Source organism: Aquarana catesbeiana, linkage group LG02 (assembly GCF_042186555.1).
Source record: "Aquarana catesbeiana isolate 2022-GZ linkage group LG02, ASM4218655v1, whole genome shotgun sequence".
Lineage (NCBI taxonomy): Eukaryota > Metazoa > Chordata > Amphibia > Anura > Ranidae > Aquarana > Aquarana catesbeiana.
In genome coordinates this window covers 772,000,630-772,144,808 of record NC_133325.1, presented here as the reverse complement: position 1 = coordinate 772,144,808, position 144,179 = coordinate 772,000,630, and the positions used below count along the sequence as shown (strand labels likewise).

Sequence of the window (144,179 nt, the reverse complement as noted above, 5' to 3'; positions counted from 1 at the left end):
AGCCATATTCCCTCCCTGGTGTCATGTGCCTCGTTAGTTTTACAAGGTCCCAGGTGTGAATGGGGAGCAGGTGTGTTAAATTTGGTGTTATCGCTCTCACACTGGTCACTGGAAGTTCAACATGGCACCTCATGGCAAAGAACTCTCTGAGGATCTGAAAAAAGGAATTGTTGCTCTACATAAAGATGGCCTAAGCCAGTGATGACAAACCTTGGCACTCCAGATGTTTTGGAACTACATTTCCCATGATGCTCAACTACACTGCAGAGTGCATGAACATCTGGGGTGCCAAGGTTTGCCATCTGGGGTGCCAAGGTTTGCCATCACTGGCCTAGACTATAAGAAGTTTGTCAAGACCCTGAAACTGAGCTGCAGCACGGTGGCCAAGATCATACAGCGGTTTAACAGGACAGGTTCCACTCAGAACAGGCCTCGCCATGGTTGACCAGAAGAAGAAGTTGAGTGCACGTGCTCAGCGTCATATCCAGAGGTTGTCTTTGGGAAATAGACGTATGAGTGCTGCCAGCATTGCTGCAGAGGTTGAATGTGTTGGGGGTCAGCCTGTCAGTGCTCAGACCATACGCCACACACTGCATCAAATTGGTCTGCATGGCTGTCATCCAAGAAGAAAGCCTCTTCTAAAGATGATGCACAAGAAAGTCCTCAGTTTGCCGAAGGTAAGCATACTAAGGGCATGGATTAGTGGAACCATGTCCTGTGGTCTGATGAGACCAAAATAAACTTGTTTGGTTTAGATGGTGTCAAGCGTGTGTGGCGGCAACCAGGTGAGGAGTACAGAGACAAGTGTGTCTTGCCTACAGTCAAGCATGGTGGTGGGAGTGTCATGGTCTGGGGCTGCATGAGTGCTGCCGGCACTGGGGAGCTACAGTTCATTGAGGGAACCATGAATGCCAACACAAATTGTGACATACTGAAGCAGAGCATGATCCCCCTCAATTTGGAGACTGGGCTGCAGGGCAGTATTCCAACATGATAACGACCCCAAACACACCTCCAAGACGACCACTGCCTTACTAAAGAAGCTGAGGGTGAAGGTGATGGACTGGCCAAGCATGTCTCCAGACCTAAACCCTATTAGGCATCTGTGCGGCATCCTAAGGTCTCTAACATCCACCAGCTCTGTGATGTCATCAAGGAGGAGTGGAATAGCACTTCAGTGGTAACCTGTGAAGCTCTGGTGAACTCCATGCCCAAGAGGGTTAAGGCAGTGCTGGAAAATAATGGTGGCCACACAAAATATTGACACTTTGGGCCCAGTTTGGACATTTTCACTTAGGGGTGTACTCACTTTTGTTGCCAGTGGTTTAGACATTAATGGCTGTGTGTTGAGTTATTTTGAGGGGACAGCAAATTTACACTGTTATACAAGCTGTACTTTTTGGAGAGATAAACAAAAGAGACCTTGGGATTGTACGGGTGAGGGGGGGAGTAGAAGTAAATTACCTAAGAAGTAAGGAGGGAAGAGGGTTTTTTTTTTTTTTTTTAAAGGGATAATATGATTGGTAATACAGGTACCCAGGAGTAATAAAAAATATATATATACTTTATTAGGAATATACAAAAGAAATATTTAAAACAGTGAACAGTTCATACAAAATATCTAGACCATATACATGAGTGTTTTAATTAAGGAAAACATGCATATACGTGGTACTTGAGAACCCAACATGTTTCGGATAAAAAATGCAATTCCTTCTTCAGGGGTTTCCTGTAAGGATATTGTATGATCTGGGGGGTACATAGGTATAATATACCAATCATTAGTACACATATACAGTATACATATAGCTATAAATGGTAGGTCATAGGAGCTTATAAGGGCAAACAACCATGATAAGAACTTGGGAAAACAAGAAATATATGTATATTTGTATATATCATAAGGAAGAGAAAGGACTTACTCGTTCACAGAAATGTGTGCATATCCCAGGCCGGACTGTAACCTGGTAGCTTAACAGATGGTGCTCCAAATCCTAGTCACCACAGCATCAGCTACGCATTGTGTAGGATCTTAGAGCCTCCCGGATGCGTCAAACACGGGAATTCTCCAGCGTTCACAAGGAACAGCAAGGAGAAGAAGGGGGGAATGTACAGCCCTAAATATAAATATAATATGATATAAGTATCAGAAGGTAAATTGATCGACAGAGTACATCAACACATACAATAGTCAATGTGCGAATGAGTATATATGCGTCTACATGCGTCTATGAGTATATGAGCATCTACCTGGGCCCTCCTATCGTGCCAGAATTAAATCGTGGAGAAGAAATATAACCAATAAATATAAAATGGTATAGTAAGTAAGGTATGGGGAGGTAGCAATGGGTTAACCTGTATGGGGTTCGCTCTATGATATGTACAATCCATTTAAACAAGTGTGTTTGCACAGTGGATCAATGGCTTTTACCCCAGTATGTGTATATATATATATATATATATATATATATATATATATATATATATATATAACTCTCTATTCGCATGACAGATAGTAAGAATGTCAATAATATCTGAGGAAATCGCCATATTAATATGGTAAAATCTAGTACTTACTTAAAGTTGTCAGACTGTTAGAAAGGACATCAACCTCCTCCTAGATGTGCAGTCTAGATGTGCAGCTCAAAAGTCTGTCTGCAACTGGAGGTTTAAAAATAGCTGAGTAGAGAAAACCCCGCCTATACTGGGCGGGGGATGTGTACTGCTAATCTATTGTATAGTGCACTAGGGGGACGGACACAGTTCGGCATCATCAGCTACCTCAGCTGAACAGTGTCAGCGGAGGGGATGATGATGATGCAGTGGGGGGTGGACGGGATTCGGCGTCACTAACCCTCCAGCTGATCAGTGTCAGCAGAGGAGGTAATGTGCGCCGAAGGCTGTTCCCTCAGCACGGCAGCGTCCAAAGCCAACGCGTCATAGGACGCGATGACGTCAGACGTCGCGGCGCCGCCGACACGGGAAAGAGGGGCTCAGTGAAGGCAGGTCAAAAGAGCAGCCGCATCGCGCATGCGCGAGCGGCGGATCAGATGGATCGCCAAGAGCCCTATGTAAGGCCCCACTATACAGAGATGTGGGGCCTACCCGTGCCGGGGGACATATGCCAGTGAGAAAACATGAATGGACTTACCCTGGGGCAATAGATCCTGAGTGGAACGACATGTCACAGTAGAATGATTGATTATACATAAGGGCAAACTGATGCTGCGGGCTAAGAGAGGGGGGGGCAAAAAAAGGGGGGGGGGGCAACCACATGTCAAGCAAAGTCCGCCCATGGATATGCCATGCCAAAATACATAAGACATACATAATTAAAGTACATAACAATACATGCAAATAATACATATACCATACCATAATACAATGTGACATATTCATAAAGGTTGCAGTAGTAACATTAGCGCCTTTATATACAGTGTATATCACATGTGATCCTCACAATAATACTTAAGTATAGTGAAGTCAAATTGTACAATAGAGCTTTTTGAAAGAACATTAAATTATAACATCATATATTATGAGTTTCATATGGCAAAATATGTCTATAATTGTATCTATAAGGCAATTGGTTGCTATACAATGACGATGGAAACTAACTAGGTGATTATAGGTCCCTTTCGTAACCCCCTGACGTAAAGCCTTGTAGAAACGGTTTAAAGCTTAGTATTTCATTTAGGCCTGGGGGTGAGGTGGCATTCAAATTTGAAATCCACCCCTTTCTCGTTGGAGAAGTAGTTTATTTGCATCTCCACCTCTAGGAGTTTGGTGGAGGCGGTCCAATACTAGGACTGTAATCTTTGGGAAGCGTTCATTATGGACTAACGCTATGTGGCGACCCCATGGAAAATCTGGATCTTTTGTTTTCATAGCCGCTAAGTGTCGGTAAAGACGCTTACAAAGTTTCTGGATGGTTTTACCAACATAAAAACAGCCACACTCGCACTGTATTAGATACACCACGAGTGTGGTCTGACAGTTGGCGTAATGTTTTGGGGGAAAAAATCCACCCATTTGGAAGGCATGAATTTTTGTTTGTGTTAATATACTTGCAGTAGCCGCATGAGCCACAAGGAAAGGTGCCAAGGGTGTTACAGGGGTCACCATGGGTCAGTCCTTTGAATTCGCTCTTGACTAAACGATCCCCAACAGAAGTATTGCGTCTAAAGGTGACTAGGGGGTTGGGGGAAACGAAGGGGCCCACTAGTGGGTCATTGGTCAAGACATGCCAATATTTAGAAAGAATATGCCTTATCTCTGTATGTTCGTTTGAAAATGTGGTAATTATTCTGGTATAAGGGTTAGCATTGCGAGTGGGTCTATGCTGTGATTGTAGCAAATTCTGTCTGTCTCGTTTGTTAGCCTTGTTGAAGGCTTGTTTTAAGCATCTATGGCTATAGCCTCTATCTAGGAGACGATTTTTTAGGGCTTTAGCTTCTCGCAAGAAATCGTCATTATTGGAGCAGTTACGTTTTATCCTGAAGAATTGGCTGAATGGTATGGAGTTGATTAGTGGTCTCGGATGGACACTATCCGAGTGTAGGATAGTATTCCCAGAGGTGGGTTTACGGTGAAGTTTACAAGCCAAAGAATTGTCCGTATCCTTAAATATCTCAACATCTAGAAAAGTTACAGATTTGTAGTTATAAGTCATTGTGAAGTTTAGATTGAATTCATTACAATTTAGTGCAATTAAAAAGTTATGAAGTAGGTCAACAGTTCCCTCCCACAGGATGAGGATGTCATCGATGTACCTGCGCCACATAGTGATATGGCGCAGGTACATCGAGAGACCCCCATCACTGAATAGAGACCTCTCCTATTCCCCCAGGTACAGATTGGCGTAGCCAGGGGCACAACAAGTGCCCATGGCCACGCCCTGTACCTGGAGGAAGTATTGTCCATGAAAACCAAAGATATTATGTTGAAGTATATAGTCCAATGCCTGTAGTATAAATTCATTATATGGTTTTGAAGAGGGGGTAGTTTCTGATAGAATTTTTTGGATGCACGCTAGTCCCTTACTGTGCGGTATAGAACTATACAATGTTTCGACATCGATAGAGACCAGGATAGTATGGTCAGATACTCGAATTCCATTGATAATTTGAAGTAGGTGAATCGTGTCTCTTATATACGATGGTAAAGATGACACTAATGGTCTAAAGTGTTCATCTACTACTTTTGACAGGTTTTCAGTGATGGATCCGTTGCCTGACACAATGGGTCTGCCTGGGGGGGTCTTTTGAATTCTTGTGAATCTTGGGGAGGGAATAAAATGTGGGAATGACTGGGAATGTGGTGCGGATAAATTTCCACATTTGATTGGAAATTATATTGTTATTCAATGCTCGATCAACGAGAATGTAAAATTCTTCGTTGAACCGAGTGATTGTTTGAAATTCAATGGGTCTGTACCAATCTGTGTTCTTAAGTATTTTCATGCACATAGATATGTACTTCTCATTATCCATCAAAACATTGTTTCCGCCTTTTTTAAAGGCACATGTTGAGGCTTTTAGAGATATTCTTGCCAAAAAAGAAAATAAATTCTTACGTGACAAACAGGCCTTCCAAGAAGGCCGGGCCTATAAATGGCACCAACAGACCAACAACAAAAATCACCAACGTCGCCATACACAACACGGCTACCAATCTGACGCCTCTGACACCTCATCTGTAGCCTCCAGTGTATCACAATCACTCTCAAAAACAAATAGAAATACAAGGAAACAAAAAAGACAGAGAGACGGTGATAGCTCTGAGAGCAGACCCAAATGCAATCAAGGGAATCGTACACGTAAAACTCCTATTAAAACACCTACCTTTTCTGATAATACTTCCGGTCCAACTTCTGTGGGACCGAATAATAGAAATAACTTCCTCTACTACTGTTAAAATCCCGAGTCTGTTCCAGTCAAAAAACTTGAGCTGCCCCTCCATCGTTCCGACATAGAACATACTACATCTCAACCATACAATATAATTAACCTTTCATCACATCCTCTGACATTGGATGAAACCTCGGTATTATCCAAAGGACTTACATTTTGTCCCAACCGAAAAACTGACAAATTTGAAATAATAAAAGACGTACATCTGTTTACGCGCCAACTTCAGCTACAAAGCATGTTTGACAAAACTGATGCTGACTCAACTACTTTCCAAACAATCAGAGAACGTCAAGCACTAGCAGATTTAAATACACTCCTAGAAGAGAGTAATACTCGAGACCTTATCGATACCATCAATCTGGAGTTCTATCTAAATGAATCTACTAATCCTACATTAGAACAAACAGTTTCCAAGCTAAAGAAAAAATCCGACCTGCATCCCTCACCGAGTTCCAATCATGGCATAGCTACCTTCTTAAAATTAATCACCCAAGAGATTAAAAGTATAAGCACAAATTCTAAAATAGCTGACAATTTAACAATCAGTGAACAAACAGCCCTCAATGAGTTAGCTAAAAATCCAAATTTAGTTATTAAACCCTCAGATAAGGGCGGAAACATCGTTTTGATGGATAATGAGAAATACATATCTATGTGCATGAAAATACTTAAGAACACAGATTGGTACAGACCCATTGAATTTCAAACAATCACTCGGTTCAACGAAGAATTTTACATTCTCGTCGATCGAGCATTGAATAACAATATAATTTCCAATCAAAAGTGGAAATTTATCTGCACCACATTCTCAGTCATTCCCACATTTTATTCCCTCCCCAAGATTCACAAGAATTCAAAAGACCCCCCCAGGCAGACCCATTGTGTCGGGCAACGGATCCATCACTGAAAACCTGTCAAAAGTAGTAGATGAACACTTTAGACCATTAGTGTCATCTTTACCATCGTATATAAGAGACACAATTCACCTACTTCAAATTATCAATGGAATTCGAGTATCTGACCATACTATCCTGGTCTCTATCAATGTCGAAACATTGTATAGTTCTATACTGCACAGTAAGGGACTAGCGTGCATCCAAAAAATTCTATCAGAAACTACCCCCTCTTCAAAACCATATGAATTTATACTACAGGCATTGGACTATATACTTCAACATAATATCTTTGGTTTTCATGGACAATACTTCCTCCAGGTACAGGGCGTGGCCATGGGCACTTGTTGTGCCCCTGGCTACGCCAATCTGTACCTGGGGGAATAGGAGAGGTCTCTATTAAGTGATGGGGGTCTCTCGATGTACCTGCGCCATATCACTATGTGGCGTAGGTACATCGATGACATCCTCATCCTGTGGGAGGGAACTGTTGACCTACTTCATAACTTTTTAATTGCACTAAATTGTAATGAATTCAATCTAAACTTCACAATGACTTATAACTACAAATCTGTAACTTTTCTAGATGTTGAGATATTTAAGGATACGGACAATTCTTTGGCTTGTAAACTTCACCGTAAACCCACCTCTGGGAATACTATCCTACACTCGGATAGTTTCCATCCGAGACCACTAATCAACTCCATACCATTCAGCCAATTCTTCAGGATAAAACGTAACTGCTCCAATAATGACGATTTCTTGCGAGAAGCTAAAGCCCTAAAAAAATCGTCTCCTAGGTAGAGGCTTAAAACGAGCCTTCAACAAGGCTAACAAACGAGACAGACAGAATTTGCTACAATCACAGCATAGACCCACTCGCAATGCTAACCCTTATACCAGGGTATCACTTTCCTTGCAGACCCCAGCTGAATCACTGTTTGGATTAGAGTTGCCACCTCATCCCTTTAAATTTAAATTAAAGTTTGTGAGTACACGGAGGCACGGAGGAGCTGCCAGGGAGGTGGTGAGATTGAACGCTGTGCGCCGACACACCTCGGGTCCGCCGTGACCATTTGTTGCAGTTTGGTTCCACTATACACAGTTTGATGTGATCTGCACTTTAACTGTTTGGCTGGTCTTTATCGTTTTAAATGTGAGTGATATATTAGAAGATTGCAGTGATTTTAACCACTTCAGCCCCGGAAGGATTTACCCCCTTCCTGACCAGAGCACTTTTTACAATTCGGCACTGCGTCGCTTTAACTGCTAATTGCGCGGTCATGCAATGCTCTACCCAAACGAAATTTGCGTCCTTTTCTTCCCACAAATAGAGCTTTCTTTTGATGATATTTGATCACCTCTGCCGTTTTTATTTTTTGCGCTATAAACGGAAAAAGACTGAAAATTTTGAAAAAATATGATATTTTCTACTTTTTGTTATAAAAAAAATCCAATAAACTAAATTTTAGTCATACATTTAGGCCAAAATGTATTCGGCCACATGTCTTTGGTAAAAAAAATGTCAATAAGCGTATATTTATTGGTTTGCGCAAAAGTTATAGCATCTACAAACTAGGGTACATTTTCTGGAATTTACACAGCTTTTAGTTTCTGACTGCCTATGTCATTTCTTGAGGTGCTAAAATGGCAGGGCAGTACAAAACCCCCCCAAATGACCCCATTTTGGAAAGTAGACACCCCAAGGAAATTGCTGAGAGGCATGTTGAGCCCATTGAATATTTATTTTTTTTGTCCCAAGTGATTGAATAATGACAAAAAAAAGAAAAAAAAAAATTACAAAAAGTTGTCACTAAATGATATATTGCTCACACAGGCCATGGGCATATGTGGAATTGCACCCCAAAATACATTCAGCTGCTTCTCCTGAGTACGGGGATACCACATGTGTGGCACTTTTTGGGAGCCTAGCCGCGTACGGGGCCCCGAAAACCCAGCACCACCTTCAGGATTTCTAAGGGCATACATTTTTGATTTTACTCCTCACTACCTATCACAGTTTTGAAGGCCATAAAATGCCAAGATAGCACAAACCCCCCCCAAATGACCCCATTTTGGAAAGTAGACACCCCAAGCTATTTGCTGAGAGGCATGGTGAGTATTTTGCAGCTCTCATTTGTTTTTGAAAATGAAGAAAGACCAGAAAAAAAATTTTTTTTTTTCTTTTTTCAATTTTCAAAACTTTGTGACAAAAAGTGAGGTCTGCAAAATACTCACTATACCTCTCAGCAAATAGCTTTGGGTGTCTACTTTCCAAAATGGGGTCATTTGGGGGGGGGTTTGTGCCACCTGGGCATTCCATGGCCTCCGAAACTGTGATAGGTAGTGAGGAGTGAAATCAAAAATTTACGGCCTTAGAAAGCCTGAAGGCGGTGCTTGGTTTTCGGGGTCCCGTGCGCGGCTAGGCTCCCAAAAAGTCCCACACATGTGGTATCCCCGTACTCAGGAGAAGCAACAGAATTTATTTTGGGGTGTAATTTCACATATTCCCATGGCATGTTTGAGCAATATAACATTTAGTGACAACTTTGTGCAAAAAAAAAAAAAAAAAAAAATTGTCTCTTTCCCGCAACTTGTGTCACAATATAAAATATTCCATGGACTCGACATGCCTCTCAGCAAATAGCTTGGGGTGTCTACTTTCCAAAATGGGGTCATTTGGGGGGGGGTTTGAACTGTCCTGGCATTTTATGCACAACATTTAGAAGCTTATGTCACACATCACCCACTCTTCTAACCACTTGAAGACAAAGCCCTTTCTAACACTTATTGTTTACATGAAAAAGTTTTTTTTTTTGCAAGAAAATTACTTTGAACCCCCAAACATTATATATTATTTTAAAGCAATTGCCCTACAGATTAAAATGGTGGGTGTTTCATTTTTTTTTTTTCACACAGTATTTGCGCAGCGATTTTCAAACGCATTTTTTGGGGAAAAAACACACTTTTTTAAATTTTAATGCACTAAAACACACTATATTGCCCAAATGTTTGATGAAATAAAAAAGATGATCTTAGGCCGAGTACATGGATACCAAACATGACATGCTTTAAAATTGCGCACAAACGTGCAGTGGCAACAAAATTACTACATTTTTAAAAGCTTTTAAAAGCCTTTACAGGTTACCACTTTAGATTTACAGAGGAGGTCTACTGCTAAAATTACTGCCCTCGATCTGACCTTCGTGGTGATACCTCACATGCATGGTGCAATTGCTGTTTACGTTTGACGCCAGACCGCCGCTTGCGTTCGCCTTAGCGCGAGAGCAGGGGGCGACAGGGGTGCTTTTTTTTTCTTTATTTTTTTTCTTTATTTTTTTTTGCTTTTTTATCTTATTTTTAAACTGTTCCTTTCATTTTTTTTTTTTAAATCATTTTTATTGTTATCTCAGGGAATGTAAATATCCCCTATGATAGCAATAGATAGTGACAGGTACTCTTTTTTGAAAAAATTGGGGTCTATTAGACCCTAGATCTCTTCTCTGCCCTCAAAGCATCTGACCACACCAAGATCGGTGTGATAAAATGCTTCCCCAATTTCCCAATGGCGCTATTTACATCCGGCGAAATCTAAGTCATAAAATGCTCGTAGCTTCCGGTTTCTTAGGCCATAGGGATGTTTGGAGCCACTCTGGTCTCTGATCAGCTCTATGGTCAGCTGGCTGAATCACCGGCTGCATTCTCAGGTTCCCTGTTGAGACAGGAGAGCCAGAGAAAAACACGGAAGACGGTGGGGGGGGCATTCCCTCCCACTGCTTGTAAAAGCAGTCTAGAGGCTAATTAGCCGCTAGGATTGCTTTTACATGAAAGCCGACCGCTGGCTAAAAAGAATGATACCAAGATGATACCTAAACCTGCAGGCATCATTCTGGTATAACCACTCAAAGTCGTGAATGGCGTACCTGAAGACAAAAAAATGGTTAACAATAAAGCACAGTAAACGGTAAAGTATAAATAATTACATACCTGAAAAGCAAACATGATAAAACATAATAACAATAAAACATTGCAGAATAGAATATAGTAAAAAAGAGCAGAACAATAGAGAGAATAGAGAGAGAGAGAACAATAAAACGACAACTATTTTTTTTTATTTTTGTTTGTGTTTTTTTTTTTACACTTTTTTTTTGTAACTGTAACTTTTATAACTGTAACCGGTTCCAGGTTCGAGTCTCTCAAAATGCGATGGCATCTTGGGAGACCCTGTGAAAGTGTGCCTAGTCTGTGCAATGCTGTACGCTACGCTAATACTCAACTAGTGCATAGTAGCGTTCAAAACATTCACCAAGTGTTACTGCAGTGCTGGTTTGACTACGACCGGGGTGTACTACGCCGCTGGTGCTTGCCAGTTCACCAAAACGCTACAAAGAAAAGTGTCAGTGATCGATCGATACTGCACTTGGGTGGGCTGGGCTGGGCCGGGCGGCAAAACGCAGGTGCTAGCAGGTATCTGGGCTGATCCCGCTAACACTGCGTTTTTGGGAACCCTAAACTGCTGGGGACGCTAGTATAGATCTGATCGGATCAGATATTGATGCGTTCAGATACTATACCACTAAGGGAGGTGTACGGTGCGTGTACGGTGCGTGCGTGGGTGTTCGCGGTACTGGCGCTAATCTGACGCTGCCTGGGGCGACGCATATCACCGCCGGGCGATCAGGGGGCTAAACCTTTATTCGGTAATAAACGGCGGGTGCCCTGACACTATAAAAAATAAATCAGAAAAATGATCGCTTAGCGACACTGGCGACAGGGGGTGATCAAGGGGTTAAAACTTTATTAGGGGGGTAAGGGGGGTACCCTAGACGTACAGGGGGCTAAACCTTTATTCGGTAATAAACGGCGGGTGCCCTGACACTATAAAAAATAAACGAACTAACCAGCGTCACCCGTAACGGTTATACGGTGATTAGTGGTGAAAGGGTTAACTAGGGGGCAATCAAGGGGTTAAAACATTTATTAGGTAGTATATGGGGGTCCCTGTCGCTATAAAACACTGACGGCGAACCTAAATATTTACGTCCCTAACTACCATCACCAGCGACACTAATACAGCGATCAGAAAAATGATCGCTTAGCGACACTGGTGAGGGGGGTGATCAAGGGGTTAAAACTTTATTAGGGGGGGTAAGGGGGGTACCCTAGACCTACAGGGGGGTAATACTAACTGTCCCACCACTGCTAACTGTCACAAACTGACACTATGCAGTAATCAGGAAAAAAAAAAAAAAAAAAACCTGCTTGGTGTCAGTTTGTGACAGGGGGGGGGGGTGATTGGGGGGGGATCGGGGGGCGATCGGGGGGGGATCGGGGGTGTAATGTATGCCTGGCATGTTCTACTGTGTTGTGTGTGAGTGTTGGTGCACTTACATGTCATCTCTCCTCGGCGCTGGAACGGAAACTGCCAGACCGAGGAGAGATGACATCACATCCTCTGCCTCTGTGTACTATACAGGGGATGTTTCTCATTGGCTGGGAGCGATCGCGAGGGGGGGGCCACGATCGGATGGCCTCCCCCTCGTCTGTCATCGCTCCCAACCAAATGCCGACCGCAGCTGGCACCGGGGGGGGGGGTCCGATCGGACCCCCCACCCGCGGGAAGGCAATCACGTTTCAGGTACGTGATTTTGCCTGCCCGTGCCGCTCTGCTCACGTATATAGGCGTGAGGCGGTCGGCAAGTGGTTAATAAAAGTGTTTAACTGGTTCACACTATTGGAGCACTTATTATTTCTTTCATGTGGGCCTCATGTTTAAACAATCACCGTGGAAACAACGATTGATCCTATTACCCGGGGGTGGTAAATAAGCGATTTTTGCCGTGCATGAGAGTGCAGGCAAAGCTAGTCGGTGAGTGTTATTCTTGAGGGAGCGGAAGCACCGTGCACCAAGGGAGAGGTGGAAGATTTATGTTATCACCTGGTTGCATAAAGATTGATCACTTACTTAGGACACTATTCATCACGTGTGATGTCATGTCATTTTTTTTTGGACTGATTTTTTTGAAAGTGTGAATATTTTCTATATATGTAATGCATGCGTAGCATGAATATTTTGCCCTTCATCACTGGAGAGTTATTATTATCTTTGTTTAAAAGATCCACTCATTGATGGTGAGTTATTCGGAGGGAGTCACACCATCACTGTATTGCTACCATACATTGAGTACATTTAGTGTGTGGTTTTGAACACTTTTTTTCACATTTTTTTACAACTTTGTTTGTTTACTTTAATCATTTAGATACGCTGGCACCTTTAGGGGGTCACACCATCACTGGTTTGCAGCACATGTTCACTTGTATTGATCAATAGCGCCTCTCATTTTTTCTGTGTAGCGCCTGTGGGTAGTTTTAACTGCACAGGCATACTAGATTAAATACATTTTTTATATTAGATTTATTTTAAAGGGGCTGCTTCACTTTAGTAGTGGGGAGTTGATTCACCACACGTTTTGTTATCAGTGTACACAGTTATATTACACTTTTATTTTCCAGCAGGCGCGGTGGAGATATTGGTAATTGACAGGGCGATGTCTTTTTAATATCTATTTATATAATAGTTATATCATATTATATTTATATTTAGGGCTGTACATTCCCCCCTTCTTCTCCTTGCTGTTCCTTGTGGACACTGGTGAATTCCCGTGTTTGACGCATCCGGGAGGCTCTAAGATTCCTCAGTATTATCACTACCGAAATTCCATCCAACCTTTGGCCCTTGGCTTTCACTATATAAGCCTATATGTGGCTATATATATTTAAACACAATGCGTAGCTGATGCTGTGGTGACTAGGATTTGGAGCACCATCTGTTAAGCTACCAGGTTACAGTCCGGCCTGGGATATGCACACATTTCTGTGAACGAGTAAGTCCTTTCTCTTCCTTATGATATATACAAATATACATATATTTCTTGTTTTCCCAAGTTTTTATCATGATTGTTTGCCCTTATAAGCTCCTATGACCTACCATTTATAGCTATATGTATACTGTATATGTGTACTAATGATTGGTATATTATACCTATGTACCCCCCAGATCATACAATATCCTTACAGGAATCCCCTGAAGAAGGAATTGCATTTTTTATCCGAAACATGTTGGGTTCTCAAGTACCACGTATATGCATGTTTTCCTTAATTAAAACACTCATGTATATGGTCTAGATATTTTGTATGAACTGTTCACTGTTTTAAATATTTCTTTTGTATATTTCTAATAAAGTATATATATATTTTTTATTACTCCTGGGTACCTGTATTACCAATCATATTATCCCTTTAAAAAAAAAAAACCTCTTCCCTCCTTACTTCTTAGGTAATTTACTTCTACTCCCCCCCTCACCCGTACAATCCCAAGGTCTCTTTTGTTTATCTCTCCAAAAATTATTGTCGGGATGTTGTGAAGGGGGTATCCACTTACCTGTGTACCTCATGTTTGGCAGTGTATCGAATTTTTAAAAAATTAAACTATAGTTATACAAGCTGTACACTCACTACTTTACATTGTAGCAAAGTGTCATTTTTTCAGGGTTGTCACATAGAAAGATATGATAAAATATTTACAAAAATGTGAGGGGTGTACTCACTTTTGTGAGATACTGTAACTCAATTGTTTGGTAAAATATAAAAGATGGTGTTATCCCAAGTAAATAGATACCAAACATGTCACGCCTTAAAATTGAGCACACCTGTGTAATGGCGACAAACGATGTAAATTATATTTTCCATAGAAGATAGTTTAAAAGCCTTTACAACCTACTACTTTAGATTTACACAGGAGGTGCTTGAATTATTTCTCTTAATCTGATGTTCGTGGTGATATCTCACATGTGTGGTGCGATTGCTGTTTACATACTGATGTAGGACTGACGCATGTGTTTGCCTTTACATGTGAACACAGGGGCACTATAACCACCCCAGCCCCGGAAGGTTTTACCCCCTTCATGACCAGGCCATTTTTTGCGATACGGCACTGCGTTACTTTAACTGACAATTGTGTGGTCGTGCAAGGCTGTCCTTTTTTTCCCACAAATAGAGCTTTCTTTTAGTGGTATTTTATCACCTCTGCGGTTTTTATTCTTATCGCTATAAACCAAAAAAAAAACGGGAGGGGCCGTTCGGAATATCACAGGTTCTCCTACAAAAGGACAGAGGCTGCTATCCACAAGTACAGTTCCCTGAATACCGACAATACAGACTCAGTCTAGGGATGTCTTTAGAACTTATTGCTGAATAACTTGAAACAGGAGAGGGGTCCAGGAGGAGAGGGTTTCATGGGATTCAAGATACACCAAAACGAAAGTGGCAATGATTAGGAGGACAAGCTTCTTAACAGACATTCTTATAGCACCACCCTGCCGGATTCACTTGTGATTATTGCTAGCGGCTGCTATAGTAGCAATATATAGCAATAATCACTGTCTTCTCCCAGCGGGGATAGCTTTCCCGATCTCCCCCGCTCCCCACTGGGAGCAGACAATTGCTTGGCGGGAGGGTGAATTTACATAGGTTGCAGGAAATCACAGTCTGTGGCCTACCTAGAATCCCTGATGGCTAGAGACATGATTAACCCTGTTATTGCTAGCAGATTCTTGCTCACTGTATATAATTAAACCTTTCAGTGCTAGCAGATCCTTCATGGGTGGACATGATATGCTGTTAGATCGCTGATGGAAGCACATGATTAACCTTCTTGTAAAACCATGCCTATATTAAATGAATGTTCTGCCCCTAATTAAAGTACATGCTCCGTCTACAGCAGCTTTCTATACACACAGAAAAAAAATTTGTCCCTAAAAACTTTTTTGAAATGCTGGCAACTAAGCACAGGTAGATCCTTAGTGAGGGAGATGAAAGATCCTTCTCCAGACCAGGACTTCAGAGCCATGCCCTCCAGAAACAATACTTTTAACATTCCTCTCCATGCCCTCAGCCCATCTCCCGCTAAGGCCCAGACTGCAATTCTTGTCTGTTTCTAGCTGCCTCCCAGGGACAGCAGCCCAAGGAGAACTGGAACCCTCCTATTAGAGGAAGAACACTCTGGCAAGGACTCCCAAACATTTATCACATTCCCAGCCACCATCTGGACTCATTCTTCCAAGGATTGTCGGGGACATAATAAATATTCATACTAGACATTTGACTCTCTCTGCCCTATATTCCAGAAGCTTATTTCAGAAGCAGATGGCAGAAATAAAACACCCAGCTTAGGAAGCCCCATTTAGACAAAAATAATAGATAAAATAAACAATAGTGCAGCGCTTAAAGTGATATGTGCAAAAAGCAATATGAGACCTTGGATTAAAATGAATTCTCAGTAAACAATTTGTACAGTGAAATTCCTCAAGGCATACAATGTGTCCATTACATGTGATACCTACTATATATATAACCAGTCCAAAATGCAAAATATATCTAGACATACAGTATAAATCAAAACTGGAATATGGTAAAAAACCTTGACACATCCAAAATTAGCAAATAATATGATAAGATTCAGAATTCAAAACAAGGTTTATAAGTAAATTAAAAAAAATGTGTGATATTCCAAAATCCCATGAATCTGGTAAGGGTCACCCAAGAAAGGGCACAATGTTATCAGGCTTCACCATTGTTGTGTGATCCACCACCATGAAGTAAGGTCAGCACACTTACCAGAGGCATGGAGTCAACCAAGCAATTGTGGGGAAACACCCCAATCATACTCCACTCTCCCAGAGGGTTAATAGGGAACCCACCGGCCCCGAATAGGATGAAGAGATTCAACCATCAAAAGACAGGCTCCAAACTCATGGGCAACCTCAAACTGCAAGAAGTTCTCGGCTATATATGGTGGAAACCGCAAGCAACCGCACATAGTGTAACACTGTATGAAAATGTTTATTCATACAAACAGATGTGCACTTACATGTATTCACTTAAACTAGCACTATGTATACAGTCATCAAATCCATGAATATAGGGCAAGAATCGCAATTACTTCATGAACGCTAACCAACGCATTTCATCCTAATGGACATCATCTAATTGATCACTGTTCCACTGGCTACAGTTAAGCCAACAACTAAACTTAACCTGACAGCCTAGCTAAAGGAGGGTGCTACATACAGATACAGGCATTAGAGGAAACAGCAGCTACCTACACTTGGTGTACATGTGAAAAGGCCAATGCACATTAAAAAAACTGAAACAAAAAGACCAGCCAGACCAGACCAAGGCATGTAGCATTGGTGGCCAATAATAGGAGGTCAGTGAATATGCGGCCCCTTTCCCTGTACCATACCAGGTCACGTGAGGGTATTATTATTATTATACAGGAATTATATAGCACCAACAGTTTACGCAGCGCTTTACAATATAAAAATGAGACAATACAGTTATAATACAATAAAATACAAGAGGATTAAGAGGGTCCTGCTCAGAAGCGCTTACAATCTAATAGGGTGGGGCAGGTGGTACAAAAGTTTGTAACTGTGGGGAATGAGCTGATGGAAGTGGTAGAAGATTAGTTGGAGACGTGATAGGCTTTCCCGAAGAGATGAGTTTTCAGGGATCGCCTTAAGGTAGCAAGAGTAGGGCATAGCCAGACCAGTATTATATTGGGGGTACCTTGCAAGGAAGGGAGACAAAGTCTACCCCCTTGCAAGGCACCCTGTGCCAATAGTGAGAGGCAAGGGCTTCTTCCCCACATCTGGTCCCCCCAAAATTTATATGGGGGATTTGCAGGAATCTCAAAGCCCCCTTCAAAATAAAGGGGCCCCAGATATCCACCCCCTCCCAGGGGAATGCATAAAGCATTCCCAAATGAAATATGAGATAATCAGGGAGAATTACATTTTTACTCAAACACAAACAGCAACACTACTTATTACTCAATCATTTAATGTCATCTTTATCATTATTTGTGCTTTCTAAAATTATTTTTTTCCTGTAGCATGTATATGTTATTAAAATGGAATGTTTAGAATAAATACTCTAAGGTCCAGAATTTTCCAGATATACTGATAAATGCTCCTAGAAAGGAACCTGCTGATTTATAGACCTTATGGTGATACTTGTGTGTGTGTGTATATATATATATATATATACCAATATCTACAGCTCAGAATATAGTACCTGTGATAACACTTGACTGCTTAATTCAACACACAATAATTGCAATTATATAATTTTTTGGGGATTACAGATGTTACAGTTGTTGTGGGAAGAAAAGGCAATTCTACAGTTCTACAATGTGGAGGTGATCCTGGAGGAAATATAACGGGAGTTATATGGAAGATCCATCACATTAATAATTCTTCGTGTTTATCCTCATATGCTGACTTTGCCAATAGAGGACCCCAGATATACAGCAACTGCAGTACAAGAATGACATTTACCAATATAACACTGACCATCCAGAACACCCAGATATCTGATGGAGGAAATTATACCTGTGAGATGTCATCACAGATAGAAGGGACCTTCATTACTACAACTATTTTACAAGTATTAGGTATGTTGTAACCTATTCATTTTTCTTTTTTAATATAAAAAATGGTTGTTTCTTCAAATACTAAAGCAAAAATACACAATTAGAACATTTACTTCATCTTTAACAAAATGCATAAAGCAAATAAAGACAATAGGGTTGATTTACCAAAGGCAAATAAGCTGTTCATTCACAAGGGAATTTTCACTTTGCAATAGAATGTTCCCTTATTATAACGAATGAGGTGAAGCTCTGCTGACTTCCATTCAATCAGTACAAGCAAAAAAAAATCTTTATGTTCCTTGAACATGATTGGGTATTCTTTACAAAGTGAATTTTCACCACATTCACCAAGCTAAGGGAAAATCCACTTAAAAAGTGAAGAGCTTGAACAGTGAACTCTACTGTCTTCTTGTCCATGCAGGTTAATGTGACATTGTCTGTGCAAAGTGACCTCCGACTCCCTAATAATCACCTTGCCTGTGCTCCCTCGCTGCTCCTTCCTTTTCTACAGCCAGCGACAATACCCAATGCTTTTAGATATGGAGGAGATTGTAACTTCCACCCCTGAGGCACTGTTTGGAGCTAATATCACTGAATAAAGTGTAGAGCTGCAGTAAACATACTTCAATATATATAAAAAAATTAAACACAAAATTGCCCAGCATGCTGGAAAATAAGTGTAAATTGTGCTGTTACTGCATTTCAATAAAATTTTTATATATCAAACCTTTATACAAATGGACATGTGCTGTGCTCACACTTATTATTAAAATAAAAATCTATAGTTCATTTAGAGTTGTAAACTGTTATTTCCCTTTGACACAGGGTCTCTCAGGGTATTGCTAGCAATGCTGCCAGTATCTGCTCAGCAAGTTACACACAGGCTGGATGCACTTCTTAAAGCGGAGTTCCACCCTAAAGTGGAACTTCCGCTCATCGGATTCCTCCCCCCCTCCGGTGTCACAATTGGCACCTTTCAGGGGGGAGGGGGGTGCAGATACCTGTATAATACAGGTATCTGCACCCACTTCCGGGTATAGCTAGCCGCAGAGTCCCCGCCCACCCCCGTTGTGTTGTGGGAAATACACAGTTCCCACAACACAACGGGGACCAGTGAAGACGCGCAGCGCGACTCGCGCATGCGCAGTAGGGAACCGGGCAGTGAAGCAGCAACGCTTCACTTCCTGATTCCCTCAGTGTGAATGGCGGCGGCAGCACCCGAGGATCGAGGGACGGCTCGGTCTCGGGTGCCGACATCGCTGGACCCCGGGACAGGTAAGTGTCCTTATTTTAAAAGTCAGCAGCTACAGTATTTGCAGCTGCTGACATCTAATTTTTTTTTTTTTTTTGTGAAACTCCGCTTTAACCAGGGAAGGGTTTATTACTCACTCGGAAAGCAATGTACATTCTTACATGGAGGAGTCTTATACATCAGATCTCCCTCTCAGTATCATGCTGCTGCTTCCAGTCCCACACATACTGACTGACTTCCTGGTACAGCCCCTCCCCCAACATGCATCAGGAGAAAGGGGTTAAGGGTCACAGTGATTCTGAACAAACATTACATAAACCAAGTATTTCAATTATAATATTCCAGTCCATACATAAATAGATCCGTCCAACTCCAGTGGTCATAAAGAAATAGGTGCTCAGTGATATATAACAAATTTCATCCAATTGTTTCACCCCTCTGTGCTCATTATGCTCTCAGCTCTGCTGTTGATTGATAAACATGTAGAGGTCAAATATCCACTTTTCCCTTTAAGGGGTCATAGCCTCACTCTCCTCTCTACCACCTTCAGGACTTTACCTTCCACCTTCAGGACTCTACCTTCCGCCTTCAGGACTCTACCTTCCACCTTCGGGACTCTACCTTCCACCTTCAGGACTCTACCTTCCACCTTCAGGACTCTACCTTCCACCTTCGGGACTCTACCTTCCACCTTCAGGACTCTACCTTCCACCTTCAGGACTCTACCTTCCACCTTCAGGACTCAGCCTTCCACCTTCAGGACTCTACCTTATACCTTCAGGACTCTACCTTCCACCTTCAGGACTCTACCTTATACCTTCAGGACTCTACCTTCCATCTTCAGGACTCTACCTTTCACCTTCAGGACTCTACCTTAAACCTTCAGGACTCTACCTTCCATCTTCAGGACTCTACCTTCCACCTTCAGGACTCTACCTTATACCTTCAGGACTCTACCTTCCATCTTCAGGACTCTACCTTCCACCTTCAGGACTCTACCTTATACCTTCAGGACTCTACCTTCCATCTTCAGGACTCTATCTTCCATCTTCAGGACTCTACCTTCCACCTTCAGGACTCTACCTTTCATCTTCAGGACTCTACCTTATACCTTCAGGACTCTACCTTCCACCTTCAGGACTCTACCTTATACCTTCAGGACTCTACCTTCCATCTTCAGGACTCTACCTTCCACCTTCAGGACTCTACCTTATACCTTAAGGACTCTACCTTCCATCTTCAGGACTCTACCTTCCATCTTCAGGACTCTACCTTCCACCTTCAGGACTCTACCTTTCATCTTCAGGACTCTACCTTATACCTTCAGGACTCTACCTTCCACCTTCAGGACTCTACCTTATACCATCAGGACTCTACCTTCCACCTTCAGGACTCTACCTTCCACCTTCAAGACTCCTTCAGGACTTTCCACCTTGTATCACAAATTGGCAACTCTTTCCCTTTACGTGGGTAATAGCTCCAACATCCACCTAACGGAAATCCACCAGACTCTTTCCTTTATTAAAGCGGAGTTCCGCTTAAAAACAAAAAAAAAGTCAGCAGCTACAAATACTGCAGCTGCTAACTTTTAATAATCGGACACTTATCTGTCCCAGGGTCCAGCGATGCGTGGGAACGAATCCCCGCTCATCTCCCCCTCCTCTCTGCCGGCATAGTCAAAAAAGAGGGTATCCACTCCCCCCCCCCAAAAAAAATGACATGCCAAATGTGGCATGTCAGGGGGTCACCTACCCTTAAAGCGGAAGTTCCACTTTTGGGTGGAACTCCGCTTTAAGAATAGTAAAAACACACTCACATGTATTCATGCACTAATCCAGTGCACTGCGGAATTCGCATGCAAATGTTCCCTTAAGAGATGTATACTTTGTGGACAGCCCTGCTCAGCTTGGTGCCTGTCTACTTCCTATAATTGCATGATGATGTCACTGGCTCCGCCCTTACTTGTTACGTCACTAGACATGACTTCTTCAGAGGATGCTCTGAAATCTGGTGGATTGCTATAAGGTGGATTGTGGCGCTATTAATCACTTAAAAGGGAAGAATTGTCAATACCTGTATGATATTAGGTGGAAAGTGGAATTGGAGGAAAAGGAGTACTGAAGGTTGAAGGAGAGAGAGCGAGGATATAATTCCTTAAAGAGGTTAAATTTGGCCCATAAATGTTTATCAGTCAACAACAGAGGTGTGAGCATAATGAGCACTGAGGGGTTAAACCAGGGGTCTCAAACTGGCAGCCTTCCAGTTGTTGCGAAACTACAGGTCCCATCATGCCTCTGCCTGTGGGAGTCATGCTTGTAACTGTCATCCTTGCAATGCCTAATGGGACTTGTAGTTTCACAACAGCTGGAGGGCCGCCAGTTTGAGACCCCTGGGTTAAACACTTGGATGGAATGTGTTATATATCACTTCACCGAACACCTATTTATTTATGAGCACCGGAGATGGACTGATCTATTTATGTATGGGCTGGAATATTCAACACTAAATGAACTATAGTTTGTTCTGTCATTAATAAGTGGGAGCACAGCACATCTCCATTTATATAAAGGGGCGATATTCGGACATTTTCTTGAAACACAGTAATAAAACAATTTACACTTATTTTCCAGAACACTGTAATTTTTTTGTATACATATTTTTATTAATGTTAGACATTAAAATTGTTATATTGTTGTATTCTTTCTATTCTATTATTTTCTATTGTATTATATTCTTTTCTATTCTATTCAAATCCAAATTTATTCTATTTGAAATTCTAATATCAGAAGATGGTTAGATTCTTTCTATTTTATTCTATTCTATGGTTTTTTTACTACTCCTTTTCTATTCTTTTCTATTTGATGCTTTTATTTTCTATTCTATTCAAATTTATTATTTTCTATTCTATTCAAATTTGAAATGTATTTTATTCTATTCTATTTTGGGGAAATGGTTATATTGTTTCTATTCTATTATATTCTAGTGTTTTTTTAATGCTATTCTATTCTTTTATTTTCTATTCTATTCTTTTCTATTCAAATTTGAATTTATCCTATTTAAATTTCTGAAGAAGGTTATATTCTTTCTATTTTATTCTCTTGTTTTTAATGTCCTATTGTATTCTTTTGTATTTTCTGTTCTAATTCAAATGTATTATATTTGAAATTCGAATTTCTGAAGAAGGTTATATTCTTTCTATTTTATTCTCTTGTTTTTTTTCTATTCTATTGTATTCTTTTCTATTCTATTCTAATCTATTCAATTTTTTTTCTGTTCTATTCTAATTCAAATGTAATCTATTTGAAATTTGAATTTCAGAAGATGGTTATATTCTTTCAGGTTTTTTTTCTATTCTATTCTTTTTTTATTCTTTTCTATTCTGTTCTTTTATTTTCCATTCTATCCCTTATATTTTGGATATGAAAACAACTCCAATTTCTTCCAAAATTTTGTTTCTTTATTTCAGATTTGTTTAAATTCATTACTATTGTAAAAAAATTGTCAGAATTTCGATTGGGAACTTAATGAACCGCACATGTCTAATTAATGTATGATTACAGCTGCTCTGCACTTTATTCAGTGAGATTCTATCTTTGATGTGAAAACACATGTCAGTGCCAGATAGCTGATAAAAGAAATATTTGATATACACTTTATTTCAATTTAGATATTATTTTGGTTATTGTTTATCAGAAGTGTCTGTATTACGAGAGTACTTGAGTTATATAGTGCTTGGATCTAGCTGAAATCAGGCAAATGCCCCTTTATGAGCACTAGATGGAGCTGGAAATCATAAGAAATAAACATATTAGATGTAATATGGGGGTTATTCATAATGGCTGTGAATGGTAAGGACCCTTTTAAAGTGGAACTAAATCCTCCTATCCTTTACAGCCAAGGGAGCTGCTATCCTAGCCTCTGTTTGATCTGCAGTTGTGATAGTTGTCATTCTTGGCAGGTCATGTCTGTGACTGTTTTGAAAACTGTTAAATTGATGGGGTTAGTTCTGCTTTAAATTGACTGAAACACTTCTAACCTGAGGAAGGGTGGGGGGCCCAGTATGGGGAAGTTCAGCCCCTTTGGTAGCAGTAAGAGGGTCCAGTCCATTATTTGCGCCAGAACTTTTCTGTATATACGCCTCTGTTAACAGCATCAATAGTGTAATCAATAAATATTTATTCATATTTTTTTCATGTAGCTCAGCCCTCTGTGTCTCTGGATATAAACACTGATGGATCTCTGGAGTGTAGAGCAAGTGGTGGATTCCCGTCTGCAGAGATCTCCTGGATCCCACATTCAGATGATATAAACATAACCAAAATTAAAGATTTGAATGATACTTGGACAGTGATCAGTACATACAAGTCTGATGGAGACAACGTGACATGTCTTGTGTCTCATCCCACATTTGTGAATGTCTGGAACCAATCTATTGCATTATCAGGTAAAATCAGTGAGTGTATGTGAAGTATGTTAGATTCCCCTAGGCAGCCTTCTTCCTCCACATTTGAAGACCAACGTTTTAGGTGATTTGCCCTTTCCAATAAAAGGTGAAATGGGTAAGTATATGTATAAAGCAAATATTTTTCCTACAAACCCAAGCAATTAAGCTTTTCTCCTCCTTACCTGGGGAAAGTGACTAAAGTTGCCACTCACTTTACCATAAAAGCCATAACCCGATAATCTCAAAACAGCTCGATATGATATCACTATTGGAGAGCAGAGGGTCCTTGGGTACACTGCAGATGCCATACTGAAGCTGTGTATTGATACCATAGCTGGTTTATGTGATTAAGCCGTATGAGCTGTAGCAGAGAACTTAGTTAGTGTCCAGTCTGATGGTGTTGGTATTGGGTGTTGGGGTTGGGTGGTGGTATTGGTGTTGGGTGGTGGTGTTGGGTGGTGGTGTTGGTGTTGGGTGGTGGTGTTGGTGCCTGCATTGGGGGAATTATAATCAATCAACCTCTAAAAGGTGAATGGTTGTTTCTGACACTTTATTGCTGAACTTTAAACCCAAAAACTTTTTTGTATCATTTTATTTTATTTGTATATCATTTTTTATACATATTTTGTTTGAGAAATGTCTTTATGTAATTTGTATTACACAGTGGCCTAGCAAAATTTCTCATTTAACAACTTAGTAGCCACCCATAGTAGATTTACTTCGGACAGCTGGCATAGGCAGGCCAGACAATGTACCTGTTCGTTGTCACCTGTCTTCCAGGTTTGGGACACGCATGCTGTACTGTGCGGGGATTGGACACAGCACGAATTTGGCAGCAGATTTCAGCCAATGGTTTAGTCTGGAACCTACCGATTGGCTATGTCCAATCACACACAGAGTTCTGTGTGTACAAGCACACAGATCTCTGTGTACAGAGAACGGCGATCTGGCTGTTTCCTCTCTCTGAAAAGCAGGGAGAAAAGCAGCCAGATTAGTAAGTAAAAGCAGTGCAGAATACACAGATTACACTTGTTAGGCACAAAGTTAGTCCCTTGATGTTAACCCTTTCCCAGCCAGTGTCATTAGTACAGCATACAGTGTGCAGTATTATCGGTAATAACTGTATTAGTGTCACTAGAGACATCAGTGTCTGTTAGTCAGTCAGTGACCCTTCCAGACAGTGTCTGTTAGCACCAGATTTCCCGCCACACTGTCACAGTCACACTATAAGTCGCTGATCACCACCATTGCCAGTACAGCATCATAGCTGCATAAATTTCAGTATATATTCCAAAGTTTTCAGATGCTATAACTTTCACACAAACCAATTAAAATACACTATGTATTATAACAGAAATTAGAAAAAGTATTTTTTTTTTTAAATAATAAAAAAAAAGTGGTGATCAAATACCACCAGAAGAAAGCTGTATTTGTGTGAAAATAAAATGATATAAAGGTAATTTAAGTACAGTGTTGCATAACTGAGCATTGGCTAGCTAAAATAGCATAGTGCTGAAAAGAAAAACATGCCCTGGTCATGAAGGGGGTAAAACCTTCCAGAGGTCAGGTGGTTATTCCTGAGAGGAAAATACAACTAACCAATTGTTTATGTAAAGAAAATATTCCCTTCAGTACAGGTCTACTGACATCAACAGAGGAGTATGCAGGGTGAGAGGATTAAATGTTCTCCCAATCAGTGGTTGGGGTGGGGCAAGGAAGTATAGTAGGAGAAGAGATAATGGAAAGAAAAGATAGGATGGGGGGATGGATTTGTGGGAGAGCAATGGTGTAAGGTAAGTAGGGGAAAGGAGTGGGGATCGGAGAAAGAGGTACTAAGACTAAATAGGAAAAGCAAGGTGGAAGGTAGGGTTTGGGAAGCAAGGTTCCTTTGAAAGCACGGAAGTCGGATCAGACTGAAGTCAGGTCATTTTGGACATCAGAGTTTTACCTTCATCTGAAAAGTGAAATTCACTCCAGTAAGACCAGGGTTATAGCAGGTTTCATGCTTGTTTTTTTTTTTGTTTTTTTGAGAATTAGGCAAGATCCTCCATTTTTCTTATCTCTTCTACATTTAGTCTCTACATAACAATCCATGGTGAGCAAGGATCTTTCGACCGTAGTAGAATACAGACTTTTTCTGCATTAAGAGGATGCTGCTGTAGCACTTATGCCGCCTACACACGACCGGACTTTACGGCATACTTGGTCCGGCAAACTGGAGTCCGTCGGACAATTCTATGGTGTGTGGGCTCCAGCTGACTTTTTTCCCCCAAAAGTTTGACGGACCTAGAAATGAAACATGTTTCAAATCTTTCCGACAGACTCGAGTCCGGTCGAAAATTCCGCTCCTCTGTATGTTAGTCCGACGGACAAAAACCGACGCTAGGGCAGCTATTGGCTACTGGCTATGAACTTCCTTGTTTTAGTCTGGTGGTACGTCATCATGTACAAATCCTTTGGACTTTGGTTGATCATGTGTAGGCAAGTCCGTTCATTCAGAAAGTCTGTCGTAAAGTCCGTCGAAAAGTCCGCCGGACAAAGTCTGCCGTAAAGTCCGACCGTGTGTACGTGGCATAACACCCATAGGAGGTTCTTCACCAGTGGATTGCCCCACAGCCAGGCACACAATTTTAGCCATACTTTTCCTCAATAACCAGTCTAGGGGTGTTGTTTTTCTTTTTGGAGAACTTGGATAGGGTAGAGGGAATTGAGTGGGATACTCCAAAATCAGAACTAAGTACAGATTGAGGTCAGTGAACTCCTTTCTTTAAAACTGAAGCACAAGTCCTTGCATATAGCAAACTGTGGAATTGACTTTGTAGTGAAAAAGTTAAATGTAGAGCTGAAGCAGAAAGTCCTTGCTTATAGCAAACTGTGGATCTGGCTTTGTAGCAGAAGCATGTAGCCTCCCTGGTGGTTTTCCCGAGTGTGGCTCGGGGTTAAATTTCAGTACCATTAGCTGTAACCCCGAGCCACACTCGGGATTGCATTGCAGGATCCTGGTGCAGGTTACTTACCTTGTCCCCAGGATCCTGCGATGTCCCCCTGCTTTGTCCGTGGGCTCCGTCCTCTGCCCGAAGCCTCTCTGTGTCGGGCTCCGTTCCCTGCGAGCATCACAACGCACAGGGGCGGAGCCTGGCGGCAAATTCAAAAAAATTGAAAAATCATAACACATACAGTAATGTAATCTTACAGATTACATTACTGTATGAAATTATTTCACATCCCTTTTGTCCCCAGTGCTTTGTCCAATGCCCTCCATGTAGTTTTATATTATATATACTGTTTTTTCTGCCTGGAAACTGAGATTGTCCATAGCAACCAAAAAGTGTCCCTTTACCTCAAAAGTGGTTTTACAGTGGTTAGAAAACAGTGATAGTAAATTAGAACACTTGCAGAATTGAGCGATAGTGAATCGTGGGGAAAATAATTTTATTATTATTATATAATTCTTTTTTATAATTTTTTATATTTATTTATTATATTAAAATTTATGATTTCATGTTTCAAACTTTATTATAACCGGGATATCTACTAGACTCTTGTTTGGACAGATTTAAGTGTGTTATTGCTAAGAATTACAGGCCTTCAATATAAAACGCCAAATTTCTATGCAAAATAATTGTATCGCTTTCAGCACCTAAAATCCGACATAATCATACCGATAGGGAGGTTCAAAGCATGCAAGCTTAATTCTTTAGAGCACCAAGAGCAGAGTCCCTTCAGAGAGAACTAGATAGACTGGGCTTTTCAGGACACACCCCTTTAGACAAACATACAGCTGACTCTCTAGCACTAGAGGGGTGGCAGCAGCCCAAAAGTCTCTAAGATCTTTTACAGCAGTTTGTACTCACAAAATGTCCAGGGACAGTTGATTGCATTCTTCCAATTTCCAAGCAACACCTTCATACTTACCAACTGTCACAAATTTCCCGGGACATTCCCGGGATTTAGACCCTTTTCCCGGATTTAGCCATTCCCGGGAAATGTCCCGGGAAATTCTTATTTTACCGATTTTTTTTTTTCGCCGCCGCTAGAGGTCTGTGGCCGACGGAGACAATGTCTCCACCAGCCGCCATTTTCCCAAAGACCAAAGTACTGTTTAGTAATGGCCGGGTGGCTGCCAATAGAATTTGAGCTGTGGCACCGCCCACCTCCCGCCCCGCTGCCGTCTGTCTGTGACCTGATGTGGGAAGGGGCGGGGGTGGGCGGCACCGCATCTCAATTCCTATTGGCAGCCATCCGGCTATTTTGTCCCATTCTGTTTAGTAATGGCAGCGGAGAGTCTCCACTGCTGGGAATGCCTGATGTAAGGAAAGGGGGGCTCCATTGGGGGATGCCTGGTGTAAGGACAGGACTCTGCTGGCAATGTCTGATGTAAGGGAGGACTCTTCTGGCAATGTCTGATGTAAGGGAGGACTCTGCTGGCAATGCCTGATGTAAGGGGGGACTCCGCTGACAATGCCTGATGTAGGAGGGGACTCCGCTGACAATGCCTGATGTAGGAGGGGACTCCGCTGGCAATGTCTGATGTAAGGGAGGACTCTGCTGGCAATGCCTGATGTAAGGGAGGACTCCGCTGGCAATGTCTGATGTAAGGGGGGACTCCACTGGCAATGCCTGATGTAAGGGGGGAAATTCTTATTTTACCGATTTTTTTTTTTCGCCGCCGCTAGAGGTCTGTGGCCGACGGAGACAATGTCTCCACCAGCCGCCATTTTCCCAAAGACCAAAGTACTGTTTAGTAATGGCCGGGTGGCTGCCAATAGAATTTGAGCTGTGGCACCGCTAGAGTTGCCACCTCATCCCTTTAAACCCGAACACATATGAATTACACGGGTTCTGTGGCTAATTGAATGCAGGTAAGACACTAAGTGAGTTTAATTACCACCTTAATCAGCCACAGAACCTGTGTAATTAATAAGTGTTCGGGTTTAAAGGGATGAGGTGGCAACCCTAGGCGCCACAGCTCAATTGCTATTGGCAGCCACCCGGCTATTTTGTCCCATTCTGATTAGTAATGTCGGCGGAGAGAGTCTCCACTGCTGAGAATGCCTGATCTGTAAAGAAAGGGGGGGGGCTCCATTAGAGGATACCTGGTGTAAGGACAGGACTCTGCTGGCAGTGCCTGATATAAGGGGAGACTCCGCTGCAATGCCTGATGTAGGGGGGGACTCCGCTGTAATGTCTGATGTTAGGGGGGACTCCGCTGGCAATGTCTGATGTAAGGGGGGATTCCGCTGGCAATGTCTGATGTAAGGGGGGATTCCGCTGGCAATGTCTGATGTAAGGGGGACTTCGCTGGCAATATCTGATGTAAGGGGGGACTCCGCTGGCAATGTCTGATGTAAGGGGGGGACTCCGCTGGCAATGTCTGATGTAAGGGGGACTCCGCTGGCAACGTCTGATGTAAGGGGGGACTCCGCTGGCAAAGTCTGATGTAAGGGGGACTCCTCTGGCAATGTCGGATATAAGGGGGGACTCCGCTGGCAATGTCTGATGTAAGGGGGGACTCCGCTGGCAATGTCTGATGTAAGGGGGGACTCCGCTGGCAATGTCTGATGTAAGGGGGGACTCCGCTGGCAATGTCTGATGTAAGGGGGGACTCCGCTGGCAATGCCTGATGTAAGGGAGGAATCTGCTGGCAATGCCTGATGTAAGGGAGGACTCCGCTGGCAATGTCTGATGTAAGGGGGGACTCCGCTGGCAATGTCTGATGTAAGGGGGGACTCCACTGGCAATGCCTGATGTAAGGGGGGACTCCGCTGGCAATGCCTGATGTAAGGGGGGACTCCACTGGCAATGTCTGATGTAAGGGGGGAATCTGCTGGCAATGCCTGATGTAACGGAGGACTCTGCTGGCAATGCCTGATGTAAGGGGGGACTCAGCTGGCAATGCCTGATGTAAGGGAGGAGTCAGCTGGAAATGCCTGATGTAAGGGGGACTCCGCTGGGGACACCTGATGGCATCTGGTGGCAGGCGACATGGCAGGTGACACACAGGACTTCCACTGATTCTGCATTATGGTAAGTTAAATAATTTCATTCTATATTACAATGTAATAATAGAAATAATGCACTTCAATCATCCTGACACCATAACAACCTTGGTGCCGGGATGATTTAAGCGCCAACACCAGGTGTTTGGAGTATCTTTATCTGCTGATTTGTTAAACTTTCTGGAATACACATATTTCTACTGTTGTGTAGGATCTGTGCCTGCTGTCGCTCCATCCCTCTTTCTTTCTCTCTTTATTTTTCTTTCTCTCCCTCTTTCTTTCTTTCTCTCTTCCCTTCTTTCCCTCTTTCTTTCTTTCTTCCTCCATCCCTCATTCATCTCATACCACACCCCTTCCGAGCCACGCCCATTTAAGATCCACCCGCTCAAACCATGCCCATTTTTTGCCGCGGCGCGTTTTGCACGCCGCAGTTTTCTGTTACAGTATGCCCTGCCCACAAAAGAATGCCACGCCCCCTAATTATAGCATGCCACGCCCCCGAATTATAGCTCCGCCTGCATGAAAAAAAGTGTCCCGAATTTTTTTTTTTTTTCAATGCTGCAACTATGCACCTTCCTCCTGTGATACCAGGCTAGATCTTCAGCAGACAGCTCTCAGTAGCTTCAGCATCCGGGCCCTCATGTTGTCCACCTGAGACCTCACAAACAGTAAGCACATGGCAGCATTGTCCTGGAGGGCAGCAATCTCTCCAGGCCGGAATGATCCTCTGCAGGATAAGACCCAGAAGCTCAGTCTCCCAGAGAATGTATACAGACTCCCAGCTGCCTTCTGGGCCCTGCTCCCTGGGATAGGTCAGGGCTGCAAAAAAATACAAAATGCCAACTGCCATAGCTCCACATCTATATTCCAGAGAATTCTCAGTAAAGCAGTGTCAGACTCAGCAGCTGAGAACACTGAACTGACCTAATTAATCAGCTGCACTGGCTACAGTGATCACAACTAAGTTTACACAAAAACACACACAGCTCCATTCAACACAGTGAGCCAGCACTAAATCTAAATCCAAACACCTATCTAGGAGGGTGCTACACTGCAAAATGGACTTGTAGTAGTTTTTTTCCTGGATACATGAATTATGTAAGAAAAAAGGAGAGATCATCTGGGAGTTTGAAGTTGGTAACTTTCTGTGAGATCGTTCTTACTCTTTGCCAGAAGGCGATCGGTTTCAGGATCAGAACATGTGTAGGATTCTAAATAATGGTATATAAACAGCTTCTTATAGGATGATTAGAAAAATAAAGGGGTAAAACATTGTAACCCTTCCATGATACTTTCAATATAATGGTAAATATATGAACATATTCAATAATCAAAGTGAAAAGTGCTCCAAATAAAGTACATATGTGCTCCAGGGAGATAGCTGGTGCCGTGTGCCACACTCCCCACTTGTGACCCCACTCAACAGAAATCATAGACCACCGGCTTTGCAGTCTGGGGTCAAAAACGCTGTGATCAATAAGATCTGGTATATGACGAATGGATGGGTCAAGAAACCTCTTCAACAGTTGTTCTGGGACATTCAGGATACACGACCATGCTCAAAAAACGGATGAGAAAGAGAAAGGACTAATAGTGAAGTACTGTAGGTAATGTGAAGAATCACACAATCCAAGGCGCCACTTACACAATATCTGGTTTAAACAGGCATCAGTAAAAACATACAAGAACGCCGCTGATCGACGTGCGTTTCGCGGAGGGTGGAACTAGCGTCCATGGTTAGATGAAACCGGAAAAGTGCATCAACGCGTTTTCGCCCCTCTGGGGCACACTGGAGGAGGGGCGAAACGCGTTGACGCACTTCCAGCTTGCTATTGGGGGCACTAGTCAATGAAGAGGAGTCAGGAACGCCGGTTGAGACCCCAAAAAGAAGAGGATTGGGGCTGCTTTGTGCAAAACCACTGCACAGAGCAGGTAAGTATAACATTTTGTTTTGTTTTTTACAAAAAAGCCGAAGCTTTATTACAACTTTAACACCTTTTGCTTTTATTATTTCTGCATAATGCAAGGGGTGCTGGCTATTTCTTCTTTTAGCAATAAAAACCCGACAGGCTATAATCTTATACAACAAAAGTCTTTGTTGGATTTGTCCCACACTGTTCTATTATGCCTATATTTTTACTCTGGCTTTAAAATCTAAACCATGTCAAATGCAGAACGCTTTCAAGTGCTTCTCAGTTGCTTTCTCTTGATTCTGAGCTGTTTTGATTTGCTTCTGAAATGCTGGAAGTGTTGCTTCAAGCTGCTTCAGGAGGTTAAATTGCCACCTCCTGAATACCTGTGTTGTTGTTTTTTTTTAATTTCAAGGGGGTATTTTTCATTGAAATACCATGTTTGACACATGATTGTGATGTGGTCCCATTGATTTTAATATTCCTGTTTGGCAAGTGACACCACCTATCAAAAATGGCATGCTGTGTTAAATTTGCCGCACTGCAAAGTATCTGGCATTGTGAGTGAAAGTTCTTCGTTTTCAAGTAGCTGGCCGGGGGATGGTAAAAACATGAATTAACTGCCTGTTATTACTGTTTCTATGTAAACTTAGTCTAATTATGGGATAAAATAATGTTTAAATGAATGAGGTGTTAGTGTTTGATGTGTCAATACTGACAATGATATGTGCCTATCAATTTCAGGACAGTTTAGGTTTATTTTTATGTAGCACCCTGGTGTTTAGGCAGGGTTGCTAACAAACTTAGTTTGCCAGGTAGTAATTGTCCTGGCTAATTGTTAGGAGATCCACTGATTTCCCCCCAATTCTGGAATTGCTGAACTTTTCTCTTCTGTCACTAGGTGGCATTGTGGCTGGTGACATTAGCTAGACAAGAGCATAGCAAGGATAGATCATGAATGGATGGGGTGTCTCAGCCAATAGGCAAGGGTTTCTTTAGTCCCTTGGCCTGCTGGGAGAGCCTATTTATTTGGACGGAGACAGGTGATCGGGGTTCTATGCCACCTGGACAGCTGTCTAGTTGGACGTGTGTTTTGTCACCCCGAGTTGCTAGGCCAGAAGCCAGAGGCCTATGCCGGGGGCACCTGGCTGCTAGGCTGCCTGAGGCCTATCCAAGAGCAGGAGAAGCAGCGTAGGGTTGGGACTGCAGGATTGGAGTCCAACCGAGTTGTGAAGGTTCAGCTGGATCGGGACCCAATTGTGGTCCAAGGTAAAGGGGAACCAGTCACCACTAAGGGACCATCCACCATATTACCGGAGACTACAGTGAGTAAGCTTGAGCAAGTACCAGAGCAGTCTTCTCGCCAGCCAGGGATGGTGAAGAAGTGGGAAAGCTTCAACGAGTGCCAAGCCAGGGACCCAGCAGGTTAGCAGGGGTGGCGCTTGAGGAGAATACAGCGGGAAAGCTGTGGAAGAGCTCAAGAGATCCGGTGATGATTGGGATCTGGTGGTCTAGTGAGAAAAAGTGTAAAATGCAGCGCTAAGTGAGAAATGGACAAAATATCATCATGTCTACAAACCTTAAATTCAGTGGTGCATCCAATATAAGATAAATCATAAAGTCACAAGGTAAAGGTTATAAAGTGTGATGGGTCCAATGGTGTCAGAACAAGGAAGGGGTCGATCTTAGGTGGTGGGTGGCAAGCATGTGTTGATAGATGATATAAATCCGTAGAGGAAACCAACATCAGAAATATTCAACATCGGTGGATGAGAAAAGATGGGTACTCTTACCGGAGGACTCCCCTGTCAGCGACATGGAGTCAATCGAGCGGTAAGCCCAGCCAGGCAGAAGAGAGGATTTCAGAAGGGTAGGGCTGGTTGGATGGACTTCAGCCGTACTTCCAGGGGTCATCAACGGAGCCTCAAGGAATCTTCCAGATGGGTCATCTAAGTGAGGGTTCCAAACTCCAGGTTCTGGAGGCGGGATATGTCACAAGGAGCCCAAACAGGATAATCGCTCTCATCCAGGTGGTATGCAAAGAAAAATTAAAACTTCCGCATAGTGCAGGTAAAAAAGGGAGGTTTTTTATAATAAAACTCCACAACTAAAATCGTGATCACATAAAGAACAAAAGCAGCATGGAGAGGGGGCAACCGCCCGTTTTTTACCTCCACTATGCGGAAGTATTGTTAAAGGACTTTTTTTCTTTTTTTTTGTTCTTAAAGGGGCCGTTTAAAAAATTTTTTTTTTTTTTGAATTTTTTTTTTTTACTACAGGGGGGGGGGGGGGGGGGTGGCGCCCAGGCGCCCCCTATAGATGGGCCGCCACTGGTGGGAAGTAAGAAAACATCCAGTAGCAGTAGAGTGAGTGGATGATAGATACATGGTTGCACATAACAGCTGGGTCCAGTGGCACTTGAGTCTTGAGTTTCCCAACTTTGACTTTATCCATTATCATGTTTTAATCATTGTACAATTTTGTTTCTTTACAGATAAAACCAGGAATTGGATCTGGATCCTTGTAGGGTTTGCCATCCTTCTTATCACTGCCCTGTGTATTGTCTACTGGAACCAAAAGAAAATCAGGTATGTCTTAAAATACAAAATTCGTTTTGTAAGTTTTACCTGTAAACAGCACTGACTGATGCTAATCAGTTATTAAAAATAATTGTCCCGAGAATTGCTTCTAATAACTATTTTGCAATGCATGGACAGAGCTTTTTGGCTACCAAAAGAGATGAAATAATTCTTAAAGTGAGCCTTGTGTGACAAAGCAACATTTGGACTTTGAAGTTGGCCCCTGTAGTATCTAAAACTCTCCTTACACTAGTGTAGCGCTTATTCCCGAAGGAGCTGCTGATGTTTGCGTCCCCCGACTCCAGATGTGAATGACACCCCCTCTGAAACATCAAGACTGAAAGGTAAATATATATTGTAACAACAAACAATAAATCAACAGTCAAAAGATGGAAAAGCAATAATAAACACTTTACCAATGGAGACAGTTACAAAATAATGTGTGACTCAGTAAGTAACAAGTGGAGTCATCACTTTACCTCTAATCCCTATACTAAGGGGCAATGCAAAAATAGAGGTCCGATAATGTCAGGCAAACTCCCTCCCACTGCTTTATGTATCGGGGCCCAAATCCTCTGTTGGAGTTCTCAAACGTAAGTCCCTCTGAACCCGGGTATAAATGCCCAAACAGTGTCCAAGTCAAGCAATACTGTTCCTTTAAATAGGTAATAAACCACGAAAAAAAAAACAACCTGCAAGACAATAGCAGCACAAGTGCTAGTATGCCTCAAAATACTTACCTTAGAACGAAGCTACCGCAGCTCACCCATTCACTGCTGAGGGACCTGACATGTTCCCTTGGCGTTTCTTCCACGATCGCTCGCTCTGGTGCTGTGAGTGGCCAGAGCCGCGATTACATCACTCCCGCGCATGCAGCACGGACTGCCGGACCTGCAGAGCGCATGCGCCGCTGACAGAGGCTGCATGCAGGGTCAATATCTCCTAAACCGTGCAGGTTTAGGAGAGTGTGAACCCAGCCTTAAAGAGAGTGAAGAAATCCCATCAGCACATCAAGCAGTGGCGTATCATCCATGGGTGCAGAGTGGTCACTGCACATGGGCCCCCGAGGGGGGGACCCACTGTGACCCACACTGCACACATGGATGATCCCCAGGTTGGCAGTCCAGATGATCGGTGTGGCGGTGGGGAAAGTTGCACGCACCGATCTCTGTATAGCCTTTAGTGAAGCCGCTGACAGCGGCTGTCAGCTGAAAAGCCATACAGGGAGATAGGTGCGTGCAACTTTCCCCACCCCCACACCGATCATCTGGACTGTCCCCTGTGTCCTCCTCCTCCTCTGGCCGCTGTGTCCTCCTCCAGCCCCTCTCTGTGTTCTCCTCTGCCCCCCTCGTCCCTCCACAGTCGGCTTCCCTCTTCTCCTCTCTTGCCAGATGCAGGAAAAATTAAAAAAAAAATAAAAATAAATAACTAATGACAACACCCACTGCCCTATTGACACTACCCACCTCCATACACTCCACACCCCTCTCCTGCACATACTACCCTACTCCACAATCCTCACTCCCAGGGGCAGACTGACCATTCGGACACTCGGGCACTGCCCGAGGGCCCCATGCCACTAAGGGGCCCCATCAGGGTTGCCAGCCTCAATAAAACCAGGGACAGTATGTAAAAATCTGTGTTTTTTTAAAAATCCCAAGATTATAGCTGCCCCGCCTCTCCAGTACCTTTTGCAGTGTGTGTATGTGTATTCTATGTGTGTATACTGTGTGTGTATATTGTGTGTCTGTGTGTGTATACTGTATGTGTGTGTGTGTATACTGTGTGGCCCCATAATCTATTGCCTGGGGGGCCCCATAATCTCCTATTGCTCACTCCTCACCTGCACATACTGTACCACCAACCACCATACATTCCCTACTCCTCTCCTGTACATACTACCCACCTCCATACACTCCATACTCCTCTCCTGTACATACTACCCACCACCATACACTCCATACTCCTCTCCTGTACATACTACCCACCTCCATACATGCTGCACTCCTCTCCTGTACATACTACCTACCACCATCATCTCAATACTCCTCTCCTGTACATACTACCTACCACCATCCACTCAATACTCCTCTCCTGCACATACTACCCACCTCCATTCACTCCACACTCCTCTCCTGCACATACTACCCACCTCCATACACTCCGCACTCCTCTCCTGCACATACTACCCACCTCCATACACTCCATACTCGTCTCCTGCACATACTAAGCACCTCCATACACTCTACACTCCTCTCCTGTACATACTACCCACCACCATACACTCAGCACTCCTCTCCTGCACATACTACCCACCTCCATACACTCCATACTCCTCTCCTGCACATACTACCCACCTCCATACACTCTGCACTCCTCTCCTGCACATACTAAGCACCTCCATACACTCTGCACTCCTCTCCTGCACATACTACCCACCACCATACACTCAGCACTCCTCTCCTGCACATACTACCCACCACCATACACTCCGCACTCCTCTCCTGCACATACTACCCACCACCAGGCACTCCACACTGTACATTCCCTATTTAACATTACCGCACTCTGCACTGTGAGGCATCTCGGACTCTGTTAAACCACACCTCCTTTAAGCCATGCCCAGTATTTAGCACAATTTAAGCCACACCCCACATTTCACAGTGGAACACTAAATTTTGCCATTCTGAAGCTTCCCTCCAACCACTTTGCATATTATTTTATATATACTGTGATTCTGTATTGCAGAAATCTCTCTCCACTGACTCTGGCTCCATCCAATTTAACTGTGGGCAGCTGGCGCCACTGCCTTTTTACTTCCTGGATTTACAGTGATACACACCTCTAGCTCTGCAGCTCTTATGACTCATCACTTCTCTCTTCCTGGCAAACTCTCACGAGGGTAAGAGAGAGAGCTGTACATGATGTCATAAGCCTAGGCTAATGACCAGACAAGAAACAGGAAGTGGGCTGTATAAGGGATTTACTGGCAGAAAAAAAAATGTTTTACTATCCAAAGTTAAAACAACAAGGGCAGAAGATGTAATAGATGGAAAGATGAAAAAAAATCACAGAAGTTCTGCTTTAACCACTTCAATACAGGGCACTTTTATCCATGGGCGTCCGCAGGTAAGGGCAAGGGGGGTCAAGTGCCCCCCCCCCCGAAATCAGGGATCGGATTGGCACATTCAGCACAGTGGCATCGCTATGGGGGTGCGGGCAGCCAGCGGGTGACACCATCAAGGTGCTGTAAAGTCCCCCCATCAGTGTAGTCTGACTGCGGGCTCTTTTCCCTGCTCAGTCCAGCAGAGAAGTCTGCGGTGCTGTGTCAGGAGAATGGCGAGCTGTGGGCTGTCAGAGGTTGCCCCCGCTCGCCCCCCCCTCTCCTGTCAGAGAGAAGAGATGGCGGCTCTCACCAGGTTCCCCGCCCAGCTTCCTGCCCACTCCGCTCCTTCCCCATTTATCATAACTGAGGGCCAATCAAAGGAGAATAGGAGAGGAGAGCATCATGGGACATGTAGTCCCGAAGATTGGTGGCCCCATTTTCCATAGGAAGGAGGCTACAGCTCGATCAAGAGAGAGATTGAGAGACTGCAGCCTGGAAAAAAGCTGAGGGAGTGAGTGATACAGGACAAAGAAAGAGGCGTGTGCTGGGCGGAAGCCAGAGAGAGAGCCACGCTGCCCAGTGTCACCAGAGAGAGAGCCACACTACTCAGCGCCACCAGAGAGAGCCACGCTACCCAGCACCAGAGAGAGAGCCACGCTACCCAGCACCAGAGAGAGAGCCACACTGCCCAGTGCCAGAGAGAGAGAGCCAGGCTACCCAGCGCCACCAGAGAGAGCCATGCTGCCCAGTGCCACTAGAGAGAGACAGACTAAGCCTCTGCCAGGGTACAGACATGTTACACTACTGACCAGAATCACCCCCGGGGAACCCAGAGTGAGTGATTGTCCAGCTGGAGGGATCACTGCTGTAGTTTCGCTGGGTCTGGTAAGAGGGCCTGTCGGCCATTATCCATTACTTATCCTAGGAACTGTACTACGCCTGCTGTCTCTGACCATGACAATGTGATGACATTGTCGAAAAGGGGCGGCGCATGGGTGACCCTAAAATGATGCCCCCCTCTGAAAAAAGTTCTGCCGACGCCCATGCTTTTATCCCCTTCCTGCCCAGGCCAATTTTCAGCTTTCAGCGCTCTCACACTTTGAATGACAATTGCGCAGTCGTGTAACACTGTACCCATATGAAATGTTTATCATTATTTTCCCACAAATAGAGCTTTCTTTTGGTTCTGTTTAATAACTGCTGGCGTTTTTTATAATTTGCTAAATAAACGAAAAAATTGTTTTTCTTAATTTCTATTTTGCAAATAAATAATCTTTCTTCATAAATTTAGGCCAAAATTTATTCTGCTACATTTCTTTGGTGAAAATACTCCAAATTGGTGTATGTTATTTAGTCTGTAGGAAAGTTATAGAGTCCACAAACTATGATATATACAGTATCTCACAGAAGTGAGTACACCCCCTCAAATTTTTGTAAATATTTTATTATATCTTTGTTATATGTGACAACACTGAAGAAATGACAGTTTGCTACAATGTAAAGTAGTGAGTGTACAGCTTGTATAACAGTGTAAATTTGATGTCCCCTCAAAATAACTCAACACACAGCCATTAATGTCTAAACCGCTGGCAACAAAAGTGAGTACACCCCTAAGTGAAAATGTCCAAATTGGGCCCAATTAGCCATTTTCCCTCCCCTGTGTCATGTGACTCATTTGTGTTGCAAGGTCTCAGGTGTGAATGGGGAGCAGGTGTGTTAAATTTGGTGTTATCGCTCTCACTCTCTCATACTGGTCACTGGAAGTTCAACATGGCACCTCATGGCAAAGAACTCTCTGAGGATCTGAAATTTAAAAAAATGTTGTCCTACATAAAGATGGCCTAGGCTATAAGAAGATTGCCAAGACCCTAAAACTGAGCTGCAGCACGGTGGCCAAGACCATACAGCAGTTTAACAGGACAGGTTCCACTCAGAACAGGCCTCGCCATGGTCGACCAAAGAAGCTGAATGCACGTGCTCAGCATCATATCCAGAGGTTGTTTTTGGGAAATAGACGTATAAGTGCTGTCAGCATTGCTGCAAAGGTTGAAGGGGTGGGGGGTCAGCCCATCAGTGCTCAGATAATACACCACACACTGCATCAAATCTTTCCAGAAGGAAGCCTCTTCTAAAGATGATGCACAAGGAAGCAAACAGTTTGCTGAAGACAAGCAGACTATGGACATGGATTACTGGAACCATGTTCTGTGGTCTGATGAGACCAAGATAAATGTATTTGGTTCCGATGGTGTCAAGTGTGTGTGGCAGCAACCAGGTGAGGAGTACAGAGACAAGTGTGTCTTGCCTACAGTCAAGCATGATGGTGGGAGTGTCATGGTCTGGGGCTCCATGAGTGCTGCCGGCACTGGGGAGCTACAGTTCATTGAGGGAACCATGAATGCCAACATATACTGCAACATACTGAAGCAGAGCATGATCCCCTCCCTTCGGAGACTGGGCCGCAGGGCAGTATTCCAACATGATTACGACCCCAAACACGCCTCCAAGATGACCACTGCCTTGCTAAAGAAGCTGAGGGTAAAGGTGATGGACTGGCCAAGCATGTCTCCAGACCTAAACCCTATTGCGCATCTGTGGGGCATCCTCAAACGGAAGGTGGAGGAGCGCAAGGTCTCTAACATCCACCAGCTCTGTGATGTCATCATGGAGGAGTGGAAGAGGACTCCAGTGGCAACCTGTGAAGCTCTGGTGAACTCCATGTCCAAGAGGGTTAAGGCAGTGCTGGAAAATAATGGTGGCCACACAAAATATTGAAGCTTTGGGCAAAGTTTGGACATTTTCAGTTAGGGGTGTACTCACTTTTGTTGCCAGCGGTTTAGACATTAATGGCTGTGTTGAGTTATTTTGAGGGGACAGCAAATTTACACTGTTATACAAGCTGTACACTCACTATTTTACATTGTAGCAAAGTGTTATTTCTTCAGTGTTGTTATATGAAAAGATATAATAAAATATTTACAAAAATGTGAGGGGTGTACTCACTTTTGTGAGATACTGTACTGTATATCTAAAAATTGGACAATCCTGATGTACTGACACCCTATCTCATTTCTTGATACCCATCCCCTAAATAGGAAACACAGGGAAATGTCCCCAATGGGTATACAAACAACAGTATGGTTCTAAATCTTCCATACTAGAAAAAAAATGTATTTGTTACCATCTGTAATTCCATTGGGGAGATTTACTTTGCCTTTCCTATCTGTCACCCATCAAATAGAAATAGAAAACAACTCTCCCAATGGAAAACAACAGAAAGTCAACAAGGGTTCTAACCCTTCCCTATCAAAGACTTAATAAATAATCTGGCTGCATTTGGGCTGCATAAACCTAATCATGACTGGTTCTCTTGAAATTAATATTTTCATTTTCTGGCCTTTATTTGCAGAACGTGCTCCAAAAAGTCACTTAACACATCTCCCCCGCAACAAGTGGAAGGTTTTGCAGAGGTATGTGGTAAACTGCTAGTTGTGAAAGTGAAATCTCAAGCTGGTTTGCAAATAATTTCCATGTGTTACATATTTTATAAGCCTAATTAAGGTAAAAGTGATTTACCAGAAACTTTGTACCGTGCATTTAATGGGAATCTTGTAAATAAAGTCAAATTTTTGATTGGAAACTTAACTCTTGCTATGATCAGAAATTCATTATTTAGCTTATGCTACCTAAAGCCTAGGCAGATATAAAACATGCAGCTTTTTGCTTTTTTTCACATCATTAAATGTATTTTATTTAACCACTTGCCCTCCGGAAGATACCCTTCATGACCAGGCCATTTTTTGCGATACGGCACTGTGTTACTTTAAATCAATATAAAATATGTTGGTGTGCTTATCAAACTATCCCCATCTTTTGGAGTGGTGCTTATATATAAAATCCTAAACCATAAAAATACCCTGATATCATAATCAGTAAAGTGAATAAGTGCAAATAAATAATTAATCAATAAAGTGAATAGATGCAAAAAAATGCATCAAAAACATATACCCTGATATCACAATCAGTAAAGTGAATAGGTGCAAATAAATATATCAATCAATAAAGTGAATAAATGCAAATAGATGCATCAAAAACATATAAGGGAACACACATCCCTAGATATATGTAGATGGAAAAAAAAACAATAAATAGTGTCTGTTTGTGTCAATCCACCTGAGGTCTGAATGTCCAATCAATTGCCTTTGATGAACTTGCTTGTATTTCAATACTCACAGATCACAGTTGCATGATGAATTACATTTGCAAGGTGATGATTCACATAGAGATAAAAGAAAAACCATCATTGCGCAGTGTTTTTAAATGCTGCAAGACTGAGAAAACAATGTAATCCACTCACACATTTGCAGTAGCTGAATCGCTTTTGTTATAATGGTCAGACAGCTTCACCGCTCATACAGCTATGGCTGTGTTTGCCGAACACTATGCGGAGACGTCACTGACTCCATCTCCCCGCGTGTATCATCACATGTCACGTGACTTTCTCAAAGGGGGTCTCTGCTCACCAAAGCCCCCTTTACATCAGAGTCTGTGGAGCACCCCCTTAAATCTTAAATCTAATCACCCCTTATTGTACTGATTCAGAGGCAGGAGAGATAACGGAGGGGGTGAATGGATGGATGTGAGCTCACTCACCCCAAGAAGGAAGGAGGCTTGTGCAGTCTGCATATCTTCCACGCTCATTCTCCATGCTGTTCCCGGCTGTGTCTTCCCCGTCCACTCATCCCCGGCTTCCCCGCTCACACTCCAATCTGATTGGAGTGTGGGTGGGGCCATGGGCACACACAGGAGGACAGGGGCTTGAGAAGGAGTAGATCTAGGTCACTCTCCTCCCCTGTCCATGCAAGGCGGGGGGGATGCAAGTGGGCTGTCAGTGCTGGGTCTGTCTGGGCAGTTTAAGTGAGAGTGTAACAGACGCTTATGGGCCACCCCACAGTGGCGGAACACCAGGATCCCGGTGCGACCCTGGTAGTTCCGCCAGTGGGTTGAATGATGCTGGCCATTAGAAGGAGGACATCAATTGGCAGAAAAAAGGACTGCCAGGGAAATTTCTGGTTTAAAGGCAAATCTTGGCTGGAGTGCTTTTAGCTTCAGATGTTTTTTCAAGCATGTGCGTGTTAAATCATGTGTAAGTGTAACACTTCTATGTATTACAGTAGATCACAGTACTTACAATGTATGATGTGGTCACTGGGTGAGAGGAGACTTCCTTTTTTTTTTTTTTTTTTAGATCTACACACTGTTCGATTTATTGGTCTGGGTACAGCATATTTATGGTATACATTCAAGATATAGCCCACCCATGGGATGTTACCAATCCGAGCCATGCTAAACACCTCCCCCATGTTCATACAGTTTTTATAACGCTTTTATAACAATACACAGGCTATCACATCACTTTGATCCAGGCGTTAGTTTTGTGGTTAACCAACCAGCGCTTCACACATAGAGGTGGGAAACCCGGGAAACTCACCTTCCTCTAATGCCTGTCCGAACAGAGAATGTGGTTTCTGTGCTAAGTCTTCTGCATAGTTCCTGTAACTTTCAACATGTAAACCATCTAACCCTGGAGTCTTGTTAGGGGGGGAGAGCGTATATGGCCTCTGTAATTTCTTAGATCGTCAGGGGTTTATCCAAAATAAGTTTGTGTGAGTCCTCCAATTCAGGGAATGGGATGGATTCAAAGAACCCCACCGACTCAAGTTCAGTTGGGGAGGGTGGGTCCGAATATAGGTGTTCATAGAAGGACTTGAATGTCAGGTTTATGGTCAAAGGATCTGATGAAACTGAGCCATCGGGTATTTGGATTTGTGGTATGGACCTATCCGTGTATTCCGTGCGAGAAAAATAGGCCAGCATCTTAACATTTTTTCCACTATGCTCGTGCAACCTTGCAGACAAAAAGAGTTGTTGTTTGAGTTGTGTCCACCCTATGGAGATCCAGTGCCTTATGTGTCCCTACCAAGACATCATGGGGGTCCGGAGTGGGGAGTGCATATATTGGGCCCTGGCTGTCTCTAAGGAGGACTCCAAGGTTCGAAGGGTAGCCTGTGTAGATTTCCTATGCTTAACAATATTAGAGATATAGGAGCCCTGCACGGTTGCCTTAAAGGCATCCCATGCGGGGCCTGTCGAGGAGGACCCAGCATTGTCCCTCCAGTAGTGACACATGTCCTGCCAGATGGGTTCCTGAAAATCAGGAGTGGATATCCACACACATACACACTTCAATCATACCAACTAACATTAGAGCTATATCAAGAATAGACACTTGTAATAAAAACCACAGCCAAAATTTAACCCTTTCCCTGCACCAAAAACAAGGAGCGGGCTTAGACCCCAAACAGCAAGTTGATGCAGGGAACATGGCCAATACAGCCAAAGTCAATGAACAAACATTGGATCAGTCAGTGATCAAAGATAAAACTAGCAATAGCAGCATAGTCTCCCAGATGGGGATCTATATCCTCATGACAGGACATAAATTTGTAGATACCTGCCCCAGCAGTGATACCAGATGCTGGAATGGAAAAGGTAGAACACATTACCAGAGGGAGAGCCCCAATCAGGTTTTAGGTACACAATCAGACAAATGACCAGACTGTTGCACGGATTCAAACCAGGAGAGAGCATTCACAGGGGTTTGGAAAAAATGCACCTGGCCTTGGTAGATAACCCTCAATGTGGCAGGAAATAACATGGAGTATTGGATGTCTTCTCCCTCAATTTTTGCTTGACGTGTTGGTACTTGGCCCTCGAGGCATGGACAGCTGGGGAGTAGTCAGGGAAGAGGACTACCATTGCATTGTTGATCTTTAGGATCCCTTTTTATGTGAGCAGAGCACAGGATCACCATGGTGCGGGGAGGGTTACCTGTAAGTAGCGGTCTGCCAGGAAGTCTGTGAGCTCTTTCCAGGACAAAGCAGGGAGATAGACAGTCCTTCCCAAATTCCAGGGTAAACCAACTTTCCAGGAAGGATACCACGTCAGAACCCTCAACCTGCTCGGGCAGGCCTACCAAGAGTAGGTTGTTCCTGCGTAGACGGTTTTCCAAATCGTCCACCTTGTCCTCCAATGATTTGATTTTGGTGCCACAGGTTTTTATAGGAAGGACAGGGTTAACAGTGTCCTCCAAATCACTGATGCGGCGCTTCATGTCCGAGACCTGGTCCCTGTATGTTATGCATGTCCTGGATCATTATAGTTATATCCAGTTTGAGCTCTGCCACCTTACCCATAAAATCAGTATGATTTACCTTAATAATTCTTAATAATTTTAAGAACATCCAGCAGGGTAGGCTCCGGTTCCGGACCGTCTTCCATGCCGTCGTCACTAGGAGAGGTTTGGGACAGCAGCGCTGGAGAAGTGGAGGCTCCAGGAGAGGGTCGCGGAGAGGGATCAGGCTCCACTCCAAACAGTTTCGGCATGGATGCCAGGAACGGGTGAGGAGCGGTGGAGTGATGGCCATCTTGGCAAGAGCGCGTGGTAATACTCATCTTGGCTGGGGGCTGCTTCTTCTTATGATTTCCCATCCACCAAAGTCCCAAGAGATGTCACAGGGCCTTCCCAAATTAGCCAGGAGAGAAATCAGTCAAATTGGATAGGCAGGTATGCAGTATTACACAGGATTATGCAAAGGGATCCCAGAGCTGCTAAGAAAGATGTCCGTTCACATGCTACATTAGGCCACGCCCCCAGAGGAGACTCCTTAACTGTTACTGTATACAATAGACCACAGTCTATACTATGAGTTATTCTTTTTTTTTTTATCTGCTAGCATTATTTTTTCAGTGCTGCTAAATGTTGCACACCTGCTGCACCCTGCAGATACTGTAGAGGTCACATTGGAAGACCCTAAAACCTTTTTAAGTTGGCTCTGTCCCACCATACAGTGCCTTGAGAAAGTATTCACACCCCTTGAAATTTTCCACATTTTGTCATATTACAACCAAAAACATATATGTATTTTATTGGGATTTTATGTGATAGACCAACACAAAGTGACACATAATTGTGAAGTGGAAGGAAAATGATAAATAGAGAATGTCTGTGAACAGCAATTTTCAAGTCTTACCACAGATTCTCAATTGGATTTAGGTCTGGACTTTGACTGGGCCAATCTAACACATGACTATGCTTTGATCTAAACCATTCTATTGTAGCTCTGGCTGTATGTTTAGGGTTGTTGTCCTGCTGGAAGGTGAACCTCCGCCAATTTTGATCTCAGCTGACCAGAGCACCTTCTCCCACATGTTTGCTGTGTCCCCCACATGGCTTCTCGCAAACTGCAAGCGGGACTTCTTATGGCTTTCTTTCAACAATAGCTTTCTTCTTGCCACTCCTCCATAAAGGCCAGATGTGTGGAGAGCACGACTAATACTTGTCCTGTGGACAGATTCTCCCACCTGAGCTGTGGATCTCTGCAGCTTCTCCAGAGTTACCATGGGCCTCTTGGCTGCTTCTCTGATGAATGCTCTCCTTGCCCGACCTGTCAGTTTAGGTGGATGGCCATGTCTTGGTAGGTTTGCAGTTGTGCCATACTCCTTCCATTTTCAGATGATGGATTAAACAGTGATTTCGTGAGATGTTTAAAGCTTGGGATACTTTTTCATAACCTAACCCTGCTTTAGACTTCACAACTTTATTCCTGATTTGTCTGGTGTGTTCCTTGGCCTTCATGGTGCTATTTATTCACTAAGGTTCTCTAACAAATCTCTGAGGGCTTCACAGAACAGTGTTTATACTGAGATTAAATTACACACAGGTGGACTTTTACTAATTAGGTGACTTCTGAAGGCAATTGGTTTCACTAGATTTTAGTTAGGGGTATCAGAGTAAAGGAGGCTGAATACAAATGTACACTTTCCTTTTCACATATTTATTTATAAAAAAAAATTGAAAACCATTTATAATTTTCCTTCCACTTCACAATTATGTGCCACTTTGTGTTGGTCTATCACATAAAATCCCAATAAAATACATTTACATTTTTGGTTGTACCATGACAAAATGTGGAAAATGTCATGGGGCATGAATACTTTTTCAAGGCACTGTCTGTTTGCATAACTTCTCCCAAGAGAAGCCCATTGCTTGCATCAGGACTGATGGCTCTTGACAGGAGCACTGAAGCAGGGTGTTGGGATATAATGCACCCTGCTAGTCACTCCCACCAGCTGTAATCTGAATGTATTGCATAGAGAAACCCAGCGATGACATCACTGGGGGTAATATAAGGTAAGTAAAGAAAATGAAAACTTTTCATTAAAATCATCAGAATGTTGATGATGAGAGGATGTAAGAACCAGAGAAGGCAAAACAGCAGATTAAACTGGTCTTAAGAGCAACACATAGCATAAAGGTATGAGCAAAGTACATAAAGACTCATCATGGACTTTGAAGGCAGAGTCACATATGTCTTTTACATACACATATGTACATAAGTGTATGTAAAAGACAAAAGTCAATTTTATTTCAGAAATATTCAATAAAGACAAAAGTCAATTTTATTTCAGAAATATTCAATAAAAAGGACCTGTGTCCTAATAAAATAACATTGTATCTAAAGAGCCATACCTGTGTTGACAAAACATAATAGAATAGTTACATAGTTACATAGTAGGTGAGGTTGAAAAAAGACACAAGTCCATCAAGTCCAACCTATGTGTGTGACTATGTGTCAGTATTACATTACATATCCCTGTATGTTGCGGTCGTTCAGGTGATTATCTAATAGTTTCTTGAAGCTATCAATGCTCCCCGCTGAGACCACCGCCTGTGGAAGGGAATTCCACATCCTTGCCGCTCTTACAGTAAAGAACCCTCTACGTAGTTTAAGGTTAAACCTCTTTTCTTCTAATTGTAATGAGTGGCCACAAGTCTTATTAAACTCTCTTCTGCGAAAAAGTTTTATCCCTATTGTGGTGTCACCAGTATAGTATTTGTAAATTGAAATCATATCCCCTCTCAAAAGAGAATAAGTTCAGTGCTCGCAACCTTTCCTCATAACTAAGATCCTCCAGACCCTTTATTAGCTTTGTTGCCCTTCTTTGTACTCGCTCCATTTCCAGTACATCCTTCCTGAGGACTGGTGCCCAGAACTGGACAGCATACTCCAGGTGCGGCCGGACCAGAGCCTTGTAGAATGGGAGAATTATCGTTTTATCTCTTGCGTTGATCCCCCTTTTAATGCATGCCAATATTCTGTTTGCTTTATTAGCAGCAGCTTGGCATTGCATGCCATTGCTGAGCCTATCATCTACTAGGACCCCCAGGTCCTTTTCCATCCTAGATTCCCCCAGAGGTTCTCCCCCCAGTCTATAGATTGCATTCATATTTTTGCCACCCAAATGCACGATTTTACATTTTTCTACATTAAACCTCATAATAGTACTCCAAATACACTGACAACATCAGATACACCCAGAGGGCTGCAGATGACAAAACAGAGGTCAGCCCAGATGAGTTCTAATAATGAATCCCAACATGTTTCAGACATGTAGTCCTTCCTCAGGGTAGATAATGGGTATTTGTACTTCTACAACATAAATATATAGTGCTCATTAAAGTTAATTACATAAAGTCATGTTTCATTATACATATACGTATATTAATCATTTACATATTGCAAGCTGCTGTTGGTACTTACAAAGGTGAACCATATACACATAAAAGGTTAATGGACCACATTCAATCCTGCTTGTTAGAGTAAGTGCAAGGCAACACTCTATGAAAAAATTAAAATGTAATAATTACCCAAACGAACACTAAGGAGCTTAAGAGGGTATAATAAATAGGATCCGACATGCATTGTATGTGCAGTGCATTTAAAACATCCCTAAAATAGGGAATGGTGTTTGTATAGGTCTCAGAATCACAATATGACACCAATTAAAAACTACAAAAGCATACGTGGAAAGGAGATCCCAAAAAGAAAAAAGTATATTACCATATAGAGGATTCTTCAAGGAATGCAAGTCGTCAGCCATCACGCTCAAGCAGAGGCTGAAGATAGGTGGGCAGGTACTTTAAATATCCAATCATCCTCAAGGGAGGAAATAATCCTTCAATTGACAGATGCGCTGTGCATTGGCACTAAACAGCCGCCACGAGGCGTGTGGCATAAGCTGGTATTTAGGGAGGCTCCCCTTGGCATGATAACACATAGTGTCGCCCCACCTATAGGGCGTGATGATATCATGTGCCGACACATGTATGCCTTTGTTCTGTTGCTACATAGGATGTTGGCAGGTTGATCCACACTACACTCTACCCTTATATTATTCTGGTAAGAGCAATGTCACCAAACCCCCATCGCACTCTGCTTGAGTGCTTCCGTCAGTATACAGCCTCCTCCAGTCTGAACATCAGAGATCTGATATTATAGCCAAAACGTACAACACTAGCCAACACTAGCTTGTAGGAACATGGAATGTTTATTTGAACAAACTCACACAAATATATACACCAGGAGGACATCCCCCCTTCTGATCATATTACCCTAGCAATACAAACTGTAACCAGAAACAGAATTAACATAGATAATTACCTAGTCACTTAAAGCAGTCGAGGTAACTCCAAGCCGACCTGGCCATTGTTGTGATTAATCAGGATTTCACTACAGGTCTGACTTGTTGTCACCAAGCTTCACACAGTAGAATACACATTATCATAAGTATAAACACAGAACACCTTCACACAATAGCAGGAGACCACCAGTAGCAGACGGACTGTCTCCTACATTGTACAGAGGCCAGAGGTACAGAGCTGTGATCAGCTCTTTCAATTAACATGTATAATTCAGAATCAAACAAACCAGGAATAGTCTCTGTATATTTCCTGGGAGATATTGTGCATAAATATTACTGTTCCATTAGAAATCCAAGCCACATTCTCAATGTCCATTAGTAGCTGTCCATCATTTTCTTGGTCACCCTGTGCCCCTAATAGACACAGGGTAACTTAGACATAGGAGGTGCATGGGGAGCTGAAGCAAGGGTTTCCCAACCTCTCCAGGGGGTTCTGGGTTCCACCAGCCCCCCGCCCAAAGTGACTCCCATCACAAACAATACATATGTTTATATATAAAAATGCTAGGCTTCTTGCTGATCCAGAGGCTTCAGTCTGTCTGGGTCACTGATACTAGAACTGATCCCCCATCCCCACAAAAGTCACAAATGTCAGCAATAAGGCAGTACAGTCTGCCCTCCTCCTCCGTAGGTGCCCAGGCCCCCCTTTTGAACTGATGGGGTCGGGCTCGGTACAAGAGGTTTACATATATTTTTCCTTGTTGGTACATTTAAAGTCCCACGTTTCTCATGGGGGGGTGTTCTTTATGATTTCTGTGAACTATAATACTGTAACTTCTGTACATCCTGAAAATAAAACCATTGTGTAAATGTTTGCCTCTGTCTTTGCAGGACACACAAGAATTTGAGCCTTATGACACCTATACCCAGAGGGAGAACGTTGTGTATTGGGGGACTCTTAAGGTGACACGGCTAAATTAGACATCTGAAGTGATGAGAATGGACTGTGTGGATGAACTAAACATAATTGTAAATATTAGAGATATTATTAAAATATTCCACTATTATCTTAAAGCTTGTTTTGTTTCCATAAGTTAATTGTTAAAGTACAGTAAATCCAAACACTTTTTTGTGCCAGAGAGAATGGGGAAGAGTTAGAATGAAAGAAAATGACTGAGGTAAAGTATACTAACGTGAAGGGACTCCAAAGGGAAACACACAGCGATGTAACTATCAAATTGATGACGTTTATTTGTATATAAGTTCATCAAACAAACAAAAAGACCAAAACCTTCACCACACCATAATAAAAACCATTCCTGACAACGTTGTCAGAAAATTAAAATAAAGGACCCGGGCTCTCATTCATTAACCACTGACAAGCATACAGCTAGCTTTAGAGGCAAATAGATATCAAGCACTTGGTATGTACAGCCATGGCTTGTATTCCAAAATGAATGGAAAACTGTCAAGAGACCTTATTAAGCCTTATTGAGGCACTAAAGGAACAGCCCATGTATATGGGCCACAAACCGCAATATGCTGAGGACTGAAAGCTGAGTTGCAAAGCACAGACAGGCACAACCTGGAGGTAGGAGGTATATTTCAATCGCCATATAAAAGTGACAGCCAAGGAGGTGGAAAGAGGGAATATTAGTTTAGTCACTGTGGCCTGTTAGTCATGAATCTGGAAACATCCACACAGCAATGGTAACAGCAGAGGGCTAATAGCATGAGGGAACGGGAACGGTGTCCAAGAACAGTCTCACCCGATCTCCTGTTGATGCTCTGTCTTCCACGACAGGTGATTCACAATGGTAGCGGACCCGCTACTCAATGAACTTCCTTGATTTCCACAGAAATTCCCAGGTAGCTGTGGGGCGGATGCGAAAGTCAGTAGATGAGTAACACTCATGTCACCTGAGCAGTCCTCCAAACCTCAGTGCAGGCTGTGCGGGTGGAATGTTAGTCAGATGGGAATGAAAGGGGAGCCAGGTCACATGAAGCTGCGACGTCAACGCATTTCACTCACATCACGTGAGTTTCGCCAGGACCCCTGTTGGGGTTTTACTGCTATCCATGGCGCAGTTAAAGACATCCCCTCTCATTTACTGTAACTCTGAAGGGGGTCCTAACTTTTCACCGCATTACATACAAAAACAAACAATTTTTGCAAATTTTCCCTCACTTTCTCACATTTTTTCTGTAAATGGCTCCCTTCACACTCATGCATTGCAGTAACACACACTAAAATGCATGCTTTAGCACATATTACCACACGGCACGGTAAAGCATGACACATTTTAAGGTGTGAAGCTAACTGTTGGCGCTATATAAATCCTGTATAATAATAATAATTACACTAGTATGTATCCCCAACACACAGCATAGTAGGCGCCAGCAGACTCACCCTGAAAAGTATCACATACCGGTGTTGTGGTGAGCCAAGTTACAGAAAAATGCTGAGGTCTAGTTTTTCTTTTATTGCTGTGCAATGTCAATACATTCTGATTGAACAGGCTGCCTTAACACAATGCATGTTAGCATAAGCGGATGGGAAGTGGCTTTTCCAATCTATCAAAAATTTAAATAAAAATAGTTTGGCCGGACAAAAGACATCTCTAATGCCCCGTACACATGATCGGAAATGCCGCCAGCAAAAGACCAATGTGAGCTTTTGGTCGGAAAATACGACCGTGTGTATGCTCCATCGGACTTTTGCTGGCGGAATTCCAACCAGCAAAAGATTGAGACGTGCAAAAAATCACGCATGCTCAGAAACAATTCAACACATGCTCGGAAGCATTGAACTTCATTTTCTCGGCTCGTCGTAGTGGTGTACATCACCGCGTTCTTGACGGTCAAAAGTTCAGAGAACTTTTGTGTGACCGTGTGTATTCAAGACAAGCTTGAGTGGAATCCCGTCGGAAAAGCCATCATATCTTTTTCCGACCAAGATCCTGATCGTGTGTACGCGGCATTAGAAGGCTCCCCTAAGCCTGACTTCAGTAGAATGTCTGCATCTGTACATTATTCCAATCTAATTAAAAGGCGTGATATTGTTTTAAAATAAGGTGTAGATAAAATTTCTAAATAGAGCCAAATATCACTTCTATCTATTTTTCTTTTAACAGGGAAAATACAATATGACACATAAACCATTACATGAAACCCTGAACAGCTATGTGTTTGTCCCCACCCTGTCTTTCCATGGCTTCCTGGCCTCCAGTTGGCCATAGATCAGGGGCTGACCAGCAACTTTTTGCCAAGGGGCAAGTACAACCGAGAGGTCCATGATACAGTGACTGGGCCCCCTTCCTGCTATCCCTCCTCCCGACCCCATCCCAGGCTGAAGCTCCACCCCAGGTATTCTCTGCCCACCGGGCAGGTCAGGGTGCACAGCGCCTGCTGCACTGACTCCAGGTTCTTAAACTGGTCAGCAGGAGATGGAGCCAGGGCAGCTCGGTCGGGGCTGGCCAAGGGAGGAGAGCATGCGGTGGGGCATGGAGTCGGCCTCTGCTTGAATGCGGCATACACCATCCATGCCAGGGGGACGACCATCTCTCGGTAGGACACTGGTGGGGATTTTTTACTCCTGTTCACCAGGAACCCAGGGCCAGATTAACAGCATCATGCGCCTGGTGCTGAGGATTTTGGTGGGCCTTAAGGGCCGTGCATCAGTGTGGGCCCTGAGGTGAAAGGGTGAAGCCGCACAGGCCCAACGCTATGGAAGTCCCATGCTTCTGTAAGAGCCCTGCATTGGCATGTGCGGCGTGCCCTGAGGCATGGTGGAAGGGTTCAGCCATGCAGGCCTAACATAACACTACGGAAGCTGAATAACAGATTTCCGTTAGGCCTGCCTGCCCGGTGCTTGTTATTTATCCTGCCACCCAGCCCTGGCATGCGGAATTCACCGCCGGTCAGCACAGGACTGCTGTTAGGAAATCACGGGGCTCCATACAGTCTACTTGAAAGCCCCCCCGCCCTGAAAATATCAAAACAATATTTTTATTAAATACACTAAGATAATTATTAACAATAAATCCAAAAGTCAAGTGCTGAGTCCATTATATCACATTGGACTTGATGGACTTGTGTCTTTTTTCAACCTCACCTACTATGTAACTATGTAACAAATGTATGATGAGTAAAAAAGTACATGTAGCACTGACCCCTAAGGAGCTGTTGATAATTAGTTTTGAACCTGCTCTCTGCCTATCAACCCCTGAATATAGGCTTGAACCCCTAGGCACAACTGCGTGGCAGTGTTTGTGTGAGGCCCAATGGTAAGAAGCTACACAATTATAATACAATATACTGTAATTTACCGTTACCTGGGTATCCGTCACTCCACCTGCTATAGGAATAGACAACGTCTCACACCATTTGTACATTAACCACACAGTAAGTTTACTGGAAACTGGTTTAGAATATAGAATACAATGTTGATTCTGATACACAAAGTCAATAACAATCAAGGTACATATAAATGTTCAGACTCAAAGATCACATGGGTAACGCGGGTGTGCCTCAAAGTGGGACTGATGCTCAGGGCGGTAAAACCTTGACACTAGGAACTTTCCCACTCCCAATGCAGCTGCGCAAACACACTCCTAACCTGCAGTACATTATACAGTATTAGATAACAAGGCAACACAGTACATATACTCAAGGGCTCCCCCTAGGTTGCACTGTAGTCCGCAGAGTGTGTGTGTGTAAGAGAAATAATAAGTGAATGGCAAAGTCTTTGATGTTCTTTCTTCAGCTAGCCTTATCTGCAGTAATTGTAATCCAATGAGTAAGCAAATGTTAAAATAAGATTAAGGTGGTAGGTGAACTGTGAACTTGGTTGTGTGAAACACGTGCAAACTTCCACTTCTATGAAAAGTGCGTCCGAACACTCTATGTTATATGAAAGCCAAAGGCACCATCAAGCTTCACCCTCCGTCAGATGACCGGGAACCGTCTTGCTGGCTCCTTTGAGTGTCCTGGATCCTCCGGTCCGATCACGCGCTGGTCCAGTGCACTTAAGCCTACTCAGGAAGCTTCAACTCCGCTCTGCAGCAAGCAGGCCACAGTTCTTCCAATACACCCACACAGGTCCCTGCAGGCAGGTCTCACGTCCCGGGAAGAAGAGAAAGAAGCATGGCCGCGCTGTCTCTTTTATAGGCCTACCCAGTAGGCTGTTCTGTCCCTGGCATTGTGGGTAGGTGAACAGGGCATCGTGGGTAAGTAGTTCACAGCCTAGTTAAACAAATGAGTCACTTCCTCTAGGCTTCACAGTATCATGCATAGTTGTTGGTATCATGCATAGTTGTTGCAACCACTAGAGGGAGCCATTTCCTTATTTAAGGAATACACACCATCCAGTACAAGGATTCTGGTAAAACCCCTGCGTTACAGTACATAACACACAGCTGCTGTGGAAAAACACTTGGAGCAGTGAATATGCAAAAAAGACCACCAAACTCAACAGTGCTCAAGACCTGTATGTATTATAAAAATTGCCCAATGTTCCACTACAGGACATGAAGTGTGCTCTAAGTTTAGAGAAGCTTCCAGGTAATAACCAAAATAAAATTAATGAAGTCCATAACAATCAGTTATATATGCCAAAAACCATTAACACAATACAAGCCATAAAGAACTTGTGGAATAATGCGTAGCAAGATCCCAGGCCTCCTTCAGTCTAATGAGAACTTTCAGGGCCAGAGACAGCTGACATACTTCTGTATGTGGTGGGTTGTGAGGCATGATGGGTGCAAGGTAGTTAAAGTTATTGGGTGCCAGACACTTCTTGAATGCAAAAGAGATTTTATTTCTCTTAACAAACTTTTGGGAGAGAGGGTTAGGGCCAGGACACCCTTAGGTAATTGCAAGATTAATTGGCAGACTCCAAGACTTTAACAGGAGGACAGCATGTAGGGAAAGACATCCAGCAAGACATCACATCTGCCCGTGCAGGAATGCTGTCTCCTATGGCAACAGTCTTTAACAGTTCCTAACACAAAGCGTAACAGTTCTTTCACTCCCACTACAATCACTCCTTGTAGTTCTTCTGCCCGCTGAGCTCCCGGTCTCTCACTAGGGAATCATCTCCCTGACACTATATCCCCTGAGCTCCTTCAGTCTTCATGGTAGTATCTTCCTCAAGTGTCACCCCGCCTCTCTCCTGGATCCCTAGCTTGGCACTCAAGATACCTCTCAAGCTTCACCCTACTGGCCTGCTCGGTCCCTGGCTTGACACACAAGGCTGCTCTGCAAGCGTCACCTCCGCTGGCTGGGTCCCTGGCTTGATACCCACTGAAGTTTCCTATTTCTTCACCGTCCCCGGTTGGTGAGAATACTGCTCCGGTATTTGCTTCAGTTACTCACTGTGGTCCCTGGTAATAAGGTGGTTGGTCCCTTAGTGGCGGCAGCTTCCCCTCTACCTTCGACCATGACAGATTCTCCGGCCAGCAGAACCGTCACTTCTGGTTGGACTGCAAGCCGCAATCCAAACCCTGCGCTGCTCTCTTGCTTCTGGATAGGCCCTCAGACAGCCTAGCAACTAGATGCCCCCGGGATAGGCCCAATCTCTGGCCTAGCAGCCCAGGCAGTACAACACATGTCCACCCAGACAGCCATCCAGGTGGCACAGAACACAGATCATGTAACTCCATCCAAATATATAGGTTCTCCCAGCAGGCCAAGGGATTCAAGAAAACCCCTGCCCATTGGCTGAGATACCGCATATACCTATAATCTGACCTTGCATTGCCCTTCTGGTATATAGTACCTCCAGGTACCTGGCCACCTAGCGGTAGAAGAGAAAAGTGCAACAAGGCCAAACTTAGGGAGAAATCAATTGATCTCTAAAGCCGCGTACACACGAGTGGAATGTCCGACAGAAAAAGTCAGACGGAAGCTTTTCATCGTCTATTCCGATCGTGTGTGTGCCTCATCTGACTTTTTTTTTTTCGAAAATTCTGACAGACCTAGAAATAGAACATAATCTAATGCCCCGTACACACGGTCGGATTTTCCGACAGAAAATGTGTGATAGGACCTTGTTGTCGGAAATTCCGACCATGTGTAGGCTCCATCACACATTTTCCATCGGATTTTCCGACACACAAAGTTTGAGAGCAAGCTATAAAATTTTCCGAAAACAAAATCCGTTGTCGGAAATTCCGTTGTCGGAAATTCTGATCGTGTGTACACAAATCCGACGGACAAAGTGCCACGCATGCTCAGAATAAATAAAGAGATGCAGGGCCGATCCCAGGCGGGTGCACGGGGTGCAGTGCACCCAGGCGCCAGAGAGGTGGGGGCGCTGAAGCGCCAGAGTGCTTCCCTCCCTCCTCCTCCTCCCCTCCGTGTCCAGAAGTAGCTCTGTCCGCAGGTCACCGCCGCGGAGCGGCCGCTGTTTTTTACACTGCTAGAGCCCGTCCCCCTCCCTCCTCCTCCTGTCAGAGGAGAGCAGCCGCCGGAGATCGGAGCGGCTGGTCTCTGTGTTGAGAGAGACCAGCCGTGCAGTGACTTCGCTGGGCGGGGGGGGGGCCGTGCCTGCAGCCTGACACAGGTTCTCTCCTCCTCTGTCTCTCACTCCCGCCAAAGCTGCTGCCTGTCTCAATCTGCTCTTCACCCGGGCGGGGCGGCTGCACACTGTCCTCTCTAGCTGCCGCCCAGGTGTTAATATGTCTGTAATAATAGCGGGAGGTTTGTCCCTGGGGCGGTCTGTACTAATCGAGGGGGGTTTGTCCTTGGGGGTCTGTACTAATGGAGGGGGTTTGTCCTGGGGGGGTTAATGGAGGGGGGTTTGTCCTGGGGGGGTTAATGGAGGGGGGTTTGTCCTGGGGGGTCTGTACTAATGGAGGGGGGGTTGTCTTGGGGGGTCTGTACTAATGGAGGGGGAGTTGTCCTGGGGGGGTCTGTACTAATGGAGGGGGAGTTGTCTTGGGGGGGTCTGTACTAATGGAGGGGGGTTGTCCTGGGGGGTCTGCACTAATGGAGGGATTTGTCCTGGGGGTCTGTACTAATGGAGGGGGGGGTTGTCCTGGGGGTCTGTACTAATGGAGGGGGGTTGTCCTTTGGGGTCTGTACCAATGGAGGGGGGTTGTCCTGGGGGGGTCTGTACTAATGAAGGGGGGGTTGTCCTGGGGGGTCTGTACTAATGAAGGGGGGATTTATCCTGGGGGTCTGTACTAATGGAGGGGGTTTCTCATGGGGGGTCTGTACTAATGGAGAGGGGATTTGTCCTGGGGGGGTCTGTACTAATGGAGGGGGGATTTGTCCTGTGGGGGTCTGTACTAGTGGAGGGGGGGTTCTCCTGGGGGGTCTGTACTAATAGAGGGGGTTGTCCTGAGGGGTCTGTACTAATAGAGGGGGGGTTTGTCCTGGGGGTCTGTAATAATGGAGGGGGGTTGTCCTGGGGGGGTCTGTACTAATGAAGGGGGGGGTTGTCCTGTGGGGGGTCTGTACTAATGGAGGGGGGGTGGTTTGTCCTGGGGGGTCTATACTGATGAAGGGGGGTCTGTACTGATAGAGGGGTTTATACTTAGTGGGGGCGTCTGCACTGACGAAGGGGGGTCTATACTTAGGGGAGGGGGGTCTGTACTGAGGGGCGACTAAAGTTGGTGGAAGGGGGGTGACACCATGTTATACCGCACCTGGTGACACCAACCCTAGTGACGTCACTGCAGCTGTGGGCTCTTCTTTCGCCCCTTCCCTCTCCTCCGCACGTGCACTGCTATACTAGTGAGCGGCGCTGGCCAGCACAGCCTCCCACTATGTTTCTTCCCCCGCCTTCATATCAGCCAGGGAAAAAATAGACTAGAAAAAGGAGCAGAGAAGAGGATTGTGGGACATGTAGTCCCGAGGACTGGCAGCCCCACTGTAACACGGAAACTGCAGCCCACACAGCATGCTCAGCTGAATGGGAGAGAGAGAGATACAGGAGCCTGGGAAAGCTTTCAGGGAAGTACACCCAGGACTCCAGAGGGAGAGGGCAGTGCTGAGGGAACACCATCAGAGAGGGAACCCCACTGCCCTGCGCCACCAGAGGGAAAGACACACAGCCTAGCGCCATCCCTGGCGTAGAAAGGAATGGAGTCACTGCCAGAATACAGATCTGGGTGCTACCCAGCGGAGTCGCCACGGGCAATTCAGAGTGACCTGATTCCTGATCAGAGGAACCATCGCTGGGTCAGGTGAGAGGGACGATCGGCCATTATCTACTAACGTCCATAGGAACTGCAGTCTCTGACCATCTCCTGTATTATATCTGCAGTCTCTGACCATCTCTTGTATAATGTCTGCAGTCTCTGACCTTCTCTTGTATCATGTCTTCAGTCTCTGACCTTCTCTTGTATCATGTCTTCAGTCTCTGACCTTCTCTTGTATCATGTCTGCAGTCTCTGACCATCTCGTGTATCATGTCTGCAGTCTCTGACCTTCTCTTTTATCATGTCTTCAGTCTCTGACCAGCTTCTGTATCATGTCTGCAGTGTCTGACTGTCTCTTGTATCATGTCTAAAGTCTCTGACCATCTATTCTATATTGTCTGTAGTCTCTGACCATCTCCTGTATTATGTCTGCAGTCTCTGACCATCTCTTGTATCATGTCTGCAGTCTCTGACCATCTCCTGTACTATGTCTGCAGTCTCTGACTTTCTCTTGTATCATGTCTACAGTCTCTGACCATCTCCTGTACCATGTCTGCAGTCTCTGATCATCTCCTGTACTATGTCTGCAGTCTCTGACTGTCTCTTGTATCATGTCTACAGTCTCTGATCATCTCCTGTACCATGTCTGCAGTCTCTGACTGTCTCTTGTATCATGTCTACAGTCTCTGATCATCTCCTGTACCATGTCCGCAGTCTCTGATCATCTCCTGTACTATGTCTGCAGTCTCTGACTGTCTCTTGTATCATGTCTACAGTCTCTGATCATCTCCTGTACCATGTCTGCAGTCTCTGATCATCTCCTGTACCATGTCTGCAGTCTCTGATCATCTCCTGTACTATGTCTGCAGTCTCTGATCATCTCCTGTACCATGTCTGCAGTCTCTGACCATCTCTTGTACTATGTCTGCAGTCTCTGACTGTCTCTTGTATCATGTCTACAGTCTTTGATCATCTCCTGTACCATGTCTGCAGCCTCTGGTCATCTCCTGTACCATGTCTGCAGTCTCTGACCATCTCTTGTACTATGTCTGCAGTCTCTGACTGTCTCTTGTATCATGTCTACAGTCTTTGATCATCTCCTGTACCATGTCTGCAGCCTCTGGTCATCTCCTGTACCATGTCTGCAGTCTCTGACCATCTCCTGTATCATGTCTGCAATCTCTGACCAGCTTCTGTACCATGTCTGCAGTGTCTGACTGTCTCTTGTATCATGTCTGCAGTCTCTGACCATCTATTCTATCTTGTCTGTAGTCTCCGACCATCTCCTGTATTATGTCTGCAGTCTCTGACCATCTCTTGTATCATGTCTGCAGTCTCTGACCATCTCCTGTACTATGTCTGCAGTCTCTGACTGTCTCTTGTATCATGTCTGCAGTCTCTGATCATCTCCTGTACTATGTCTACAGTCTCTGACCATCTCCTGTACTATGTCTGCAGTCTCTGACCATCTCCTGTACTATGTCTGCAGTCTCTGACCATCTCCTGTACTATGTCTGCAGTCTCTGGTCATCTCCTGTACTATGTCTGCAGTCTCTGGTCATCTCCTGTACTATGTCTGCAGTCTCTGATCATCTCCTGTACTATGTCTGCAGTCTCTGATCATCTCCTGTACCATGTCCGCAGTCTCTGATCATCTCCTGTACCATGTCTGCAATCTCTGATCATCTCCTGTACTATGTCTGCAGTCTCTGATCATCTCCTGTACCATGTCTGCAGTCTCTGATCATCTCCTGTACCATGTCTGCAGTCTCTGACCAACTTCTGTACCATGTCTGCAGTCTCTGACCATCTCCTGTACTATGTCTGCAGTCTCTGACTGTCTCTTGTATCATGTCTACAGTCTCTGACTGTCTGTTGTATCATGTCTGCAGTCTCTGATCATCTCATGTACTATGTCTGCAGTCTCTGACCATCTCTTTTATCATGTCTGCAATCTCTGACCAGCTTCTGTACCATGTCTGCAGTGTCTGACTGTCTCTTGTATCATGTCTGCAGTCTCTGACCATCTATTCTATCTTGTCTGTAGTCTCCGACCATCTCCTGTATTATGTCTGCAGTCTCTGACCATCTCTTGTATCATGTCTGCAGTCTCTGACCATCTCTTGTATCATGTCTGCAGTCTCTGACCATCTCCTGTACTATGTCTGCAGTCTCTGACTGTCTCTTGTATCATGTCTGCAGTCTCTGATCATCTCCTGTACTATGTCTACAGTCTCTGACCATCTCCTGTACTATGTCTGCAGTCTCTGGCCATCTCCTCTACTATGTCTGCAGTCTCTGACCATCTCCTGTACTATGTCTGCAGTCTCTGGTCATCTCCTGTACAATGTCTGCAGTCTCTGATCATCTCCTGTACTATGTCTGCAGTCTCTGATCATCTCCTGTACCATGTCTGCAGTCTCTGATCATCTCCTGTACCATGTCTGCAATCTCTGATCATCTCCTGTACTATGTCTGCAGTCTCTGATCATCTCCTGTACCATGTCTGCAGTCTCTGATCATCTCCTGTACCATGTCTGCAGTCTCTGACCAACTCCTGTACCATGTCTGCAGTCTCTGACCATCTCTTGTACTATGTCTGCAGTCTCTGACTGTCTCTTGTATCATGTCTACAGTCTCTGACTGTCTGTTGTATCATGTCTGCAGTCTCTGATCATCTCATGTACTATGTCTGCAGTCTCTGACCATCTCTTTTATCATGTCTGCAATCTCTGACCAGCTTCTGTACCATGTCTGCAGTGTCTGACTGTCTCTTGTATCATGTCTGCAGTCTCTGACTATCTATTCTATCTTGTCTGTAGTCTCCGACCATCTCCTGCATTATGTCTGCAGTTTCTGACCATCTCTTGTACTATGTCTGCAGTCTCTGATCATCTCTTGTATCATGTCTGCAGTCTCTGATCATCTCCTGTACTATGTCTGCAGTCTCTGACCATCTCCTGTATTATGTCTGCAGTCTCTGATCATCTCCTGTATTATGTCTGCAGTCTCTGATTATCCCCTGTAGTATGTCTGCAGTCTCTGATCATCTCCTGTATTATGTCTGCAGTCTCTGATCTTCTCCTGTACCATGTCTGCAGTCTCTGATCATCCCCTGTAATATGTCTGCAGTCTCTGATCATCTCCTGTATTATGTCTGCAGTCTCTGACCATCTCCTGTACTATGTCTGCAGTCTCTGATCATCTCCTGTACCATGTCTGCAGTCTCTGATCATCTCCTGTACCATGTCTGCAGTCTCTGAGCAACTCCTGTACCATGTCTGCAGTCTCTGACCATCTCCTGTACTATGTCTGCAGTCTCTGACTGTCTCTTGTATCATGTCTACAGTCTCTGACTGTCTGTTGTATCATGTCTGCAGTCTCTGATCATCTCATGTACTATGTCTGCAGTCTCTGACCATCTCTTTTATCATGTCTGCAATCTCTGACCAGCTTCTGTACCATGTCTGCAGTGTCTGACTGTCTCTTGTATCATGTCTGCAGTCTCTTTGACTATATATTCTATCTTGTCTGTAGTCTCCGACCATCTCCTGCATTATGTCTGCAGTTTCTGACCATCTCCTGTATTATGTCTGCAGTCTCTGACCATCTCCTGTATTATGTCTGCAGTCTCTGATCATCTCCTGTATTATGTCTGCAGTCTCTGATCATCTCCTGTACCATGTCTGCAGTCTCTGATCATCTCCTGTACTATGTCTGCAGTCTCTGATTATCCCCTGTAGTATGTCTGCAGTCTCTGATCATCTCCTGTATTATGTCTGCAGTCTCTGATCTTCTCCTGTACCATGTCTGCAGTCTCTGATCATCCCCTGTAATATGTCTGCAGTCTCTGATCATCTCCTGTATTATGTCTGCAGTCTCTGACCATCTCCTGTACTATGTCTGCAGTCTCTGACCATCTCCTGTACTATGTCTGCAGTCTCTGCCCATCTCCTGTACCATGTCTGCAGTCTCTGATCATCTCCTGTATCATGTCTGCAGTCTCTGACCATCTCTTGTATCATGTCTGCAGTCTTTGACCGTATCCTGTATTATGTCTGGGGACTCTTTCTAACAGAAGCCCTCTTTGTGTGCATCAGAGAGACTCCCCTCCAGGTCTCATTAGTGTTCTCTCTTCCTGTATTTTCATTATTGTTAAGAGATCATGGGAGGATTTCAGGGTAACAAAGACTTCTTAGGGGAGCAGCTCTGTATTTGAGTCGTTGCCATAGAATCATTTGTAAAGGGGAGGAGTTGGTAAGATGACCACGCCCATGTGGGGGCACCAGAAATATTTCTGCACCCAGGCGTCTGTGACCCTAGGATCGGCCCTGAAGAGATGAAAGCTATTGGCCACTTCCCCGTTTATAGTCCCGACCTACGTGTTTTACGTCACCGCGTTCAGAATGATCGGATTTTCCAACAACTTTGTGTGACCGTGTGTATGCAAGACAAGTTTGAGCCAACATCCGTCTGAAAAAATCCTAGGATTTTGTTGTCGGAATGTCCGAACAAAGTCCGACCGTGTGTACGGGGCATAAGTCTTTCCAACGGAACCAATTCCTATCGGGAAAACCGCTCGTCTGTATGCTGTTCTGACGGACCAAAAATGACGCTTGCTCTGAAGCAAGTACGAGACAGAAGCTATTGGCTACTGGCTATTGAACTTGCTTTTTCTAGTCCCGTCGTAAGTGCTGTAAGTCACCGCGTTCTGGACGGTCGGACTTTGGTCGGACTTTGGGTTGACCATGTGTAGACAAGACCGCTTGAATAGAATTCCATCAGAGTTCTGTCTGAGAAACCTTCGGAGTTTATTCCGACGGCAAATCCGGTCGTGCATACGCGGCTTAACAATTAGCCAAGATGACTGTTTCTGGTAAGTAAATTATGAGGAGCAACCCTGCCTAAACTCCAGGGTGCTACAAATGTAATGTGCAAGCTGTTCCAGTTACCAGTCATGGTGGCTGTGGTGGAAGATCAAATGCTCATATACTCCATACACTCCGGAGCGCCAGTGCCTGTGTGTGGGTGTGTGTCTGCCTGGAAAAACTGTTCAAATCGGCCGCCCTTCCAGAGAAGGGGGCACAGATCCCCTTCTTAAATCTTCCGCCATGGTTGCCATGAAAAATCTCTTCTGAAAAAAAAAAATTTAAGCTTGCAAAGCTGAAATAGACTTACTAAGAAGAGCACTGAATTGGAGAATTTTTTATTTTTTAGATTTTAGTATTCACTTGTTCTGCCCTTTTTATAATCCTCCACTGCCAAATCCCTGTACACCCAACTGGTAACCCACAATTTCCCCCCATCTCCCAACAGGTGACCACTATATCCAACACCCCTACAAGGAATAGAGCATGCAAACACAGAGGGCTAAGGATATCCTACCCTCGCCACAACCCATTTTGCATCCCCTTCCGTATACATTCAGATATGGTAAGTGTACAAGGAAGGAGGCTTATAATAGGAAATTTTCTTTGGCCTGGTGGCTTGCTCATAGTTGCCAACATTGCAAAAAAATGTTTGGGACACTTTTTTGCATATAGGCGGAGCCTTGCTATAATTAGGGGGCGTGGTATTCGTTTGTAGGCGGGGCATACCATAACAGAAAAATGTGCAGCAGCGAAAAATGGGCATGGTTTGAGCGGAATAGTGGGTGTGTTTTAAATGGGCGTGGCTCGGAAGGGGTGTGGTATGAGATGAATGAGGGATGGAGGGAGAAAGAAAGAAAGAGGGAGAGAAAGAAAGAAAGAGGGAGAGAAAGAAAAAGGGACAGCAGGCCCAGATCCTACACCACAATAGAAATATGTGTATTCCAGAAAGTTTAACAATCAGCAGATAAAGCTTCTCCAAACACCTGGTGTTAGCAGTTCAATCATCCCAGCACCAAGGTTGTTATGGTGTCAGGATGATTGAAGTGCATTATTTATATTACATTGTAATATAGAATGAAATTATTTAACTCACCATAACGCAGAATCAGTGGAAGCCCTAAGCGTGTCACCTGCCACGTCGCCTGCCACCAGATGCCATCAGGTGTCCCCAGCAGAGTCCCCCCTTACATCAGCCATTTCCAGCTGACTCCTCCCTTACATCAGGCATTGCCAGCAGAGTCCCCCCTTACATCAGGCATTGCCAGTGGAGCCCCCCCTTAACATCAGACACTGCCAGCAGAGTCCCCCCTTACATCAGACATTGCCAGTGGAGTCCCCCCTTACATCAGACATTGCCAGCGGAGTCCTCCCTTACATCAGACATTGCCAGCAGAGTCCTTTCTTACATCAGGCATTGCCAGCAGAGTCCTCTCTTACATCAGGCATTGCCAGCGGAGTCCCCCCTTACATCAGGCATTGCCAGCAGTGTCCCCCCTTACATGAGACATTGCCAGCAGAGTCCTCCCTTACATGAGACATTGCCAGCAGAGTCCTCCCTTACATCAGGCATTGCCAGCAGAGTCCTCCCTTACATCAGACATTGCCAGCGGAGTCCCCCCCTACATCAGGCATTGCCAGCGGAGTCCCCCCTTACATTAGGCATTGCCAGCAGAGTCGTCCCTTACATCAGACATTGCCAGCAGAGTCCTCCCTTACATCAGATATTGCCAGCAGAGTCCTGTCCTTACACCAGGCATCCCCCAATGGAGCCCCCCCTTTCCTTACATCAGGCATTCCCAGCAGTGGAGACAAAATAGCCAGGTGGCTGCCAAAAGCAATTGAGCTGTGGCGCCGCCCACCCCCGCCCCTTCCCACATCAGGTCACAGACAGACGGCAGCGGGTCGGGAGGTGGGCGGTGCCACAGCTCAAATTCTATTGGCAGCCACCCGACCATTACTAAACAGTAATTATTTGTTTTGGTCTTTGGGAAAATGGCGGCCGATGGAGACATTGTCTCCGTCGGCCACGGACCTCTAGCGGCGGTGGCGGAAAAAAAAACAAAAACGGTAAAATAAGAATTTCCCGGGACATTTCCCGGGAATGGCTAAATCCGGAAAAAGGGTCTAAATCCCGGGAATGTCCCGGGAAATTCAGGACAGTTGGTAAGTATGCTTGCTCCATCATAGTATATTTTAACAGTAACAGGTAGTGTTAGACAATATCCTGTGCTGCTAAGGAGCTGCAGAATCCTATTCTGCATAAAGTTGTAATGGCAAACTCAATTATTACGTTACGGCATAAAACAGGGATTATATGATTATTTTTTTTTTGGTAGAGGTAAACAATCTAACTGTCTTGTTAGATCATGGAACGAATGTTTTTGGTTTCCTGTGTGGCAGCATCAGCCACAATTTCCCTGGTTCATTTGGGCAGTCTGTGTGTGTTGGGGGTTGAAGGTGATTTTTAAGGTTCCTCTGCACCAAACCTTCTGGAGTTTGAAGGAGGACAATGAAATTAACCCTTTTTTTAACCCAGTTAGTGGATTTAAAAAAGTATTTTTTTTCATTTCTGTTAGTGAAACCATTGTAGACATTTAACCCTCTTGTTGCTGTGATGCCCATACAATAAATAGGGGGGGGTGGGTAGCAGAGTTGTCATCAGGACAGGAAGGCACATACAGGCATAAAACAAACAAGAAGAAGTTGTAAGCCTTCCCCACTCTGCCTAAATATGTTTTGGTGTTTATGTTTATGTCCCAATTAGGGATGAGCTTCGAGTTCAAGTCGAACTCATGTTCGACTCGAACATCGGCTGTTCGCCAGTTCGCCGAACAGCGAACAATTTGGGGTGTTCACGGCAAATTCGAAAGCCGCGGAACACCGTTTAAAAGTCTATGGGAGAAATTAAAAGTGCCAAAGGCTTATATGCATGGTATTGTCATAAAAAGTGTTTGGGGACCTGGGTCCTGCCATAAGGGGACATGGATCAATGCAAAAAAAAGTTTTAAAAACGGCCGTTTTTTCAGGCGCAGTGATTTTAATAATGCTTAAAGTGAAACAATAAAAGTGTATGTAATATTCCTTTAAATTTCGTACCTGGGGGGTGTCTATAGTATGCCTGTAAAGGGGCGCATGTTTCCCGTGTTTAGAACAGTCTGACAGCAAAATGACATTTCAAAGGAAAAAAAGTCATTTAAAACTACTTGCGGCTATTAATGAATTGCCGGTCCGACAATACACATAAAAGTTCATTGATGAAAATGGCATGGGAATTCCCCACAGGGGAACCCCGAACCAAAATTATAAAAAAAAATGACGTGGGGGGTCCCCCTAAATTCCATACCAGGCCCTTCAGGTCTGGTATGGATTTTAAGGGGAACCCCGCGCCAAATTTTTTTTTAAAAATGGCGTGGGGTCCCCCCAAAAATCCATACCAGACCCTTATCCGAGCACGCAACCTGGCAGGCCGCAGGAAAAGAGGGGGGACGAGAGAGCGCCCCCCCCTCCTGAACCGTACCAGGCCACATGCCCTCAACATTGGGAGGGTGCTTTGGGGTAGCCCCCCAAAACACCTTGTCCCCATGTTGATGGGGACAAGGGCCTCATCCCCACAACCCTTGCCTGGTGGTTGTGGGGGTCTGCGGGCGGGGGGCTTATCGGAATTTGTAAGCCCCCTTTAACAAGGGGATCCCCAGATCCCGGCCCTCCCCCCTGTGTGAAATGGTAAGGGGTCCTACCATTTCACAAAAAAACTGCCAAAAATGTTAAAAATGACAAGAGACAGTTTAATGACAATTCCTTTATTTAAATGCTTCTTCTATCTTCTATCTTCCTTTGGTTTCTTCCTCCATCTTCTTCTTCTTCTGGTTCTTCTGGTTCTTCTGGTTCTTATTCCAGTGTTCTCACCTGGCATCTTCCTCCGCGGCGTCTTCTTTCCTTCTTCTCCTCGGGCCGCTCCGCATCCATGATGGCATGATGGGAGGCTCCCGCTGGGTGACGCTTTCTTCTCTTCTGACGGTTCTTAAATAACGGGGAACGGGGCCATCCGGTTACCCCGCCCCCCTCTGACGCACGGGGTCTTGACGGGGACTTCCCTGTGGCATTCCCCGTGACATCAGAAGGGGGCGGGGTAATGCAACGGGTGACGCCGCCCCCTCTGACGTCATGGGGAATGCCACAGGGAAGTCCCCATCAAGTCCCCGTGCGTCAGAGGGGGGCGAGGTCACCGGGTGGCCCCGCCCCCCGTTATTTAAAAACCGTCAGAAGAGGAGAAGCGTCACACAGCGGAGCCTCCCACCATGCCATCATGGATGCGGAGCAGCCCGAGGAGAAAAAGGGAAGAAGACGCCGCAGAGGAAGATGCCGGACGAGAACATCGGACGAAGAACCAGAAGAACCAGAAGAAGAAGAAGATGGAGGAAGAAACCGAAGGAAGATAGAAGATAGAAGACAGAAGAAAGAAGATAGAAGAAAGAAGAAAGAAGAAGCATTTAAATAAAGGAATTGTCAAAAACTGTCTCTTGTCATTTTTAAAATTTTTGAAAGTTTTTTTGTGAAATGGTAGGGGTACTTTTGTACCCCCTTACCATTTCACACAGGGGGGAGGGCCGGGATCTGGGGGTCCCCATGTTAAAGGGGGCTTCCAGATTCCGATAAGCCCCCCGCCCACAGAACCCCACAACCACCAGGCAAGGGTTGTGGGGATGAGGCCCTTGTCCCCATCAACATGGGGACAAGGTGTTTTGGGGGTGACGTCACACACCAGCCCATCCCCCTGACAGTTAGAAATCACTCCCCTAGGACATACTTAACCCCTCCCGGCCCCCTAGTGGTTAACCCCTTCACTGCCAGTGTCATTTATACAGGAATCAATGCATTTTATAGCACTGATTGCTGTATAAATGACAATGGTCCCAAAAATGTGTCAAAAATGTCCGACATGTCCGCCATAACGTCGCAGTCACAATAAAATCGCTGATCGCCGCCATTACTAGTAAAAAAAAATTATTAATAAAAATGCCATAACCCATATCCCCTATTTTGTAAACGCTATAACTTTTGCGCAAACAAATCAATAAACGCTTATTGCGATTTTTTTTACCAAAAATGTGTAGAAGAATACGGATTGGCCTAAACTGAGGAAAAAAAATGTTTTTTTATATATTTTTTGGGGATAATTATTATAGCAAAATGTAAAAAAATAATGCGGTTTTTTCAAAATTGTCGCTCTTATTATGTTTATGGCGCAAAAAATAAAAATCGCAGAGATGATCAAATACCACCAAAAGAAAGCTCTATTTGTGGGAAAAAAAGGACGTCAATTTTGTTTCGGAGCCATGTTGCACGACCGCGCAATTGTCAGTTAAATCGACGCAGTGCCGAATCGCAAAAAGTGCTCTGGTCAGGAAGGGGGTAAATCCTTCTGGGGCTGAAGTGGTTAAAATCTATACCAGACCTGAAGGTTCTGGTATGGAATTTAGGGGGACCCCCCACGTCATTTTTAAAAAAAATTTTGGTTCGGGGTTCCCCTGTGGGGAATTCCCATGCCATTTTTATTAATGAACTTTTATGTGTATTGTCGGACCAGCAATTCATTATTATTCAGTAGTTTTAAATGACTTTTTTTCCTTTGAAATATCAGTTTGCCGTCAGACTGTTCTAAACACGGGAAACATGCACCCCTTTACAGGCATACTATAGACACCCCCAGGTACGGAATTTAAAGGAATATTACACTTTTATTGTTTCACTTTAAGAAATATTAAAATCACTGCTCCCGAAAAAAACGTCCGTTTTTAAAACTTTTTTTGCATTGATCCATGTCCCCTGGGGCAGGACCCAGGTCCCCAAACGCTTTTTATGACAATAACTTGCATATAAGCCTTTAAAAGTAGCACTTTTGATTATTCATGTTCGTGTCCCATAGACTTTAACGGTGTTCGTGTGTTCGAACAAATTTTTTGCCTGTTCGCAAGTTCTGGTGCGAACCAAACAGGGGGGTGTTCGGCTCATCCCTAGTCCCAATTGAAGAAATTTCCCACTACTTTCTGTCCTGACAATAAATAAGAGGAAATATCCCCACAAAGAACACAGGCAGCAAAAAAACAAAACAAAAAAAAAAACCCCTTGATTCGGTTTAAAACCAAAATATTGAATGCAGCTGGACTTTAAAGTAATAGTAAAGTAATTTCTTGAACTTGTACCTATAATCAGGCTTACTTGCACAGTTTAGGATATATTCACACTAGGTGCAGTGGATGGCATCACCTTGACAACGTCATATCCAATGATCCAATGACAACCTCTGCATATGATGCTGAGCATGTGCACTCAACTTCTTTGGTCGACTATGGCGAGACCTGTTCTGAGTGGAACCTGTCCTGTTAAACCTCTGTATGGTCTTGGCCAGGGCAGGACTCAGGGTGGTGGCAGCCCCTGGGCTTGAGCCACTTTCGGGCCCTACCTTCTATACATTACTTTAAACCTTTAGTTTTCTTTTAAGCGCGCCACTCTGATACCATTTGTCTGCCATTACATCACTGTCTAATGCAGACAGATTTTCTCAACGGCAGTAAACGAGGCACTACGTAACTGCCAATAATCAGCAAACCTCAAGATAAGAGTTTAAGGAATTCTAAGGAAAAAAACAATTTAGTGCTAGTTCACACCAGACGCAGTTCCGTGCGCTTTGTTTCTGCACTCAAAATGCATGCACAGTGTTTCCCATGTATTCCAATGGCTCTAGTTCACACCATGCAGTGTCAGTTTCCGGTGCAGAAACTGACTGGAAACTGACTGCATGATGTGAACTAGAGCCATTGGAATACATGGAAAGCACTGTGCGTGTGCATTTTGTGCAGAAAAAAAGCGCACGGAACTAAACGGAACTACGTCTGGTGTGAACTAGCACTTAAGGAAAAAAACTTACGTTTAAATGCTCATCAATGCAGCCTTGCACAGCGTCCATCTGCATGCTTGTCCAGTGTCATTTGCAGCCTTGCCCAGTGTCATTTGCAGCCTTGCAGTCTTGTCAGTGTGATTTGCAGCCTTGCAGCCTCCATCTGCAGCCTTATCAGTGTCCATCTGCAGCCTTGTCCATGTCATTTGCAGCCTTGCCCAGGCTGCAGTTAAACTGCAGTGACTTGTCAGTGTCACTGCAGTTTAAATATGGCACCACCGAGATACACAGAGCCGGTCCTGTGTATCTTGGCTCCTGTTGGCTTTTCTTGGCTCCTCTTGCAGTCCCACCCAGTCCCGCCCCATGATGGACATAACACAGGTCCAATGGCAGGACTGGGCGTGACTGGGAGCTGAGCGCCGCCGCCGGAGCTAGCCGAGTGCACTCGGCTAGCTCCACTCACAGTCACGCCCAGTCCCTGTGTTATGTCCATCATAGGGGGGGACTAGGCATGACTGTGAGCGGAACTAGCCGAGTATAGCCAAAGTACACTCGGCTGGGGCCTGCGGGGCCCCCTATTGGGCGGGGCCCATGGGCTTGAGCCCACTCAAGCCCTATGGTAAGTCCAGCCCTTGTCTTGGCCACCGTGCTGCAGCTCAGTTTCAGGGTCTTGGCAAACTTCTTATAGCCTAGGCCATCTTTATGTAGAGCAACAATTCTTTTTTTCCGATCCTCAGAGAGTTCTTTGCCATGAGGTGCCATGTTGAACTTCCAGTGACCAGTATGAGAGAGTGAGAGCGATAACACCAAATTTAACACACCTGCTCCCCATTCACACCTGAGACTTTGTAACACTAATGAGTCACATGACACCGGGGAGGGAAAATGGCTAATTGGGCCCAATTTGGACATTTTCACTTAGGGGTGTACTCACTTTTGTTGCAGCTGTTTAGACATTAACGGCTGTGTGTTGAGTTATTTTGAGGGGACAGCAAATTTAAACTGTTATACAAGCTGTACACTCAGTGATGTCACATGAAAACATATGATAAATAATTTACAAAAATGTGAGGGGTGTACTCACTTTTGTGACATACTGTACATAACAGGGTTAAAGTGGCTCTAAAGGCTGACGTTTTTTCACCTTTATGTATTGTATGGATCAAGGTGAAAACTTTCAGTGTGCAGCTTTCCCTTCAGCCCACCCTAATACTTACATGAGCCCCCTCTCGTTCCAGCAATGTGTACAAGAGCATCGGCTCTCCCAGGTCTCTCCCTCCTTATTGGCTGAGACACAGCAGCGGGAACCAGTGAGGAGGGAACTGGGACAGGGCTGAGCCACGCTCTGTGTGTCTTACTAGCACGTTAGGCTATTGCCTTGCAGGGGATTTTTTTTTTTTAAATGCTGCAGTCTACTACAGCTTTAATGAATGTAATGCAAAACTAAATTTAAGTTTCAGATGGCTGTGCCAAAGCTGTACTCAAAATGGATGAGGATGCATTATAATAAGTAATGTATAACACTAGATATGTATTACCTCTCGCAAAAATCACAAAACTCTCCATAACCATGCCATCTTCTGCTTTTCACTCCAGATAGGTGGGGCCATCTTTGATCAGGCATTATTCACGAGAGCATTCTACTTCGTAGACTAATATGCTTGACAAGATTTCACAACACTGTAAATTACAGTAATTGCATAATAGTTGTGTGTACAAATGTTGCCTTTCAGAGTTCAGCTGCCTCCCAATATGAAGCTTCCAGAAAGTTTCTTTGAACAGTCTAAGTGAGTGATTAGTGGTTAAGGGGAGACTGAGGAAATGTTTCTCCTGTCTGCAGCAAACTGATGAAATGATGAATTAATGCTCCCAAGATGCTCCTCTTATTTCTAGGCACACTCTCTTTACTGGGATTTAAAGCAGTAGTAAACTGCCATTTTTTTTTTGCAAGGCAAAGTTAAAATATGCTAGTATGCTTGGCATCGCTAGGATGCACCTTAAAACGAAGCCCTCCAGTGGCACACGCTGTCACCGCTGATAGGGCTTCCATCTTTACCCGGTCTCCCTTCTGTGTTCAAGGGCTCCGGGCCTTTGATTGGACGAGCCACAATGACGTCACTCCCGCGCGTACATGCTGGAGCCACTGCTCACGGCACAGGGCTCTGAAGGAATGGCATGGTGCCGTTCCTTCACAGCGAATGCATCAGTGACTTCACCGGCGGCTTCCCAAGTAAATATCTCCATAATGGTGCACATTTAGGAGCTATTTACTGTACCTATAGGTAAGCCTTTCTATATACAGTGGGGACGGAAAGTATTCAGACCCCCTTACATTTTTCACTCTTTGTTATATTGCAGCCATTTGCTAAAATCATTTAAGTTCATTTTTTTCTTCATTAATGTACACACAGCACCCCATATTGACAGAAAAACACAGAATTGTTGACATTTTTGCAGATTTATTAAAAAAGAAAAACTGAAATATCACATGGTCCTAAGTATTCAGACCCTTTGCTATGACACTCATATATTTAACTCAGGTGCTGTCCATTTCTTTTGATCATCCTTGAGATGGTTCTACACCTTCATTTGAGTCCAGCTGTGTTTGATTATACTGATTGGACTTGATTAGGAAAGCCACACACCTGTCTATATAAGACCTTACAGCTCACAGTGCATGTCAGAGCAAATGAGAATCATGAGGTCAAAGGAACTGCCTGAAGAGCTCAGAGACAGAATTGTGGCAAGGCACAGATCTGGCCAAGGTTACAAAAAAAATTTATGCTGCACTTAAGGTTCCTAAGAGCACAGTGGCCTCCATAATCCTTAAATGGAAGACGTTTGGGACGACCAGAACCCTTCCTAGAGCTGGCTGTCTGGCCAAACTAAGCTATTGGGGGAGAAGAGCCTTCGTGACAGAGGTAAAAAAGAACCCAAAGATCACTGTGGCTGAGCTCCAGAGATGCAGTCGGGAGATGGGAGAAAGTTGTAGAAAGTGAACCATCACTACAGCCCTCCACCAGTCGGGGCTTTATGGTAGAGTGGCCTGACAGAAGCCTCTCCTCAGTGCAAGACACATTTTAGCCAACATGGAGTTTGCTAAAAAAAACACCTGAAGGACTCCAAGATGGAGAAATAAGATTCTCTGGTCTGATGAGTCCAAGATAGAACTTTTTGGCCCTAATTCTAAGCAGTATGTGCGGAGAAAACCAGTTACTGCTCATCACCTGTCCAATACAGTCCCAACAGTGAAGCATGGTGGTGGCAGCATCATGCCGTGGGGGTGTTTTTCAGCTGCAGGGACAGGACGACTGGTTGCAATCAAGGGAAAGATGAATGCGGGCAAGTACAGGGATATCCTGGACGAAAACAATCTCCAGAGTGCTCAGGACCTCAGACTGGGTCGAAGGTTTACCTTCCAACAAGACAACGACCCTAAGCACACAGCTAAAATAACAAAGGAGTGGCTTCACAACAACTCCGTGACTGTTCTTGAATGGCCCAGCCAGAGCCCTGACTTAAACCCAATTGAGCATCTCTTGGGAGACCTAAAAATAGCTGTCCACCAACGTTTACCATCCAACCTGACAGAACTGGAGAGGATCTGCAAGGAGGAAAGGCAGAGGATCCCCAAATCCAGGTGTGAAAAACTTGTTGCATCTTTCCCAAAAAGACTCATGGCTGTATTAGATCAAAAGGGTGCTTCTACTAAATACTGAGCAAAGGGTCTGAATACTTAGGACCATGTGATATTTCAGTTTTTCTTTTTTAATAAATCTGCAAAAATGTCAACAATTCTGTGTTTTTCTGTCAATATGGGGTGCTGTGTGTACATTAATGAGGAAAAAAAATGAACTTAAATGATTTTAGCAAATGGCTGCAATATAACAAAGAGTGACAAATTTAAGGGGGTCTGAATACTTTCCGCCCCCACTGTACTTACCTATAGGTAAAAATCAACCATGGGAGTTTACTCCCACTTTAAGGGACTATGATTACTTTTTATGATAAAGCTACAGTTTAAAAAAAAATTATATTGTTGCTGTACTGTACATTGTAATGTGTCAGAAATGTATTCATGGAGATTTATAAATGTACTGCTCCGTTGTGAAACCCTTAAGATGTTATTGGTAGAGCAGAACGACACTACTACATGAATGAATCCTACAGAGGGAATTTCCAGTTAAACTTTTTTTTCACAGTAAAAATAAGTAAAAACTGTAACCTAACTGCTATAATAGAAAATTATACTTTCTTGGGTTTAACAATCAGTCAAAACGTATCATCCCACTGCTCTACATCACAAGTTTCTGAAAATAAAGTCTTTCCCCCAGTTTATTTCCTTTGTGTCATTTGAAGTTAAGACACAGGAAATTGTCTGGTGGTGAAAAGACCTAAAAAAGAGAGAGTCCCTGGCAACATCACATCCTTATCTATATGGAGCAGAATGTAGACAATTTCTGATGAGACTTGAGTTGAGTTGATGTTCACGATGACCAACACTTGCTGGGAGCTTCTCAAAGTGAAGAACTTTCTACATGAAAACTGATAAACTCAATATGAAATTTCTGCAAGAAATACAAATTTTGTTCCTGCTCGTGGTTGCTATTGGCTGTCGCAAGGGGAGATCAGGTAAGCTGCTTTCACTTTCTGCAATGAGACCCTTGGACCACAGCAATATAAGCATCCGTTACAGCCACAAATACAAAGCATGGGTTTTGGTTAAAAAAAAAAAAAAAAAAGGTTGGTTATGCTTTTACTTTTTTCTTTCCTCCCCGTTGTATTTTATTTTTATTCTTTTCTTTTTGTATCTTCTTAAAACCTTATCTAACCTGTCTTTTCTAGATGTTGTATGCTGTATTCTGTAATTCATTATAATGATGGGCTTGACTTAATATTTTAATTACCATAGCTTTTTTTTTAACTGTTACAAAAAGTACTTCTGGAACTTTTATGAAGATAAAAAGCACAAACACTAAAATGCAAAAAGTATATGGACTCCTGACCATCACATCTATATGTGCTTGTTGGACATATTGTTCCAGAACCATGGACATTAATAAGGAGCTTTTCCCCCTCCTCTTTTGAAGCTACAGCATCTTCCACCCTTCTGGAATAACGTTCTGCAAGATTTTGTGCTTATGGAACTTTTTTACCCATTTAGCCGTAAGAGCATTTGTGAAGTCAGGTACTGTTGTTCGATGAGAGCTCAAAGAGTTTAATATGGTTGAGGTCAGGGCTCTGTAAAGGCCACCCAAGTTCCTTGACACCAAACTCATAAAACCATGTCTTTATGGATGGTGTTCAGTAGGGTTGAGGTCAAGGCTTTGTGAAGGCCACCCGAGAAATCTGTATGGTGAACTTACACAGGACCCCTTCCCCCCGGTTCCGCTGACCTGGACCGCAGTGATTTCCTATTCTGAGCCCCGGTATATCCTTGGCAGGAGTCTGGGGCTTAGAAATCCCCTCAGCTGAATGTCCAAAATGTACCTCATTGGGAGGGGTGGTTCGGTGCATTCTACCCTGTTTCCCCGAAAATAAGACCTAGCTTGATTGTCAGTGATGGCTGCAATATAAGCCCAACCCCCCAAATAAGCCCTACCCTGTTTCCCTGAAAATAAGCCCTACCCTGAAAATAAGACCTACAAGACCTTTAACTAGGGCTTATTTGGGGGGTAGGGCTTATATTGCAGCCATCATCGACAATCACGTTAGGTCTTATTTTCGGGGAAACAGGGTAATTTAATTGGTCAGCGCCATCACATGGGCGGCGCCAACCAATCAGAAGCTGCATAGCCTGTCCTGTCAGCTGGGAAGAAGACGCATGGATGTAGAGGGGGTTTCTAAGCCCTGGACCGTTGATGCGGATATACCGGGGCTCAGAATGGGAGATTGCCGCGGTCCAGGTCAGATAGACAGGAGGGGGTCCTGTGTAAATTCACCTTACAGATTTTTCTGTAAAGGTGAACTTACCCTTTACAGTCAGTTATTTTGAAGAGTGACAAACAGTAGTGGTGATGGTCAGGTGCCCACAAACTTTTGCCATATATTGTACATGAATACAGTGTTTATTTGCTTGTTGCTTGTTGTTTTTGCCTTCATTGGAGTTTTTCTTTTTAATGAAAAAAAAATAAATAAAAATACTAATGTGTGTCTGTTGGAATTTGTGCTCATTCAACCAAAAGAGCATTTGTAAGGTTGGAGACTGATGTTGGACTAGAGAGAGAGTAGAGTTCAGTAGGGTTGAGGTCAAGGCTCTGTGCAGGCCACTGAAGTTCCTCCACACCAAACTCGTAAAAGGAGATGTCCTAAATATCCCACATTTACCATGTGAATCCAATTAAGGCACCTTATGTGACCTACTGCAGGATACTAGTAAATGAATCCAAACTGTAAGTTGTGCTTCAGCTTTGCTATTTTGGTTACTAAATGGTGACATTGTAAAAAAAAAAAAGGCAACACACTAGGTGGTGAAGCAAGAATTGAAGGTGACAGCTCGAGAGGTGATATTTTTAAAAGCAAACTATCAGTGCCTCCTCCCATCCACATAGGTTTTTCTTTTTAACCAGTAGATGGAATGAGGCACAGTCAGAATAACTTAATCTACAGTAAGTACTTTGGGCATGTCCAAAGCTTTCTCCCTTGCCATTGCTGCTCTATGCAGAAAAATTACGGTACCGTGATTTGTTCTCAGTATATTTTACAGGCCTCTCTGATAATTAAATACAAAATTATAGTTACAGCATATTAGTTCCTTTATGTGCAGTTCAAAGGATTGTCTTGTGATCTGCAGCCAATGTCAATAAAAAAAAAAAAATCACTTTTTTTTTTTTTAATAGTAATGCCGCATACACACGGTCAGACTTTCCGATGGGAAATGTTCAATGTGAGCTTGTTGTCGGAAAGTCCAACCGCGTGTATGCTCCATCGAACATTTGCTGTCTCAATTTCTGTCCACAAATGTTTGAGAGCAGGTTCTCAAATTTTCAGCCAACTTCACTTTGTTGTCGGAAAGTCCGATCGTATGTACACAAGTCCGTCGCACAAAAGTTCACGCATGCTCGGAATCAAGCAGAAGGAGCCGCGCTGGCTATTGAACTTCCTTTTTCTCGGCTCGTCATACGTCTTGTATGTCATCGCGCTCTCACGTTCAGAATTTTGGGCCAACATTTGTGTGACCGTGTGTAGGCAAAACAAGTTTGAGCCAACATCCTTCAGAAAAAAAAACACGGTTTTGTTGGTGGAAAGTCCGATCATGTGTACGCAGCATAAGTCTTCTTGACCAGCGCTAATAAGATCCTTTATTCTATTATTTGTTTGATGATTTTTTATTATCATTTACATATTAACTTTTACCAGTTTTTGTTTTTTGCTTGTTCAGTTACAAATTTTAAAAATTCATAAAATTAAAAAAAAAATTATTTCATTTGTAAATAACTTCTCTATGCTTTGTACCAGGGAGTAAGTTTTAGTGTCAATATAAAGGTGAAAAATCACATAAAATCTGTAATTTTTATTTACAGTAAGGTTAGTTGTTTTAAAATTAACACTCTTCAAACTAGAAAAAAAAGGTAATTTATTTTCATTGAGTTAATTTTTTTGTCTTTAGATTGTAAAGTAATGCAATCCATATGATATATGTGAAAAATGACCAGATCATGTACAGTACAAACTAGAGCAGCAAGCACACGCTTTGATACCAAATGTGAAATATAATATATAAAGTGCAGAGCTATAATAATAAAACAAAAAAAAATCTATAATCCAAAAGCATAAAAAAAATCAACAACAATGTGTACAAAAAAATTAATATTGCTGTAAACTCATATAGTGCAAATTCACCAGAAGTATCCATATATGTGTTTCCCATATGAGAACAGTTCATATACAGTAAGTGACAAAATGATATGAAAAAGATTGTGCTGGATATTTAAAAAAAATATATATTAACAGGTACCTGCGTCCCCAATACTTATGCGTGAAAAAATGACAAAATGCTTGAATCTTCAAACACAGCGAAAAGCGTCGAAAACACTGAAAACAGTGCTCCACCAAAAATAATCCCCAAGCCTTATTGTATCAATGAAGCTTAGGCCTCATAAATAATATAAATATATAACGGTAAAAAGGTACCGTCATCCAAAATGAATTGAGGAGATTGGGACAAAGAAAACCTGTCCCCAACAGGTCACCAAGAAGGGGAGAGGGGGAGGAGGAGATGGACTATCGCGGTACCAGCTTGAACAGAGTACACAAAATTCCTAAAAGGATATATTTTATTAATACAAAATATAAAAATTTAGGATAAATATCCCTGAATAACATAAAAAGTGATACAAATACACATTCTAATGCCATTTGGAAATATATCCCAACATTACATGTGTGACACTAATACTGCATGTGATCCATAGAGGAGAACAGAGGTATAGTGGATCCTCACAAATCATGCATTACTCTTTCTCAACATGTTTTGCGCGGTATACCTCATTGTATAGCATTCAAAGGGTTAACGGCTCTGACACTCTCTATGCATCTGAACCGGAAACCGCCATCACACAGCCCCAGATCAAAATTCTGCCATATAAGTCCCTTAAAGCGGAGCTCCAGCCCCCCCCCCCCTGCAAAATGTAAAAGTCAGCAGCTAAAATACTGTAGCTGCTGACTTTTAATATTAGGACACTTACCTATCCAGGAATCCCGCAATGTTGGCACCCCAGGTAATTTTTCAAGCGGTCCTCAGGGTGCTGCTGCCACCATTCCTTGTGAAGGAAACCCGCAGTGAAACCTTGTGGCTTCACAGCCGGTTCACTACTGCGCATGTGCAAAGTGCGCTGCGCTGTGCTTTCTGAATGGCCCTGGAAAAAGGAGGGTAGTCAAAAACAGGTACCCACTCCCCCCAAAAGGTGCCAAATGTGGCAGTGAAGAAAACAAGTGGAGCTTCCTCCTTTTGGATGGAGCTCTGATTTAAAAAAAAAAAAACAACCTCCATAGGACAAATACCGCTTAAAATATTCAATTCATCAAAAACAAAACGCACACTTACAAAAGCATGTGTGAAATAGTCTCCGCAATTAGTCCTGCATGGTAAACACCATCTAACCCATGACTGGAAGTTATATGTAGTAATGTTACGTTCGTAGGCCCTGCCCAACGTGTTTCGCTGTAGACAGCATTATCAGGGGACCCGCAGATGGTGATGCTGTCTATGCCCAAACACAATGGGCGGGGTCTATGATGATGCAAGCTGTTTTTGTTTTTCAGCAGTTTTCATTTTTCTGAGTCCTCCTTGTATCATGGATTTATTACCTGTTCATTCTGCAAGTAGATCCATTATTTTTTTCACTTTCCACTTTAACAGGCCAAGTTGCCCAGCAAAAGTGGCAGTTACAGGGATTTGAATAAACCACATAACACTGATGGGGGCTTACAATGATCTGATTTTATTTACATGGATATTTGGGTTTTTACTTCTTTGTCTTAACCACTTCAGCCCCGGAAGATTTGGCTGCTGAATGACCGGGCCATATTTTTGCGGCACAGCACTGCGTCGATTTAACTGACAATTGCGCGGCCGTGCGACACTGCACCCAAACAAAATTGACGTCCTTTTTTTCCCACAAATAGAGCTTTCTTTTGGTGGTATTTGATCGCCTGTGCGGTTTTTATTTTTTGCGCTATAAACAAAAAAAGCGACAATTTTGAAAAAAACACAATATTTTGTACTTTTTGCTATAATAAATATCCCCATTTTTTTTTTAAAAAGTCAATTTTTTCTCAGTTTAGGCTAATATATATTCTTCTACATATTTTTGGTAAAAAAAAATTGCAATAAGCCTATACTGATTAGTTTGCGCAAAAGTTATAGCGTCTACAAAATAAGAAATTGATTTATAGCATTTTTATTATTTTTTTTTTTACTAGTAATGGCGGTGATCTGCAATTTTTATCATGACTGGGACATTATGGCGGACACATCGGACAAATTTGACACATTTTTGGGACCACTGGCATTTATACAGCGATCAGTGCTATAAAAATGCATTGATTACTGTAAAAATGTCACTGGCAGTAAAGGGGTTAACACTAGGGGGCGATCAAGGGGTTAACTGTGTTCCCTGGGAGGTGATTCTAACTGAAGGGGGAGGAGACTGACTAGAGGAAGTGACGGATCGTGGTTCCTAGCTAATAGGAACACACGATCTGTCACTCCTCTCAGAACACAACAGGAAAGTGTGTGTTTACTAGGGATGGGCTTTAAGTTCGGGTCGAATATGAGTTCGACTCGAACATTGGCTGTTCGCCAGTTCGCCGAACAGCGAACAATTTGGGGTTTTCGCTGCAATTTCGAAAGCCGCGGAACACCCTTTAAAAGTCTATGGGAGTAATCGAAAGTGCTAATTTTAAAGGCTTATATGCATGGTATTGTCATAAAAAGTGTTTGGGGACCCGGGTCCTGCCCCAGGGGACATGGATCAATGCAAAAAGAAGTTTTAAAAACGTTCGTTTTTTCGGGAGCAGTGATTTTAATAATGCTTAAAGTGAAACAATAAAAGTGTAATATTCCTTTAAATTTCGTACCTGGGGGGTGTCTATAGTATGCCTGTAAAGGGGCGCATGTTTCCCGTGTTTAGAACATTCTGACAGCAAAATGACATTTCAAAGGAAAAAAAGTAATTTAAAACTACTCGCGGCTATTAATGAATTACAATGACAATACACATACAAGTTCATTGATAAAAACGGCATGGGATTTCCCCACAGGGGAACCCCGAACCAAAATAGAAAAAAAAATGTGTGGGGTTCCCCTAAATTCCTTACCGGGCCCTTCAAGTCTGGTATGGATATTAAGGGGAACCCCGTGCCAAAATAAAAAAAATGACGTGGGGGTCCCTCTCAAAATCCATACCAGACCCCAAGGGTCTGGTATGGATTTTAAGGGGAAGCCCGCGCCAAAATTTAAAACAAAATGGTCCCCCCAAAAATCCATACCAGACCCTTATCCGAGCACGCAACCTGGCAGGCCGCAGGAAAAGAGGGGGGCCCCCCTCCTGAACCGTACCAGGCCACATGCCCTCAACATTGGGAGGGTGCTTTGAGGTAGCCCCCCAAAGCACCTTGTCCCCATGTTGATGGGAAGAAGGGCCTCATCCCCACAACCCTTGCCGGTGGTTGTGAGGGTCTGCAGAGGGGGCTTATCAGAATTTGAAAGCCCCCTTTAACAATGGGACCCCCAGATCCCGCCCCCCCCGTGTGAATTGGTAATGGGGTACAAATGTACCCCTACCATTTCACAAAAAAAGTGTCAAAAAGGTTAAAAAACACAAGAGACAGTTTTTGACAAGTCCTTTATTAATTTCTACTTCTTTCATCTTCTTTCTTCTGGTCTTCCTTCGGTGTTCTTCTTCTTCCTCCATCTTCTTCTTCTGCATCTTCTTCTTCCTCTGCTCTTCTCGTCCCGCATCTTCCTCCAGGCATCTTCTCCACTCCGTCCGCACGATCACCTCAGTGGGAGTCTTCCGCCGTGCGAGGCTTCGGTTCTTCTGACATTTCTTATATAACGGAGGGCGGGGCCACCCGGTGACCCCGCCCTCCTCTGACAACACGGGAAAGTCACAGGGAAGTCCCCGTGTGTGAGCACCAGCACCCCCCGCTGTGCAGCTTGCTCGCCTAAGAGCCCGCGAGCCGACGTATAGCTACGACGGTTCGTGGGATCGTGCTGACCTGCCGCCGTAAAATGACGATGGCTGGTCGGCAATCGGTTAAATCGGTAATAAACCCAAAACCAAAAATTTTTCTTACCAAACATTAGATGTGGTGGCTGCATTAGTTTTCTTTTCTTTGGCTTTTCCCCTCTGTTTTCACCTGGTAATGTGGCCAGCAATACACCTCCTGTATTAGTGAGACACAACTCTGGAGGAATGAGTACAGGGAGTTAAATGTATTAGTAGGTTTAGAACCACAAAAAAAATAGAAAAATCGAAGCCAAACTCCAGCTCACATGTTATAATCAGTTACAGCAGACAGTTGTTTTTTGTCTTTTGGGACAGGGGGTCTCCAAACTTTTTAAACAAAGGGCTGGTTTACTGGGATTCAGACTTTTTTGGGGGCTGGAATGCGGCCAATGGGAGTAGAAAATGTCCCAGCATCAGTGGTGAAGTGGAATCAAACGGTATTTCTATATACTTGACAAGACCAGCTAGGTATAATTATGGCAATTACCACACTCACAAGACCCACTCAGTACTGCAGTACTGAAGAGATATTATTTTTGAGCACAAGAAAAGATGAGTCAAAGTTGATGTTCAAAACCTATCTATCTATTTTAATTCTAGGCGGGTATACAACTTATATACGTTATCATTAGCCAATCACAATATGGAAAATGGGCAGGGTTAATACAGAGGTGTACATCGCATATCATTACATATCCAAATGCCCAACCCCTTAAACATGGCAGACGTAGTAATAGCAATTATGCCATCTGCTTCCTTGACTCATGGTCATGGGTCCAGCTTCCCTGTTTTATGTTCCATGTCACCACAAAAACTTTATATAGAAAGATGCTGCCATAAGCTATATTTTCCTATTTGTGTGCCTTGCAAAAACTGTTACAGTCTATGAATACTGAACTTAAATTAACTAGCAGATTAACCCAAGTTAATCTTATATGAACTTATAAAGATGGAGTCACTCCGGTTCAGTCATATTACTACAAGTGGGAGTAAACAATGTCCCATCTTTGGTATTAGGGGAATTATTAGTGCCCCAGCATTGGTGTCAGAGGGAATAATAATGCCCTATCATTGGTGTCAGTGGGAGGAACAGCGCCGTATCATTGGTGTCATTGGGAGGGATAGTGCTCTATCTTTGATGTTAGTGGAAAGAATAGTGCCCCATCACTGGTGTCTGTGGGAGGAATAGTCTCCAATTGATGTCAGTGCAGGAATTATGTCCCTATTGTTGGTGTAAGTGAAAGGAATAGCGCTGCGTATCAGTGGGATACGCAGGAACCCAAGGGCCGGATAAAGGCAAGCAAAGGGCCGCTTTCGGCCCCCGGGCCACAGTTTGGAGAGCAGGGGAATAAAGGTTTTGCATGAATAAAAAAAACTGATCATTTTAATGCCCCCTGCCAGTGTTAAGTGCCTGGTCTCATCCATGTTAACTGATACATTCTGCTGGAGAGCTAAAAAAGCTGTGCTTTTGAAAAACAGACTTGCTGGCTGGTTCACTACATGAAAATAGAAGAAAGAAAGATCAAAAAAAGAAAACTAATAAGTCATCACATCTAAGAATTGGTAAGCTGCTGTATATTAAATATTTGCTTTTGGGTTTACTACTGCTTTCAATCCCTGATAGATAGATATTGTATGTTCATCTATGACTATCAGGAGTGTTCGGACACATGAATGAACCGGCCCAAGCTGTCCTGCCATAAAGCTGGCAAAGCTGACAGTCAATCATTGGCAGTAGAGGCATTCCCTGTCCTGTAGCTGTGTGTATACATACCCCTTGCATGGGTGGGAATGTCTTTACAGCCTATGAATACGTAGCTGCTGGCTTCAACAGCTTTCCGACAGGATAGCTCAGGTGGGTCTTTTGTCCGAACACCCTTGAGCTCATATCTTATCAGAACATTCTGTCTTGACATGATTGAGTCAACATTGAGTCAGAAGGAGCAAAAGTATTCAACTGATTCTCCTTCACCTTCACCTTCAAATGTCTCCACCTTTTTGTAAAAATATCCTTTATAGGTCCACCCCTGGCCAGCTTCCTTCCAAGAGTTATTCTTACCTGTTGTTGACCCTCTGAGATCTTTGCTGCTATGTGGCCTGATGGGTGCTGTGCTCCCTTGCTTATTGCCATCTGTCACTCTCTCTATTTGTAGAGTCACCCTTTTTATATATTCTCTATATAGTATATTGTCACAGAGACAGGAACTAATGGGAAAATCCAAGTTTAGAGCTGTCTCCAGAGGGAAACTATTCAATGGGACTAGTATTTCAGTAGCAGCTGCATAGGGCATGAATTCCTTTCACTTTGGAGAGATTGCCTCTCTTTTCTTGCCCTGTCCGCATGCCACTTCCCTGGACACAGACAGCAAAACTTTCCAAAACCAAAAAAGGTTTGGGCAATATAAAATGTTTAAAAATTGCAGTTTTTTTTGAGTCACTTCCCCTACTCTGGCCACCCTAAAGGACTGAGTATGTATAATAAGCTGAAGTTCTTCTCTGTTTTTTTTTTTTCTGTAAGTCTACCTAACCTGTTTCTTTACAGCCCCAAAGCTTGCTTGAAATATATTAGAAGGACAGCACTGTGCAATGCAATGCAGCCTTACTAGCTCATTATGTTGGCAGTCCTACTTTTTGCCTATTTTCTGGTGTTATAGCGGTTATGACAGACTAATATATCTGGTTTTTGTCCACAACATTTCTCAAAAACTGCCCTTCAAAAACTCACTTTTACAAATTGCTAAAACCAGTGGCTACTAATGAGTATTCTTACTATATGACCTTTCTGCTGCCTTCCATAAAGTTGACCACCTGTTCTTCCTCAATAAACTCCACTCCCTTGGCTTGCCTTTTCCCTGGTTCTCCTACTTCCTATCTAAGTGGTCTTTCACTTACAACTCATTCTCTTCTCTTCCTATTGAAGCCTCCTAAGGCTCTGTCCTTAGATGTGTTTTGTTCTCTATCTACACCTCATTCCTTGGTCAGTTAACTTCACATGGTTTCCAATACTATCTCTATGCTGACAACATCCAAATCTATTTTTCTACTCCTTAGCTCACCCCTTCAGTCTCCATGTGCATCAGTAATCTACTAACTGACATATCAGTTAGGATGTCAAGCCACTTCCTCAAACTCTTAAGGAAAGAGTTACTTTACCGAAAGTAACTTTTTGGTCAGTATATAGACAACCAGCCACAGCGTTAAAAACTAAATGTGTCCTGATCCACAAACACCAATCCCAATCCATAAACATAAGCAATATCTCTTGAATCCGTAAGGAATATCTATTGAATCCCTCCTCACATACGATGGACTCTTCTCTACTTATTTCGACTCCAGGAGAAGTGAAGACACCCCATTCTATTTAAATTCAGGACAATAGGTCACAAGGGTTCTTATTAAATAAACTCTCCCCTTATTTGGATGCCACACTAAGATCTATGAGTGAAGACATGACCAGTGTCATTGCCATTGTGTGTGAGGGGGGTTGAGGAGATATCCCCTTTAGGTGGTCATCTGGAATTGGTGTTTGTGTATCAGGGCACACTTAGTTTTTTTCTGTTTCAGATATTTTATTGAATTTTATAATTTACAACAAAGTTCCATTAACAGAGCATGTACAATAATATAATAGGAATAGACAGCCCATTAACAGAGCAGGTACAATAATATAGTAGGGAAATGCATAAACATTCAGGAAAGCTTCTCCTATAAAGGTAAATGAAAATAGTTAACACATCTGGTCGTAGGATAAGATTATGTAATATGAAGTGTTGTAATCATAGCTTCATGACAGCTTTTTGACCATAGTTAATATTGAGAAATTAAGTTAATTGAGATAATATGATCAGGTTATCAATGAAGAGAATAGAGGTGAGTGAGCCTATAAAGAAATATAAAGTTAAGGTGTTATAGAATAGCTGAGGGAATAAATTAGGCTATACCAGGGCCAAGTTCCTACTTTTGGCTTGGCTTTATCTGGTGTGTAAGTCAAGTATCCCAGCCATTCAAAACATCTTCTGTCACAGTTAGTAGATCAGGTAAATAAAAAGGAATAAACCAAGTGAGGGGGATAGGGCACGGGAGGGAGAAGGTAGGAAATGCCAAGGGGAACCAATAGTTTAGAGAATCAGGTGAAGGTAATCATAGTAGCGGGGCAGATACCATATACTCTCGGAAGAATTAGGGAACAGTCAAGACCAGGGGGTAAGTAATGTTTAACCCAAGGTCTCCAGAGGGATTCAAATTTAGAAACTTTGTCTAGCAGGATTGCTTCGGTTTTTGCATGAATCATGGATTGTGTAACTCTTTGTTACTCTAATTTCTCAGAGTATTTCAACAATGGCAATAAGTTTCTTTTTACTACGTTTATTTTGATTATCTCATCCCCATTTGACTGTTGTTTTTAAACATTTAAGCGTGCATTTAATAAATGAACTTGATTCAACACATCAATAGTGAAGTTCTTTGTATGCTGGTCCCATTGAGCGCTGCACTTGTTGTCCATCAAATATTAAATGACCTATTTTATGAGATTGAATTTCCTATATATTCAGTTACCATTTTTTTTTTGGTATGCATTTTATTCTGTCTGTGTTACTGTTGAAAAATCCCCCTCACTTCTTGCCTTGTAATACATTGTCAGCAACAGGAAAGGAACAAAGAGTAAATCTCTCTAAGCAAGCCTCGGATAGCAGCAGAAACCTACCAGGGGTTGTAACCCTTTCCTGCTCTATCCAAAACGTTTTAGGCTTGACTTAGATCTCATTTACATGGGACATCCTACAGCATACGCCAGTGCAAGAACCCTGTTTACCCACACAGCGAAGCCCGGGTGTTCCATCCATGCAGTCCCATCCAAGTCAATTGGGACACGGCTGATGCACAGACACAGACCCTGCTCCCAATTTGACATCCATACGGGTGCAAGTGCACGGCCCCAAACTCACACAGTTAGCCTCAAGATCCAATGAATATTTTTGCCCCACTGCAAAGGATTCTTTGGATTCTCCTTTATCACCACAAAATATATTAGTTAATATCACTATTGGCGCACTGATATTTTGTTACGAGATTACAACACCTGATGATGGTTTTTGTATGAGAATGAGATTTCCGTTGGTTCCCGGGAAATCACCAATGCAGCTTTAGCTGGTGTGTTCAAAATGTGATCTGATTTTTACACTGTAAGTGGTGGGAGGACAATAATCGTGATATGATGTAATCATCCTGTAAGTGGGAGTACAGTGGGTGTAAAGTGTAATAAAACGCATCCAAACCCAAAAGTCAAAAATGAATACCGGTGCATCTCATAAAATTAGAATATCACCAAAAAGTTTATTTATTTCAATAAATCAATTCAAAAAGTGAAACACATATATTTTATATAGATGTGTTACACACAGAGTGATATGTTTCAAGCATTTCTTTCTTTTCATTTTGATGATTATGGCTTACAGCTAGTGAAATCCCCAAATTCAGTATCTCAGAAAATTAGAATATTACATAAGACCAATAAAAAAAAGGATTTTTAATACAGACATGTTGGCTTACTGAAAGGTATGTCCACGTACAGTATGGTCTGCACTCAATACTTGGTCGGGGCTCCTTTTGCATGAATTACGGCATCAATGCAGCGTGGCATGGAGGCGATCAGCCTGTGGCACTGCTGAGGTGTTATGGAAGCCCAGGTTTCTTTGATAGCGGCCTTCAGCTCATCTGCCTTGTTGGGTCTGGTGTCTCTCATCTTCCTCTTGACAATACCCCACAGATTCTCTATGGGGTTTAGGTCAGGTGAGTTTTCTGGCCAGTCAAGCACAGGGATACCATGATCATTAAACCAGATGTTGGTACATTTGGCAGTGTGGGCAGGTGCCAAGTCCTGCTGGAAAATGAAATCCGCATCTCCATAAAGCTGGTCAGCAGAGGGAAGCATGAAGTGCTCTAGAATTTCCTAGTAGAGGGCTGGACTGACTTTGGACTTGATAAAACACAGTGGACCAACACCAGCAGATAACATGGTGCCCCGAATCATCATGGACTGTGGAAAATGTTGTATTTCATTTGGAAATCAAGGTCCCAGAGTCTGGATGAAGAGTGGAGAGGTACAGAATCCAAGTTGCATGAGGTCCATTGTGAAGTTTCCACAGTCAGTGATGATTTGGGGAGCCATGTCATCTTCTGGTGTTGGTCCACTGTGTTTTATCAAGTCCAAGCCTGTTCCCTTCCTGCATTTACACAGACACACAGAGGCACACCTCCAGCTCTGCAGCCCTGCAGCTTTTATTGGCCCTCTTATGACTCGTCCCCGCTCTCTTTCTGAGTGAGAGAAAGAGAGAGCTGTGCATAATGTCATAAGCCTAGGCTTTTTTTCCAGACAAGAAACAGGAAGTGGGCTGTATAAGGGATTTACTGGCAGAAAAAAAAAATGTTTTACTATCCAAAGTTAAAACAACAAGGGCAGAAGAGTTAATAGATGGAAAGTTGAAAAAATGACCGAAGGTCCGCTTTAAGACAAAAAAAAAAACAGGACATGACTGCTAGAAACTCCCCCTGTCCTTTTTTAATATTAAAGATGGGTGGGGACTAGTAGTCCAGTAGATCAGTAGTCCTAAGAACAATGTAACTGATAACAATCAGCAGAGGCAGGGAGCACTATCGGCTCCCAAGATTTCTGGTATTTTTGCACCTATTAAATAGATAAAAAGAAAATGGTGTATTTTACAGACAAAGAGGATGAAATAAGTGATGTTGATTTTTAAAGGATCAGTTCAGCTTTTTTTTTTTTTTTTATTAATAATAAAGGCATATTTTTTTGCAGGTAAAAAAATGTGCATTTATTATTTTTTTTGATGGGAGACTGGAAAGCATTTACACCCATGAATAGCATATAGGTGGATGCTTTGCAGGGCTCTTGCAGACTCAACAGCGCTGACAAGCTGACAGTCGCTAAGGTTGCCGGACCTTGTAGTTTTCTAATCACGGAACCCTGTGAATGAGTGACGTGGCCTGGTGGGCCACGTTCTCTGCAGAATGTGACAGAGAGCTGGGAAAGAAGATCGCCCGGTGCCTGTCACATTGAGGAGCTGGGGAGGTTCGGGGGCCGGTGCATCTGTAACATGTTACATGTTACACCCTGAATATGGGTGTAACATGTTACAAAAGGTGAACTTATCCTTTCAGGTTTACATACACCTGGGAAAATCATCTTTTAGTGCATAGTTACTAGATGGTTGTGTATAGATAGAAAGACTGTATGGTGTCTATTTAGGGCCCATTCACACCAGAAACTGCACATCTACTGCATGTTTTTACCTTGCACATATACATGCGTTTGATGTGCATTACTACATGCAGTTGACGTGCGTTTTTCTATCTGCATTTGTCCTGTGAGGTCCCTTCCTTCTTCCTTCCTTCCCTGGACTTCTAAGTGGACTGTGGTGTGTTGCAGTGCATTTGCATGTGTTTTTGCGTGTTTGCGGTGCGGAAAAATGCATCATGCTCTATTTTTTTTTTACTGCACTGCAGTAATGTGAACTATGCCCATAGGATTACCTTTTTTTAAATTCAGATTTTATTTTTTTAAGTTTTTTCTTTCCATATCAACATATTATACAAACATACAGTAAAAAGAAAAACAAGCAACAAGAAGAGAGAACAAAAAAAAAAACCAAACCAAACTAAAGTTCCCCTCCCTCTAATACTCTGTACACACGGTCGGATTTTCCGACGGAGAAAGTGCGATCGGATTGTGTTGTCGGAAATTCCGATCATGTGTGGGCTCCATCTGACTTTTTCCGTCGGAATTTCCGACACACAAAGTTTGAGAGCAGGATAAAATTTTCCGACAACAAAATCCGATCCTTTAAATTCCGATCGTGTGTAGACAAATCCGACGCACAAAGTGCCACACATGCTCAGAATAAATTAAGAGAGGAAAGCTATTGGCTATTACCCCGTTTATAGTCCCAACGTACGTGTTTTACGTCACCGCGTTCAGAACGATCGGATTTTCCGTCAACTTTGTGCGACCGTGTGTATGCAAGATACGTTTGAGCCAACATCTGTCAGAAAAAATCTGATGGATTTTGTTGTCGGAATGTCCGTTCAATGTCCGATCGTGTGTACAGGGCATTGGGTTCACCTTGATTTTGAACTGTCTATGCAGTTGGAATGCAGTCCCAAATGCATCCAACTGCATCCCATTGCGTTAGGTGTGAAAGGGCCCTTATAAAAATTTCTCTGTGTGAACATCTGAAGAATTCACTGTGCTGTCTTGAATAACCTTGTATTTGTCTAATACGTTTATTTTTTATGATGGTCAGCCCTATCTAATGGCCATAATGCAGTATTTTCCAGAAATATCTCAATCAGGAAAATACTGCATCATGACCACTAGATGGAACTGGTGATCATAGAACATAAATGTATTAGTCAAAATACAGATATCATTTGTGACAGCTGAGCGAATACCTGAAACATTTTATATTGTAGAGCCCTATGTGATAATACTGAGACAAGATCTTCTGGAACTGAAGGCGAAGATGTGAGTCCATCTACAACCCCCTTCCCTCATGTCCAGTAGTGAAGGGGAGATAGGTGGGATGAAACAATGAGCCAAGGACCAGGAGATCCAGGAGATCAACACCCCCCCCAGAAGAAGATGTGAGTACATTTACAACCCCCTTCCCTCGTGTCCTGTAGTGAAGGGGAGATAGGTGGGATGAAACAATGAAACAATGAGGCAAGGACCGGGAGATCCAGGAGATCAACACCCCCCCCCCCCCACCCCCCAGAAGAAGATGTGAGTGCATCTACAACCCCCTTCCCTCATGTCCTGGCAGATAGGTGGATTGAAGCACTAAGCCAAGGACCAGGAGATCTAGGAGATCAACAACCCCCAGGGTTTCTCTGGATTGGCATGGCATTCAGTAGCACAGGTGTAGGACAGCAACGTTTTCATACTCTTTTTTTTTACATGCATCTCTTTTATCTGCAGTTTTACAGGATCACTTTAAACTTTCAATTTGTTACAGTGTTGTAAAACATACCCATGCATTTATTACTGTAAATGCTATGCCTTCTCATTAGGATATGCAGGGAAGGAAGGGTTCAGTGCCACCACCAGGAGGGGAGCTTTGTCACATGTAACTACAGAAGCTGGACTTCTAAGTTGGACTTCTAAGTTTAGAAATAGCAGTAGTGAGCATCAAGAACAGGGTACTGTAAGTGCCAGAGGTGGTGGAACTCGGTTTCGCCTCATTCTAGCTGAAAATGAAAGGTTTTACCCCAAATCGCCCTACTATCATTGTTTGTAGATAAAATGTCTTATGTTTTCTGCATGGAATGGGTGGAGGCCTCCCTACACAATGTTTCACAAATTATTTGATGTCTGCAAATCCTTTATTCAAACTTTGCCAACTAATATCTAACAAACTATAGTACAATGCGTTCAATATACTCAATGGTATCAAACTATACTATTAACTAATAACCCTTCAACTTATCTACCACCCTTCACCTAAACAATATTTTATGATCTATTAGTCAAGGCTTTCCTTCCCCCTTCCTCCATTGACTTGATAATAGACCAACCGCCATCCACCCAACACTCGTGGCTTAGTGTCAAATACTGGAGTCAGTAACACTAGCTCAATTTCAAACTGTACTATCAGAGAGAATACGGTTATTTTTCCATCAATATATTGGCCAAATGTTGTGGCCACTTTATTGTTCACTGCATTCTCATGTCAACATCAAAATAAAAAAAAGTGCATGTATATTCTGAATTTTTTTTGTGTATTTTTGGTAAGGTGTAAATAAAGGGGTACCGGGGAAAATTGGTGGTGAGAGATCCTAGTTCATCCTTGGGGCTCATTTACACTTGCTTGGACACACACATTAAAGCGCCTACCGCTTCAGCGTGTTTTTTTTTTTTATGTGTTTTTGATGCTTCAGTAATGCTTTTTGAAGCTTGGTAAATGCCCTGTGTGTGTTGATTTTCTAGGCCTAGTAGGACACCAGTTCACAAGTACCCCTACTTAGCAGATCTCCAGCTCATTAGTACCCCTGTTTAGCAGATCCCTAGTTTATTAGTGCTCTCATTCAGCAGATTACCAGCTTATTAGTACTCTCGTTCAGCAGATCCCCTGCTCAGTAGTAACCCCCAGCTCTGCTGATCATCCGCTCAGTAGTAACCCTCAGGTCAGTTGATCCTCTTGTTTACTGATCCTCCTTAATCTCTGGTCCCTGCTCACCTCCCACTATATTGCTACTACACTGCTCATCTTGTGTGACATCTGCTAGTTTCTCCTGCTCTGGTACCCCAGCTCTGCTGATCAGTCCTCTCTCTCTCCAGTCCGTGGACCTTCTAATTTAGTGTTCTCATGCTGCACACCATGTGTGCTGTCTGCTAATTGCTCTGCTCCAGTCTGGACCCTGCACACCTTCCTGTGGCCCCATGCTGCACACCAGATGTGACGTTTGCACCAGACACTACCAGAATATATACACATGAACCAGAAGCGTCTGCTGATTAAGTTTTTCTGGTTCACTTGTTGGTTTCCCAGTGGGATATCTCATACCTGCAATACCTCCAAAACAAAGCAAAGCTAACCTTGAATAAAAGCCCCTCAAACGTTTCAGGTGAAAAGCAAGTGATGTATAATGCCGCGTACAAACGACCGGACTTTACGGCATACTTGGTCCGGCGAACCGGAGTCCGTCTGACAATTCGATTGTGTGTGGGCTCCAGCTGACTTTTTTTCCCCAAAAGTTCGACGGACCTAGAAATGAAACATGTTTCAAATCTTTACGACGGACTCGAGTCTGGTTGAAAAATCCGCTCGTCTGTATGCTAGTCCGACGGACAAAAACCGACGCTAGGGCAGCTATTGGCTACTGGCTATCAACTTCCTTATTTTAGTCTGGTCGTACGTCATTACGTACGAATCCATCGGACTTTGGTTGATCGTGTGTAGGCAAGTCTGTTCATTCAGAAAGTCCGTTGTAAAGTCTGTCGAAAAGTCCGCCGGACAAAGTCTGCCGTAAAGTCCGGTTGTGTGTACGTGGCATTAATTTTCTAAGGAGGCTTTGGAGACACTTTGAAGAACCAAGAAAGCGACATGGGGTATAATTTTTAAAGGCAGAGCAAACATAACGTGTGAACAGGACTGTAAGGTAAACACTTTATTTAGTGATAGGCACCTTGATTAGCATTCAGAGGGCTTTAAAAAAATTGTGTCCAATGCCACATTTTGAAACAAATGTAAACGAGCCCTTAGAGAGCCAGCCTTGAAAGAAGCATTCACGGAGCTTGTCATCGACTATAAGCTTGAATCTAAAACAAATGGCAGTTAAAACAGTCCAAAATATCATGTGACTTTAAACCACCATAGCAGCGCTCACGTCAGTCTATATACTTATGACACGTTCTTATACAATTCCTCATACAAGTAAAAGAAAGAGTCCCATGAAGTGGTTTCAGGTGAATGAATCAGATTTTCTTATAGGTGATGAAAGTTCATAAATTCGTACACCACACAACCAGGCTTGTCACCACGTGAAAAGAAACTCGCCCCTTTGGGGTTAAACTTACCAGAAATCTGATAAAATCAAGTATTACGAGTATATCTTTTTGTTGCCACTTCTCGGGAATATCCACTGACTCTGCTAGTATTTCTATTCGGTTTGGGCAGCTCCAATAAACCAGGATCATGTGAGAAGATAAAAAAAAAAAAATCACATAGCGTAATCCCGTTTGATTTACTTTATTGAAACCAAATAGAACCCCTTACAGGTTGTACGGACAAGATAAAGAAATTAATGAAGCATTAAAAGCAAACCGTAATATTGCCACCAATCCCCAGTTACAGGGAGACAGCAGCGTCAAAAGGACCGCCACACTTGGCTGCTTCCTGGTGTTTCCAGCTGTCGGTGACCCGCAAACGTCACTTCCGGCTAATGTGGAGATCACGCAACTGACGCATTTCATCACTTCCGACTTGAATCGCCAAGTTGGGTCATTTGGGTGTACAGAATAGGTATGTTTGACCTAGAGTTGCGTAAGTAATTCTTAATGGTCGTCAGATATTGTACGTTTTGTAAGATAATAGAACCCCCTTTGTCGGCAGGGTGGATAACAATGTTTTGATCCCAGAATTGCATCCCGCTCAACTCTGGTGAGGTTGTATTTCAGTGGTCTGTCCATTATAGCACTGTTATGGTGGATGTTTTATTTAACTGTCCAGCACAGCGGGGGGAACATTCCATAGATATGCAAAGGAAATGCCATAGTGATCCTGATGCTTGTAATTTGTCACTAGCGTCAAGAATGCAAGTATGACATGGGCTGGACAGATGTCCCTGGGTGTTTGGTGAGCAAGATCCTGGCTGCCACTCAAAAAGTGAAAATATACTTAGTAAACTTGCTGGGAGCACAAAATGCTATCAGACATTTTTTCACTAGGAGGGCCAATGGTGCTTCTGTACTATATGCAAATATACTGTCTTCTGCAGAGTCTGTTATAAAACAAAAAGCAAAATTACAACCATTAAACACAGGTGAAAGACAAATATAGGGACCAAATATACCGTGATGAAGCAATAACTTTACTACCTATAGTTGGGGAATCCCATTGTATAGAATGAGTCAGTACTCCACACCTCGTACTTTACCCAGCCGTGTCACACAGGAAACTTTACGTGACAAGCAAACAAAGATAAAACTCAACTCAAAGGAAACCTATACAGAGAAATATGTAGGTTGTATTGCTGACCTATTTTCGTTGTCTTCACATGCCTGCCACTCTGGTGAAAGAAAGCATATGAATCAAACCCAAGGCAAGTTCTTGAAATTGAATTTACTATCTAGACCCTTTAGAAGAACAACAGTGCAATATTCTAATGGTCCTGTGGTGTGATTGCACCCATGTTTAAATGTGTAGTGGTTTTTGGTTTATTTTTTTTAAAGAGTTTAAAATCTTACATATACACTATATTACTAAAAGTATTGGGGCACCTGCCTTTACACGCACATGGCCTTTAACCACTTCCCATCCGGGCCAATTCTGGCACTCCGCTCCTACATGTAAAAATCATATTTTTTTTTTGCTAGAATATTACTCAGAACCCCAAAACATTATATATGTTTTTTTTTAGCAGAGACCCTAGGGAATAAAATGGCAGTTGTTGCAACTTCTTATGTGACATGGTAATTGCGCAGCAATTTTTCAAACGTTTCAAACGTTTCATGAATTAAAAAAAAAAAAAAAACACTAAAGTTAGCCCAATTTTTTTGTATAATGTGAAAGATGATGTTACGCTGAGTATATAGATACCTAACATGTCACGCTTTAAAATTGCGCACACTCGTGGAATGGCGCTAAAACTTCGGTACTTAAAACTCTCCATAGGCAACGCTCTAAAATTCTTTAGAGGTTACCAGATTAGAGCTACAGAGGAGGTCTTGGGATGGAATTGTTGCTCTCATTCTAATGTTCCTGGCGATACCTCACATGTGTGGATTGAGTGCCTTTTACATATGTGGACACAACGTACATATGCGTTCACTTCTGCGTGCGAGCATGTGGGGACAGGGGCACTTTAAAACATTTTGATCACTTTTATTCCTATTACAAGGAATGTAAACATTCCTGTGCAGGGAATCGCTGGTGGAAAAAGATTATATTTGAATAATGCCTGCAGCTGCAGGCATCATTCATATATCCCCACTCAAAGCCCAGGACGTCATATGACATACTGCGGGTGGGAAGTGGTTAATGACATCCCAGTATTAGTCCATAGTGTTCACTATTGAGTTGGCCCACCCTTTGCCACTATAACAGCTCCTTCTGGGAAGGCTGTCCACAAGGTTTAGGAGTGTGTCTATGGGAATGTTTGACCATTCTTCCAGAAGCATATTTGTGAGGTCAGGCACTGATGTTGGACGAGAAGGCCTGGCTCACAGTCTCCGCTCTACTTCGTCCCAAAGGTGTTCTATCGGGTTGAGGTCAAGACTCTGTGCAGGCCACTCAAGTTCCTCTACCCCAAACTCGCTCATCTATATCTTTATAGACCTTGCTTTGAGCACTGGTCTGCAGTCATGTTGGAACAGGAAGGGACCATCCCCAAACTTCCCACAAAGTTGGGAGCATTAAATTATCCAAAATGTCTTGGTATGCTGATGCCTTAAGAGTTCCCTTCACTGGAACTAAGGGGCGCAGCCCAACCCCTGAAAAACAACCCCAATATTCCCCCGCCACCAAACTTTACACTTGGCACAATGAAGGCAGACAAGTACCGTTCTGCTGGCAACCACCAAACCCAGACACAATCATCGGATTGCCAGACAGAGAAGCGTGATTCGCCACTCCAGAGAACACGTCTCCACTGTTCTAGAGTCCACCACCACCACTATCCAATGCTTTGCATTGCACTTGGTGATGTAAGGCTTGGATGCAGCTGCTTGGCCATTGAAACCCAATCCATGAAGCTCTCTATGCACTGTTGTTGTGCTAATCTGAAGGCCACATGAAGTTTGGTGGTCTGTAGCTATCGACTCTGCAGACAGTTGGTGACTTCTGCACAATGTACGCTTCATGCGCTGACCCCGCTCTATCATTTTACACGGTCTACCACTTCGTGGCTGAGTTGCTGCTGTTCCAGTTGCTTCCACTTTGTTATATAATACCACGAACAGTTGACTGTGGTATATTTAGTAGCAAGGAAATTTCACAGATGGACCTATTGCACAGGTAGCAACCTATCACAGTACCAAGCCTGAATTCACTGAGCTCCTAAGAGGGACCCATTCTTTCACAAACGTTAGCAGAAGCAGTCTGCATGCCTAGATGCTGTATTTTATACACCTGTGGAAATGGAGGTGATTGAAACACCTGAATCCAATGATTTGGAGGGGTGTATATATATATATATATATATATATATATATATATATATATATATATATATATATATATATATATATATATATATACACACACACACACACACACATATATATTAAAATATATGTGTATTTTTTTAATAAATATTTGTGTCACCCATGTCACTTTGCATTCTAATAAAACATCCTTGCCCTGTCTGCATGATTGTTGGCAGTCTTTGTTTAGTTGACTACTCCAGCTGGTGCAGTCACTGTTATGCCGCGTACACACGGTCGGACTTTTTGACATCAAAGGTCCGACGGTCTTTCCGACGGACTTTCGACGGAGTTATGACGGACTTTCGATGGACTTTCTAACGACCGGACTTGCCTACACACGATCACACCAAAGTCCGACGGATTCGTACGTGATGATGTACGACCGGACTAAAATAAGGAAGTTGATAGCCAGTAGCCAATAGCTGCCCTAGCGTCGTTTTTTGCCTGTCGGACTAGCATACAGACGAGCGGATTTTTCAACCAGACTCGAGTCCGTCGGAAAGATTTGAAGCATGTTCCAAATCTAAAGTCCATCAGATTTTCGACCGAAAAAGTCAGCTGCAGGTCCGATGAAGCCCACAAACGGTTGAATTGTCCGCCGGACTCCGCCCGTCAGACCAGTCCGGTGGAAAAGTCCGCTCGTCTGTACGCGGCTTTAGGAGAGAATAAGGGAATTTATATAAGCTCAATTAGCTACTTGGGGCAAAGAGTCAAGGGTGAGAGGCTCCCTTAGATGAGGCAGTTGCTGCCCTGATAAAGCAGAACTCGGGGATGCTCTGTTCTGTATTAAAGTTCAGTTCAAATCCAAACTATTTTTTCATGCTTTGGGAGAAGATAAAGAACTCCTATTAGGGGTTTTTAACGCTGTGAGTGTCCCCATTGAGCCAGATTGCCCTTGCTTCCTGTTCCTGTGGCTCAACAGAAAGTTAGAGGAAATCTCTCTAAATTGAGTCTTAATTCCCCCTTTGATGGCTGTCAAAACCCAAAACCTCAATGTAGCATTTCCCTTCTACTTTAGTTCCAGTAAATTCTAGTTCTCCCCTCACTTTCTGCCCTATTGACAGCATTCACCAGAACAGAATGTGAAACTTCCTTGTGAGAGCACAAGTAAAAATGAGGTTCTAGGTCTTCCGCATTTTCTGTAAAATTAGAAAAAAGTTGTGGCTTCAGTTAAAGTTTAATATTTTGTGTTCTTTTTTTGAAACGGTAGGTGGTGCTCTAGTATCTATTTTACATGATCAAGTGTCCTTCTCAGCTTTGGGAGTTATGCAAATCTCAGTCATGCAGCATCTGCTGTGCATAGATACTAGGTGTGCAAGGATATTACTTTTTTCAGACTTTTATTCAAGTACTCACCGGTACTTTTATTTTTCCGTATGGCAGTGGCACTAATATGCAGCACTGATGGGCACTGATGAGGCATGGGCTGTGCCAGTAGTTTTTTATTTTTATTGTATTTATTTTACATTTTACCTTTTTACATTTTTTTTAATTTTTGTTTACAATTGTTTTTTTTTTTTTTACAATGTTTTCTTTCTTTGTTGAGGGGGGGGGGGGGGGGGGTAGTGAACAGTGTCAGTGTTTTTTTTATATATTTTTTTATTATTTTTACAATTTTACTTTTAAATATTTATTTATTACAATGTTTCCTTTTTTTTATCAACCCTGTTGGGGGGCTTTGGTGAGATATCAGGGTTCTAAACAGACCCCTGACATCTCCCCTTTTAGACAGGGAAAAGGACTGAGGACACTGACTCCCCAGTCCCTTTCTCTGCACTGAAGATGAATGGATAGAAAACAGAGGCTCCTCCCCATTCTTAAACTGAAGCAGAGTAAATACAGTTTACGATGCTCAGTTATGAATGGACAGTCAGTGATCACTGACTCTGTGTATTTGGAAAAGGAAGGAGCCGGTAAATTACAGTTTTACTGGCTCCTTCCTCTGCTCTCCATCCTGAGAGATCCAGGATGAGGGGGGACCGGAGGACCCGGGGAGCAGGAAGGACAATTGGGGATGATCAGTGCGGCGGTGGGGGCAGTTACAAGCACAGATCTCCTTTACGCGGGAGAGGAGGAGAAGCGGCCGTCAGAAAAGCTATACAGGGAGATTGGTGCTTGTAACTGCCCCCACAGCTTCACCATGAGCCATGAGGCTGCTATGCTGAGGATGCTGGGTGTACTGGCCTCCCGCCAGGTATCGGGTCAAGCATTGGAGCATTTGCAGGAGTACAAGTACTCCTGCAAATGCTCAGGTATCGGCACTAGTATAGGTATCGGTGTAACCCTAATAGATACTATTAAATACTAATCCTTTGTCATTTATTTCAAGCTTTTTGTAAAAAAATATTGTAAATCTAGAGTACAAAAGAGATATAATACAACAATTTAAAGGCATATATACGTGTAAAATAAGACACAAACAAAATAAAAACTTTGATATTTGTTATATGTGTTACTCTTGCGCTACCACTCTGTGTGTGGGGTAAAAAAATGTATAGCAAGCCTGCCGCCTTCAGTTAAAGTGGAGTTCCACCCAAAAGTGGAACTTCCCCCCCTCTGGTGTCACAGTTGGCACCTTTCAGGGGGGAGGGGGGTGCAGATACCTGTATATTACAGGTATCTGTACCCACTTCCGGCATAGATAGTCGCAGAATCTGCGGTTATTTACGCCACTTCCTGTCCCCCCGCCGTCTGCTGGGAAACACATGAGTCCCAGAGACAGCAGGGACCATCCGTATTGCGCTGCGCGACTCACGCATGCGCAGTAGGGAACCGGGAAGTGAAGCTGCAAGCCTTCACTTCCTGATTCCCTTACTGAAGATGGAGGCGGCAGCACCCGAGGACCGAGAGACGGTTCGGCCTCGGGTGCCGACATCGCGGGCGCCCTGGACAGGTAAGTGTTCATGTTTTAAAATATAGCAGCTGCAGTATTTATAGCTGCTGACTTTTAAAAAAAAAATTCAGCGGAGCTCTGCTTTAAATAGCTTATCCTTGACTATTCATAAATAAATTGTTAGAGAGTAGTGAGGCGCTGACAGTTACAGTATCTCACAAAAGTGAGTACACCCCTCACATTTTTGTAAATATTTTATTCTATCTTTTCATGTGACAACACTGAAGAAATAACACTTTGCTACAATGTAAAGTAGTGAGTGTACAGCTTGTATAACAGTGTAAATTTGCTGTCCCCTCAAAATAACTCAACATACAGCCATTAATGTCTAAACCGCTGGCAACAAAAGTGAGTACACCCCTAAGTGAAAATGTCCCAATTGGGCCCAAAGTGTCAATATTTTGTGTGGCCACCATTATTTTCCAGCACTGCCTTAACCCCCATGGGCATGGAGCTCACCAGAGCATTGCAGGTTGCCACTGGAGTCCTCTTCCACTCCTCCATGATGACATCACGGAGCTGGTGGATGTTAGAGACCTTGCGCTCCTCCACCTTCCAGTTGAGGATGCCCCACAGATGCTCAATAGGGTTTAGGTCTGGAGACATGCTTGGCCAGTCCATCATACAGTGCACTCACATTAAAAAGCCGAGTCACGACGTATATCCATGAGCTCCGATCTCGTTCCACAATCACGTCACTTCCGGTATACCAAAAGTGACGCGATTGTGGAATGACCTCGGAGCTCGTGGATATACGCCGTTACTCAGCTTTTTAATGTGAGTGCACTGTATGATGTTATGATTCTAATAAATTCATTCTTATGCCGTGTACACACGGGTGGACTTTTCGGCAACAAAGGTCCGACAGTCTTTCCGACGGACTTTTGTCAGACTTCCGACAGACTTTCGAACGAACGGACTTGCCTACACACGATCACACCAAAGTCTTACGGATTCATACATGATGACGTAGGACCGGACTAAACTAAGGAAGTTCATAGCCAGTAGCCAATAGCTGCCCTAGCGTCGGTTTTTGTCCGTTGGACTAGCATACAGATGAGCGGATTTCTCTATAGGAACTGGGTCCGGCGGAGTTCCAACGTAAAGATTTGAAACATGTTCCAAATCTAAAGTCCTTTAGATTTTCGACAGAAACAGTCCACTGAAGGTCCGATGAAGCCTACACACGGTCGGATTGTCCGCCGGATTCGGTCCGTCGGACCAGTCCGGTCGAAAAGTCCGCTCGTGTGTACAGGGCATAAGTTACTACACTACGAGAGCGCTCTTCTTCCTTTATATTTACCCCTTTGAGAGGACATTAGTGGGAACCCCCTTGGAGGAAACAGAGACAACAGATCAGAGCAGATCATCGGAAACAACTATAGAGGGTCCCAAGGGGTGACTACACGCCACTACACCGTCCAAGGAACCATAGGTTATGCTGATTTAATACTTACCTGAGGTTAGAGGCTAGAGAGCACAGAGGTGATGTGGGAGCAAGATTGTCACCTATATTATGAATAATCACCACTAAGGGTGTAGGGATATTGTGCACTACCTCACAAAAAGGACTTTTTATACAAGGACTTGTATCGATGGACATGCACCTTTATATTGTTGTCTAGATTTGTGTGGGCCCGGTTTGCACCTATGCATTTTTTAGTGCATTTTCAGTTTTGCAGAAACACACTACAGTCCATTTACCATGGTTTCCTATGGGTCATGTTCATATCTGTGCATTTTATGGAGAGGGCCAGGGACCCTATTTCTGATTTTTGGTTCCATAGACTTCAATGGATCAAAAATGTGTATTGAAAAACGCAAAATGCAGCTGAAATATGCATCAACTGCAACCTGCATAGGTGTGAACCAGGCCTTAGGTTGGATTCACACCGATGCATTTTTAGTGCTTTTTGCATTTTGCTGATTTGCAATACAGAACGTGTTCCATAGGAAACCATGTTAAATGGACTGCAGTGCAAATCTGCAAAATGCAAAAAGCACTAAGGCTCGATTCACATCTATGCATGTTGCTTTTGAGCGTTTTTGGAGGTTTTTTTTTCATGCTTGCCACGTTTTTGAGAAGCGTTTTTGCCGCGATTTTGCCGCGATTTGCGTTTTGCGTTTTTTTTTTTTGTTTTTTTTTTTTTTTACAGTCTTAAAAAAATTAAAAAAAAAAAAAAAACTGGCAAAAACGCATCAAAAACGCACCAAAAATGCATCAAAAACGCTGCAAAAACGGTGCACTTGCGTTTTTGATGCTTGTCCATTGAATTCTATTACATGCAAAATGCTGCATTTTGCATGAAAAAAAGTCCCTGACCCTTTCCAAAAATGCAGAGAAACAAAAAGGCATTGATGTGAACATGTACCATAGGAACCCATGTTAAAAAATTCCCGTGCATTTCTGCAAAATGCAAAATGCATCAAAAAACGCGCTAGTGTGAATGGAGCCTCAGGCTCTATTCAGACTAATGCGTTTTTTGATGCATTTTGCAGAAATACATGGGAATTTTTTAACATGGGTTCCTATGGTACATGTTTACATCAATGCATTTTTGTGCCTCTGCGTTTCTGGAAAGGGTCGGGGACTTTTTTCATGCAAATGCAGCGTTTTGCATGTAATAGAATTCAATGGACCCGCATCCAAAACGCAAGTACCGCGTTTTTGCCGCGTTTTTACCGTGTTTTGTTTCTTTTTTTTTACACTGTATACAGTATTGAAAAAAACTGTAAAGAAAAAAAAAAAAAACGCGGCAAAAACGCTGCAAAAATGTGGCAAAAACGCATGTTCAAAAACGCGGCAATCGCCGCAAAAAGCACTGCAGAAACGCTCGAAAGCAACATGCATAGATGTGAATCGAGCCTTAAACTGCATAAGTGTGAATCCAGCTTAAGGCTACTTTCAGACTGGGCGTTGTGGACAGCAGCGGTAAAGCTTTACCGCCGTTTTAGCGGCGCTATTTGGCCACTAGCAGGGCAGTTTTAACCCCCGCTAGCGGCCGATAAAGGGTTAAAACCGCCCGCAATGTGCTGCTGCAGCGGCGCTTTGCTGGCGGGTTTGCGGCGCTGCCCCATTGTTTTCAATAGGAAGGGGCGCTTTAGGAGCAGTGAATACACCGTTTCTATAGCACTGCAAAGATGCGGCTTGCAGAACTTTTTTGACCGTCCTGCAAGCGCACCGCTCCAGTGTGAAAGCCCTCGGGCTTTCACACTAAAGACACAGGAGAGGCGCTTTACAGGCGCTATACAGGTGCTATTTTTAGCGCTGTAGCGCCTGTAAAGCACCTCAGTGTGAAAGTAGCCTAATGCCCTGTACACACGATCGTACACTGATCGGATATTCCGACAACAAAATCCATGGATTTTTTTCCGACAGATGTTGGCTCAAACTTGTCTTGCATACACACGGTCACACAAAGTTGTCGGAAAATCCGATCGTTCTGAACGCGGTGACGTAAAACACGTACGTCGGGACTTTAAACGGGGCAGTAGCCAATAGCTTTTGTCTCTTAATTTATTCTGAGCATGCGTGGCACTTTGTGCGTCGGATTTGTGTACACATGATCGGAATTTCCGACAACGGATTTTGTTGTCGGAAAATTTTATAGCCTGCTCTCAAACTTTGTGTGTCGGAAATTCCGATGGAAAATGTGTGATGGAGCCTACACACAGTCAGAATTTCCGACAACAAGGTCCTATCACACATTTTCCATCGGAAAATCTGACCGTGTGTACAGGGCATAAGACTTTGGGGTTGATTTACAAAAGGCAAATAGACTGTTTACTTCGCAAGGGAATTTTCTCCAGAGCTTACCGAATGAGATAAAGTTCTGCTGAATTCCATCATCCAATCATGTGCAAGCAAAACCTTTTTTTTTGTTGCAAGCAATTGGACACCACAATCACAAAGCTCTTGCTGAATTTCCCTTGCAAAGTGCAAATCCTCTTTAGTAAATCAACCCTTTATGTTTGAAATGGGTTTACCTTTAAATTGTATTTCCACTTTTGTTTCAAATTTGGGAAAGCACACTCTATGTTTGTTATGTGTTCTCATTCACATAACATACCTAAAATGATTTAAAAAATAATCACCTTTCCAGCTGCCTCTTTGGGGCAGATTTATATATAGGACTCTAAAGACAGGTTGCATTGTTCAGAACAGCTTTTAACATGCAGTTAGGGGACAGTTTTTGTTTATTTTTAAGCAGAATAACATACAATGTATAACCCTATCCTTTAACCCTCCATTAGGCCAGATGGTGTGCTCATCTAGTTTACAACTAATATTGAGATCTGCCAGTACAGTAAAGACTTAAAGTGTTACTAAACCCACAATAGTAAAATCAGTCTGTATATGCAGTAAAGCATGCTTGTTATACTCACTGTGGAACCTAAGGGGCTAATCCTTTGCACTAAGTAAAAAGGCTGATTGATCCTGTCTTTTCTGATCCTCCCCTTCTTCCACAGTCCACAAACCATCTCCTGATATTACAGAGCCTTGGAGTGCACTCTGCACATGCTCAGTTTGGTGTGTATTGCTAGAGAGTTTTTTTTTTTTCCTTGGAGATTGCATGTGATCAGCACAGGGCCAATCAGCACTGTCCCGACAGAGGTTCAGGGGTCATGCAGCTTCATAGGACAATCAGGGGAGAATGAAAACTTCTTCTACAAGCTTTAACCAGACATTGATAGAAGTCACAAGATGGCTATATACTGCTGATGAGAAAAGGTGTTTAGCAGTTTATATTTACTAAAATAATTGCATTTCCATGTTCTGTGTACTGTGGGAGACCAGATATAGTGAATGCAGGGTCCTGGGGAGACCAGATATAGTGAATGCTGGGTCCTGGGGAGACCAGATATAGTGAATGCAGGCTCCTGGGGAGACCAGATATAGTGAATGCAGGGTCCTGGGGAGACCAGATATAGTAAATGCAGGCTCCTGGGGAGACCAGATATAGTGAATGCAGGGTCCTGGGGAGACCAGATATAGTGAATGCAGGCTCCTGGGGAGACCAGATATAGTGAATGCAGGGTCCTGGGGAGACCAGATATAGTGAATGCAGAGTCCTGGGGAGACCAGATATAGTGAATGCAGGGTCCTTGGGAGACCAGATATAGTGAATGCAGGGTCCTTGGGAGACCAGATATAGTGAATGCAGAGTCCTGGGGAGACCAGATATAGTGAATGCAGGGTCCTGGGTTTCAATTATGGTAGTACCACCTTTTATAAATGGAGCAGCTGGATGGAAAGTAATGCTATGTTAATGGGAAAATGGGAACATGCAACAAATATACTGTAAAGTAAGTATTATCCCAGTTTGGCCTCAAAAGTGGAAATGCGCTTTTAAAAAAACATTTAAATTGATCTCTTTCTTATTTAAAAAAGTTCTGATACGTGTACTGGTATGCTCAATTTACTCCATGTACTTGTATTTCTTTTCTAGATCTCAGAGTAATTTCTGCGGGAAGCACGGCTACTCTAAACTGCACAAATGAGCCGGGAAATGAATTTATCATGTCTACTTGGAAGGTCCATCGTGTGTATAAGCCACCTTGCCTCGTGTCATTCGCAATAGATGGCAACAAGACATTCAATAACTGCAGTAAACGCACAGACCAGGACATTGGCACACAAAGGGTGACCCTCACCATCAAGAACATCACACTGTCTGATGAAGGAAATTATACTTGTGAGATTGTAAATGAAAGAGGAACTTTAATAAGTACAATTACATTACAAGCATTAGGTAAGAGTCTTACACAAAATAACAAAGATCACATGAACACAATTATTATAAACTAAAAGAGTATAAAAACAAACAAAAAGCGCCACTCCAAGTGCTGACACGCATCCACCTAGTGATGCCAATGCTGTCGGGTGCTTGCCCAGCCCACAGAAACAAACAGAAACGGAAGATTTAGGGAGCCCCACACAGGTAATCAGCCCAGGTATGGAATATGACAGTGGTCTCCAAACTGGGGACCGGTGGCCAGATGTGGCCCTCTGCTTGCTTTTATCCAGGCCTTGGGGCACTATTTTATTCACTGACACCAATGAAAGGTACAGTTCCTCCCAAAGACACCAACGATGGGGCACAATTCCTACCAATGACATCAATAATGGGGCACAGTTCCTCCCAATGACACCAACAATATGTCCCAATGACACCAATGATGGGGCACAATTCCTCCCAATGACACCAATGATTGGGCACAGTGCCTACCAATGACACCAATGATGGGGCACAATTCTCACCAATGACAGCAACGAAGGGGCACAATTCCTCCCAATGACAGCAACGATGGCTCACAATTCCTGTCAACGACACCAAGGATGGGGCACAATTCCCATCAACGACACCAAGAATGGGGCACAATTCCCCCCAATGACACCAACAATGGAGCACAATTCCTCCCAATGACACCAACGATGGGGCACAATTCCTCCCAATGACACCAAAGATGGGGCACAATTCCTCCCAATGACACCAACGATGTGGCACAATTCCTACCACTGACACCAAGGATGGGGCACAATTCCTCCCAATGACACCAATGATGGGGCACAATTCCTCCCAATGACACCAACAATGGAGCACAATTCCTACCACTGACACCAGGGATGGGGCACAATTCCTCCCAATGACACCAATCATGGGGCACAACTCCTCCCAATGACACCAATGATGGGGCACAATTCCTCCCAATGACACCAACGATGTGGCACAATTCCTCGCAATGACACCAATCATGGGGCACAAATCCTTCCACTGACACTAATCATGGGGGATTGTTTACTCCCACTAATGCTGGGACATTTTGTACTCCTGATGGCCAGAGTCCAGCACCCCTACAGTCTGAAGGACAGTAAACTGGCCCTTTGTTTAGAAAGTTTGGTATCCGCTGGAATATGAGAAATCGACTTTAACTTGTCTCCTCTAGAAGCCATGCCCCTCTGACACATTTCACCTTCCCACAGGCTTCATCAGTGTGTGGCTTTCTACCTCTTCTGTTAATTAAAAGAGCATAAAGTATAAATGCTGCAAACCTCAATCTTTCTAACGACAAAGAAATCCTATGTAATGCTGTATATTCTTCTACAAAAGGGATTTACAAATAATTTTTAAAAATATTATAGAGACTATATTATATGACAACAGGGGTCAGACACTGGCACTATCCCGTGTGATCAGCAGGGGATCTATGAACAGAATCCGACAGATGTCATTTTTGTGACATTGTGCCCGTATAGCTTATCCCCTTCCCGCCGAGCGTACATAGATATGCGTACTTGGCTTTCGGGGGTTATACTGGGATGATGCCCACAGCTGAAGGCATCATCCCGGTACTGTTTTTTAGAACCGGCGATCGGCTTTCCAGGTATAACAACTGATGCGGCTAAAAGCCGCTCGGCTGTTATAGCAGAGGAGCGGGAGGGGACGACCCCCCCTCCCGCCGCTCTTACCGGGCCTCCCCTTCCATCGGGAGGCCCAATGACCAATCCGCCGCCTCCGGCGGCTAGTGACAGTCTGGAACGAAGCTGTGAGAGCCTTCATTCCAGCCTCCTAATTGGAAACACGGAAGCGACGTCATGACGTCACTTCCTGTTTACTCAGCTGCCAATGGCGCTGGTTTTAAAAAAATGTATAGTATTCAGAATCGCCAAAAATGGCGATCTGAATACTTTGAAGTGCAAAGGAGGGATCGGGTGTCTTTTAGACCCCCGATCTCTCCATAAAGAGTACCTGCCACCACGTATTACTGTCACAAGGGATGTTTACATTCCTTGAGACAGCAATAAAATTGATCAAATTTTTTTTTTTTTAAAAACACAATTTATTAATATAAAAATAAATAAAATAAATAAGAAAAAACATCTTTAAAGCTCCCCCATCCCCGCGAGCTTGTGCAGCAAAGAAAACACATACAGAAGTCGCACCTGCATATGTAAACGATGTTCAAATCACACATGTGAGGTATCGCCGCGATCGTCAGAGTGAGAGCAATAATTCTAGTACTAGACCTCCTCTGTAACTCTAACCTGGTAACTGTAAAATAAATTTAAAGCGTCGCCTATGGACTTTGTCAAGTGCGTGCAATTATAAAGCGTGACATGTTTGGTATCTATTTACTCGGCGTAACATCATCTTTCACATTATACAAAAAAATTGGGCTAACTTTACTGTTTGGTTTTTTAAAATACATGACAGTGTCTCTTTCCCCAAAAAGTTGCGTTTAAAACACCACTGCACAATTAACGTGTGACATAAAATATTCCAACAATCGCCATTTTATTCTCTAGATTCTCTGCTAAAATATATATATATAATGTTTGGGGGCTCTAAGTAATTTTCTAGCAAAAAATGTGAATTTTAACTTGTAAACACCAAATGTCAAAAATAGGCTTAGTCATGAAAGGGTTATTCTACTTTCACCAATAGGAGCCTTCCAGACTCACGTTGGATCTATCAGCGGCCAGATGAAAACTCTCTCTGTCCCTAAAAGCATTGTCAGCTGTCCCTCCTTAAACTGCCAACACAATTGTATATATAGATAGCTACTGAATGGTATGGTTATATTATGTTTTGCATATGTTATTTATGTTGGTGCTACTGTTGCTTTTTTATTTCTCTGGCTGATGGTGTGGGGGTCAGGTCATGTATGACATACTTACCCTGCAGGTGTGTCAGATCCTCCCTCTTGGAGGGGATATACACAGTTGCCAACATTGTAAAAAACATTTTAGGGACACTTATTTGGCTGTAGGGGGAGTCTTGTTATAATTAGGGGGCTGGGCATGCATTTGTGGGCATGGCACAGGGGAAAAGTAAAAATGTGGAGCACGAAAAATGGGTGTGGCTTACGTGGAATAGTGGGCGTGTCTTAAATGGGCGTGGCTCAAATGGGGTGTGGTTCGTGTCTGAGGTGAATGAGGGATGGAGAGGGAAAGGGGGGGGGAGGGATGAAGGGACAGCAGCCCCAGATCCTACACAACAATGAAATATGTGTATTCTAGAAAGTTTAACAATCAGCAGATAAAGATACTCCAAACACCTGGTGTTAGCACTTCAATCATCCCGGCACAAAGGTTGATATGGTGTCAGGATGATTGAAGTGCATTATTTCTATTATTACATTGTAATATAAAATGAAATCATTCAACTCACCATAATGCTGAATCAGTGGGATACCTGAGCGTGCCACCTGCCATGTCGCCTGCCACCAACCATCCATCCTTGCATTAGGTGCCCCCAGCAAAGTCCGTCCTTGCATCAGGTGTCCCAGGAGAGTCCGTCCTTGCATCAGGTGTCCCAGCAGAGACCGTCCTTGCATCAGTCCCCTGAGCAGGGTGGAGCGCTGGGGTGGGTGGGGCCGCAGCAGCTCAGTTTCTATTATAGCCACCCAGCTTCACTCCACTTCTGGTCTTCTCAAAAATGGCAGCCGACGGAAAAAGCCAGGAAAAAGTGGATTTCTTGGGACCTTTTCCCGGGAAATAATAAAGTCGGGAAAAGAGTCTAAATCCGGGGAATGTCCCGGGAAATTCGGGACAGTTGGTAAGTATGGATATATACTGTATTCATGTACTTTATACATACCTCCCAAATTTTTGAGATGGGAATGAGGGACACCTATCAGCAAAAGTATGCAGGCATAGGACACACCCCTTGCCACGCCCCCTTAAAGGAGAATTGTACAAAAAAAACAAGATTGGTTAAACCAAATGGTCCGAAGAAGAGAAAATGTCCAGTGAGCGGCAGTTGTGTGGAGGAAAATGCCTTGTTGATGTTATAGGTCAGAGGAGAATGGGCAGACTGGTTTGAGATGATAGAAAGGCAACAGTAACTCAAATAACCACTCGCTACATCCAAGGTATGCAGAATATCATCACTGAATGCACAACACATCAAGCCTTGAAGCAGATGGGCTACAGCAGCAGAAGACCACACAGGGTGCCACTCCTGTCAGCTAAGAACAGGAAACTGAGGCTACAATTCTCACAGGCTCACCAAAATTGGACAATAGAAGATTGGAAAAATGTTGCCTGGTCTGATGAGTCTTGAGTTCAGCTGCAACATTCAGATGGTGGGGTCAGAATTTGGAATTAACAACATGAAAGCGTGCATATATCCTGACTTATATCAAGGTTCAGGCTGGTGGTGGTGTAATGGTGTGGGGGGGTATTTTCTTGGCACACTTTGGGCCCCTTAGTACCAATTGAACATCGTTTAAACTCCACGGCCTACCAGAGTATTGTTGCTGACCATGTCCATCCCTTTATGACTACAGTGTACCCATCTTCTGATGGCTCCTTCCAGCAGGATAACGCACCACGTCACAAAGCTCAAATCATCTTTCCACTGGTTTCTTGAACATGACAATGGGGTCACTTTACTCCAATGGCCTCCACAGTCACCAGATCTCCATCCAATAGAGCACCTTTGGGATGTGGTGGAAGGGGAGATTGGCATTATGGATGTGCAGCTGACAAATCCGCAGCAACTGTGTGATGCTATCATGTCACTATGGACCAAAATCTCTGAGGAATGTTTCCAACACTTTGTTGAATCTATGCCACGAAGAACGAAGGGAGTTCTGAAGGCAAAAGGGGGGTCCAACCCGTTGCTAGCAAGATGTACCTAATAAAGTGACCGGTCAGTGTATCATATGTAAAGGGGGCTGACCTCTGGGAATCGAGGGGGTGGGAGTTGACTAGAGAGAATCTGTGATGTGATCATTTGTTTTGTGCCTCTATCCCTTCAATGGGCTTGTTCTACTGGGAAACATGTGACATGGACCATGCTACTATGGACAGTTACCAATTCAGATATGGGCAGCACCAGTTCTCTATTGCACCTATTCTGTATACCACTAGGGACCATGTATTGAACTAGCAGTACAGCCAAAGGCACAGCCAATTTTCTAATATTCTACCTCTGTACCAGTTGTGAATGAAGAATCCTATAACTGTCTAAATGAATGTGACTTGCCAACTATTCTATTGTCTTAAGTAAAAGAAACAAGTCACTGAGACGTTATATGTGTCACCTACTGAGAGGACATATTCTAAATAGAAGAACAAAGTGTTACTGTGTTAAAGACATGTGTCATGAACCCCCACAATCATGAAGAGTATGTCCGCCGTATACGCTTCCTTTGCCCGGTACCAGCGTGATCCAAGGTCCCTTAGCCCACCCACTCACTTGTCAAGACATTAGTGTGGGGTGGTAACAAACACTATTCAAACACAGGCACAAAGAGATATACACTCAGGGGACCACCATACCCCCTTCTTTGCAAAGTGTCACAGGGTGGGGTAACCTACATTCAGTAACAAGAGACACACAGGTGTATTCAACTTTCCAGCAGTAGACCGTCTTATCGGCAGGGAGGGCTGTTCGAGGAATTCCCCCCTCCCTCCACCCTGCCCCCCGTCTACATGCTGATAATGGTTTCATTAACATGTAAGCCAATCCACATAAGCATATACATCCCATAATACTTTGCTCCCAAGGCAGACACAAACAATAGAACAATGGGATACAGCCACACCTCAAACGATCTAGTAAAAAGTCGACAACCGTTTATGAAACCAAGCTCATACAATATTCCAATAGTTGGAAAGGTGGAATTTATCTTCATATTTTCTTGAGGGATATTGTTCAGAGATATAACTGTCCAAAGCGAAAGAGCCCCTTCATTCTTTCAACACAAACCTTACATATAAGACCCAGGATAACCAGGGGTAAAAGGAAAAGCTGCGTCCGGTGTGGTTGTACGGTGAGTCTGATTAGTGCAGATCAGACTTGGGTTCTCGGTCACCCTGTGCCCCTAATAGAAACAGGGTTACTTAGAAACAGAGGTGGGGCCAGGGGAGCTGGACAAGGAGTTTCCAAAGCTTTTTAAGGTAAGCTGGGTTCCACAAGCCCCCCGCCCAAAGTGACTCCTGTCACACCATGTAATCCTCCATGTTAAAGCACATTAAACATTTGCAGAACAACACATAAAACCTTCTGGTTTGGGACACTGATAGTATAAAGTGGGTATAGAAAAGAATCACCCCACCCCCTTTAAATTAATCACAGTTTGTTGCTTTGCAGCCTGAAATGAAGACAGACACAGTTTTTGTTTTTTCCAGCTGTATTTACTTAGTGCAACCTATAACATCCAAGTGAAAGGTATATCAACATGTCAGAAAACAAATGAAAAAAATTCAAAAACAGAATCACTGAGTTGGAAAAAGGATCACCCCACTCCCATAAATGACTTGTAAACTCAATCAGGTATAGTTAACCACTTAAGGACCGCCTAACGCCGATTTACGTCGGCAAGGCGGCACGGGCAGGCAAAATCACGTACATGTACGTGATTTGCCTCTCGCGGGTGGGGGGTCCGATCGGACCCCCCCCCGGTGCCCGAAGCGGTCCCGTTCTGTTCCCCGGCGATCCGAGATGAGGGGGAGGCCATCCGTTCGTGGCCCCCCCCTCGCGATCGCCGCCGGCCAATGGGAACACTCCTTTGCTGCTGTATGCTAAACAGCAGCAAAGGAAATGATGTCATCTCCCCTCGGCTCGGTATTTTCCGTTCCAGCGCCGAGGGGAGAAGACATCAATGTGAGTGCACAACACACACACACACAGTAGAACATGCCAGGCATACAAAACACCCCGATCCCCCCCCCGATCGCCCCCCGATCCCCCCCCAATCACCCCCCCCCCCCTGTCACAAACTGACACCAGCAGGTTTTTTTTTTTTTTTTTTTTTTTTTTTTCTGATTACTGCATAGTGTCAGTTTGTGACAGTTACAGTGTTGGGACAGTGAGTATCACCCCCCTTTAGGTCTAGGGTACCCCCCTAACCCCCCCTAATAAAGTTTTAACCCCTTGATCACCCCCTGTCACCAGTGTTGCTAAGCGATCATTTTTCTGATCGCTGTATTAGTGTCGCTGGTGACGCTAGTTAGTGAGGTAAATATTTAGGTTCGCCGTCAGCGTTTTATAGCGTCAGGGACCCCCATATACTACCTAATAAATGTTTTAACCCCTTGATTGCCCCCTAGTTAACCCTTTCACCACTGATCACCGTATAACCGTTACGGGTGACGCAGGTTAGTTCGTTTATTTTTTATAGTGTCAGGGCACCCGCCGTTTATTACCTAATAAAGGTTTAGCCCCCTGATCGCCCGGCGGTGATATGCGTCGCCCCAGGCAGCGTCAGATTAGCGCCAGTACCGCTAACACCCACGCACGCAGCATGCGCCTCCCTTAGTGGTATAGTATCTGATCGGATCAATATCTGATCTGATCAGATCTATACTAGCGTCCCCAGCAGTTTAGGGTTCCCAAAAACACAGTGTTAGCGGGATCAGCCCAGATACCCGCTAGCACCTGCGTTTTGCCCCTCCGCCCAGCCCACCCAAGTGCAGTATCGATCGATCACTGTCACTTACAAAACACTAAACGCATAACTGCAGCGTTCACAGAGTCAGGCCTGATCCCTGCGATCGCTAACAGTTTTTTTGGTAGCATTTTGGTGAACTAGCAAGCACCGGCCCCAGGCAGCGTCAGGTTAGCGCCAGTACCACTAACACCCACGCACGCAGCATACGCCTCCTTTAGTGGTATAGTATCTGAACGGATCAATATCTGATCCGATCAGATCAGATCTATACTAGCGTCCCCAGCAGTTTAGGGTTCCCAAAAACGCAGTGTTAGCGGGATCAACCCAGATACCTGCTAGCACCTGCGTTTTGCCCCTCCGCCCGGCCCAGTCCAGCCCACCCAAGTGCAGTATCGATCGATCACTGTCACTTACAAAACACTAAACGCATAACTGCAGCGTTTGCAGAGTCAGGCCTGATCCCTGCGATCGCTAACAGTTTTTTTGGAAGCTTTTTATTGAACTGGCAAGCACCAGCGGCCTAGTACACCCCGGTCGTAGTCAAACCAGCACTGCAGTAACACTTGGTGACGTGGCGAGTCCCATAAGTGCAGTTCAAGCTGGTGAGGTGACAAGCACAAGTAGTGTCCCGCTGCCACCAAAAAGACAAACACAGGCCCGTCGTGCCCATAGTGCCCTTCCTGCTGCATTCGCCAATCCTAATTGGGAACCCACCACTTCTGCAGCGCCCGTACTTCCCCCATTCACATCCCCCAACGAAATGCAGTCGGCTGCATGAGAGGCATTTTTATGTGCTCCCGAGTACCCCTACCCAACGAACCCCCCCCAAAAAGATGTTGTGTCTGCAGCAAACGCGGATATAGGCGTGACACCCGCTATTATTGTCCCTTCTGTCCTGACAATCCTGGTCTTTGCATTGGTGAATGTTTTGAACGCTACCATACACTAGTTGAGTATTAGCGTAGGGTACAGCATTGCACAGACTAGGCACACTTTCACAGGGTCTCCCAAGATGCCATCGCATTTTGAGAGACCCGAACCTGGAACCGGTTACAGTTATAAAAGTTAGTTACAAAAAAAGTGTAAAAAAAAAAAAATATATATATAAAATAAAAAAAAATAGTTGTCGTTTTATTGTTCTCTCTCTCTATTCTCTCTCTCTATTGTTCTGCTCTTTTTTTACTGTATTCTATTCTGCAGTGTTTTATTGTTATTGTTATTGTTATTGTTATTATGTTTTATCATGTTTGTTTTTCAGGTATGTAATTATTTATACTTTATTGTTTACTGTGCTTTATTGTTAACCATTTTTTTGTCTTCAGGTACGCCATTCACAACTTTGAGTGGTTATACCAGAATGATGCCTGCAGGTTTAGGTATCATCTTGGTATCATTCTTTTCAGCCAGCGGTCGGCTTTCATGTAAAAGCAATCCTAGCGGCTAATTAGCCTCTAGACTGCCTTTACAACCCGTGGGAGGGAATGCCCCCCCCCCCCACCGTCTTCCGTGTTTTTCTCTGGCTCTCCTGTCTCAACAGGGAACCTGAGAATGCAGCCGGTGATTCAGCCAGCTGACCATAGAGCTGATCAGAGACAAGAGTGGCTCCAAACATCTCTATGGCCTAAGAAACCGGAAGCTACGAGCATTTTATGACTTAGATTTCGCCGGATGTAAATAGCGCCATTGGGAAATTGGGGAAGCATTTTATCACACCGATCTTGGTGTGGTCAGATGCTTTGAGGGCAGAGGAGAGATCTAGGGTCTAATAGACCCCAATTTTTTCAAAAAAGAGTACCTGTCACTACCTATTGCTATCATAGGGGATATTTACATTCCTCGAGATAACAATAAAAATGATTTAAAAAAAAAAAAAATGAAAGGAACAGTTTAAAAATAAGATAAAAAAGCAAAAAAATAATAAAGAAAAAAAAAAAAAAAAAAAAAAGCACCCCTGTCGCCCCCTGCTCTTGCGCTAAGGCGAACGCAAGCGGCGGTCTGTCGTCAAACGTAAACAGCAATTGCACCATGCATGTGAGGTATCGCCGCGAAGGTCAGATCGAGGGCAGTAATTTTTGCAGTAGACCTCCTCTGTAGATCTAAAGTGGTAACCTGTAAAGGCTTTTAAAGGCTTTTAAAAATGTATTTATTTTGTTGCCACTGCACGTTTGTGCGCAATTGTAAAGCATGTCATGTTTGGTATCCATGTACTCGGTCTAAGATCATCTTTTTTATTTCATCAAACATTTGGGCAATATAGTGTGTTTTAGTGCATTAAAATTTAAAAAAGTGTGTTTTTTCCCCAAAAAATGCGTTTGAAAAATCGCTGCGCAAATACTGTGTGAAAAAAAAAAATGAAACACCCACCATTTTAATCTGTAGGGCATTTGCTTTAAAAAAATATATAATGTTTGGGGGTTCAAAGTAATTTTCTTGCAAAAAAAAAAAAACTTTTTCATGTAAAAAATAAGTGTCAGAAAGGGCTTTGTCTTCAAGTGGTTAGAAGAGTGGGTGATGTGTGACATAAGCTTCTAAATGTTGTGCATAAAATGCCAGGACAGTTCAAAACCCCCCCAAATGACCCCATTTTGGAAAGTAGACACCCCAAGCTATTTGCTGAGAGGCATGTCGAGTCCATGGAATATTTTATATTGCGACACAAGTTGCGGGAAAGAGACAAATTTTTTTTTTTTTTTTTTTTTTTTTGCACAAAGTTGTCACTAAATGATATATTGCTCAAACATGCCATGGGAATATGTGAAATTACACCCCAAAATACATTCTGCTGCTTCTCCTGAGTACGGGGATACCATATGTGTGAGACTTTTTGGGAGCCTAGCCGTGTACGGGACCCCGAAAACCAAGCACCGCCTTCAGGCTTTCTAAGGGGCGTGAATTTTTGATTTCACTCTTCACTGCCTATCACAGTTTCGGAGGCCATGGAATGCCCAGGTGGCACAAAACCCCCCCAAATGACCCCATTTTGGAAAGTAGACACCCCAAGCTATTTGCTGAGAGGTATAGTGAGTATTTTGCAGACCTCACTTTTTGTCACAAAGTTTTGAAATTTGAAAAAAGAAAAAAAAAAAAAGTTTTTTCTTGTCTTTCTTCATTTTCAAAAACAAATGAGAGCTGCAAAATACTCACCATGCCTCTCAGCAAATAGCTTGGGGTGTCTACTTTCCAAAATGGGGTCATTTGGGGGGGGTTTGTGCCACCTGGGCATTCCATGGCCTCCGAAACGGTGTTAGGCAGTGAAGAGTAAAATCAAAAATTCACGCCCTTAAAAACGCTGAAGGCGGTGATTGGTTTTCGGGGCCCCGTACGCGGCTAGGCTCCCAAAAAGTCCCACACATGTGGTATCCCCATACTCAGGAGAAGCAGCTAAATGTATTTTGGGGTGCAATTCCACATAGGCCCATGGCCTGTGTGAGCAATATATCATTTAGTGACAACTTTGTGCAAAAAAAAAAAAAAAAAAAAAAAAAAGTGTCACTTTCCCGCAACTTGTGTCAAAATATAAAATATTCCATGGACTCAATATGCCTCTCAGCAAATAGCTTGGGGTGTCTACTTTCCAAAATGGGGTCATTTGGGGGGGGGTTGTGCCACCTGGGCATTCCATGGCCTCCGAAACTGTGATAGGCAGTGAAGAGTGAAATCAAAAAGTTACACCCTTAGAAATCCTGAAGGCGGTGATTGGTTTTCGGGGTCCCATACGCGGCTAGGCTCCCAAAAAGTCCCACACATGTGGTATCCCCGTACTCAGGAGAAGTAGCTGAATATATTTTGGGGTGCAATTCCACATAGGCCCATGGCCTGTGTGAGCAATATATCATTTAGTGACAACTTTTTGTAAATATTTTTTTTTTTTTTTTTTTTTGTCATTATTCAATCACTTGGGACAAAAAAAATAAATATTCAATGGGTTCAACATGCCTATCAGCAATTTCCTTGGGGTGTCTACTTTCCAAAATGGGGTCATTTGGGGGGGTTTTGTACTGCCCTGCCATTTTAGCACCTCAAGAAATGACATAGGCAGTCATAAACTAAAAGCTGTGTAAATTCCAGAAAATGTACCCTAGTTTGTAGACGCTATAACTTTTGCGCAAACCAATAAATATACGCTTATTGACATTTTTTTTACCAAAGACATGTGGCCGAATACATTTTGGCCTAAATGTATGACTAAAATTGAGTTTATTGGATTTTTTTTATAACAAAAAGTAGAAAATATCATTTTTTTTCAAAATTTTCGGTCTTTTTCCGTTTATAGCGCAAAAAATAAAAACTGCAGAAGTGATCAAATACCATCAAAAGAAAGCTCTATTTGTGGGAAGAAAAGGACGCAAATTTCGTTTGGGTACAGCATTGCATAACCGCGCAATTAGCAGTTAAAGCGACGCAGTGCCAAATTGGAAAAAGACCTCTGGTCCTTAGGCAGCATAATGGTCCGGGGCTCAAGTGGTTAATCACCTTCTCAATGGTACACAAAGCCATTTGACTTTCAACTGTGATCAACTGTGGTCATTTTGATTAGCTCAACATGAAAAGAGCTTTCCTGGAGCATTTCAGTCCCTGGTTGTGCAACTGACGCAAACAATCAACTATGGGTGGCAAGGCACTGTCTCCCGGGGATCTCTGGGATAAAGTTGTGGACAGTCACGAGTCAGGAGATTACTCTCCTCTCATTACTCTATAAAAACTTTTAAAAAAAACTTTGTCTTTTTATGTACTTTAGGGTAACATGTATTTGTCATCTATATAGTCAAATGTGACACAGTGACCAATATGCTAAATATTCATATCTATATATAATGTATACTGTATGTATATATGTTATAGAAAACAAAGCCCTCAGCCCCAATTACATAAAATGATCTCCGAAATATATCATGATGCAATGTACCCATGATATAAATGTTATCCAAATGTATAACCATACAGATAATAACATACACGATATTACCAAAAGTATTGGGACGCCTGCCTTTACACGCACATGAACTTTAATGGCATCCCATTCTTAGTCCGTAGGGTTCAATATTGCGTTGGCCCACCCTTTGCAGCTATAACAGCATCAACTCTTCTGGGAAGGCTGTCCACAAGGTTTAGGAGTGTGTCTATGGGAATGTTTGACCATTCTTCCAGAAGCGCATTTGTGAGGTCAGGCACTGATGTTGGACGGGAAGGCCTAGCTCGCAGTCTCCACTCTAATTCATCCCAAAGGTGTTCTATCGTGTTGAGGTCAGGACTCTGTGCAGGCCAGTCAAGTTCCTCCACCTCAAAACTCGCTCATCTATGTCTTTATGGACCTTGCTTTGTGCACTGGTCCAAATAATTTGGTGGAGGGGGGGATTATGGTGGGGTATGGACTAAGACTCCATTAAAGTTCATGTGTATGCAAAGGCAGGTGTCCCAATACTTTTTGCAATATAGTGTATATGGCATAAAAGTGAAAATAGCAACATAATGGGGTTTACAAGCAATGTGATAACAGGGAATGAGGTCAGATTGATATGATCTCATAAGCTGTACACTCAGTGTCGGCAAAAGTGGAAGGTCTCTGTATGGCTATATCATGCTTGAATCATTGTATAGTAAATGTTAATGTGACCTGGATTTTCCATTGAAAAATAAACCTTTTGTGGCTATGGCTTGATGTGTTGAATGAGGATGGTGAACATGTTGTATACAGTTTCTCATAGCTGTGATGAATTATTATTGAACTGCAAGGTTGTGCTATCTTAAAAAGAAAAGATCATCCCCTCTCCCAAAAGACAACAACACATCAGGCACAAAGACTGGTGTCTATACTATTAACAATCCATACAGGCTCCCAAAACTACCCCCCCCCCCCCCAACTCCCTTTAGCAATGTGTAGAATGCAGCACCTAGTACTCCTTCATTGGCCTCATTGGCCAACTTGGTCACAGTAATGAAAATTCATGTCACCAACCTGGTTATATTGTCAGGTAGGGAGGTATAAATCCAAAGACTGGCTGGACTAAAACACAAATCTTTTGGCAGGTAAAGCAGCTCCCATATACAATATGTCTTTCATCTCTGTAGTTAGCGATTTGTTTGGAGTTTTATGTAAGGAAATGCAAAAAGCAGAAGAGGGTATAAAAAAGTTTTTTTTATTATTTTCAGTGACACCAATTGTATTAATAAGGTTAACCAGCTCCAAGTCTGCTGAGTGCCAAGCTATTGGAGGGCATCCTGCCGCAACTATATGGTGGAACTCATCATTCCTCTATGAAGTCACTAATACAAATTCCAGGGAAGAAAACAAAACCACTACAGTAACCAGCACTTACACCCAGAAGGAGGACAATGAGACTGAAGCAATGTGCATTATTCATCATCCAGCATTCAAAAGTCCAGTGGTATTAAATATTACAATACCCGCCACAGGTATGTTGTTTATTGTTTATCTCTCCATATTATTTGTATTATTTTGTATCTCAAATTCATGGTTTTATAGGGTGTTATGACTGTGCCCTTAAAATAACTCTGTACTTTCCTTCAGAAGGAGGGGGCAAACATTTCTCCCACCAAGCAGTACACACTTCATTTTTCTTCACTTGACCACCACTATGTTTATAGAGTTTGGTGTAGTGGATAGTGGAGGCTGAAGTTGTAGTAGATAGTGGAGGCTGAAGTCGTTGTAGTGGATGGTGGAGGCTGAAGTTGTAGTAGATAGTTGAGGCTGAAGTTGTTGTAGTGGATGGTGGAGGCTGAAGTTGTTGTAGTAGATGGCAGGGGCTGAAGTTGTTGTAGTAGATAGCAGAGGCTGAAGTTGTTGTAGTGGATGGTGGAGGCTGAAGTTATTGTAGTAGATAGCAGAGGCTGATGTTGTTGTAATGGATGGTGGAGGCTGAAGTTGTTGTAGTAGATAGCAGGGGCTGAAGTTGTTGTAGTAGATAGCAGAGGCTGAAGTTGTTGTAGTGGATGGTGGAGGCTGAAGTTGTTGTAGTGGATGGTGGAGGCTGAAGTTGTTGTAGTGGATGGTGGAGGCTGAAGTTGTTGTAGTGGATGGTGGAGGCTGAAGTTGTTGTAGTGGATGGTGGAGGCTGAAGTTGTTGTAGTGGATGGTGGAGGCTGAAGTTGTTGTAGTGGATGGTGGAGGCTGAAGTTGTTGTAGTGGATGGTGGAGGCTGAAGTTGTTGTAGTGGATGGTGGAGGCTGAAGTTGTTGTAGTGGACGGTGGAGGATGAAGTTGTTGTAGTGGACGGTGGAGGCTGAAGTTGTTGTAGTGGATGGTGGAGGCTGAAGTTGTTGTAGTGGATGGTGGAGGCTGAAGTTGTTGTAGTGGACAGTGAGGGCTGAAGTTGTTGTAGTTGATCATGGAGGCTGAAGATGTTGTTGTGGACAGTGGGACCTGAAGTTGCAGTGTACAGTGGGAGCAGAAGCTGTGTATTAGACAATGGGAGCTGAGGTAGTTGTAGTGGGCAGTGGGAGCTGAAGTTGTTGTAGTGGATAGCTGAGGCTGAAGTTGCTGTCCTGGATAGTGGAGGCTGAAGTTGTTTTGGACAATGGAAGCTGAAGATGTTGTGATAGACAGTGGGAGCTGAAGTATTTGTAGTGGGCAGTGTTGACGGAAGTTGTTGTAGTGAACAGTGGAAGTTGAAATTGTTGTATAGATAGTGGGAGATGAAGTTCTTGTAATGGACAGTGGAAGCCAAAGTTGTTGCATTGGGCAGTGGAAGCTGAAGATGTTGTAGTGGATAGTGGAGGCTGAAGTTGTTGTGGTGGACAGTGGGAGCTGAGGCTGTTGTAGTAGATAGTGAGGGCTGAAGTTCTTGTAGTGGGCAGTGGAAGCTGAAGCTGTTGTGGTAGACAGTGGGAGCTGAAGTTTTTGTTGTAGATAGTGGAGACTGAAGTTGTTGTAGTGGACAGTGGGAGCTAAACCGTTTGTAGTGGATAGTGGGAGTCAAAGTTGTAGTAGACTCTGAAGTTGTAGTGATTAGTGGGGCTGAAGTTGTTGTAGAGGACAGTGAAAGCTAAACCGTTTGTAGTGGATAATGTTGGCTGAAGTTGTTGTTGTAGATAGTGGAAGTTGAAGTTGATGTACTGGATAGTAGTTTTATGGAAATGATTAAGAGCTCCATTCGAGCTCAAGGTTATCTGCTGCTGTCTCTAATTTGAAAAGTGTTGATATGCATGCATATAAAAGTAAACACACTGAGACACGCTCAGTTTCGTTACTGTTACACTTCTGATTTATTCAAGGCGGTGTTAATGTTTTATACACACAAATACGTCATTGCTATGTTAGTCTAATAGGTACATCTCATTGGTTAAGATAGAAAAGAAGGTGGATAATTTTCATAACGAGGTTTGGCTCTCTTTGTTCTTATCTCCAGTTCCGCGTTCTTCTGTGTGTGGGAGGTAGGGGGTACACGCCATTTTGAGAAAATATAGGAACAGAGCAAATCTGTATACTTATATAATGAGTAAGGAGAAAAATATGTATGCACATAAGAAAATAGACATTTTCAGATTACTATTATTATTATCTACATCACATTCCTTCACAATCCCCCCTAAAATGACTATTTTCTCTTTTCTGTCCCTAATACTAAAGGTCCTACTTTTTAGCCTGGCCCTTCTCCTCAGCAACTCTTTTAGGCTGTATATAGAATTGGGCAGCAACTGTTCACTTCCCTCCTCGATACAGCTGGAGAGGTGCAGTCAGGCGCTATCTATCCCTATAACCCTATAGGATTGTGAGATTATGGACAGGGAGTGACTGTGGAGGAGTGAAGGGTTTATCATCTTCCATCATAAGGAGGTCCTCTTCTTCTTGGTGGAGAAATGTAGGTGTGCTATTGTCTACAGCCTTGCTCATTAACTTTTTACAAAAGATAGAATACAGCATACAATCAGGGCTAAAAGAACCAGGATTATTAATACCGTTACCCGTATCTGGGCGAGCACCTTCTGCCACCCACTCATCCAGCTAAAAGATTGGTCCCATGGGTCTGTGATACCTGAGTTCTTCTTCAACTCTAGTGACAGATCTTCTAATTTCTTTATAGCTAAAGTAACCTTACCATTTGGGCCAGTATTATCAGGAATGTATGTACAACAGGTTCCCGGTTTTTCATATGATTTTACAAAACACCTCCTTTCCCCACTAGCACCATGTCTAAGGCCATCCGGTCCTGGAATGTCATGTAGGAAGTGGGGGCTAACTGATCAGAAATTCCCTGGAGGGCATCTTTAGAGTAATTTACAAATCTCTGTTGGTTATAATATGTGTAGTGTCAGGTCACCTAGAGGCTGGGTGACAGATGCACACCGTTGGGATCAGGAGTGCACCGCAAGGTAGTGGACCCTACGGCTGACTGCTGCGGATTGTACCCTGGGAGGTTCAGGAATCAGGTCTACTGGATCACTGACACAGATCCCACTGGGAGCTAGAGCATAGATTCCCCAGGGCGCGGAGTCTAAGAGCCAGCGGGTGTTCACCAGAGCCTCTAGTGGTGAGGATGGACTGCGCTGCAGTCTGGCTCCAGGTCGCGGTCCCCAGGGTCTCACAGCTCACGCTCACGGTAGACTACAGGAGATGAGGAAAGAGGGAGCTGTCTGGAACATCAGGGTCACAGGCAAACAGGGATGGCCGGGAACAGGCCAAAGTCGGTAACAGAAATCAGATGTAGGAAACATAGCAAGTACACATAGAGGCTAACACACAGTGGTTGATCAGCACTGCTGGCTTGCAGTGCACAGGTTAATATAGGGTTCCCTGATAGGGCCTGGGGTGGGGCCATGCTTATAGGGGAGGTTACAAAAGCAGTCTGGTGAGGGTCAGCTGGTCTCTAGAGATGAACACATGGAGACAGGTATGCTGATCGACAAACTCTATTGCATAACCATGACATGTAGTTAATCCAATCTACATTCTTGCTGACAGTTGTTATGGGGATCAAAGACTCAAAACCAGCTTTTACCTGATCCCTGCCTTTAAACTCATCAGGGACCCCCCTTGTAACCCCTATGACATGTATGTATACATGAGGATCAAAGCTTCCGGAGAGAGCTGCTCGCTTCCTCCTCTGACTGTGTGCTGGGTCAGTGTATGTATCAGGGATATCTTTGGTTAGGATATGGGGGCTTTCTATTTTCATCTTTTTTGTCTAATGCACTCTGTGGTCGCCCATTCTGGCCCTGTGTTCCAACCCACTGGCCCCCACAGAAACCACAACTCTGTCCCCAGTAACTGTCTGTGTGGCATACATATATGTCCTTACCGTCAGGGATATCACTGTACCAATGGCATCACCATGAAGGGTCAAACGGACAAGGTACTATGTCACAGTAATCTAAGGTAAAGGTGGTCACATGTGTACCTGAAGAGTTACACCAAAACGTAATTATGTTATCATTTTTGTGATGGCCACCTCCTGGGCCCCTCCCCCCTAGATCAAACAGAAAAAGGATATGCAGCACCCGAAAACACGCTCTCCTGCAGTGATAAGCGTGCATTCAGGTGTTCTTCCTGGCCAACTTGACTGAGGTAGCTGTGGTCAGCAAAACTTGGAATGGACCATCATAACTTGGCTCAAGGATCTCCAGACAGTAGTTGGTGTGTTCCTGTATCTGATTCAGGATCTGGAATGGAAGAAAACACCTGGACATGCATTCAGGTTAATTCTCGTGATAATGTGGTTACATAATTAGTCAACACATCAGACTGCAACTGTAACTATTGTGGAAAGTAACAACCAAGTCTGGGGGCTGAACCAAACAAAATTTCATAAGGGGATAGGGCATGTTTCCCCTGGGGGTGTGTCTGACACTGAACAGGGCAATGGGCTAACTGTCTGGCCAACTCATGTTAGTCTCTTGGGCCATCTTTAACATCCTGTTTTTAGTGTCCCATTCATCCTTTCTACCTTCCCGCTACTTTGAGGGTGGTATGGGATGTGTAGTGCCAACTGAACCCCCAGTGCTGCCCAAATCTCTTTTGTAAGGGTTGTTGTTAGGGCTGGTCCCTGATCTCTCAATATCACCTCTGGGACCCCAAATCTACATACTATCTCACTTAGTAATTTCTTAGCTGTGGTCCTGGCAGTCATGACCACTTCCACTAGGGCGTATTCGAATCTGCCACTTCTTGGCACTTGAGAATGATCAATTTGCATCCTCTGGAATGGGGTATAGGGCTTTTGCCAGGTGCTTCTTCTGTGCATTCTGGGTTACATTTGGTGCAGATAATGCATGATCTGCAGAAGCTGTCGGTCAGTGGAGTAACTCTTGGTGCAACACTTGTTGATAAGAGAGTTCATAAAAGTCTTTGTCAAGTGGGCAGCTCCATGTGCCCATTGCACCACGGCTGGGTACATACTCCTGGGTAGACAAGGCTTCTTGTTGCACTCGAATAGTCCATTTCTGAGAGTTGTTCCTCTCTGTTTCCAGCTTTCCTTCTTATCCGGACTTGCTGTTTCCTGTAGTTCTTTTAGATAAACTCTGTCCACTGGGAAAGTCTGTAAGGTAAGCACGGGGTGGTCTTCTTCTACCACCCTGCTGTCCACTTCCCGCGGACCACCAGCTGTCTGTTTGGCAGCTGTATTGGCTCGATGATTGCCTTAAGCTTCTTTTGAGTTCATTTTGTCGTGTGCTTTTACTCAGAATAGTCACTTGGGTTGAGAGAAGCAAGGCATCAATCAAGTTTTCACAGGTGTTCCTGCAGCCATCAGGAATCCTCTGTCCTAGATAACACCATAATCATGGGCAATGCTGAAAGCATATCTTGAGTCCATGAATGTTGGCTCTTTTTCCCTCTGCCCATTTACGTGCTGTAGTAAGTGCTTATAGCTCTGCCTCCTGTGTAGACATCACCGGTGTTAAGGCTTCAGCTTGTAGAACAGTGTTTTCAGTGGTGACTGCGAGGGTCACGGAGGTAACAAGTCAAGACTCTACTCCTCCTCCTCCTTTCCCCCCTCGAGAAGTGGAAGAAGGGTGGTAGGGTTCAGTGTTTGACAACTTAATAGAGTAATGCTGTCCAGTAGGAGGGAACACAGGAGTCTCAAGTGTCTGGTAGTGGACAAGTGTTTCGGCTGGATCTTGGTTGAATATGGCAACAACGTCATGGGGAACAAGCAGAACGAGGCAGTGTCCGAGGACCAAGTTCAAAGTTTTGTCAAGCAAGTCTTGTGTAGCAAATCCAGCTCGCAGACACAATAGGCCTCCTCTTGCTACCGCATCCAGCCGACAGGAATAATATCCTATGGGGCGTAGGCTGATGCCGTGTGATTGGGTGAGTACACCTGCAGCATGTCCCAGACGTTCGGATACAAAGAGCTTGAGCGTTTTGTCGTAGGCTGGGAGCCCTAGCGCCTGAGATGGCACACTTGAGGGCCTCAAACTTAGATATTTCTTCAGGAGACATCTGGAAGGGGTCTGATTGCAGAGCATCAGTAGGAAGGCTTCTGGAATCCATGCTCTGCACTAGGAAATTAGTCCAAGGAAAATGACAGGTGTTGAGCACCACTGCAATTTGGGCTTTGAGGCTCTGCAGCCCTGGTTGGCAAGATAGCACAACAGGCTTTCTGAGGTGACTTCAACAGGGGGTAAGTCAGCTGCACAAAAGAGAAGGTCATCAACATGTTGGAAGAGAATCACTTCCGGGTGTTCCTCTTGTCATGTGTCAAGGATGATAGCCATAGCTTTTGCAAACTGGCTTGGAAAGTTCTGTGCCCCTTGTGGCACAACTGTTTAGGTATGTTGCCGTTTCTTTCCGTGGATGAATGCAAAAAGGTACCAGCAGGAGGGAAAACGTTTGTAAGGTCCACCTCTGTGAGGTATTTTGCAGTCAAAGGCATCCACAGTAGGTACCTGGTTCTCTTTTTAGGATTCTCTTCTTGGGGTTATTGTGGTTTCCGGGGCAATGAAGCGCCCTCTTTTAGCTTGACTGAAACTGGTGGCACCTTTAAGTTACCGTTGTCTCCCGGTCCTGTGGACCATAGGCACGCAGGGATTCTGTCAAGTACTTCCTGCAGTATTGAACTTGAAGTTTTTTTTCTTCATTAAGTGTCATCAGGAGAGACAGAGAACACAAAGCAGATTAGTCTTCTAAAGATAGGGGAGTATGTAACTTCATCCCCCCTTCAGGCGTGTCCTGATTGAGGCCTGTAGTCTGGACAACACATCAGCTCCTAGTAGATTCAAGGGACATGTAGAGGACACCACAAATCTGGCAAGCAAATCAGGAAGTGGAAAGGAAAGAATTATTAGGCAGGTTCACCGCCCTCAACACACTTTTGGCTGCACCCCTGTCAATCTGGGACATCTTGGGGCTCTGCATTCTTTTTTGAAGTGACCCCGTTTCCCACAGTTGTAACAGGTGATCCTTACCCTGGTATTGGGCAGTGGTGGTGGACGAGTGTAGGCGGGATCTTCGTCATGGGTTACCATGAGGGGCGTTGGTTTTTTACCTTTTTGATTTTCTATACCTCTGGCCACCAACAATAAATCAGACATTTTCATTGAATGGTATTCAGGGCGGGCCACCATCAGGCTTTTTCTGATATCCTCTCTGAGCCCTGAAACAAAAGCAGTTGATAACATGTGTGTGTGTGTCTTTATGAGTCTAGCATGATACTTCTTCACACACTACCCTTTATCTTGGGTAATATCTTGGATTGTGGTCTTCTGATCCGTCAACTTCTCCTTTGCCCAGTCGTGGAGTTGTGCACAGAACTCCACGCCTGAGGTGTAGGAAGTGGCACTTGTCAGGCAGGCATCATTGAAGGCCATCTGCATGACTGGCCAAAAGACATATCCTGCTTTGATTTGGCATAGTCTGATCAAGTCTCTCCAGGCAGCTGAGTAAGTTTCTTGTATCTGCACTATCCTGTGGTAGAAGGGAATTGGCTGCTTCTCTGGGTCAGGCAGACTTGTCACTAAGGCCGCTGCTTGTGATAGAGTAAAAGCGACATACATCACTGGTGCCCCTTCTGGTAACCGAGACTGTTGTTGGGGCAGGGGCTGACAAGAGGCACTGTTCTTTACGGTTGCCAGCATGTGTTTGAGATCCTCTCGGAACTGAGAGTCTGGAGCCGGATTGGGGGTTAAATCAGTGGGTGGCCTTGCTGCCTGCTGTCGGGCTTCCCATTCAGATGCTTCTTCATCATTAACATATCCAGCCTGGGAATGTGATGCTCCCGTATTGGGGAAGACAGGTGTGTGGTATGAACCATCTTGGTCTAAAACAGGGAGGGCTGGGTACAGGCTGTTTAAGCTTACTGGGTGTACCAAGATGGCCGCCGGCAGGAAGTGCACTGGACTGGGTAGAAAGTGAAGGCATGGGTGCACTAAGATGGCCGCCGGGCTGAGTTGTCACAGTGGGTTGTGCTTGGGTGGTGAGAAAGGAGTGGTTGTTAGACGGAGGGCAGTGCTGTCCCTCCCCTCCTTTGTTTAAAGTTCCAACATATCATCAGCTATACATACATAATACAATCGCCATCTTTCTTAACTTCCTTTATCCAATTTTCTTTATCACACAGGATTTTTCTCCCTGTCTCTTCAGCAACATAACTTTTGCCATTTCTTTCAACTTTGTTAACTATTTCAACATCTTCTTTGCAATATCACTTTCTTTTCCTTTTTTTAAAAGAGAAAAATCACTTTCTTTTTTCTCTCGTACAACCAAGGGGTTAATATTTTTCTCAGCGTTCTTATCAGCAAATTCCTTCGGTGGGAGCTCATAAGACTAATGTACGGTTAATCTCAGAACAAGAACAAACACATCAGGGGTAGTGAGGAGCTACGGCCCGCGACCCAACAGATCCTTCGGGTAGCCTCCTTCTCTGACTTTCACCAGTCCCCACCCCCTCTCATGTATTGCAAACAATAAACCACAAATACACTCAGGACAGGACATTACACCTGTCACTCTTCGAACTGCAAAATTTCAGCAGGCTAAAATAACCACAAGGGCAGTCCACCCTGCAAAATAAACACGTTTATAGACGTTTGCCACAAGGGAAACAATCTCATGCCAGAGGCCAAAAGCTCATCTGGATATGAGACTACCCATTCACACATGTAGCACTTCAGGCTGCAAAGCCAGCAGCTGAAATTCCTCTCAAAGGTTCGTCGAACCTAGAGTAACAAGTCTACAACGTTTGCTACACGGGAAACAATCTCATGCCAGAGGCCAAAAGCTCATCTGGAGATGAGACTACCCATTCACACATGTAGCACCCTTAGACTGCTGAGTTTCGTAGCCCAAAGAATGGCAGACAGTGAACAAAGAATACAGTCAGCAGAAACCCATTGGCAGGTTCGTTAAAACAACCTCAGGCGAGGAAATACCTGCCTCTAAGACAGTCTCAGCATACCGACAGAATCCAGCCGTCAACCGAAAGATAAGAGAGTCGTACAGTGGTAAGAATATAAATCAACTCACCGGTACTGTTAGGGCTGCGCAAGACCCCCTCTGTTATCTTTCAATTAACGCCCGAATGCTTGTCGCGGTATAACTTCGACCGTAGCCTGAGGTCCCGGGTTTCGGCACCAACTTTTATGGTTCTGATTAAGAGCTACAATCGAGCTCAAGGTTATCTGCTGCTGTCTCTAATTTGAAAAGTGTTGATATGCATGCATATAAAAGTAAACACACTGAGACACGCTCAGTTTCGTTACTGTTACACTTCTGATTTATTCAAGGCGGTGTTAATGTTTTATACACACAAATACGTCATTGCTATGTTAGTCTAATAGGTACATCTCATTGGTTAAGATAGAAAAGAAGGTGGATAATTTTCATAACGAGGTTTGGCTCTCTTTGTTCTTATCTCCAGTTCCGCGTTCTTCTGTGTGTGGGAGGTAGGGGGTACACGCCATTTTGAGAAAATATAGGAACAGAGCAAATCTGTATACTTATATAATGAGTAAGGAGAAAAATATGTATGCACATAAGAAAATAGACATTTTCAGATTACTATTATTATTATCTACATCACATTCCTTCACAGTAGGAGCGGTGGTTGTAGTGCATAGTAAGCTGAAATTGTTTTTGTGGATAGTGGAGGCTGAAATTGTTGTAGTGGACAGTGGCAGCTAAAGAATGATCAATTCTACTCGATAGCCCATTGCCTGCTGAACAAATTTAAACACACTCCCAGCTGCTATAGCAGGCAGGTGTGTATTTAAAATCACAATCTACCAGCCACTTGTTTATAAAAGGCTGTTAAGGAGGGGAAAAAATACCCCCCCCCCCCCAATTCATATGAGACCTACGCAGACTGGTATATCAGGTAAGGACTTAACTATACCAGGCCACATGGGGGTGGGGCCTATGTTGATTAGAAAAAAATTTAGCTTCAATCACAAAGAACGTCGCCTGCCAATTGTTAAAAGAAAAAAACATTCAATATGCCACTCAGTCCACTCACACTGCACATGACAGATCTTCAGAGCTGTTATTAGGTTTATATAAGGGGGTGGGGATGTGTGACATCATTCACCAAAAATGTCCGTACTTGGTTAGTAATGTCACTACCACCCTGCCCCTTTGCTTACACGGCCAAGGATTTTGGGTCATGTAAGTGAATGGGGCCAGGGAAGTCACTGATTGTTAAGGTCTCGGTAGTCCCTGTACCCTCCGGCTTCCCTATGCACCATTGACAGTGGGAAGCTGTCATGTACTGTATAATAATGGTAGTAATAACGCTTAACTGGTGGTTAAGTAAAAATTTGGAGGGGGGTGGCGTCAAGCAGTGCACGCACAGCCACCCGTCTGGTTGGCCAGGTGCCCCCCGGTGGGACTGTTACCTGGCACTTACCCCGTCTATAGCACGGGCAGCTCTTCTCTCCAGGTGGCAGCTTCCCCTGCGTCTCCTCCTCAGCATCACGGCAGCTTCCACCATGCGTCGCCTCCCTCCTCCTCCTAGGCCAATTGGAACGCTTCTCTTTTCGGCCAATCGGGAAGCAGGAAACGAATAAGGAAGACAATAGTGAATGTTAATTTGCTATTGTCACACAACTGGGTGGGCTCAGGATGTAATGCTCTGCGCCCCAAGCCACCCTTTTCTGAAGCCTATTAGAGTCTTAGGCTCTAATCTTGTGCTTAAAAAAAAAAAAACCCCAATTGGAATCCATGCGTCCTGCGCCCTGCATGTAAATTAGGAGGTCAGACTCATGGATAGGGGGGGCGGCACCCGTGCGCCCTGCATTACGGGCTGCCACTGGCTATCATGCATGACATTTGGCTCCTGCCGAATAGGCAAGTTGTAGTAGTGAACAGCGGAAGCTATTGTTGTTGTGGGGGACAGCGGGGGCTGAAATTGTTGTAGTGGACAGTGAGAGAGGAATATTTAAAAATTATATAAACCAATTTGTAATTTGTCAGTGCCTTAGGGCATAGCTCCCAACTGTCCCTGATTTGGAGGGACCTACCCTGATTTGGAGCAATGTCCCTCTGTCCCTCATTCTTCCTCATTTGTCCCTCATTTTGCTCTGATCTATATAGTTGTATATAAAATGCAATTTTTATCTATCAAAAAGTGTTTTCCAGCACTAAACCTTTCATCTGATTTCTAAATTACTGCATTTGTAAATTCCAAAAGCCAATATAAAGGAATAGTAGTAGTAAAAAAGCACTTGTGAGTTTAACCAATCTTGTTTTTTTGTACAAAAGGGTGTGTCCTATGCCTGTATACTTTTGCTGATAGGTGTTCCTCATTCTCATCTCAAAAAGTTTGGGAGGTATGCCTTAGGGCCAAATGTTAGGATTCGTGTGTAAGGTTATGTCTTCTAGCCTGCTCTAATCCTTATTTCCTCTGACAAATAACTCATGTCTGATATTAACAAACACACCAATTTATTTTCCCAGGAACAAAGAAAATGTGGTGGGTGTCACTACCAGTAGCAGTCATTATTGTGGTCATTGTCACCATTCTCCTCCTTTGGCAAAGATCCTGTCTCAGGTATACACATTTGAAAAATATATTACTGCAGGGGTTCCTCTTTTTCCTGAGGATGCAAAGGGAAATATTGTTACTGTACTGGAACAAAAGAAGAGAATTCTTACCAAAAATTCATAATACACCATAGGAAGAGGCGAGGGTCACATATGTGAACCACTGTAGAATATTGCCTAAGCTGGTGATATGATATTAGCTAGTGCTACATAGAAGCTGATTCTGCTTCAAATGACTTAATGTTCCTTGGCCAAAAAACTGTTTTATAAAACGTTCTGCCTTGTCATTAAAGAATTTCCTGGGTTTGTTTTCATACTGTGGGTGTTATGTTTAAATGTGTTTTAGCTTGTAAATTGCAATTTAAGGCTTTCTTTATTAAGAACTTTATTAAGAAGAGAACTAAAATATTGGTTGTATATTTTAAAGTAGTAGACATTTCCAACTAGAGAATATCGCTTCACTTCTTCACCTCACAATAATTTGTAGGTCATTTCCTCTGGTATCTTCTGAGATACCTTTTGCAACTTGGTTTTAGTTTTTCACACACACAAATGTGGGTTTTCAAAGGTTATTATAGCCCACTGTGAGGTTGGTGGCGCTACCTACTGGCTAACATATAAGGATAAATATAATATCAATGTGCATGCCAGTGGTGAATGCATTTACGGGAGGGTTAGTTACCCTGATAATGCAGGCTCCATGCATCCATACCAATGTGTGCAAGAAAGGAAAAATAGAAAAAATTGTACAATACACAAATAAAAATAAATATTAAGTGAATCCCAATAAACCTCACATATATACTGTATGTGTGCTTGAAAATAACTTTGAGAAATAAGCCTCATGGGGTCCATGTACCACCAAAAAACCTAATGTCCAAAAAATAGAAAATGTATATACATTATGTGCAAAAATATATATGTATAAAACCCAAAACGAGCAAAGTCCAGTGACACATATGTGTAGTTATAAACCGTAATAAAAAATAAGCATAAAAAATATAAAATATATAAAAGAAATATATAAAATATTAGTGAAGCTCCAAATTGGCCAGCAAAAATCAAAAAAGTCCAAAGTGCTCAAGTGACTCTTGTGTTCAGAGAATCAAGTGACTTCTGTGCTCCCCCTGATGGGTCCCTACTCACCAGCTCCCTGCACCCCTGCAGGGGTAATGGGCATGTATAGATAGCCTGGGATGGTTCCTGGTATCTCTCCTTCCATTTGGCAGTATGGAATTGACACAGGATCTAACTAGCTGACTAATCAACTTTGGGAGAAGTGACCAGGGAGACTCCCTTGGATATCCTTAGCCTCGGTTCACACCAGAGGCGGCACGACTTGCAGACCTGCACACGACTGCCCGGGCGACTTGCAAAACGACTTCTGTATAGAAGTCTATCCAAGTCGCCCCCAAAGTCGTACAGGAACCTTTTTCTAAGTCGGAGCGACTTGCGTCGCTCCCCTTAGAACGGTTCCATAGCACAGAACGGGAGGCGACTTGTCAGGCAACTAGGTCACCTGACAAGTCGTCCCTGTGTGAACCGAGCCTTACTGGGTGGAGTGAGCTGGTGAGGCCCTACAGACCACAGATACCACATGCAGACCATGAGGAGAGATACCAGGAACCATCCCAGGCTATCTATACATGCCCATTACCCCTGCAGGGGTGCAGGGAGCTGGTGAGTAGGGACCCATCAGGGGAAACACAGAAGTCACTTGATTCTCTGAACACAAGAGTCACTTTGAGCACTTTGGACTTTTTTTGATTTTTGCTGGCCAATTTGGAGCTTCACTAATATTTTATATATTTCTTTTATATATTTTATATTTTTCATTTTTATGCTGATTTTTTATTACGGTTTATGACTACACATATGTGTCACTGGACTTTGCTGGTTTTGGGTTTTATACATATATACTTTTGCACATAATGTATATACATTTTCTATTTTTTGGACATTAGGTTTTTTGGTGGTACATGGACCCCATGAGGCTTATTTCTCAATGTTATTTTCATGCACACATATATACATGAGGTTTATTGGGATTCACTTAATATTTATTTTTATTTGTGTATTGTACAATTATCAGGGTAACTAACCCTCCCGTACATGCATTCACCTCTGGCATGCACATTGCCACTATATTTATCCTTATATGTTAGCCAGTAGGTAGCGCCACCAACCCCACACCTGCACATCATTACTTTCTTCAGTTCCATTTCAGGGACTGATTAGGGGAGGCTGCAACCTGTCATAATATTGTTATAATATTGTTGCTATCCTGAGCGTGGAGTTTTTCTCTATATTATTATAGCCCGCTGGCTAAGGATTAGATTCGGACTTGGGTCAAACTTAAAGGGTAATTCTACTTTTGTGGGAAAAAATTAGCAAATAACATAAAAAATAATATAGCGTATACGATTGTGGCACAAGTCATATTGTGATTGAATGTTATTAAAAATTACCTTTCCTTTTCCATCTGCAACTCCATAATTTTCTGTAAAATGCAATGCAATATGGCTATCTGGAGGAGTTGTGTACACCGAATGCAATTTCTTGCTTGTGTGACTGGCTCACTGATTTTCCCAGAAGATACAAGTTAGAATTCAGGCATCCCCTGCAACAAAAATGTCATTTTGATGTAATACTCCCAATAGGAAATCACGTCTAAAGGGATGCTGACCCTGCAATTTTCCTCATTAGAGGCTTACAGGTGCAGCAGCTAGTTGATAATTATGAAACCATTCCCATTAGACTCACGCACATGGACAGTTGGACACAGACAAACACATAGTGATTTCTTTAGAATAACAAAAGGTGTGAATCTCCAACAAAGCTTGTTAAAATCCTTGCAATGTACATAGATCACCCAGAGGGGAATGTTTTTTTTTCCTCATCAAAAGTGGAGTTACTCTTTAAAATCTTAGGGAATTTCCAGACTTTGAATTTGATTCCAATTCGAGAATTTGGAGTCATAAAATGTTGATAGTGGCCCATATTGCCCTACTCAGGCTTTGACCCAACTTAAAGTAGAGTCTCACAGCAGTCATTAAGGTGCAGGAGCCACATAGTTAGTTAGTGTATTGGAGGTGGTGAGAGTGACAAGACAGGGAGAGTGTGTTAGATAGGGGAAACTTAGTCTAGGCGGGGCCTAGATATGTCTATGTGGTCATCATGCACAGTTGAGTCCCTAGTTACCACCTCAACATACAGGTTGCAGGGCATCACAGGTTTTTCAGTCGAAGCCACATACTGTTATGTGCATGGATATCGGTCCTAGACCCCCTCCTCCCATCCTCCTGGTCACCTCAGAGTTAATCCCTTTCCCAAGTAAAAGGATTGAGCCTTTGGCTGTATGTTTAGGGTCGTTGTCCTGCTGGAAGGTGAACCTCCGTCCCAGGCTCAAGTCTTTTGCAGATTCTAACAGGTTTTCTTCTAAGATTGCCCTGTATTTGGCTCCATCCTTCTTCCCATCAACTCTGACCAGCTTCCCTGTCCCTGATGAAGAAAAGCACAACATGATGCTGGATGGTGGGTTCAGGGTGATGTGCAGTGTTAGTTTTCTGCCACACATAGCGTTTTGCTTTTAGTTCAATTTTAGTCTCATCTAACCAGAGCACCTTCTTCCACATGTTTGCTGTGTCCCCCACATGGCTTCTCCCAAACTGCAAACAGGACTTCTTATGGCTTGCTTTCAACAATGGTTTTCTTCTTGCCACTCTTCCATAAAGGCCAGATTTGTGAAATGCATGACTTAAGCCGAGCACACACGAGCGCAATGTCCGACAGAAAAAGTCAGACGGAAGCTTTTCATCGTCTATTCCGATCGTGTGTAGGCCTCATCAGACTTTGTTTTTTCGAAAATTCTGACAGACATAGAAATGGAACATGTTCTAAATATTTCCAACGGAACCAATTCCTATCGGGAAAACCACCCGTCCGTATGCTGTTCCAATGAACCAAAAACGACGCATGCTCTATTGATCTTCCTTTTTCTAGTCCCGTCGTATGTGTTGTACGTCACCTCGTTCTGGACGGTCGGACTTTGGTGTGATTGTGTGTATGCAAGACCGCTTGAGCGGAATTCCGTCGGAGTTCCGATGGTGAAACCTTCGGAGTTTATTCCGACGGCAAAACTGGTCGTTTGTACGCAGCATAATAGTTGTCCTGTGGACATATTCTCCCACTTGAGCTGTGGATCTCTGCAGCTCTTTCAGAGTTACCATGGGTCTCTTGGCTGCTTCTCTGATTAACGCTCTTCTTGCCCGGCCTGTCAGTTTAGGTGGATGGCCATGCAGGGCCGTCTTTCCTATTGGTTGGACCCTGGGCAAACATTTTTTTGGCCCCCCTCTCCATGTAATTTTTCTCTCCACCTGCTCTGAGACATACAATAAATAGCAGCTAGATTCAAAATCAGTTGACTGAATCAGATCAGGCAGCGATTGTGATTGGTTGCCTAAGGTTACAGTGTATCAGTAGCGCTCACTGACTGGCTGCTAGAGGCTACAGCACACATTATGGCTCATTGATTATTTGCTAGAGGGTACAGCACATGACTTCTGCTTGTTGATTGGTTGCTAGAGATTACTGTACATCAATACTGCTCACTGATTGGTTGCTAGAGGTTACTGCATATCCTTACCACTCAATGATTGGTTGCATGAGGTTAGTGCACATCATTACTGCTTACTGATTGGTTGCCAAAGGATATATCACATTATCTTCTCACTGTCTGCACACAATGGATTGGGAAGGTGAGGGGACCCATCAATTGACAGAAAACTCCTAGGGATCCTAGGACAACTGGGATCAGTGGCAATGCTGGGGGTTGATGGAATCAGTGGCAGTGGTGGGGGGATGGGATTAGTTAGTAGGCAGTACACTGTGGCAAATTCTGAATCATGTAGAGCAAAGCTGGAAATCTTTGGCAAGTACATATATACTGTAGTGGGGTATACTGCACTGACCACCAATGTAATGGGGAATATTCAGTGACCACCAATGTGAGGGAGGATTTACACTGACCACCAATGTGAGGGGGAATTTGCACTGACCGCCATGTAACGGGTGATTTTATGGCACCCACCAATATCAAGAGGGATTTCTACACTGACACCAATGTATTAGGAGCATTTACACCAACCACTAGTGTAAGGAGGTATATACAATGATGCCCAATGACCACCAATGTTAGAGCGGATTTACACTGACCACCAGTGTAAGGGCAATTCTGCACTTACTACCATTGTGAAGAAAAATGTACACAGATCACCAATGTAATGAAGAATTTACTCTGACAACCAATTTAATAGGGAATTTAACATCAACAACCAATACAGGGGGATTTCTACACTGGCCACCAATGTAAGAGGGGATTTACACTCACCATAAATTTAAAGGGGGCTTCTACATGGACTACCAATGTAAGGGAGGAATTGAAACTGACCACAAATGGAAGTTTGGATTTTTTTTACCGATTACCAATATAAAGAGGAGTTTCTACACTAACCACTAATGTGATGGGGATTTACACTGACCACTAATGTAATAGGAGCAATCAAAGTAACCACCAATGTAAAGAGGGATTTACACTGACCACCAATGTAAGGGGGACCTTCACACTGGCCACTAGTGTGAATGAAAGCATTGTACACCAAGCCCCAATGTAATGAGAAGATTTACACTGACCACCAATGTAACTGAGACATTTGTGTGTCGGGAACGCATGCAAAATTGCTTTCCTGACAACACAGAAATGTGGTGCCCTTTAGCAGATACACAGCAGTGCCATTAATTGTTAATGACATCCTTACGCATCTGCTGAGATTTGCGTATTCACATGCACCAAAATTCAGGGTGCTCTGGCACCATGTTCTTTTGAAGAAGGGTTCCACCTCTAATTTGCTTACCTTTGCAGAACAGGCTGATGTTAGGCTTAATGACTATAGTTGTAGGCAGGCCTTTCAAACATATACTTTTTTACCTCCCCAGTGGGCATCATTCAGCAGAAGAGATGGTAGATATGACCTCAGGGGGGCATGATATACATAAGAATGCCGCCTCTATTTACATATCAATGCAGGGTTGGTGGTATGTGTGAAATGGATAATGTGTTTCAAGTTTCTTTCACATTTGCTGTAATGCTTACTGCCCTCCAAAAAGTGATCTGTGGTGGATTGCTTTTCAACGAGTGGTATAGCAGCAGCTGACAGGCGGTCATGAAGTGTTACTGCTGCCTCCTTGTTTTTTTTTTTTTACATTGCTGAATGGTAATTTTACATTGTTGGACTATGCTGCTCGATGAGTGAGTTCAGCTTTCAGTTGCAGAGTGGCCCCATTGAAATCAATAGGCAAGTTTGACAGGCGGTGATGCCTGTCAAACTCTGCAGGCTCCAAGCTGTCCATTGAGTTCAGTGCCTCTGACAAGAAGTGAGGAGAGGCACTGTGAGCTCAGCATCTCAGTCTGCTGCAAACAGAGTGTGCCATTGTATTTAATCTGGCCGCTCTGTATGTAGCTTCTGACAGGCATTTTGATTTTTTTTGGCAAATGGGCCTATCTTAAGGTAAGGGGCCTGGAGCCGCAGCTCCAATAGCCCCTATGTTAATCCAGCCCTGAGTGGATTGAACTGGTCAGCAGAGTGTTCTGTAATTCACTTTTATGTATGAACAGAGAGGTCCACCAAAACTAACATTACATTTTGTTTCTTTGTTTTGTTTCTGTAGGAATTTATTTGCAAATAAAAAAGAAGACACTTCTGAATTGCAGGAAAACCCCGCTGTGGTAAGAAATGATAAAATGTTCCCGGGACCTGCAAATACATATTTTATGTTTGTTATATTACTATGCTTTTTAGTTGTGCTCAAATATGGTAGCACTCTTCTTATGTACAAGTGTTTGATTGCCATTCATTGGTTAAATATCATGGTAATCACATACCTTCATCCATTGGTTAGTTTGTGTCCTGGACGAAAACACTTGACCATACATTGGTCACTTACAGCGGCGGCCTATTCATTAGGGGCACCTGGAAGCCACCCCCTCTCCGCCCCTCTCTCCACGCTACCCCCCCTATGCAGTGGATAGATTCATACATAGTATGAATCTAACCATGGCCACCGCGGCCGCCCCCTGTTCATGCATCTGGCCCATTTCAGGGCACAGGGCGCATGATTTACAGTGGCCAGGTTTTTTTTTTTTTTTAAGCACCTGATTAGAGCCAGCGGCTCTAATAGGCTTCAAAATAGGGTGGGCTCGGGGTCGCAGAGGATGTGCTCCAATCCCACCCATGTGTGTCTCAACAGCGAATGGATATTCGCTGTTGCAACACTGATCCTCCTCCCAGCAAATCGGGAAGCAGGTATGAAATCCGTTTCCTGATTGGCCGAAACATCAGATGATCCTATTGGACGCCTAGCGTCGGTAGGAGCAGAGAGGAGATGCACCGCGGAAGCTGCTCCAGGAGAGGACACCGGGGCAGCTTTCCCAGAGCCCGCTACGCTTAAGGACAGGGGCAACCGCACTGGAAGATGGCCACATCAGCTCCGACCGCTGCTCTCACCGCCCGCATCCAGGGTAAGGACAGCGGCCACTTGGCAAAAAAAAGCAATAAATGGATTTTATGAACCTGCAGCTCATTGACTAAGAACATTATATCCGCTACAGAGTAACAGAGGGATGAGCTACCCAGTGTGCTGAAGCTTGTCAATCATCCCCTGGCCACACCTAGTCCTGCCCACTGCTTTCTGGATCAACAGCACTGCCTCTGTTGTTGAAACCTCCTACTGTGGGCTGCAGTGTCTGGGAGGGGAAGTGTGGAGACACGAAGGAGGAATTGACTGGAGGTTTTTTGGTTTATTTACACTGTCATACAGGAGCCTTAAAGTGATAATAAACCATCATTTTTTTTAAATTAAAACAATAAACATGTCTATGCTTACCTGCTTCATGCAATGCTTTTGCACAGAGCAGCCCAGATCATCTTCTTCTGGGTTTACCCGCTGGCACTGCAGGCCCCTCTTTGGTGGGGCCCCCACGAAAAGCCACTTTCCATGGGGGCACCCGAGCCCCACTGCTGCATCCTTTGACACAGACAATGGAACCCGCTCCCGTGTCACAGCATTTGGTTGACAGCAGTGGGAGCCTATGGTTCTCAATCTGCCCAGTGAGGAGGGAGCCACTGCTCTCATGCACATCGCTGGATCGGATCAGGCTCAGGTAAGAAAAATGTAGGGGGGGGGGGGGCTGGGGAAAGCTGCAGCACAGAAGGTTTTTCACCTTAAAGTATAGAATGCATAGAAACTCACAATAGAGTGTTTTTCCTGCATAAAATAATATATTATAAATAATAATAATGGTAAAAATATGTTTCCTGGATAAAGGGTGGAACCTGACAACAGATTTTTTAAGCAGAAATGTTGGCAAATAAGTTCCATAAATATTGCTAACTGGTTGTTTTTTTTTCTGTTAGATTGTAGAAGATGTGGAGCCATATGCCAGTTTTACCCAAAAAGTCAACACCATCTACAATTCTACTAGTGAGCTGTCAGAAGCAAAGGAGAAAAACCTGGCTGCATGTGATGGAATTAGGAGGATCTACTTCTGAAATTGTAAAAAATGACTGCTCTTTTTTAAATTCTCATGGTGCAGGTATTTATAGAGCCATGCTACCCAAAATAGTGTAGGTTGAGCCTGATGGACAAAGTCAACCAATTCAATCTGATGGATCAAGTCAACCAATTCAATATGATGGACCAAGTCAACCAATTCAAGCTGAAGGATCAAGTCAACCAATTCAATCTGATGGATCAAGCCAACCAAGTCAACCATTTACGGTATGCCTTAGATATAACAACATCAAAATCACCCTTCCATCATTCCCAACTCTGTTCCTGTCTACCTTATAGTTTTCTGTGGCCTCATCCTCCTTTGCATGTTCCAGATCCTCCCGCAGAATGGGGGCCACTTAATAATGTGCACAGCAAGCGTGCAGACCTGCGAGATGGAAGAGACAGCTGGTTTACCTTTTTAGGATTTTTTTTTGGGTGGACTAATTAATTTATTTTACCTTTTTAATTTCACTTTTATTCTAAAATAATTAATAAACTGTAAATCAAACAATGAATGCTGTAAGTTGGCTACTTTTTTTCATTATCATTAGTCATGATGAGTATATGCAATACTGGTGGTAATACAGGAGAAACTTTTATTCTCGAATCTTAAGTCACCCAACATCCCTCACGAAAACAAAAAACACTAAAAGCAAACTGTCACTTATTCCCCTTATTAATATAGCACCAACCAATTCCTTATAGCTTTATAGACCATGTTAAATCATTCACATTAGTCCTTTCCCCAGAGGAACTATTTTATCAGGCCAGGCACCAGTCTCTCCTTCATTGTAAATGTGCTATTTATTTTTCTAAATTGTCTTATTTAAAAGTTATTATGCGGTATGCCGTAAACAAGATTTTGTTATTTTGTTATTTACCCCAAATCCCTCCTTTTTTATTGTTTTGCTACAGTATACTTCGTTCTTGGGCTCAAGAGCTTTTTGTTAGACGGCCCATGAGGACAGGGCCCTATTTGAGAGGGGAGGGGGTGTATGTAGTGTCACCTTTGACTAATAGTGGTTACATTTATTTTTAAGCCTCCCCGTAGTCAGGGAGAGCAACAACTGTTTGGTTAAGTCAGCTCTGGGGCTCTGCTGGTGTGGGCTTGTTTACTTCCCCCTGTATCCCAGGGAGCTGGGGCATAGTGGGTAGGTAAAAGAACACAGATCCCATCCTGCATATTAATGCTCCTCCAGCCAATATCTGGTCAGTATGGTGCGTGGCCAGCGGGGGGGGGGCTGGGAGGGGTATAAATAGACTGGAACCCAGAGCTGATCTGTCTTGTTACTGGGGGAGTAAGACCCAGCCTGAGGGCTGTGGCATCCCTGGGAAATCAACCTGCAGCTGCAAAAATCTTTTATGGGCTACTGTTTGGCTGGGAGACCCCTGGTAACCTCTGTTTTCCTGTTGAGGAGTTCCTGTTTAGTATCACTTTATCTACACTTCAAAGGGGGTGCCTTCACCCTGAAGTATTAGTTCAGCATTAGTGTCCTCTACTACCAGTTTGAAGTTCATTGGAGTTTCCCTAGGCTCATCCTCACCCTATCTAAGTTCCTACCCAAAAATAAAAAAACACAAAAAAACAGACATGCACAGTCAGTTCTCTGGCTTGAGTGATTGGGAAATACCACGTGCCTGGCTGCTGAGTGCCTATCAGGGAATGGAACCTGAGATCAAACAGCCAGACTAGTTACAAATCTGTGCTACACTTGTAAGAGCTAGGTGCTATTTGGGTGACACTACTCATTGGGCACCAAGTGTGGGTCACATAGGAGGCCTATCCCAGGGTGGGATCTTCTGGGCTACGCTAGGCATGTTGAACAGGGTCACTGCCTTACACATGGGGTACCTTTACTTGAACAAACGACTGAAAATTGCAAAAGATTCCGATTTTTTTTTAGTGTACTTTCACAGGGTGACAATGGGTGTATACAAGTATCAGCGTGCCAATGTCCCAATAATGGACATATGAGAAACAAAAGACTAAAAGAGTGGACTTTAAAGGCACACAGGTAGACCGTCTAAAAATAATTAGATTAGTTTATTAGGTACAAAATTGATTAAGTGAAAAATAATTTTTTGTTACATATAAATGCATATTAGAGTTCATATACTAGTATTTTATACCCCACACATAAGCTCTGACACCACTTAATACAATAGAGAAATACAGTGATACATCCAAAGAAGAAGAAATTGAAATTCCCATAGTATTATTCAAATAAGGATGTAAGTAGAGAGGACTGTGGGTTATGATGTGGATCCGGACACAAATTTTCTTTTATTTGCTCGACATGTTGCGCGTAGAGGTATGCTTCTTCAGGAGCATAAAAAGTTAATGTAGTCATCAAACGAATAGGGAATAAAGAAATATATTGCTGGGAAGCAAAATTATCTGGATATATCCGAGGACAGGAAAACATTAACACAGCCCTATAAAAACACAGGTACTGGCAGTGTAGGCCAGCGCTTATGTGATAAAGGGGTCTGTTTGCAAACGCTGTACTGGCTACCAGGAGATTAACCTACATCACACAGCCTGGCTCCAAAACCCCAGAGGTGTTAGTCTCTCTGATCCTCCAGTCTGTTTTTTCTATGATACCCAAACAGACCCCTTTATCACATGAACACTGGCCTACTCTACCAGTACCTGTGTTTTTATAGGGCTGTGTTTATGTTTTCCTGTCCTCGGATATATCCAGATATTTTTGCTTACCAGCAATATATTTTATTATTCCCTATGCGTTTGATGACTACATTAACTTTCTATGCCCCTGAAGAAGCGTAACATGTCGAGCGAATAAAATAATATTTGTGCCCGGATCCACATCCTGACCCACAGTCCTCTCTACTTACATTCTTATTTGAATAATACCACGGGAATTTCAATTTCCGCTTCTTTGGATGTATCACTGTATTTCTCTATTGTATTAAGTGGTGTCAGAGCTTATGTGTGGGGCATAAAATACTAGTATATGGACTTTTATATGCATTTATATGTAACAAAAAATTATTTTTCACTTAATCAATTTTGTACCTAATAAACCAATCTAATTATTTTTAGACGGTCTACCTGTGTGCCTTTAAAGTCCACTCTTTTAGTCTTTTGTTTCTCAAACGACTGAAAGTGTTACTAAACCCAGGGGCTTGCATTCACTATATCTGGTCTCCAACAGTACACAGAATATGGAAATGCAATCATGTTAGTAAATATAAACTGCTAAATACCTTTTCTCATCAGCAGTATATAGCAGTCTTGTGACTTCTATCAGTGTCTGGTTAAAGTTTGTGGGAAGAGTTTTCATTCTCTTCTGACTGTCCTATGAGGGTGTAGGACCCCTGACCTTCTGTCTGGACAGTGCTGACTGGCACTGTGCTGATCACATGCACCCTCCCAAAAAAAAAGCAACTCTCTAGCAATAAACACCAAACTGAGCATGTGCAGAGTGACTCCAAAGGCTCTGCCTTATCAAGAGATAGAGTGTGGAAAAAAGGAGAGGATCAGAGAAGACAGGATCAGCCTTTTTACACAATGTACAGGATTAACCCCTTAGGTTCCACAGTGAGTATAACAAGCATGCTTTACTGCATATACAGACTGATTTTGCTGTTGTGGGTTTAGTAACACTTTAACTCTAGTTGACTCCCTCAATGTTAATGTACAAAAACAGTCACTGATGCATTTAGGAGGGACACGCTGAGCCAAAGCCCTCTCTACCTGTGCATCGTATCACTGCTATCTAACTCCCAGTAATGGAATGAGGTGCTTCCATGCGCCTGAGCAGACCCTGTGCGCACACTCAGTTAACTCTTCCTCTTCTGTACCTGTGCACAGACTGAGGACCTCTGCTGGGCTGATCTGCTCCCATTGCCATGGGAGACGGACTGCTTACAGAGAGAGTGCCGACAACAACTCCTCCTGCAAAAGGGTATCCCAGCTGTCACCTGTACACACTTATGACAACCTTCGTTACCATTGACAACCACTCGTGTCTTCAACTGTTTTAACTCTTGTACTGCTGCTTTCATACCCCAATGTGTGTAACTGATCCGAGCTGTAGACTATGGGTGCCTGCCGGTGACTTGCATGCCTTGAATAGCTTCAGACCAGGCAAGGACAAAGTTCCAAAAATGTTACTGGAAATTCGCAGCATATAGAATAAAGTGCACAGTCTCTTCCTAACATCCCTAATCCCAAACTCAGGCTTTGTAGCTGCCCCAGCATACCTGCAAAGGATAGAGTCCATTATGGCAAAGTCCTTAGTGGCAGATTTCCAGAACTGGTATCTTCAGTTGAATTGTAGATCGTAGAGGTCCGGTACTCTGTAGAAGGCTCTATACCCATGGGTACTCCAGCTTCGGCAGCAGACTACTCCGGACAAACTCCGGCAAAGGCAACATATCTTACAGTATGCGCACCCCCCTGGATCACACCCTTGCCGGACCCAAGAAAACCCACCAAGAAAGACCCGGGAAGCATGTTAACACTTAACCCTCCTCACTGGGACAGCGTTAAACTCAACCTGCTTACAAGCTGATCCCCTCCTGTATCCTCCACCCAATGCTAACTCTTATCAGCTAGCATTGATCCCGGCTATCTCTGGGGGCTGCAG

At 43.5% G+C, this 144,179-nt stretch overlaps 2 protein-coding genes across 4 annotated transcripts in view; both read left to right on the top strand.

Moving 5' to 3' along the window:
• LOC141130118 (cell surface glycoprotein CD200 receptor 1-A-like) overlaps positions 1-50,186 on the top strand; it is a 69,048-nt gene extending 18,862 nt beyond the window's left edge. The window contains exons 2-6 of one of the 2 annotated variants that reach the window (XM_073618072.1): positions 18,021-18,320; positions 23,750-23,995; positions 34,399-34,492; positions 40,999-41,059; positions 50,025-50,186. In XM_073618072.1, the coding sequence (XP_073474173.1) occupies positions 18,021-18,320; positions 23,750-23,995; positions 34,399-34,492; positions 40,999-41,059; positions 50,025-50,114 (791 nt within the window). In that variant the 3' untranslated portion in view covers positions 50,115-50,186. Of the gene's footprint in view, positions 1-18,011; positions 18,321-23,749; positions 23,996-34,398; positions 34,493-40,998; positions 41,060-50,024 lie in introns of both variants that reach the window. The other variant, XM_073618071.1, reaches the window with a different exon arrangement.
• A 24,185-nt stretch (positions 50,187-74,371) lies between these two features.
• On the top strand, positions 74,372-139,782 carry LOC141129350 (cell surface glycoprotein CD200 receptor 1-like). 2 transcript variants are annotated; one of them, XM_073617324.1, is made up of 6 exons: positions 74,372-74,791; positions 105,068-105,370; positions 119,172-119,435; positions 130,867-130,960; positions 137,680-137,737; positions 139,425-139,782. In XM_073617324.1, the coding sequence occupies exons 1-6, from the start codon at positions 74,587-74,589 to the stop codon at positions 139,557-139,559; spliced, it is 1,059 nt and encodes a 352-aa protein (XP_073473425.1). In that variant the 5' UTR covers positions 74,372-74,586; the 3' UTR covers positions 139,560-139,782. The 2 variants fall into 2 exon arrangements, with proteins under 2 accessions (XP_073473425.1, XP_073473426.1); XM_073617325.1 differs by having other exon boundaries at positions 74,373-74,680.
• The last annotated feature ends 4,397 nt before the right edge of the window (positions 139,783-144,179 follow it).

Coding starts and splice junctions, on each gene's coding strand:
- LOC141129350 (XM_073617324.1), top strand. CDS start 74,587: ATGAAAACTGATAAACTCAATATGAAATTTCTGCAAGAAATACAAATT. Junction 105,371..119,171: donor AATTACATTACAAGCATTAG/GTAAGAGTCTTA, acceptor TATTATTTTCAG/TGACACCAATTGTATTAATA. Junction 119,436..130,866: donor TATTACAATACCCGCCACAG/GTATGTTGTTTA, acceptor TTATTTTCCCAG/GAACAAAGAAAATGTGGTGG.